The following is a 114086-nucleotide window of genomic DNA, read 5'->3' as shown; positions in this document are numbered from 1 at the left end:
CCGTCCTTTGCCTTGGCTGCCGAGGCCGCAGCCTCCCCTGCTCCACCGCCGCCATGACCTTCACCGACATCGACGCAGCGGCGGTGGAGGCTGCCGTGCGGCGGGCCAGCACAGCACGCTGTGCTGCTTATGCTGGCGGGCCGGCACGGCACGACTAAACCCTAGTCGTGTCGTGCCTGGGCCAAGGAGCCGGCACCACACAGTGCCGGCACGACACGGCACGATTAAGGTTTAGTGCCCAGTCGTGTCGTGCCGGTTCGTGCCATGCTAGGACCGTGTAGTGCCGTGCGGCATGTTTAGCCATCTATAGTCCAGCATCACTGCTTTCAAACCTGCTATCCTCCACTTTGTAAAGTGTAAATGGTCTTGTTGCATCCTTTGTCACTATTGAATAGCGGTCCAATTTCTGGTAATTCATTTCTTTTGTATTTTCCACCAATTAATTCTCACTCTGTAGTTCTCCTGGTTATTTAGCTCAGTTCTATTTTTCCACTTTGTAGGTGAATGAATATTCAGCCTAATACATAATAGAAGCTTTCATGAACTGTGTATATTTGCACAACCTACAATTGTCAAATTTAGTGATCTAGTCAGCAATCCCAATTTTGAAGAGCAGCTTTGATATAGTAAGAAATCATTTTCCCATTGCTCTCAAAAAAAGAAATCATGTTCAATGCTACCTTGGGATTCTTTGGATTGTTATGCTCGAAATGCCACCTTGGTTTCATGTTTTGGGCTGCTAGATGGCCCAAACTCTCCTGGGGTTATCATGCAGTATTGGCATGGCTGTTATGTCTGAATCGATGTTCTTCAGCTTTGATTGTGATTTTACTTGCATCGCACCTTTCCATGAGGTGTTGCTATATTCTATGCCTCAGTTCCCTAAAAGCTCCTGTGCGATATCGATTGTGAGCAGCACTGATTAGTTGTTACATGGCCTTTGCTACAAGGATGTCCTTTTGTACGATCTTCACGATTTTGTTTGAAAAATAAATGAAACTCAGAACAGGCCGTCATATTCAAACTTGTCATCTGCTGGGCCACTTGTCTAGAGGCTAAGGCCCAAACTCGCTTGATGAACTCGGCTTGACCGCTCCGTGGGCCCTGGCCGCAGCTTCTCAGGGGTGAAATAAAAAAAAAACAGCAGCAGCCGCCGCCACCGCCAGTCAGATCGCGTGCAGTGCTAACTTGCAATCGTAGGAGCAACTGCACCCGATCTCGTGCTCGAAATCACCCGGCGCCGGCGGTCTTCGACCCAGGTTCCGGCTCCACCGCGCTTTGCTGGTGAGCTTTGTTCAATGGACTTCTCCAATCTCAAGTCCTCAACCCCCTCCCCGGGCACCGCTTGTGCTCGTCTTTTTTTCCTCTCGCCTCACCTGCGTGGAAGGGGATCAACCAATGCCAACTATCCGCTGCTGCTGTTGCAGATTCCTGCGTCCAGCGTCTCGCGGGCACGGCGATGGCGGCCAGAACCCACGCTCCCGGCGGGACTCGCAGGTTGGCGCGCTCCCCCTGCCGGCCGATGCGCTGTACAAGGTGCTTCGTGTGCTTGAACATTTCAATGACCATGAAGGGCAGCTGTACGAGGTCTGCACCATGGATAGGGGCAGCAATGCTTGGTGGACGGGAAAGAAGCCCGTACCAAGAACTGTTTGTTTGGGCCTCTGGTTAACTGTGGTCATCAACGGGATTGTATACTTCTTCTACTATATGATCCTGCACCGCGCTGAGCAAGATTACGGTGGCTGTAGCTGTGTTCCTCAAGTGAATATCAAGGTCATCCCGACTACTTCTCGACGGCCATCTGCACTGCAACGTCTCAATTCGGCTACATCAAGTAGCCCGGACTGACACAATGTCCAGTCCTGGGAACATCGTACCCGGTACCTCCGGTACTCGTCCCACCTTTGAGTACATTCTAAATCAACTTTGATTTATTTTTTTGTTCGTGTTATTTAGCGAAATTAACGTGAACACATGCACATGCTATGCTTCACTCACTATAGTTATGAAAATATTGCTGAATAATTTTTTTAGTTTTGGAATTAAAATGTGCCCGAAATTGTCTAATTTTCTAACAATCCAAAAACCTTACAATGTTGATAGGATTTCGGTCACCAACTTTGCTGCGTTAATTAAACCAAATGTATTTGATGGTTCCAACTACAAACATTGGCGTGAGTGGCTTATATCGTGGTTGACGGCGATGAACCTTATGCATGTAACAAAGGGGAAGCCCGAACAGTTCACTCCAGAGGGAGTGCATTCTGCTTCCGATAAAACCTTTTTGAGGCTGCATTATAAGTGTTCTTGCTGAAAATCTTGTGGATTCATATATCCGGCTCACGAATGGTAAGGAAATGTGAGATGCTCTTGAGGCTCAATATGGAGTTTCTGATGCCGGTAGTGAGTTGTACGTCATGGAGCAGTTCCTTGACTATAGGATGGTAGAAAACCGTTCTGTGGTAGAACAAACCCATGAGATACATACGCTGGCAAAAGAACTCAAGAATTGTAGCAAAGAGTCTCCATGTGTATTACCTGATAAGTTTGTGCTCAGAGGTATTATCTCTAAGTTATCACCTTCTTGGAGGGATTTTACTACTTCACTGAAACATAAGAGATATGAGTTCACCATCGATGGACTTGTTGGTGAGAGCAAAAGATACACGTGGAAAAGGAGTTGTTGGAGCTTCTAGCGCCAACTTTGTTCAAAAGAATAATAATTCTGTTCAAAAGAACAACTCCCACAAGAATAAGAACAAGAACAAGCCACCGCCCAGAACCAAACAAGACTAAGCAGACAACCATGTTCAAGAAGAAGAAGAAGGGAGTTTGCTTCGTGTGCGAGAGTCCGGACCACTTTGCTTCTCAGTGTCCGAATTGCAAAGCCAAGAAATCTGACAACATGGTTGTTAGCGAGGCTGGAGGAACATCGGGGTACAGTAATTTATTATCTAGTATTTTGTTCACTCGAGTGGTGGGTTGACACTGGAACTAATATTCATGTGTGGGCTCATGTTTCCTTATTTTCTTCTTACAAGGTCGGAGGAACTTTCTCCTTGTTGATGGGGAATGGATCACATGCGTGTGTTCTTGGTGTTGGTACGCTAAATCTGAAGCTTACTTCAGGGAAGACCGTGCAGCATATCCCCACCATCAAGAAGCATCTATCAGAACCATGTTTCAAGTTAGTCTTTGAGTCCAATAAATATATTTTATCTACGTTTGGAACTTTTATTGAAAAAGGTTATGATAGTAGAGGCTTGTTCCGCTTCTCTTTGTCAGATGATTGTAATAAAGTTATGAACAATGTTGTTTACGTTGTTGAATCAAATGTTTGTCATTCGAGGCTTTGACACTTTAATTTTGGTTGTATGATGCGGTTAGCAAATTTGAGTTTAATTTCAAAATTTACCTTTATCAAAAATTCTAAGTGCCATGTATGTGTTGAAACAAAACAAACTTGCAAGCCTTAGAAGGCCACAGAGGTGAGAAACTTGGCAACTTTAGAATTAATTCATTTCGATTTGTGCGAGATGAATGGCGTATTAACAAAAGGTGGTAAAAAATATTTCATAACTTTGATCGATGACTGCACTAGGTTTTGATACGTCTATTTGTTGAAGTCAAACGATGAAGCTTTGCACTACTTTAAAATCTATAAAGCTGAAGTAGAAAATCAACTTGACAGAAAGATCAAAAGAGTTAGGTCCGATCGTGGTGGCGAGTACTTCTCAAATATTTTTACTTCATTCTGTGAAGAATATGGTATTATTCATGAGAGGACGCCTCCCTATTCACCTCATTCAAATGGGGTTGCCAAAAGAAAGAACCGCACTCTAACTGATTTGGTTAACGCCATGTTAGATATAGCGGAACTTTTTAAGGAATGGTGGGGTGAGGCTATATTGACTGCATATCATGTCTTAAACCGTATACCTACAAAGAATAAAAAGATAACAACATTCGACGAATAGGAGAAGAAAAGGCCAATATTTTTATACTTACGTTGTTTGGCAAAGGTTAATGTGCCAATAATCAAGAAACATAAACTTGGACCTAAAACTGTGGATTGTATCTTTCTAGATTATACTATTCAAAATGTATGTTGGTTATAGGTTTTTAATAGTAAAATCTGGAGTACTTGACATGCATGTTGGTACAATAATGGAGTCCAGAGATGCTATATTTTTAAAAATATTTTTCCCATGAGAGATGAAATAAGTTCGTCTAGGCAAAAGTTTATCAAAAATGATATCTCTACTGAGATGATTAAACACAATGAACCTACACTTGTGGAAAATCTTGAGGAGGATAATAATGAGGCTCCTAGAAAAAGCAAGAGACAAAGGACTGCAAAGTCTTTTGGTGGTGACTTCATTGTATACCTCGTGGATGGCACACCTAGAACCATTGAAGTGGCATATTCATTTCCTAATGCTGACTATTGGAAGGAAGCAGTGAAGAGTGAGATGAATTCTATTATACCTAATGGTACCTATAGGTGCAAATCTGTATGGTGCAGGTGGGTGTTCAAGAAAAAGCTTAGGTCGGATGGTACTATTGAAAATTACAAGGTTAGGCTTGAGGCCAAGGGTTATAGCCAGAAAGAAGGAGGGGATTTCTTTGGCACTTATTCACCCGTTGCTCGATTGACCACAATTCGAGTGTTACTTTCCTTGGCAGCCTCTTATGGTCTTCTCGTTCATCAAATGGATGTTAAGACAGCTTTACTCAATGGAGAGTTAGAGGAGGACATATATATGGATCAGCCAAATGGGTTTGTAACAAAAGGTCAAGAGTGAATGGTGTGTAAGTTATTGAAATCTCTATATGGCCTTAAGCAAGCACCTAAGTAGTGGCATGGGAAGTTCGACAGAACTTTGACATCTGCTGGCTTTGTTGTGAACGAAACTGACAAATGTGTGTACTATCATTTTGGTGGGGGTGAAGGAGTGATTCTGTGCTTGTACGTGGATAACATAATAATTTTTGGGACAAGCCTTAATGTGATTAAGGAAGTCAAAGACTTTTTGTCTCAAAGTTTCGAGATGAAAGATCTGGGAGAAGCTGATGTTATCCTTAACATAAAGCTGGTAAGAGAAAGTAATGGTGGGGTGACTCTCTCACAGTCTCACTATGTGGAGAAGATTTTAAGTCGCTTTGGTTATAATGACTATAAACATGTCTCAACACCTTATGATGCTAGCGTAATTCTGAGAAAGAACAAAAGGATAATGAGATATCAGCTGAGATATTCACAGATCATTGGTTCGTTGATGTATCTAGCTAGTGCTATGAGGCCTGACATCTAGTTTGCTGTGAGCAAATGGAGCCGGTTTGTTTCAAACCCGGGAGATGATCAATGGAATACTCTTGAAAGAGTAATGCGCTATCTAATAGGCACAATGGACTATGGAATCCACTACACCAGGTACCCTAGGGTACTAGAGGGGTATAGTGATTCGAACTGGATCTCTGATGCTGATGAGATAAAAGCCACAAGTGGATATATGTTCACACTTGGAGGTGGTGCTGTTTTCTAGAAGTCTTGCAAGCAGACCATCTTAACGAGATCAACAATGGAAGCAGAACTTACAGCATTGGACACTGCCACTGTTGAGGCTGAGTGGCTCCGTGAACTCCTAATGGATTTGCCGATAGTTGAAAAACCGATACCGGCAATCCTATTGAACTGTAATAATCAAACTATGATTGTCAAGATGAACAGTTCAAAGGACAACATGAAGTTATCAAGACATGTAAAGAGGCGGTTGAAATCTGTCAGGAAGTTGAGAAACTCCGGAGTTATAGCCTTAGACTATATTCAGATGGCTATGAACCTGGCAGATCAATTCACAAAGGATCTTTAACGAAATGTGACAGGCAATGTATCCTTAGAATTGGGCTTGAGACCCACGTGATTCTATAGTGGTAACCTATCGTATGTGATCGGAGATCCCGTGAATTAGGATGGTGAAACAAGTTATTGACTGATTGAGAGAAGATAACTTTTGAACAAGGCACATTCTAGCGGTGGTGCATTTCTCTTCTAATCTGTATGACAGGTTGGTGTAAATGTTAATGTGATCCAAGTGGCTCAGTGGAGCAGAGATGTTGGCCTACATAACATCTCCAAGGATTGCACCTATATGAGTTCGACTGCTAGTCACAGTCTATAAGATTGGGTGACCTCTAGATGCTCATGAAGAGGCCCGGAGTATGACTTATATGCTCCAAACCGCGAGAATGCTTAAAGTAGCCTAGAATCAGCAAGGGGTTTTGGTCAAGCTTGTACGAAACTGCCAATTCAAGGCATAGTCCATTGGTTAGTTGTGAATGAGTGTAACCTCTGCCACAGGTGGATGTTCAACTTAACAACAGGTGGATGTTCAACTTAACAGTCTTTGTCATAACACCGGTTTATCAAAATAGCAGGAGAACTGAGATCATTTCTTGTGTAGCTTGAAATTCTTGGTGGGGATTGTTGGAATATTTGGGCTAGGCCTATTTATCCAATAATAAAGAATTAAAGCTCATGAATAAATTCTAGAAAATTAAAAGTGGTCGAGTTGAGTCAAGACATGACGTGATGTGGTGTATGGTATGGTGCGATCGGATGTGATATGGTGCGTGGAGTGGACAACTTTTGCACCAAAGAGTAATAACCAGGCTATTAGTGGTCTTTCGATGGTCGGTGCTCTAAGGGGTTTCAATGGCATGGAGGTTATTAGTAACCTATGCTTTGATGGCCATTGCTCACCTTGAAGACGTCCATGTGCGTTCCCCTCGCTTGCTCACTCGCCTATATAAGAGGCACCTCACCTCTCCTCACAACACACCTCTCAAACTCTCAAAGGCATTCCTGCTTAGCAAGCCTCTATCTTCTCCATCATTGTTCTGTTGCTCTCACTGCCTTAGCATTCCCAACGCAAACTTCTACGCACACAGAGCTTGTGTGAGCAGACCTCCAGAACCTTGCTGCCTTGAGATCCTGCTTGGGATAGGCAGGCGATAAGGTTTTTGGGGACCGTACATCTACGTGACTGCTCATCCTGAACGACTACTTCCTGGTGGCCTTCGTCCTCCTGCTGCTACGTCTACTTCCCGATGCCTGAACGACTACCTCGTCTATGTTGGTTTTTCTTAACATCACCAGGATTGTCAGTCCCAGGCAACAACGCCAATACCATGGTGGTACGTCTTAACGATTACAGAATGAATCCACAAGCACACGGATATACCGTTGTAGCACTTCACCCGGAGAGTATTCGGGTATCACTATTTATATTTTCCCGTAGGATGGCATGGTGTAAAAGAGTTTACTAGGTACATAATCAGGACAAAATGGTTAAGCTATAGACTATATTTCATACAGGGTAAGTCATGATAAATGATAGATATGGGTAATGTGACACACACACTCAAGCCAATCTCAAGAATAAAGAATAATGAATAAACCAAAGGTTAGCGGGAACATACACATACAAACAGAGTCCTAAAGCATCTATTCATACAAGCAAGGGTTACACAAGGCATAAGGTTAGGGCATAGAGCTAAAACTCCAGGGAGAATGTCCTACACTGGTGTACAACCAGTCCTGTTACATCTTTCAGAACTCCTACACCATATCCAAACGTGGGGGAGTGCACTAACTATGGCAATTCCACCGTAATGGATGGACAGGGCTATCACCACCTGCCGTCTACCCTTACAACACCGTGGAGCATGGTCATATCCGAAGGATCCCGCATACCCAGGCACCACGCCCGTGTATGAGGTCACTACCCTAGCGCCCCCGGGTCTCCCACCCTTTGGATGGACAAGTAAAGTGCTAAGGCAAGCCCAAAGGCACAACGAACCGATATCCTTACCTATTTCATCTGGCCTAACCGTATACATTGGATAAGTTGTGATAAAGCAAGGCACTGTATGATAAACTATCAAGATAACATAACAACCATGACTGAACTCTGAATTATGAATAAGATACTGACAAGTCAAATACAAAGCCATACCAGAGGCTAAGGATTTCTCAACGACCTTGAGGACGACTAGCACTCGCTAAGAGAAGTTCTAGCTTAGCTCCACTAGCCTAAGGATTACAAGTCACAAAGTGAGAGAGGGAGAGAGGCTCCAAGTTATGGTGTGTGTGAATGAGGGGGGGAAGGCCTCCGTTTATAGCTTGGGAGGTCGGTTCCCGCCATCTCTAAGTATGGAAACATCAGCCACCACCTTTGAGAAGATAAGAACAATCCTTCCACCAAAGATCTAGGTGCTGGGAAGGCATCCAGGTTTGGCCGACCCCAGGTGGAGCCTCCCTGGCTACACCTTCCTCTAGCTGGCTGGCATGTGGGCTCTGGTGGTGATCCTCGGTGATTTGTGCCTTAATGTGCCCGTTTGGTCTGCCAGGTGGGCCCTCCTATCTTTGGGTAATCGCATGATAGGATTTTCTGTGCATTTTGCCTACATTTTCTGTATGTTTCCCTCCTATTGTGGACTTGTGTTCCTGAAATCAAATACTTGCAGGTACATGTGCAACTAGGTTATTATAAATAAAATATGCGAGTAAGGTGTACAATTTTCCTTTATTTATAAGTATAGTTGACTATCGGATTTGCCATTTAAGGATCGTCGACAGTCTACTTCCTGGTGGCTGTAGCTGTGTTCCCCAAGTGAACATCAAGATCGTCCCGACTACTTCCCGACGGCCATCTGCACTGCAGCGACTCAGTTCGGCTACATCGAATAACCCGGACCGACACAATATCCAGTCTTGGGAACGGCGCACTCGGTGCCTCCGGCACTGGTCCTGCCTTTAGGTACATTCTAAACCAACACTGGTTTATTTTCTTGTTGGTGTTATTTAGCGAAATTAATATGAACACGTGCACATGCTATGCTTCACTCACTATAGTCATGGAAATATTGCTGAATAATTTTTTTAGTTTTGGAATTAAAATGTGCCCGAAATTGCCTAATTTTCTAAAAGGTTGTCCCTTTTGATAATTTTGGCTGGCCTATCTGGAATTTCAATTTCACTTAACTTCCTTCATCATTGTTATCAGGTTCAGAATCTAGGCATGCTCTCTTCATATTTAGTTCTAAGTCCCACAGGATGGCAATTAATTTTGATCTTAATCTTTCCATATCCTCCTGCACGGTGGTAATAAGGATTGATATTTAGATTTGGAGCAACAATGAGAATACATGATGAGTTTTAAACCAACAATCTTAACTGCACTAAGCATTCCTAACTTATATGGCCAGACACACGAATGGCTTCTGATTGAACAAGTACGTCACTGAGAAACAACATATAATTTATGATGTGAAGAATCAAATGCAATCAAGATTCCATAATGAGTTTTGCATTATTTCTGGACCAAAGAAAGAACCGAAACTTCACATATCTGCAAGCTGAATCGAATTTCAAGAAGGGAATCTTGAAGAAGTTCAATTCAAACCTGGCATGTCCGGTGAACGTTGCGATCAAGCAAGCATTTGCCAAGATTGGAATAAAAGTGGCGTCCATTATTCTTTAAAATGTTGAGAATTATAAATCTTAATTCCAGAAATGAGACAATTAATCATGAATATTCCTCTGTTTCTGGTGTAGAAGCAAAGACACACATCACATTATTGCTTAGGAAAAAAATAGCCCCATGGCCTTGTGCCTCGAACAGATGTATTCCTCTGTTTCTAGTGTAGAAGCAAGTTCACTCTTTCACATTTCCTATCGATGCCTGCAGAATTGCAGAAAGTGAAGCCAAGGCACAACCACCACAAAAGTAATTCCTGATCATCACACAGTCATAGTTTCAGGTCGACTATAATAGATTGCTGGTCACCACAAAATTCCATTGAACAGGGATATCAACCAGTTAAACTATAATAGATTGCTTCAGGTCGACTAACTGCAGCTACGATATACATAATAAGTAACTAAAAGTATAAGATTACAATGCATTGCTGGTACACGACGCTAATGAAGTTACAAGTTACAAATAATATACTACCTCTGTTCCAGAATATAGCTACTTTTAGGTTTTCTCCAAATCAAAAGTTTTAAACTTTGACCGATTGAGAACATAAAAATAGTAGTATTAGTTTATCCATAATGAAACCAAATTACGATATGTAACTTTTTCTATTTAAAAGTAATTATTTTTAAAAATATTATTGGTCAAAGATGAATATATTTGACTTTTACCGAGTCAAAAGGTTGTTATATTTTAGGATGAAAGTAGTATGAATAGATCATAATAGTTAATTTGGTCCAAATACTGCTATATAAGTCTGTCTGTACTCTGCACTTGATCAGGCATCCCCCGGCTCCGACGATTGGGCATCCTCGTCTGTGAGCCACCGGTGCCTGAGCGCTTCTGCCGCAGTGAGCCTCTTGTCCTCGTTGACGCACAGCAAACCACACAAGACCTCGCCCGAGCCTGTGACAGGTCCGACGGCAGGCCCTTGAACGCCGCTACCCCGCGGGAGTCGATCTCGTGGCCCAGTTGTATCACCTCCATGAGGAGGTCCGCGTCTACCTCGACGTCCATGAAGAGGGGCTCGCCGGCGAGGAGCTTGAACATGACGCACCCGAGCGCCCACACGTCGACTGCCGCGCCGTACCACCGGCTGCCTCTGAGCTGCTCCGGCGCGAGGTACCAGAGCGTGCCGATGGAGCACGGGTCCCCGGTAGGGCGGGCGTACCGGCATGGCCATCCCGAAATCGCAGATCTTAAGGGCGCCGCCGGGGTCGACGAGCACGTTCTCAGGCTTGATGCCGCGGTGCGGCATGCCCGTGGCGTGCGCCGCCACGCCGCGCAGGAGCTAGGTCATGGCGGCCCGCGCGCGGGGCTCTAGGAAGGCATCCGCGAGCAGGGGCGGAGGCAGCGTGATGCCTCTGTATTCCCGGGAATACCCAATATTTTTTTTGCATTTTTTAAAAATCAAGTATACTTCCAAGTTTTTACACATATACATATGGTGTTGGCCTTAAATCCTCCTACCAAGCCAACCCAAAAGGTCCATGAGTCCACAAATCGATCCCTGGCCTCTAGGACTCCTTTCTATCGATCCTCTCGGCTTCTCGGCGCTCGTCCACTCAGCATCTTTCCCCAACTCGCAAAATTGAATCCCTACCCCAAATTAGCAAATTCCAAACCCTACGCAGCGATTAACCAAGGCATCGAGCAACAGGAGGATTGGATTCCGCCTCCGGCCTCCGCGATGGCGGCGGACGGCTAGCTCAGGGCCTCGTGCGCATGCTCCGTAGGCCGCAGCTCCGCTAAGGTCGTGTGCACGGCTGCACAGCAGGTCGCCGGCAGGCCGGGAGATGCTTGGGCAGGCCAGCAACCTAGCGGCGGAGCGTAAGGCCCTCGATGAGCTCCGTGACGAGAAAGAGGTCCCCGGTGGCCGCGTCGGTGGCCATGTCGCGGATCTGCAGCATCGAAGGCGTCCTGCTGCTGCCGCGGGTGGTGTGGATCCACCACAAGAGAGAGTGGGGAGAGGTGAAGAGCAAGAGTGACGGAAGAGGTAAAACGAAGAGCGAGGGAGAGAGTGAAGTGTACCAACCTATACAATAGATGGAAGGCACTGTAAATAACGGAAGAGATACTTTCTAGCAATATTCAGAATAGTATCAGACGGTATTCCACCATCCATATTACCGTGAACTTATACTCCGTGGCTTCTTTTAATTTGCTCATGAATATTCAACGTATCAGAGCGTAAGAATACTTAAAAAGTGGACGAACGCTTCTTGCAGGCAAAGGCGGGTCTCCCGTGTCCGTAATCTATTTCTCAAGGCGACTTCGCAATTCCAGTAAAATCAGCAGATGCCGCCGCCGGAGAAGCAGAAGCGGCAGCTCGCCCGCCTCTGCGACCTCGTCGCCGCCTCCCTCCTCCCCCACCTCGTAAGCAAGCAAGCAACCCTGTATACCGGCGCTGGTCACCGCTCCACGCCTCTGTCTGACTGACCTCCCATCCCTCGCACCGCAGGAAGCCGAAACATCGCCGCCACGGCAGCTCACGCGGGAGGACGAGCGGCGCCTCCTCCTTGCGCTCTCCAGGGTAACCCCAGCCGTCCTGCAGTGTTAAATTGCGTTTCCGGGGGCCGCGGCCTGATGGTTTATTCCGACATCGTTTCAGGTAAACAAGGCAATTCGAGGATGGAACCAGGAAGAGGAGGAGGAGGAGGAGGAGCAGCGATGGTGTGAATCCGATCAGGTATTTCTTTGAATTCAATAGATGTGTTTTCGTTCGATTGTCAATCTTCTGTGATTCCTGTTAGTTTTACATGGCCGATGTAGTTGTATGATGTGTGATTTACATTGGTAAATTACTAAATTGCGTCTGCCCATGGTTTGTTGAACTATAACTGTATCTGTTTCACAAGTAGTACAGTAACCATTTCATTCTGTTGTGTAACGTTCTCATGGAACTGCTGGGATCTGACAATCGACAAGTATTTGACCAATCTGCAAAATTCAGTGGTTTGGAATTGTGAGCACTACAGGGCTTAGGCTTACAGAATGGAAAACAGTTTTCACCAGAAGTCAGTTAGCCCATGATTGACTTTGGTTTGATGAAATCATAATTCTTTGTTTGATTATTCCGTTTGGAGCAAATAATACATCCAATTTCCATCTTAAATCTTATGTTTGATGCTTCCATAACCTTTCAATCTCAGTCCACGTGGGCTGGAGGCGCTGGACAGATTCTATTTCTAAAGCAGTATGATTGAGCGAATCTGATTTCGCAGTACTTTATAGCTGCTGACTGGAAAACTTGATTCAACAAACATCCATCTACAAGCAAATGATTTCTGATAGCTTGTTCGTCTACTCAAGTGCTGTCTTTGTGCACACTGTATGTTGATGAGATATTCATGTTTTTGCTTTCATTTAGAAAATTGCTTCATGTTCTGGAGAAGGCCATAGTTGCTGTTTACCACCTGGACAGCAGCCATATGATGGATTTGGCTGCCTGGAAAGTACGGTCTCCATATTGGTAAAATATCATATGCTGGTTTCCTTGCTTTATGCACCCTGTTTTCATGAAATATCAGTTGGTAGGACCATCATATGGCCCTTCTCTCTTTCATGCCGTTGTACTTATGTAGGCATACAGGGATGTCTGCCTGTTAGTGAGCAACATCTGTTTTGAGTTTTGACTTGGATGTATGCAGCTTCTTTCTATGTAATTATGTATCCCAGTAAAGTAATAAGGAAGCAAAGTGACCACCACCCTTGGCTAATCTGCTCAGCAATATGCAGGACTTTGTGTTCTAGTACCTCATTCAAGGGGCATAATGTTCTGTTGTTTTTCAGAATTAGTCTTCATTGTATCTAACCTTTATTTGTATTTACTACTTCAGTATTACATTCAAATCTGAGCCAGCACTAGACTTTTTTCTTACATCTCATACCCTTTGGTTTGTTTTAGTCACTTAATTTATTCCTTGAAGTAGCAGTCGAGTATTAAATGCTATGATGTTCCTCTATACAGTGTCTGTTTGTAGTGCTTTTCATGCCACCGCATGGATAGCTTGTGCGGCACTGTGTTAAGAGTTTACATTGCTATAGTGTTGTCCTGGTATAAGTGTTTTTTAAGGTGAACTATATGAATCTTTCGCACTACCCATTTCATTTATAATCATTAGCTAGTATTGTCTTATTTGAGTTGTTTGTACATTGTAGAGCACCAGCATGGCTAGTATGTTACTAAAACTTTCATGTTATGCCATCCTTTTCAGGTTGGTGTCCTTGGTTTCTGTAGTGACTATGTCAAACACTCAGCTGGCAATATCCTGGTTTCCATATCCAGTGCCCTAATTAAGTTTGTATGCTTCTCGTATTTTCTCTTCTCTTCTTTTGGTGCACTCAGTTTAGACACCTGCTTATTCCATGGCTGTTGCTGTATTCCTAGGAATCTATTTGGATTCAGTTTATTGAGCTCGTCTGGATAGCTATACATGCAGCATCAAAATGTGTTCATAGGTGTTTGGATGCAACCCTGGCTGAGGCAGCTCCAGCCAGGCAGTGCCGCGAGCTGCAGGTATCCGAAATCGGACACCTGGGAGTGCTGCCTGGACCAGGCAAGCTTTCCATGGTGCAAAGCAAACAGGCCGATAATGCTTTATCTTCTACAACTGACTCCAACAGCCACAACATTACTTGTTCAAGCACCAGCATCACAAGCTTCATGACAGTACTTGACCAGTGTGGTCTCAATATCAGTGGGCAAATAATGCCCAGTCTCTTTCAAGTGTTACATGCTATCTTAAAGTTCCTTAAACACAGTGACAGTGAATTGAAAGACAACTTCATTTGTCTATCCGTTCATCATATTCAGAACATGCCTTGGGTTAGTTTCCACCAATTACATACCGGAGAACTTGCCAACTGTGTCAAGGATAGCGGATTTGGCTTCTGTAATGATTCAACACAGTCCGGAATCCTGACAGGCAGTCTTCTCCAGCTACTGTGTTCATTACTTGAGCAAAGTTACCTGGAAGGTACAAATGGACAAGATATGTATGTGAAACTCGTGGATATAGTTCCCAAGATAGCAACTTCTTTACAGGTGCAACATGATGGTCCCGAAAGCCTTTATCAGTACTTAAAGCACAAAATTCTGGTAAGTTCAGACATTCAGAGCTCTTCTGCATTACTTATTGCTAGTTACTCTGGCTTCTTGAACACTTGTTTCACTTTTTCATGCAGATGGTAATGATACGGCTAAAGCCTTACATACAGCAAGATTGTTCGCATATTGTTTGTTGTCTGAAATTACTTCGGCAGTACTTTCATGACCCTATTCACGAACCTATCTCACAACATATTGCTAAACTAGATAATTGTTTAGAAGGATCTCCTTTTTTGTTGAACATGGTAGGTTTAGTTGAGAGTCAGGATAAGTCGACTCGGCACTTGCAAAGGCAAGCTATTTATTTGTTCCTTAGTTGTTGCATACGTTTGTCTTGCAACAGAAATGATGGCACAGTTAAATGTTCATCCAAGAGGAATGATTGTTTCTTGGGCCACAAAGTGCAAGGCTGCAGTGATCACTGCAGTTGTGTTGGCTTATCAGAAATTTCAGACTGGTTTCAGAGGTGTTATTTAGACATGAGTTTTGATTCAAAATCATCAACAGATTTTGCGTTATCCTTTCTGGAATTGTATATGGAGGAGGTATGCATCTATGCCCCAATGATGAATTGCTAAAGCAATTTGTTATTGTTCTAGGGAAGCACAACTTAACTTTGGAGCCGTTTAATTTATTATCTTTCTTGGATAATTTAGATTGGCATCAGCTGCAAATTTCTACTTTAGTTTGTCTTCACTAGTCAATATATGTACGGCATCACTCAGCGAAACATCATGACCAATCACCCTTAATGCTAGCTGCTAACTAACACAACCTATCTCCTCTATTCTCTGTATCTGTCAAACTGAGTTAGAAAATGCTGAAGACAGTTATCTGCTTTTTTTTTGCTAATTTATCAAATATTAACAAGTTCATACTTCATTCCCTACTCTAAAGAAGGCCCGCCACTAGCTTTATGATTCTGAACAGTCTTGGTAATGTTCAACGTTCATTCATATTTCAGGATGACATGCTATTCAGTATTCTCTTACAGCTTTTAGATGCTCCACTCATTTTCCTGAAAATGTAAGTACAAAAATATTGTTTGTTACAGCTTTCCTGAAGATGCTTCTGTAAGTTGTGACCTTTTTTGTCCAAACTCGCAGAGATAACATGAAAACTACTGAACTGATTGGTGCAAAACTGTTCTCAAGTATTTTCGACCCAATTCATCTTTTCCATCTATTGCTTTTGCTGGTGAGTCGATCCACATCCATCTATTGCTTTTGTACAATGATTTCTGTAAGATAGCATCTTAACATTCAGTTCATGTTCATCTCATGGTACAAGTGAATAGTATGGGCCATTGGTCTAAAATAGTCCTGGGTAGGGGATATGATCCTTGTGTATTTATTTACCTCTTGGGTTATGGTACCATAGCCCACAGGATAACTAGGAAGTTAATTAATTAGAGCTGTAATCATGATCAAGAGGACCCGGATAAGATTCACATTTGTTATGGGACATACCAAACAAAATTCAGTACATTAGGACTCATTAGTTTGCTCAACCTATGGTACATTTTTCTTCATTTAATTTTTCAAATTTACTCTCCTGTTTCACTTCATAATGCCTATTTGAGCATAATGTTAATTTTTTCTTCAATAAAATTATTCTGCAGCTGCACTATGATCACATGGTACTAGTTGACTACCTCATATCTAAAGATGTTGGTGTGCATTGTGCTCAATATCTCTTAAGGTTGGTAGCTATCTTACATTTTTTTGCTTGTCCTCAGATGGAACAAAGTGTCTTCTGAATTGTGACTTTTGACCTATCTTACACACTTATACAACACAGGTGCCTACGCTTGGTTTCCCAGTCTTGGCATGCTTTTGTAGATGATTCCGTTTACTTGACAAAAATAGAAAGACTTGACTGTAAAAGACAGAGGACATCCAGGGATATAAATAGTGCTGGAGCCTGCTCAAGTAAAGAGTATAAGAATGGTTCTGGTTGTGATAAAGAAGCCAAGAATTCACAGAAGCTTTTCCTTGATGCTAAAGTATGTCTTTATTCATTAAAGAGAACAGTGGAAGATCTGCAAAAGAAGGGTTTGTTCCCTTACAATCCAAAGCCCCTCCTTAGAAGGTTTGTTATATGGCTATGGCTTCTTTATTTTTTCTGTTTGTGCTGTTTGATACCTTATTCTGCTGCTGCTTTTGCCTCTTCAATTCCTTTTGGCACATTAACTCAGTGGCATTTGCTAACCTAATACTTGAATTGTTATTTTCAGCCTTCCATTTCTCGTTAGGACCTAATCTAGTTAATGGTATTCTTGCCTGCTAGGCATTTTCTTGCACCATGATAAGTCGCTAGGACATAAGAGTCGTGTTCAAATTAGGTTTTGGTCATATGAATGATACATATATCTTTCATTTGCAGCCTGGCCAGGTTTGAGCAGCTGTGTGAGCAGGGATGAAATTTGAGTTACATAAAGTGAGGACTACTATTTTTAAGGTTGAAGAGTGGCCTTTTGATAATAATCAGATAGTTCTTCAGTCATGACTTGGTTTGGTTCGATTTATATATTTGGTAAAAGGGAAGTGTAAATGCATCTTCCCATCCATTATCTGATCTAGCACTTGGACATGGAACATTTCAGAAATTGCTAAGGTACAATTTTTCATTACACATTAAGCAACACCATAACTAGGTGGCACTTGCCTTCTTTCCATTGTACATTAATCCTTTTGACCTGTGTCCTTACTCAGATCGACGTGTGGATATGTTTTGGTCTATCTTTCATGGTGCAGAATGATGCACGCAGAAAGATGGACACAGGAGAGATGCATGGTTGCATGAGGTAGAATTTGACCCATGACTTCAGAAGACAATTTTGTCACTGTGAAGTCTTTAAAAATAGGCAAGTAAGGAGTGATACATCATAAGACCCACATGATGTGTTCACCTTTGGATTGCATAAATCTGGATTATTATAAACTGAAGGGAAATGTTCTGAAGTCAGCTGGATATAACGAGAGCATGGGCATGGTTCATCTGGAGGAAGCTGGTAGTGTATCATCTGTGGGGCCTGGTAGCATATCATCTGGAGGAAGTTGGACAATTGCAGACCATGAAAGACATTATTTAGCGTATCACCTAATTGAAAACTGGAGATTCAGTGGGGTTGCACAAATAGTGGAGCAAATCAACAGTCTAAAATGCACAATAACTGGGCATAAAAACACTGATATGATGATATCGTATACATTGCCTTTTCGCGAAAAAGGCATTTGCCTGTAAAAGTTCGTAGATTTCCAATTTATTGTTTCACAAGCTTTTCAAGACATTGTTTCACCCTATGCAAGACATTGTTCCCCCAAAACAGGGGCAAATCTTATGGGCACCTCCTACATGCTAGCACTTTCTAACTGTTTGCAACATTAAGTAAACAAATACCTGAAGAGTTATTTGAATTATGAGATCTGTGGCTCTTTTACCTAATCGCAATAGGAGATTTCGTACTGTTTGCTCCAAGGCAGCCATGTCAGCAAGAAGGCAATGATTTGATACTTGAAACTACCCATCCAATATATAATTTATTAATGTTGTTTCATAAATTCAGCACAACATTTAAATTCATGACTCGTCAAGAATTGCTATCTATATCTAATTGGTTTGATTTAGATGAAATTGCTTGGTTCTATCTCTTTTTAAAGTTGATGTCATATCACTAGAAAATTCTAAGTGGCATACTAATTAATGAGAATGGAACCAGTCAGGAGATGCTCCGTTTTTAGGGGCCGTTCAAAAGATAACCCGCTTCTACAAATGGAGCAGAGTTATTGTAGCAATTTATCCGTCCCTGAAAATGCATTTTCAGGGGCGGGTGATGGCATCACTCGTATGTCGGTGTTTTATCGCCACGCCCACCGAGGGATACCTCCGAGGTGGTGTGTTTGTAGGTAGGGGGTCGCCGAAATTATGAACTCGAAGGTGTAAAGGAACGCAAGTTTTTAGATATGTTCGGGCCGCTGAGAGCGTAATACCTACGTCCTATGTGGTTTGTATTGCCTTTATTATGATTGGGTGATCTCCTGGGTGATTCTCTGGATGATCATTGGGTTCTCCCCTGGAGAGGATCCTGTCCGCCCTTTTATAGTCTGGGGGATAGGTTTACATGGAAGTTCTAGTCGGATACATGCCCTAAAATCCTACCTAGGTACTTTTCTGGTAGTTCTCTACTGTATCCGACTAGTTTTACTACTGTAGAAGCAGTTCTACTAGCCTACGAGTAGTTACGATAGATGTAGGCGTGGACCATGTTCCAACTCTTATCTTAGAAAAAGTATGCCACATGTACAGTCCCGTGTATCCGTGTCTGATAAGCCCCCGAGCTCTTCATAGCCAAGTATTCCAGGTGTCCAAGTACTTCTGAAGGCGTCTTCATCCTGAAGATGTCCTCCGAGTACTTCCTTGACTGCATCGAGGCTGCAAGGTGCTCATTGCCCAAGTAGTTGTTTTCTTTTATATGGGGTGCGATTAAACTCGCACTCCATATGGAGTAGCCCCCAAGCCTTAGGCTAACTCGTAGAATCAGGCTGAGAGTTAATTCAATCTTGAGTCTTCTGTCCTTATCTTCCAGCAGATTTGAAAAATAAGTCGCTGATGACACGTGTCCCGCAGCCCTCGAGTCTTGAATCCAAATCCCCAAGTTTTGGAATAAAGGGTCTAAAGAATCGTGGCATGCAATCTTCAATGCTGAGAGCCATGTCGTATCCAGCCCCTGAGCCTGGGAGCTAGATGAGTCACATAAGATACGCCTAGGAGTCAGTGGCGCCAACCCCCGAGCCTAGATAACGGCCAAGTTGCCGTTGAATCTTGAACTGTCGATGGAGCAGACTAGTCGAAGTCGATTCCGACTAGTTTTGAAGCAGCCGTCAGCGTATCACCGAGTAGAGTCGATTCTAATTAGCTTGTAGGCAAAACGAGTAGTCGAAGTAGTCGCCAGCGTGTCGCCGTGCATTCTTCACGAAGTCCAGTAGTCGCTGACGGTTGGTGATGAACCCAACTAGTTGGAGTCGAATCCGACGAGTAGTCGTTGTAGTCAGCAATGTGTAGTCGAGCGTTCTCGCGAAGTCAGAGTAGTCATTGGCGAATGTTGATGAAGCCAACTGATCGGAGTTTGAATCCGACTCGCCCAGCAGCACGGTCCAGATCAGGTCTCCTGTAAGGTAAACATAAAAGTATGTTGTAACTGATAAGCATGAAACCGTCTTGGGAGTGTTGCCCTTGCAATAAACTCCATGTATAACTAGTCGGTAACTAGTAAACGGAGAAATATTGAAAGTATGGGAGCAAGTCGCCGTCAATAACACAGAGCACTAATCGGAGACTAGTAGTCTGAACGTTACTGGAAATATGGGATTAAAACCCCTTCAGTACACTACGCGTAGTACTAGTCTAGGACTAGTAAATGGAGTTTTACTATAAATATGGGAGCGAGACCCCTTCAGTAGACTACGCGTAGTACTAGTCATGAACCAGTAAAATGGAGTGTTACTGGTAAGAGTGATGCCCCTTCAATACACTACGCGTAGTACTGGTCGTGAACCAGTAGAACGGAGTTATACTGGAAGTTGGGAAGCAAAGCCCCTTTAGTAACGAAGAATATTAGTTGAAAACTAGTAATCTGTTACAGAAAGTATGGAAGCAAGATCCCTTCAGTAAACTTGCACGTATACCAGTCGTGAACCAGTAAACGGAGTTGTACTGGAAGTATTGAAAGGTGACTAGAAGTCAATGAGGGAGAAATAAATCTTGCTGGTAGCTTCAATCACATCCTTGGGCAGACCATGAGAATGCACATGTTGACTTGTGAAAACATCACGGTTGGCCCTACGGGATTGATGACGAGATCATTCACGTGAGGCGATGAGTTCCTTGGGCGGGACAAGTCTCGGTTGGCCCAAAAGAAGGGACAACGCAATCCTGCACTTGCGTTGGTACAAAAGTAGGCGTTGAGTAAGGATGTCTCGACTAACCCAAAGGGAGTCCTTGGGCAGGCCATGATATGTCGTAAGTTGCCATGCGAAGATGTCTCGGTTAGCCTGAAGGGATACCTTGGGCGGGCCAAAACAAGTCGTATGGCGCTGAAGTAAGGATGAACGAACATGCCCTGTTTTGGGTGAACTCCTTGATCCCCTGACCGAGTGATTGAACGGATTCTTTGGGAAAAAAACCCCTTGTGTCGAGATAAAACTCGAGACAATGGTTAATCAAATTCCCTAAAGATCTTCGTAAAACCTCCTTGAATAGGGTCTCAGTCTTCTTGTGGGTAATTAGCGATCTTGATTCACTGGTGATTGCCGACAAAGTCGTGTCGCTTGTTGATGAAGCTGCACCAGTTTGTTGAAGATCCCAACTAGTCGGAATCGACTCCAACTAGTCACTGGTGGTGTGAGTCCTGCTTCCGGCTAGTTGTGTACTTGAAGTAGTCATCGGCGGGTCACCGAGTGCCCTGGCAATGGCGAAGTAATCGTCGAGGATTTGAGGGTCGTGTCTGCTTGGAGCGGTGCTTGGCCCGACAAGTTGTCGGGGTTGGTGGTGCAAAAGGTGGGCTAAGCTGGATAGCTTCAAGGGTCCATGCCCTTTCGATACCCTGGCCTGCCCTTCCAAGATTGTAGCGCAAAAAGGTGGGCTGAGCCGGGTACCTTAGAGGACTCGTGCCCTTCCGATACCCAGGCCCGCCCAACCAAGTTGTAGGTGAAGAAATGTGGGCTGAGCTGGGTAACTTGCAGGACTTGTTCCCTTCCTATGCCCAGGCCTGCCCAACCAAATCGTAGGCGAAGAAAGGTGGCTGAGCCGAGTAGCTTGGAGGACTCATGCCCTTCCTATGCCCAGGCCTGCCCTACCAAGATGGAGGTGCAAAAAGGGTGGGCTGGGTCGGGTAGCTTGCAGGACTCATGCCCTTCCGATGCCCTAGCCCGCTCTACCAAGATTGAGGCGCCATCAGGCCGTGGTGGCTGGCTGGTCCTTCTTCGACTTGAAGTAGACGATCCAAATCCTCCTCCGACTTGTAGTAGGCGATCCAAATTCTCCTTAGACTTGTCGTAGACCATCCAAATGCTCCTTCGACTTGTGGTAGAGGACCTCCGACCGAGGGGGATTCGGTTCGTGGGGTTCAGAGTCATCGATCGAGTCATCGATTGCACGGTTGATTTCCATGCGGGTGGTATGGTTGCTTCATGCTGCTTCTAGTTGGGAAAAATTGAATTCCGTCGAACCCATTGGCAAAGTTGTGCAGGAGTAAGACCCCTTCAGTAAACTACATGTAATACTAGTCGAAAACTAGTAAACGGAGTGTTACTGAAAGTTTGGGAGCAAGGTCCCTTCAGTAACACAGCAAATTAGTCGGGAACTAGTAATCTGTGCGTTACTGAAAGTGTTTGATAGATAATCGCGTAGGTGCTATATTTGATTAATTGACGGGTTCCACTAGTCATTGCCAAACGAGGCAACCACTCTTGGCAGTCACATGGTTCGGTTGTGTCAAGGTTCCCTGAGTTTAGCAAGGGAGTCGTGATTAACCCGAGTAGATGAACATAAATAGCGACCCTGACTAATTGGTAAAAAAGTGGTGCTTTTGGGTGTACGAAACTCTTGTTTCGAGATACGGTCCCAAAATAATGGTTTAAACAAACGAAACACCAAAAGAACCCTCAGAAAACCTCCTCGAATCGGGTACGAAACTTATGGGTAAATCATTAGTCGGGTAGTCCCGTCACCTTTCATCGTGGACTCGACGGAGCTCCTAGGGCCCTCCAAAGGGCTTGACATTCAAAAGTAGAATGCTTGCTCTTCAGGTGGTACAAGCATTGCCCATGGAGGACTTTCTCGAGTCGTTTCTTTGAACTGGGAGTCTTTTTCCTGCGGGTGGATTGTTCCACGACTTCTGGCTTGCGCTTCCGAGTAGTCTCCAAGTAGTCGAGAGGGTGTTGATGGCGGGTGGTGCTGTAGGCTTCCACTTCTTTGCGCTCCTGTCACCTGGCAATGATGATATTGCGTGCGTCCTGGCCAGCGTTAATGATGTCTCGAAGGTCACCCATGGAGAAGTCGTGGAGGTTACGACTTCCCTGCTGGTTCATCTTGACGGCACGGTGCCTGCGTTAGGTGCGCTTCGCATTGATGAGCCTGCGGCATTCCTTCTGGATGTCATCATCGTCGTCCACCTTGATGTTGGATGAGGATTCACTATCCATTATTATGTCCACGTCTTCGTCGAGTGGATCAAGAAGGTAGTTGTCGTAGTCATCTAGCTGGACCCACTCTAGGCCTTCACAGTCCTCATCAATGTGAATCATGAGTACTTCTCGATTGAAGCATTTGGCACGCCGCATCACTTGGCCCTCGTCTTCGTTGTCAGATGGGGGAGGGGTTTGCCCTTTTGAAAGGGGAGTTCCTCGGGTGTGGCAATGAATCATGGTGGACTTGATTTGAGGGACCTGGAGGGTTTCTTGCCCTTCCGCTGCCCAAACCTGCCCGACCAATCTGATCCCCTTACCAGACCCTAGGCCATATGAGTAGATGGATCCAAGTGATTGTCGGAAACCATAGCCCGTTGACGAGCGGTGGCTTCTCCATCTCCGAGTGGTGGAGGATGATCAGAATCCTCTTCCAATACGGAAAGGGTCCTGGGTTGAACCGTCTTAGCTCGATCTTGATCCGTGAGCGATTTGTTGATGGAGCCAACTAGTCGGAGTTGATTCCGACTAGATGTTAACCGAGCGGAGCTAGTCATTGAGTAGTTTGCGGCTCAGTCCCGACTGGTTTCTAGTCGAGATGAGTTGTCGAAGTTGTCGTTGGCGCTGCCTACTTGTCGAGGCAGTCGTGACTGCGGTGCGAGTCGAGTAGTCAAGGTTGTCGTGGCAGCCCGTCGATGTTGAGCATAGTAGTAAAAATTTTTGGCTCCCTAGGGTCGATTCACGGAAGGGTGGATTGTGCCATAAGGCGGGAGTTGAATTCGAGTACCTCAGAGGGCTCTAGACCTTTCCTGTACCAAAAACAACCTTGCAGCGTGGATGTTATAGTTAAACCCAGATGACTACCCGAAAACGCAGAGTAATCATCGAGTTGTGAGTGGATAACGAGAACTGGGGCCTCCCGACAAGCGATGGCTCCCACGTCCCTGAGTCCTCCTCGGTCCGGAATTGTGATTGACGGGTGCTCTTTTTTTGAGTCAGAGTCGTAGTCAAGATCGGGGGGCCCTGACGCACGGTGGCTCCCTCGTCTCGAATCTTGAAGAGGCGATCCAAGTCTTCCTCCAAGTCGGGGAGGGACTTGGATCGCGGAGCTTCCTCAGATTGGTTTGAATCCGATCCGAGTCCTGGTGCAGTACGACTTGGAGTCGCATAAAAAACGGACGTGTATTCAATCTGCCTAGGCAGATCGGGGAGCAACAACTCGTCAAGATCGTCGATGAAGGAGTCGTGGTTGCTACGTTGAGTTGCTGCAGAAGCCTCCGGCTTCCTGGAGTTGATTAGGTGGCTGTTGAAGCCACCTAAACCGTTGGCGACGCAGATCCAGGAGCCGAAGATGAAGGTTGTGCCCTCGTCGAGCACGTTGCTAGTGAAGCTGAGGGATGCCATCGAGTTTTCCAGTGGATGCTCGATGAACACCGCTACTTGGCGCACTAGCTGTCGGTGTTTTACCACCACGCCCACCGAGGAATACCCCCGAGATGGTAAATTTGTAGGTAGGGTGTCGCCGAGATTAGGAACTCGAAGGTGCAAAGGAACGCAAGGTTTTAGACAGGTTCGGACCGCTAAGAGCGTAATGCCCTACGTCCTATATGGTTTGTATTGCCTTTGATGACGATTGGGTGATCTCCTAGGTGATTCCCTAGATGATCGTTGGGTTCTCCCCTGGAGAGGGTCCTGTTTGCCCTTATATAGTCCGATGGGATAGGTTTACATGGAAGTACTAGTCGCATACATGCCCTAGAGTCCTACCCGAGTACTTTTCTGGTAGTTCTCTACTGTATCCGACTAGTTTTACTACTATAGGAGTAGTTCTACTAGCCTACGAGTAGTTACAGCAGATGTAGGGTGTGGGTCATGTCCCAACCCTTATCTTAGGAAAAGTATGCCACAACCCTTATCTTAGGAAAAATATACCACGTGTATAGTCCCGTGTACCCGGATATGACACTGTCCCTGAAAATAACCACCATTTTTAGGGGCGGGTGATGTCATGACATGTCCATAAAATAGTGGCCACTTCCAGGGCGGGTGATGGCGTCACATGCCCCTAAAAATGCATTTTTAGAGGGCGGGTGATGGCATGACCCGCCTCTACAAATAGTCCCACACAAAAGAAAATTCATAACTTTTTCATATGATCTCGAATGAAGTCAAACTTTGTATCAAAATTGTAAAGATTGACGAGACCTACAATTTTATAATTGATAACTTTTTCATTTAAGGTTATTTAATAGTCTAAAAAATTATTATAAGTTGTCTAATGGCTATTACTATAGTATCTCGTACCACTCAAGTCATATTTTGAGGTTTCCACAATCTTAACCTAAATATACTTGACATATTTTTTATCTACAGTTCACAATAGCAATAGTATAGTGTAGAAGTTTTATTTTTTTGATTTGTTTTGCTATATGTAAAGATTTAATTGAATTTTTAGAATAAAGTAGAAAAATATTTTTAGGGGTGGGTCGTGGCATCACCCACCCGTAGATATGGATTTCTTGGGGCAAGTGATGGCATCACCTGCCACTACAAATTAGTTTTACGATTAATATAAAAGAATAGCATACCTATAGAGTCACATGTGACTGTGTAGTACGGTGGAGAGAAGGTACACGCAAGGCTTGAGGTTTGCGGTTCGAACTCCGGATGATGTAAGTGTGCATATTTCAAGTACCGGGCCTGTGGTGATGGCTGGTTGGCTCTAATATTTTTTTATTTTTTATTTTGTTATTTTTGATTTTTTTCATTTTCTAGAAATTAATTTGTAGGGTTCCTAGAAATCAACTCTTAGAGGCGGATATTTTACCCGCCCATAAAAATAGCATTTCTAACCGCGTGAAGTGGATACCGCGTCCGATCCTAAAAAATATTTTTACCCATCCCTGAAAATTCATTTTTTTCATTTTTAGTAGTGTGAGCAGGCACCTGCGACGTTGGTCACGAGAACGAGGTTGAAGTAGTCGTGCCCGTAGATGGTGAACCGCTCGCCACCACGCTTCACGCACGGAACCCTGCACGCAGAACAAGTTTCAGAACGGCAATCCATCCTTCTCGGTTAAGTGACTGAGAATGAAGAAGAGGAGCAAGTTAATAATCAGCCTTAGCTCACCTCTGGTAGATGACGGCCGGGGGATGATGCCGGCGCGGGTGTCGGAGCCGATCTTCTCCCAGGCCGGCTGCGCCATGTCGAAGTGCGGGCGCACCGTGTTGCACCACCCGCCGTCGGGGAGCTCCCAATTGGGCGGGTAGAAGTTGGTGGCGGTGACGGTGACTGTGATGCCGCGCTTGCACTACGTCGGGTCCGTCTCGTGGTCGCACGCGATCTCGTAGCACTGCCCGCAGGAGGCCTCGTCGTTGAAGAGCGCCGTGCTGAGCGCCGCCGTGCTCGTGCCGTACCCGTGCGAGTACAGATTCCCGTAGCCGCACGCGCCACCGGCCGCCACAACGCGGCATGCATCGATCGTCACCATGAGTTTGCCAATTGCCATGCGCATGCACTTGCATTTCTTGATGACATGATTAGTGAGCTAGATAGTTACCCATGGTGTCGGAGGCGTCAGCGCCGCCGTAGAACGTGGCATGCGCCTTGAGCCAACGCGTTGGTGGCGACGCCGTCTGCGGCCACGGCCAGCGCCCAGCCGAGTGCGAGCAACACGGCTGCGAGAGCTGGAGCTGGAGCCATACCGATCATCGATCTCCAGCAGAATTGAATAGAACGAATCGCAGAACGAATCGCACTAGGTAAAAAATCGACAAAGAAGACACCTATATTAGTGACGTGAAAATAAAACGTGTCACTAATATAAAATTAGTGACGTGTACCGTACAAATATCTTGATCCTAACAAAGTATACCTCTGATTTCGACATATCAGTGACGTGTTTCAACAAAACGCGTCACTAATGATATGTGCTAAGTCATCAGAGACGTGTTTTATAAACCACGTCACTAATATTAACATTCATTAATGACCCGTTATCTTAAACCACGTCTCTGTTTTGCCTTTGCAGGATCCGAATATTTTGTAAAACGAAGTGCATCTTTCAGCCTTTAATCGCTGTGGCAGGTTCGTTCATCGCTTCCCCTCCCCATTTCGAACCCTAGATCCCCAATTCGTGTCTGACTTCTAGATTGGACTGCTCGATTCATGGTGGGCGAGGGGAATAGGTATTGATGGTGTGCCCCAATTCGTGCCTGATTTCTTGGTTGGACTGCTGGATTCGTGGTGGGTGAGGGGATTAGGTGCGGATGTTGTGTGCCAAGCATATGTGGATCCCGTTCGTCCGGTTGATTCCTGTGCGTTGCTTGGTGGTTAGCTCGTGGAAAACGATGGCGTCATTTTGACTTTGTGGGCATGCACGTATCATGATCTGGGGCATGGTCCTGATAAGTATCTTGTTCATGTTGAGTAGTAGTGAGTCAAACTGATGGTTTTTGTTCCACAGAAAAAAATCAACTAATAATCATGTGGTGTATGCTACAATTTAGTGTGAGTCAATAATGCAGCTAATCGAAGTTTGTGTGGATTTGCAGGGCTGGAAATCTTCTGGATTGATTTGCAGAGCTAAGGTCAGTTCTCTCACTCTAAAGACAATTGTAGTGTGTTGTCAATTGTTGTGCTGATGTGCTCTACCACTACTTGTGCATATTCAGAGCATAGGTGAGTTTGTCTCAGATATGTTTTGTAACTCGTAATAAGTAGGTAGTGTGCTAGCTTGACCATTCTTGGAACAAATTGGGCATTTAGCTGATGAAAGATGCTTGTAGGTACTAGGTAGCTGATGAATTTGTTATACATATGGTCAACTTAATGTAGCCCTGTTTTTGGATAAAATATAAACTGATTGGAGACACAATAATCAGTTTACTGCTACGTGCTGTATTTGTTAGCTGTCTTCTCATATTTAGCCCTGTTTATGAATTTGTTACTTCTTTCTAAGGTTATGAATCTGTGAAAATCTTTGGAAAATGGCTGAATGTGAGGATATCCACCCTCGTGTCCATGAGAATGGAACTGCAATGATCAAGGTTAGGAACTGCTTCTCTTAGCCTCCTTTTCTTCTCTGGAACTGCTAATAGCAACCTTTTATCTCTGAACATTAATCTCATAGCATGTATTGACATAGTTATACCACGATGTGCAAAAATGCACCAGAAATATTCTGTACATGAATTTTATGTTACTCTTTCTGAATTAAGCAATAAAAGAAGCATGTATAGTTCCTTTCAGGTTCCTTCAGCATGTCTCACAAGTGTTAGCACTTCACTCAAATTCATTTGCCGAGACGGAATTCTGAACATTTGCTTGACTAGCATTCGATTCCGTCTCCACATTCCCCACATCTGTGAAGTGTTTGATAGAATGTCGATACTGTGAATTTGTATGAAAAATAAAATATGTGGTGCCTCTCTTATTCTGCCAATTATATCAAATGGATCACCTAATTAACTAGTGTGGAACGTGAGGATTGATGCTTGCTGTCCTGTTATGCTGACATAATGGAGGTTAGCATAAGCTGAAAAATACGCGTCATTAGCTTGGAAAATTGTTTCTGGAATAGATTTGCAAATACTTAGTTGTGTGGGTTTTTGTGATTGTTAAAGTGCAGATCATATCATAGTGAACTCAAAATTGATTGTGGACATCACTTTTTTCCATGTTACCTGCAGTTTGCTAACCATGTATTTACCAATTTTGACTCTAGCATTGTTCCTTTTCTTTCCAGGTTCCTTGCTATCAGAGACAACAAGCTCCACATATATAAGCCAACAGTAAGCCACTCTTTTCTGATTTTTTAATGCATAATGTTAAGATGCAGTAAGTATTAAAACTGGTGCTAAGATTAAACATCAGGTGAAAAGCATTGATTCGATCAGTCTGTGCTTTGCAATTCACATTTGCGATTCCTTCTGCTAGCTCAGTTTGTGCTTTGCAATTCAGTTAATGAAATTGATTGTGATCTAACATCAGGTGAAAAGCATTGATTCGAATGAGGTATAAGCAGGATGTAAGCTGCTAAGCTCAATTACTAGCCTTGTAGTTGCAGAATAATATAAAAAACACTAAGATAATTTACTAGATAAGAAGATAACTGCATCCGATTCATTGTTGACTTGTCTATATATCTTGCTATGTATTTAACAGTATAATAATTTTTGGCATGAACCCTTATCTGCTCATCCTTGGCACCATTTCAAAATACATAGTATCTTTTGGCTATTACCGTAGCGTTAGCATGGGCATTATACCAGTGGTTAATTAATAAGTAACTGTGACGGTCTTCCGTAGAAACTATAGTTTCACATGTTGTAGTTTGTGAAAATGGAACTACAAATGCCATATATATAGCTTTCATATATAATATTAATATTAATGTGAGAACATGACTAATCAGTTTTTATTTTGTATGTTGTGATGCAGCCCTGGGTACGTTCTATTCTTTTTTTCACTGAATGTTACAAGGACAGATGCTATCTTTCTTGATCGAGCTCTATGATGATTAGGAAACACAAGGTTTTACTCTTCTAGGATTATTAAGTGTTTATTTGTCTTTGAACTCATTAAGGTGTGTGTATCTTATGTCCGTACTTGGTTGTACCTTGTAAATAATGGTCCACGGGTGATAACACATTTTGTAATACAAGTTGTATCTAAAAGTTTGTAAAGAATTGATTATTGAAATGGCAAAACATGTTTGATGTGTATATAGGATAATTATAGATTTTTTTTTGCTTATTGAAATAGTCGCAAGAGACGCGTGTTGCCAAGACGCGTCACAGATGACCGAGACACGTCTTGGCAACATGCGTCTCTGATGAATGGTCATTAGTGATGCATTTTTCCACGTCACTGATGTGTTCACATCACAGATGCAATATAAGTGACACGTTTTTTCCACGTCACTAATGACCATCTAGATGTGTCACTAATATACTTTTCTGGCTTGTCTGGCATAGTGTCTGAAAGTGGAAGCGCTGAAAGTTTGACCTGCAGGACCAAGATGCGCCCTGTACAGGTGTTTATCCTTGTGTATGTATGTGAATCTGGGTGGTTCTGATGATTGTGCAGGTACTGAAATGGATGTGTATATATATTTATAGGCTACCATTACAGCCTTAACCTTGCGATCGACTGGCGGCTGGAGGATTAAAAATTATTTTGAACAAAGGGAAGATTCAGACGAGGCAGCTAGCCAGATGATGAAGGACGAAGCGAGCTGGCCGGGGACGTGCATGGCCAGTCATCCGCCGCACTGTGCTTGGCTTGCGGCGTAATCTAGAGCGGAAAATGTTGCCGCGCCGCTTGCTTCAGTTTTCCTCTTCTGCAGAGGATTGTTGATACGCTGCTTGACTTTTCGGAGGCGAAAAACGAAACGAATTTCTACGCCTGCTATGTTCAGGGTATTCTACGCCTGGACCGCAACATCACCGGCGCCCGTCGGCGTGTAATGATTGATTGGCTTGAATAGCTTCTCAAGAAATTAAACTTCGAGTTAGAATAAATCAGATTGATCAGTACAACGATGAAGGAATCCATTGGATCTCGGAAAACTGCACCGCTTGCATCACCAGATGTTGGCAAGATTAGGATAATTATGCCCTTTAGTAATCTTAGATATGCCAGACATACAGTCTTTTTTTTTTTTGAAGGAGAGGCAACAAGACGAAAGATTTTAAGACATCAAAGAAAGAGATGCTACAAAGACTAGGGGTGAAAATGGATAGGATGTGGATGGACATCACTGATTCCATATCCTGTCTCATATTCTGTCTCCAAGTTTTCCAAGTAGCAGTGAGTGAAAGCAGCAGTGATTAGCCAAATAGTTAGAATATGCTAATTATTTATTACATTTTTAGTATCTGGCAATTTAATATTTATTTTATCTTGTTAGAATATTTATGAAATTTATTTTTAAAATGTTCTTAATTGTCTTTATGAATTTATTAGACTATTTGATGGTGTTAAATTTTATTTTAGACGCTATTAGGCTCATTTCAATCTATTGGATCATTTCAGCAAAAGCAAAATTATAATTCAATCTACAATTCATACTTAATAGTAGTTTATAAAAAATATAAGAAAAATGTATATCACTTACCATGTTGAGATTAAACTTTTCTTGGTACAGAGTCAAGTTGGGCCTCCAGGCCATAAAACTATGTGGATAATATCCGAAAGATATTAGTTGTCCCATATCCGTATCCAAAGTGCACGTACTCGTACATCCGATTTTTACTATTAATCTCGTTTTCACCCTTAATGAAGACTGCAGTTTGAGAAAATTTTCTAGAATTCAGGAGGGCTTGCCCCTACCTAAATTTTCATTTATACTCAAATGAGGTGTCTGTACAAATACATATAAGCAATACGCAAAGAGCAGTGTGCGGTGTGCGGTATGCGTTGTGTGTGTGCCAAGGGGAAGTCAATGGAAAGGTAAAAATCGAAACTGCTCGTATGCAGGTGCCAAAGTGAATATAACGGAATATAATGAAAATGCACCCAATCTTCTGTTACAACCGAGAGACTACATGGATTGCAACTAGACGGAACTGATTGCAACTAGGCGTGAACCTGTTGCAACTGGACGCGAACTAGTTGCAATTCAGACCGACCCGCTTGGTGTATATATAAATGTATATACAATAAAAATAAATAAAACCAGAGTTACAATTCAATTCTGCAATTGGGGTATATATACACACACGCAGCATGCTGCCAGTGTCGTCTCAAGTAGTGTACAACATGAGCAACTTATTAAGACCATTTTTTTTCACAGTGTATACGGATTTGATTCCCTCGGATCATCAATAACAGGTAAATCCCAACGAAGTTCTTATTTGAACTGCAAGTTGCTTGCGAATGTGAGGCCGAACGTCCATCCAGGCGGCACTACGTTCGTGAACTCGAGGGTTTGGCCATCCGTGGTGGTCACCCTGAACGAGAGCCTCTTCCCGCTGAGGTACGCCAGGGAGTGCCAGTTGGCGCCCCAGTTCCGCGCCATCGGCTGCCAGTCGGCCGAGTCGGAGCTCCTGACGTCCATGGACTTGATGGAGCCAGCCGCGGCGACGTTGGTCACGAGCACCAGGTTGAAGTAGTCGTGCCCGTTGATGGTGAACCTCACCCCGCCCCTCCTCGCGCACGGGACCCTCTGGTAGATGACGGGGATGATGCCGGCGCGGGTGTCGGCGCCGATCTTCTCCCACGCTGGCTGCGCCATGTCGAAGTGGGGCCGCGCCGTGTTGCACCACCCGCCGTCGGGGAGCTCCCAGTTGGGCGGGCAGAAGTTGGTGGCAGTGACGGTGACCGTCACGCCGGGCCGGCACCACGTCGGGTCCGTCTTGCGGTCGCACGCGATCTTGTAGCACTGCCCGCAGGAAGCACCGTCTTGGAAGAGCACCGTGCTCAGCGCCGCCGTGCGCGACCCGTAGCCCTGCGAGTACAGGTTGCCGTACCCGCACGCGCCGCCTGCCGTTATTTACACGTACGCACGTCATCATCAGCGACACATATATGAATGTAGAATCGAAGCTAGATGAAGCAAAATCGGGCTAGTTACCCATGGTCCCGGAGGCATCTGCTCCGCCGTAGAACGTCGCGTGCCCCCGCTGCCACACGGCCGGAGGCGGCGCCGGCGCCGGAGACGACGACGAGCTGGTCGTGACGTTGTCCGCGGCCACGGCCAGCGCCCAGCCGAGTGCGAACAGCGCGACGGCGAAAGCTCTAACTGCTGTCATACCAGCAGTCGATCTGCAAGCTTTATATAAAGCCTGGCCTATCTGAATTGCTCTGACGATCTAACTCTCTGTGTATGTGTCTGTGTTTGTATGGAAATCGATCTGGTTCTGATGATTGTGAGGTGAATTGGATATATATATATATAGGCTACCATTCCTGGGTTTGCCTTGCGATCGATTGGCGGCTGGGGGATTAGTTTAATGAACGCAGGGAATCTGGCGAGGCACCTAGCTGAAGGAAGCTAGCGGTCGAGCACATGTGCTCGGCCGTCATCAGCCGCGCCATGCAAAACGTACGCATCCTTCCGTCGATCGTTGCTTCGCATTTCCTCGCAAGTTCGCGGGGCCCAAGAAATTGAGGATGTTGTGTGTTCCTTGACTCGTACTACTGATCCTGCACCTGGACATACAGCAACATCAACAGCGCCAGCATCACCTTGCAATGATTAGTATGAACAGATTTCTCAGGGGACGTCGAGTTACAACTAATTAATACAAGCCAGCTGATCGAAATGACGGTTTTTTTGTTTTCTTTTGGCATTGGATTGTGCTATGTTCACAGAACTTTGAGCTTATCAACGTACATATCAGACCCCTACAAATATAATAAGACCAATGAAAACCTTCCAATCGTGCGTGGAACATAGAATGGGGTTTGCCCTCGCGCCTCGCACAGCGCACCGGTAAATGGTTCGTGCTGATCAATGCAAGATCAAGTTCAGCAGCGAGCATAACGTAGAATGAGTTTTGCCCATTTGTTTATGGAAAACTGCACTATTGATGATGACATCACAATATAACTTGGTTAAGCAATACTCCTAGCTAAACAAAGGGTAATGATGATTAATGCAGAGTTCATGTGCGCTGACCATAACACTGCGGATCAACGCATATTCTCCAATGAGCTACTACCTCTAACACTGGGGTATTAAATTTCTTAGAACATATCCTACAATAATGTTGGCTTCAAACATACACTCTACCTTAATTAGTTGTTTAACACATCCAAGTGGTTAAAACTGATCCTACTGTTAAAATTGACCAAGTTAGGCCAATGATTGGTTCTTGCCACGAGTTCGTCATAGCACAACAGTGTTTCCAAATATGCTTTACTTGTTATAGGAACAAAAGGTCTACTTAGGCATGAACCTACAAATTGTCTACCATCATCCAGACTGAAGGACAATAGCATTTTTCTCTCACTTCACAGCTCTCTTAAAGCAGGCCCAACGCAGGCTGTCAAAACCAGAGTCTTTACCTAAAACCAACTAATGAAAATACGATGCTTTGTGGCTTTGTGCTGACATGAAGCCATGGAGGATGGACTGTGTGCCAGCATGTTGTGTAGGGCCAGCCCTTACCTCCTGTAGACAGTAATAGCGAAAACGGAAACGGAAAGTGCACGAGGAAATTAAGCCCTTACCATTATTTGAGCTTTTAGTCACTTTTGGATCATTAGCTTTTAGGATCTCTAAAAGCCAGAAGTCCGAATCGTCCTATCAAATGCTTTTCAGCTGCTGTCTTTGATTGTCATTTGGTTTTTGGACATCCTAAAAGCTAGCAGCCCAAAAATTCTCAAACGCTCAAATAAACAGGGCCCAAACAAGTTTCTAAGAGTACCTAGGAAATAACGGTAACATCCGTTGGCATAAGATAATGAATTCATAAACACAAATATTTACATTCTCAGTTAATTATAATACAACCGTTCAGTATTATCTACATACAAGTAGTGCGTTAGTCACATATCAGGTTGTTGCCGCCAATGAATTGAATTCTAGATAGGGAGAAGACGTCCAGCGAAGTGCTTATTCACGACTTGAACTGCAAATTGCTTGCGAATGTCAAGCCGAACGTCCAGCCAGCCGGCACCACATTTGTGAAGGTGACCCTGAAGGAGAGCCTTTTCTTTTGAGGAATTATAGCAGGTGCTCTGTTCTTGCAATAATAGTGGAAGAGGGAAGTCAAATAATTACAGGGAGAGATGTAAAAAAAAGCGAAATTACAGCACCGAGTGCACAACTTGTGGGAAACAGCAGGCAGCTAAACTGCATGCGCCTGGCGGTAGGCAGCGACGTCATGCTGAATGAGCATGACCAACTGATCAACAGGTAGAGCTTTGTTGTCAAACACCCGCCGGCAGCACTCCTTCCAGATGTTCCAAGTAGCATAGGTAAGGATTTGTAAAAGGTGAACTGAATCAATACCAGTAGCCTTGGTGATCTGCTCCCTCCACTCTCGGACACTGGACAGGTGCGAAGAACTCTGAGGTAGGGTGAATGATGTCCTCTGCGCCAAGAGACGCCAAACACTCTGAGCGTAGGAGCATTGAGCCACCATGTGCACTGTTGTTTCTTGCCTAATATGGCACAATTTGCAAACGGGACCGGCAGTGCCGCCACGCTGAATAATCCTATCGGCTGTTGGTAACCAGCTGCACTGAAGTAGCAGCCACATGAAGAAACGGCATTTGTTTTCCGCTTTCGTTTGCCACACCTGCGTCCAGCGGTTATCTGCAATTGGCCCAACAAATTGAACATCATAGGCCGAGAAGTGGATCATCTGCCAAGTGGTGCATGGCCGGGCTGCTGGTTATTGCTAGGGTTACGCACAACTGTTCACTAAATCGTGGTAGATTCAGCAGGTGATCCACTTCTCTGCTTGTCAACCATTATTATTAACCGCATCATAGGCCAATAGCAGTAAGACGCCAAGTGGTTGTATCCTCCGAATCAGTGAGTTGGATGTGCTGCAAACTGCCCCAAAGTTCCACGTACAAGCTGATGTAGAGCAGCGGTTGTAGAGATGCGGCGAAGACCACGCATCCATTTCCTGCCACTCAGAGCCTGCTGAACCGAGATGTTTTTGCGCCAGGCCAGTCGGAAGCAATCTGGGGCGATGTCCATGGGTGCTCGACCGTGTAGCCATCGGTCCTTCCAGAACTGAGTTTTGGCACCGTCGCCGACGGTAACTGCAGTGCACAATCTAAATAACTCCTGCTCCTCCACCGTCAGTTTCAGTTGCATGCTTGTCCAAGGTTTAGTAGGCTCTGTCCTTTTAAACCATGGCCAACGTATTCGCAGTGCACGATTAAAGCAAGCCAAATCTTTGATTCCCAGACCACCCAAATTCTTAGCTCTATTTACCCCGCGCCAGTTTACAGCAGCTGCCATGTCGAGCATCATTAGCACCTTTCCACAGGAAATTTCGCCGTAAGCGATCAATGCGTTTGATGGCCCATTTGGATAGAGGAAAGACTGTCATGTGATATACTGGGATGGGTGTGAGCACCGAATTAATCAACGTCAAGCGTCCAGCTCGTGTGAGTAACCGACCTTTCCAGCCAGGCAAACGGGCGCCAATCTTGTCAATCAGAACTTGCTCATCAGCACGTCTGGTCTTGCCAATGTGGAGTGGAAGACCAAGGTATTTGCAGGGAAAACTGGCGCTTGGAGTAGCTTGGAAGGCTGCAGCGATTTCCTCCAAATCCAGTGTGTCGCAGGAGATGCGAAAGATCTCAGACTTGTGAAGGTTGGTATGCAGTCCTGTTGCTTCCTAAAGGCCTGTAAGACTTGTGAAGGAGAGCCGCTGAGGTACGCCAGGGAGTGCCAGTTCGCGCCCCAGTTGCGCGCAATCGGCATCCAATCTGCCGAGTCGGAGCTCCTGACATCCATGGATTTGATGGAGCCAGCCGCCGCGACGTTGGTCACGGTCACCGTTCACGCCGCCGGGCTTGCACCACGTCGGGTCTGTCTTGCGGTTGCACGCGATCTTGTAGCACTGCCCGCAGGAAGCACCATCTTGGAAGAGCATCGTGCTCAGCGCCACCGTAATCACGACCGCTTTGCATTGGTAAAAGCCGCGGAACTGCGGAAGGAGAAAGCGGCCGGACGGGGAGGGGAGAAGGCGCAGGCGCTAGCGTGCGCATGCATGCGCACGGCAGCAGTGCCTTCTCTGTATACAGTTATAAATTTCAGGGGTGTTAAACCTGTCTTTATCCCTTCAGTGTGGAAAGTTCCAACCCTCCAAGGGTCCAGATTTTCCTTTGGCTACTATCCCATAGCAAGCTGATGACCGTGGATAATTTGCTTAAACGGAATATTTCTAAACCTCTGCAATGTCAGTTCTGTACTGAATTTGAGTCAAGCCCCCACCTTTTCTTTGAGTGCATAGTAGCTAGAAATGCTTGGCATTATGTGGATGTTCGTACTGATGTTAAGATTCGGTCCTATGAAGATATGGCTTGCAAATGGCCTTGTGGAGGCAACTACGAGATTGTCAATTGCATCTCTGCAGGAGTATGCTGGGGGATCTGGCTAACACGTAATGATATGGTTTTCAATCGACAGATTTGGAGAAGCATCAAAACTGTGCTGGGGGCAATCTGGAGGTGTATCATAACATGGAAACCAATGCTCAAGGACCAAGTGGCTGCTGGAGTCGACCTTTGGTGCAGCTATCTGGAGGGGGCTATTACAAGCCCTTTGGCGATAAAGGCGGCGTGAAGAAGCTCAAAATGGGACACCTGATGCCCCAGAAGAGTGTCCGAAGCCGGCGGATGATGCCTGAAGCTTTTTTGCTGTTCCGTTGCTGTTCAGACTCGTTTTCGTTTTCAAGTTCAGTGTGTAAAACTGTTTGTTACCCTGTTTCGGTTCCTTTAATCCTCCTCTGCTATCAGTGGGTTCCGGGCCGGGGGGGCGGCTGTAGGCTTTCTCCCTACTTGTGTCCTGTCTATAATGAGCTATATTGTGCTAAAACGTTCTTGCTTTGTTAATGCAATGGGGCGGGGCGAGCCTCGCCTATCTGTTCTTAAAAAAATTTATTATCATCTCCGGTAGAACGGTAGAAGAAGGTTGCGACCACAGCCGATCAAATTTATCAAATTTGAACAGTTAACTATTCGAACAATCGAACATATTCTAGTTATCAGCCCCCTCTTTCAGTTTTCTAATCTCTAGTGTTTTATTTGAACACAAGTGCAAGCGTTTTATTTGAACACAAGTCCAAGCTAGTTGCCTTCTCTCTAGTGGTGGCCAAAGCACATAAGAACTTCACACATACTTTTGCCGTTGCGATTTACTAGCACTATCTAACTTCTTAAATCTTACAGGCATGGCAACGGGCAATAGAGCCCGGGCCAGTGCCCAGGGTGGCTGGGCCCTGGGTCCGCCGGTGTTTGGAGTACTAGTTATCGAAGGGATATTTTACGGATTTGTATGGATATTTTATCAAATTCTAAATATCTCCACTTTGATGCAAACAAATTTAATTATTTCTTATTATTATCATTTCCTCATATGTGTATATATACATTACTAGAGTTTATTATTTATTTGTTTTCCCCATTTTTTGTTACGTTTAACTAGAACTTGAGTTGGCCTAACTAAGCGCATTTATATTTACAAAACTAGTATAATACTCTGCTAACACTAGGACGACAACCAAAAGACAATATATGTATTCGAAAATGAAGTAATCCTCAAGTTTGCAAGTGCACTTGTAGAGAACGAATCTATAAGTGCTAGAATTAGGTGTCAAGGATCAACATCATATGACTTAGCTCGAAAACATTCTATAAAATGATGATAAAATAGATAATTCATTAATGAAATCAACATCAATATTAGAACATCTTTTGTTATACAGGAACAAATGCATTGAACAGCAAGCCTAAACAATTCTGAGACCTGGAATCACAACAAAAGTTCTATCTCATAAAAAGTCATAGAAAACATTTTATCCTTTAGAAATTAATGAGCTACCATAAAGCTGTTTTCGTGAGAAAATACTGAAAATTTCTCTGTGTTTAGCGTTATATTTGCGGGTGTGCCAGTATACAATTGTATATAAATAAATACATCACAAATCACACATGAACACAATAAAATAGGAATCGTGCATTCTTTATTCATTTGATAATCTTTTTTACAAACTTCTATTTTTACATATATATCTATGTTGCACCTCAATATAGACAATTGCATAGTTCCTGAATCCTAAAGCCTCGCAAAAACTCTAGTTAATTATATTTGCATGTTAACCCACAAAATTCCTCTGATTATGCTGCATCAAATGGTCGTCGTCATCGAGCATCTTGTCCTGTACTCTATAGATGAATACTGTAGATGAAAATAAAATAAATAAAGGGGGGAAATAACAAATGGTTGAACGCCATATCCTATTATGCACAACATTTTAGCTAAAAGCTCATCATGTGTAATCATGCTTGACCTGATTGGCCACGAACATAATTTGTCCAACCTTGTCAATCAGGACATAGTGTATTTCTCTGGCCTCGTCGGTCTCGAAAAATAGTGAGTGAACTATGTTCGGCCTCGTTGGTCATGAACATAGCGTATCCAGCATTGCCGGTCCGGACGTACCCTGCCCTTGTTGGTGTCGGAAGGATAATAATCATAAATTAATAAAATTTGAGACTTTTAACTAAACTGCTGACATTACGGAATATATGGTAGCTTCCTTAATTTTCCCCTTATCATTATAGGTTTTATTGTGCCATTAAACCTGCATGAATCATAAGTGTTTGGCCAACATTATGATATCACCTCTTATATCCATCATCTGAACTCATTACCTGCATGTACAAATGAATTGCCTGATCCTGCAACATATACATACCCTTGCGAGTCTCCTGCACCTGCAACTGCAAAGTGCTTAATTAAGTGTTGTCTTGTTAACAACATTACAATTTTAAGATTTATTTCTTCATTCTTTCATGAAAGTATTCCCTGCTGCTGGAACGAATAAAGAAAATAGCCATTCGTGGCTCTTCTTATACCTGCAAAACACTTGCCATTGATACAGCTTTTCCTCTAAAACCTGTAAACCATGTGAGCGCCGCCGGCAATGATCTTGCGGCGAGACGCATGAATCCTGCTAGCATTTGCTAATGCTCAATACTCTCCCATTAGAGTGACATATATCCCTGTAGAAGAAAAGAATGCAGGCTGTGTTACCATGAAATTACTCACCCTGAAATAGTGCCATGGGCACGTTGGGGAAGAAGCGCCGGCCGAGGAAGCCGATCTCCCATCCAGCTGCCCGCGATCCCAAGTTCCCCACGAGATGAATGGCATCACCGGGCTACAGCACGGAGCACAAAGCACGGTCACTCATGACGAACATAATCATAGGCCATCACCAGTACAGAAAGTATTTGCCCTGCCACCTCAAATTTTTTGTGCCGGCAGTCGCTACTACCATCCATCATCACAAAGACCCTGTATTTGTGCTGGCGGTCGATATAAGCGAGCACCAGCACAAATCGATTTGTATTGACGGTTGGCTTAAGCGACCGCCAGCACAAATATAGGGTATTTGTGCTGCAAATAATTTTTTCCATAAGAAAAAATTAAATAATTATTTTATATGACGTCAGATGAAGATAAATTTTATATGAAAGTTATAAAGCTCGATGATATCTAAAATTTTGTAGTTGACAACATTTTCGTACAAGATCGTTTATTGGGCCAAATATTTATTACCATTTCTAAAATCAAATTGTAAACCTTATATCTAAATTATAGACAATACAAGATGAAAACAAATCTTATATTCAAGTTATAGAGTTCAACCAGATTTAAAATTTTGTAGTTGATAAATTTTCAATCAAGATTATATTTACTAGGTCAAATATTCGTTACCATTTCTAAAATCTAATTTTAAAAATGAAAATTTAAATTTTGAATCTTTTAAACAATCTCGGATGAAGTTGAACTTTATACCAAAGTTGTAGTGCTCGATGAGACCTAAAAATTTGTAGTTGACAACTTTTTAATTTAGAATCATTTAGAGTGACAAAGATATAATATAAGATTCAAAAAAGTGATATCAAGAATATTATACCTTAGAAAGATAAGTAATTTGTAGATGAGATGGTAAGGAGAGAACGTGCCAAGCAAGAGGTCTTGAGCTCGAAGCACACACACCGCATATGCTCGGAAAAATATAGAAAAAATATGGGATTTGTGTCAGATGGGTGCCACAACTCTTATATGTTTCAAATCGGGGGGGGTGCAGATAACTACTAAAATATGAAAAATATTTTTTCATTTCAGTTTTACATTTTAAAGTTTTAAAATAATTAAATTAATTTGTGCTGGCGGACGCTCAAGACGACCACCAGCATAGATGCATTTCTGCCGGCGGTCGTGCACCCGCCAGCATAAATATTGATTGATTTGTGCTGGCACAAGATTGCTGGCGGGCGTCAAAACCGCTAGCATAAGTACATTTTGACCGTCAATACAAGACCGTCAGTACAAGTACTTTTTTAGTAGTGCTAGAAGCTCTCGGATCATTAATATGCTGGTATAATTCATATTTGTATACGTACACCTTCTCGTGTTATCGTTAGCATGGGCTACAAATTACAAAATGCTGAATGCAATTGAACCGGGCTTCATATCCAAATAATTCACATCAAAATATTTAAATGGGTCATACCATGCCCACAGCCCCTAACTAGGTAGTTAGCCTGATCAAATTGTCTTCCACCTAAACATTTGTACACACATATACCTCCTCCGCCAAGTATTAATTCTGAATATTATTTTATCAAGAATGCCTCCATAACCTTGTAATTAATTAAAAGAAAAATCTCGAGATAATACTCTATACTTAGCATAGGAATTGAGCTTCATTATTTGGCGTGACAATTTATAGCCAAACAAATTAAAAGCATGCTTAAAGGCGCTTCCGTTTGCAAAGATCATTGATTATCCCAGCGAGAGTCTGGTATCTTTTCACTTGTTTTCTCATCACCAATGGAATCTTGGATAAATCTGCATTCACTACCTTTTCCAGGTTGATTAATTCCTGGTCAAGCAACCTAAGTTTTGCAGAAACTCCTGATGATTCTACATCCACCTTCCAGGGTGATTCTCTCCTGTTAAAGAACAATAGCTTAGACCTAAGATGTAAATGATAGGTGGAATCTATTTCATTGCTAGTTCAACAAGCAATGTGCATCAGTTAAAAGTTTACCTTGGTACAGCATGCTTTCTGTTGTACGTTGACTCAACTGTATCATACTTCAAGTTCTACAAGATGCAAGTTCAAAATGAGCCAGTGCCAAACACATAAATCTAACAGAAATCTATTTTTTGAGGCAACCCAACATTCCTGAAAATAAAATGAACCATAGTTTTCTTGACAGTTAGATGTTTACTAATGTTTTTCCGAAGGTTGTAATGTGCCGTGAGCAAAGAGAATTGTACTGAGATAGAAAAGCAAGAAACAGTTGTGATGCACACAGCAGAGACATTGAAAAAAGAGATTAAACACAAACACGGGAAACATCGTCAAGAGTACAAAAATATGACACCTATCAAAAGAATAAGACATCCGATATCAAATCGCAAAAAATTATCCCAGAGATATGTACCATTGAAATCACGCCACAATAATTCAGTGCATAATAATTTAGTCCTTACATTTTTTTAAAAGGTGCACACGATTAAAAAATTACTAACACACCACCCCTTTCATCGTGTACATTAAGTCTTTGAGCCTTGGGGTACTTTCATACTCACCCAGTTATATAAAGTACCCAAAACAATACTAACTAGCCCTAAAATCAAAAGCAGTTAGGTAGTGCTAGGGATGCATGCAGATTGTCGAACCTAATTAAGGTTGTCCACTGATCTCCGGTGACTTCAGGCAGCACCAATCTTCAGGGTGGTGCAGCTTGCATGAGCAGCAACAGGAAACATGTGATGCGAGGTCTCCAATATGCTTGGACCCCAGGTATAAGATTCAGGTGGTTTTCGTGGAGTACCTAACAAAAAAAAATAGGTAGCTCTCTTGCAGGAGGGTTACCCCACAGATACAGTATAGTATTCTGTGGAGCACGGAGCAACTCCACACTTCCCACCGGCCGCCAGAAAAAAAAATCATCAGATTGCTTCCATTGCCAGCCACCCACTTCCCACCGGCACCTAAACATTCCCAGATAACGGCCATGCATATAAATAGCAACCCCAGAATAATCCCCGGCGAGCACATCACCACCACCGGCCATGGAGGACTGGCTCTTCTACTCCCTCACCACGCTATTCTGCCTCCTCTGCTCGCTCGTGCTGCGAACCCGCAGCCCAGGCATCAAGGTCCACGCAGCCGATGAATCCATCCCTCCTCTCCCTCCTGGCCCTGCGTCGCTGCCGGTGGTAGGCCCACTGCGCTTCCTAGCTCGCCGCGACTTCGACCTGGAGCCTGTGCTCCGCCGCATCGCGCGGGAGTACGGGCCGGTCTTCACCTTCGCGCCGCTTGGGAAGGAGCACCCCACAATCTTCGTGGCGGCCCGCGGGGCGGCGCACCGCGCACTCGTGCAGCGCGGAGCGGCGTTCGCCTCCCGCCCGCCCACAACGGCCTCGGGCACCGTGCTCACCAGCGGCGGGCGCAACGTCAGCTCCTCACCCTACGGCGCCACATGGCGCGCGTTGCGGCGGAACCTCGCGGCAGGCGTGCTCAACCCGGCACGGCTGCGGGCGTTCTCCCCAGCACGACGGTGGGTGCTCGACGTCCTCGTCTCCCGCGTCTACATTGAAGGCGGCGCCGGGGAACACCCCGTCGCCGTGATGGAGCCGTTCCAGTACGCCATGTTCTGCCTCCTTGTGTACATGTGCTTTGGCGACCGCCTCGGGGATGCTCGCGTGAGAGACATCGAGGCCACACAGCGGGAGCTCCTCAGCAACTTCCTCAGCTTCCAAGTCTTCTCCTTTCTCCCGACGGTCACCAAGATCGTGTTCCGGCGACGGTGGGAGAAGCTCATCTCATTGCGGCGGCGGCAGGAGGAACTCTTCGTCCCGCTGATTCAAGCGAGGAGGGAGGCCGGCGCCAACGGGGACTGCTACGTGGACTCCATGGTGAAGCTGATCATCCCCGAGGACGGCGGCAGGGCGCTCACCGACGATGAGATCGTGAGCCTCTGCTCCGAGTTCCTCAGCGCCGGCACCGACACCACAGCCACCACGCTGCAGTGGATCATGGCGAACTTGGTCAAGAACCAAGCGATGCAGGACAGGCTGCGAGACGAGGTGAACGACGTCGTAAACGCCAACGTCGAGGTGCGAGAGGATGACCTGCAAGCGATGCCGTACCTCAAGGCCGTGGTGCTGGAGGGGCTCCGGCGCCACCCGCCGGGCCACTACGTGCTCCCGCACGCTGCGCACGAGGACACGACGCTAGACGGGTACCGCGTGCCCGCCAGCGCGCCTGTGAACTTCGCGGTGGGTGACATCGGCCTGGACGAGGAGGTGTGGGACGCGCCCTCCGAGTTCCGGCCGGAGCGGTTCCTGCCCGGCGGGGAAGGGGAGGATGTGGACCTGACAGGGAGCAAGGAGATCAAGATGATGCCTTTTGGCGCGGGGCGGAGGGTCTGCCCCGGCATGGCGCTCGCGCTGCTGCACCTCGAGTACTTCGTGGCCAACCTCGTGAGGGAGTTTGAGTGGCGCGAGGCTGACGGCGAGGAGGTGGACCTCACCGAGAAGCTTGAGTTCACCGTGGTCATGAAGCGGCCGCTCAAGGCCAGGGCCGTGCCGCTGCGGTCGCCGCCGCCCGCCGTTGCAGCTGCTTGATCGATCGAGATTACTCCTCTCTCTCTAGCATGGTAATGGATTGGGATTCTTGCCTATATATCATGTCGTGCCATTATATATACCCAACGATTAGAGTAACAAATTAACTTTCTCTTGTTCTTTTGGGTGTGTAGTGTGTACTAGTGTCGTAGCATGCAACCTGATGAAGCTCAACTAGTGTGTATGTGTGTACAATAAGGCATCAATTAGTAACTATTGATCTGTTAGTCGGTATAGAAAAGGGAACAGATGTATTACCGCTACCTCCTAATTACTGTATTTGACATTGGTTTGTTCAAAATTAACATCAAAGCAGGGATGGAGGGAGTATGTGTGTTGTGGGAAGTTGCTGATAGCAGACATAACTATGATCTGCAATAAAACTACTTACGTCCTTCTCAAGTTCAAATGTAATAATAAAAATGAGGAGCCATAAACTCAGCCATTCCTGGATTTCAGATGCTACCAAGTGCCAATGTGGTTGTTAACCGGCAGATTAGCCGATTATTGTACAATCAGCAAGGGAAAGTTGCAGTATGATTGAAACTTAATATATAAATTCCTAATGCTCTAATTCAAGTCGTGATATGATTTCTAAAAATTTGAGGTCTCAATTAGTGTGCTTTTTTATGTAATAAGGATTGATGGTATGCTAACACATATGAGAACCGTGCCAAGCAACATGTGAGATACTGACAAACAATAAAAGAGAAGAACTAACTTTCAATCCTACATGCCCGGCCATATGTAATGCTGCACAAAGGCCCAATTAAACAACAAATGCGTATATGAGAAACTAAATGGTTACGGAAATTGCAGTTATGCAAAAGTCTTTCTGAATATGGGTCTTCTGGACTCAACCAATCATATGAAATGCCCTAAATGAATACTTACTAGTCCAATAATAATCAGAAGAGTTCTGTTACGACGTGATCTTTTCTTTAACAATATAATATTTTGACAAGCTTATCACTTGTGTAGAGAGAATAATATGATTACTTATTTATTAAATGTCCTCCGAACAGATAACAGTTGTACTTGTTGTGTACGAAATTTTGATTTTACAATGCACAATACATGTTGCTTGTTGCAAGACGAATCAGTTTGGTTGTTGAATTATAGAGTGTGAAATGGTTCTCATTATAACAAAAATCAATTACAAAAAGGCACAACCTTTTCGCAACATAATGCACAATCCACTCATCAACAAAAAGCCAATCTCTTAAGAGCAAAAGATAGTATGATACGTTCCAACATCATACATGATCTTTGAGTGCTGAATATGGGTCTTCAGGACTCAACCAATCATATCAAGTGCCCTAAATGAGTACTTACTAGTCCAATAATAATAAGAATTTAATATCAACGGCCGTCCCACATCTCAACATGTGAGCAATCTTTGGATATAACATTGCTAGTCCTTTATGTCTTCACTGTACTCCTTATTTTATTGATTTATGTTGCTTCTTTATTCTCATCCTCCTTACTACTTTATTCAGTTTAGATTGCTTTGTTAGTGAAGGAGGACAACCTCGAATCAATATTGGGTTTTGATTAGAACAATTGACATGTAATCTGACACTATAACTTTATTCTTAGTTTGTTGGTGTTCCTAATTTCCTTCCGTTGGTGTTTCTTACACCGGCTAGTAAAAATACACCGCGATTCTCCGTAACTCGATGGCTAACACTCAAGACATAGAGATTTCTACCGGTTCAGGCGAATAATATCCTATCTCCAGTGTACGTGTAAGTTCTCGTTACTTGTGTTTGAGTGCTGGGTGCTTACAATAGGGTGTTTGTAAGTGTGCGAATGCGTGCTGTGTGCGTATGAGAGTCAGAGGGTGAGAAAGAAAGCCTAGCTCCTCTTTTATAGGCCCAGGGGCTGGGCTACAATGCGAGAAATGGGTGCCTCACCCCCCGCCCCATCCCGTAGGTGAGGTTAGGAGCACTACACGTGTCCTAACTGGGTCCCGTAGGGTTGTTGCGTCCCGTCGCATCATAACATCGGGCGTTGGTCGTCGGTGAGCCACAATGTTCAGCGTGGCTCCAGTCCTGCCACCAACTCCATGGCAGGACATGGTGCGGATGTGGTCATCGTACGGCAGCCTCAGTCAGCGGGGGCGTGCTCGGCGGCCCTCATGGCCGTGGTGGTGCTTCATTAGCAGGTCGGATCACCCTCCCTCAGCCTGAGGGAGTGTGTGGTGGGCCCTGGTACTGGTATTGTGGCGTGCCACTTCACCCTAGGTCTAGTGACAGAGCGTGACGCAATATGGCCCATCTCGTCGATCTGATAGGACGCGCGCGGACGTATTGTCAGACTTATATTTCATCTAAAATACTATGCACAGCAGATGAACAAGGAGAAGGATCTGATCAGAGATGGTATACCTTGAGATCCTCATAGAATTTGAATTAATACATCAAGAAGAAAGAACAAACACATATCATAACTATGGTCCTTGTACATCCTTGTACATGATACTGTATAATTTTGAAACCTATTTTTGTCATGCTTGAATCTAAAGTTTTGAATTACTGAAAAAAGCCAAGTCACTCATGTTACTTTGTACACATAATTTTGAACCTGAATTACTGTGGATCTGATAAGGCGAAAAGCCATAGACAGCCTATCTAATTGCACTCCATATTCCAATTCTACAATGTACTCTTTTTCATTTGCACTCTGCAGCCACTAATCCCAACCAAATGTCACTGGACCAGTATTCTGAAAGTAGTGTCCCTGTAGCTGTCCAGATATCCAAACAAAATCAAGTTCGGGAACTTACAGTTTGGTCTTATGCAGTTAACCACCAATTGTGAAATCTTAATTCCATTAGATAATGGCCTACAGATATTAGGTTATAGTATTCCACTGGTAGGAACATAAGGGGTGCTAATCAACAAGTTTATATAGTTGCTAATAGAGAATGTTGGATCTAACTAATGACTATTTATCACACTACCACCAAATCCTTAGTATGAAAAATTGGTCTACAATTCACTCGCAAAATGCACCAAATAAGGCTGTCTCCAGCGGAGACGATAAAACGTTCGCTATCCTAAATTTAGCGAATGGGAGATGTCGCTACACGGTCCAGCGGGAGCAAGTAAAGCGTGCGCTATTTTAGCGGATGGCCACCAGTGCTGCTAAATGTGGCGTCTCGCTCGCCCTTCTATATCCACTGCTTCCGCCGCCGCAACACGCTAGCGCTAGGTCTCGGTTTTAGAGAAAGATGACTTTTTGAGGATGGTAAGATATAGAGAACGAGATTTAGAGAACGCTGCTGCAGAGTAGGAGATATAGAGAACGGAATCTTTTTAGGGAAGTCTGTAAAGGATAGGGAATATTCCTTTGAAGAACGAAATTTAGAGAACGCTGCTGCATATAGCCTAAGAGATCATGCATGCAAGCCAAGCAGGAACAAGTCCTGTGATTCAATTCAACTCAATCCAATCAGTAAATATAGAGCATGACATACAGACATATGGGAGATTGGGGTGCAGCGTGCAGCCGGCTTAGCCGGTCTCCCATTAGCGAAGCGACCACACGACGATCGCCCAGGAGACCAGCCGACCTTGCCGATCTCCCAATGCAAGAGAGCAACTGCCACGGTGATCTACGTACGCGAACTCTATGCGCGCGTCAGGCTCTGATCGAAACAGAAATAACGAAACAGACGCATGCAGCCCAAGCTTATCTAACTAACAAAGGCCGATCGAGCCGGCCTCCTCATCCCTCCGCGCCACCTCTTTACCCCCGCAGCCCCGCAGCCGCCTTTTCCCGAGCTCCACGCGCCCTAGGGCCCCGCCACCGCCATCGCCCGAGGCTCGCCGTCCATCTCCCGCCTCTCCGCCACATCTCTGCCCACGCCGTCGTCGCCATTAGCTTCGTGCGTGGTAAGCACCGCGCCGTCGTACGTGCAGCTGCAGCGCAACAGCACCCACGATGGCCGTCAAGCTCCCTGCCATCATCCTTTCGTCGATCTGCCTCCTCGTCTTGCTAAATGGTGATGGCTACCACGTTTTCCATCTACGCTAGTATTTCTTTATCGTTTATCCTAACGTCATTTGCTTTTGCTCGCACGCGTGGGCCCACCGGATCCTTATCAACAGCCTCGCACGTCGAGTCTGCTCGGACCTCGGGCAGCTTCCATTGGTACAATGGGCTGTTCGTGTTTGGAGATTCCTTCGCCGACACCGGGAACTTCCCCAAGGCAGATTTGAGCGAAGTTACTCGTCAGTGGTACAAACCCTACGGCTGCTCCCATGGGTTTCTCCGGGATCCAACCGGGCGCTTCTCCAACGGCTTCGTTCAATCGGATTTCATCGGTAATTAATATAACTTCAAACGGCATTAATTATATTGTTGATAAGATCGATGGATCCTAACTAGTGAATGTATGACTGAATTCGTCATGGTGTTGCAGCAAAGATTCTGGGGCGCACCAAGGCCCCCGAGACCTACAGGGATACGAAAGAAAACGACGGGGACAAGTTCGGCGTGAACTTCGCTGTGGGTGGCGCCGGCGTGTTCGAGGTGCCGCGCAAGGCGCCGACTCTAGCCAAGCAGATCAGCTCTTTCAAGAAGATGCTCGACGGCGGAGACATCGGGAAATGGCAGCTCAAGGAGTCCGTCGCGCTGGTGGCCATCTCCGGCAACGACTACGCGCGCGTCGCCAACATGAGCAGCGAGAGAGAGATCCTCGACTTCATAGGGAACGTGACGGATGAGATCGCCGGGGGCGTGGAGCGGCTGCAGAAGCTGGGCGTGACCAAGGTCCTCGTCAACACCCTGCACCCGCTGGCCTGCACGCCGTGGCAGGCCAGGCCGTCCAACTACACCAAATGCATGGGCCGCGGCAACATGGCCGCATTGCTCCACAACGACGACCTCGAGAAGAAGCTGAATGCTACGAGCAGGGACAGCGTCTACCTCCTCGACCTCAACTGGGCTTTCACCAACATCATCGATCCATCCGATCCCCACGACAGTACGTGCTGCGTGCAAACATAAGCATCATCATCTATGAAAATATTATTATCCTTACTTTACTGTATTTCATCAACACACAAGGCAGCAGGCATCGTATATATAGAGTAAAATGTACTAGCGGTTCCTAAATTTGTAAATGTGTGTGTCACTTAGATCCATCAACTTCGAACGTATATTTCTACATCCACAAACTTGTAAAGTGTCTTACTTACGTCCGTCAACTCTAAAAGTGTATTTTTAGGTCCACAAACTTTTTAAATTGCATTGTTCACCATAGGTCCAAATGTACCCATATGTGCACGTAAATCTGACATGGCATGCTGACTGTATATATGTCTCACATCTCACTTATTTCCATCTTCTCTCAATCTCTAAGATCCAACACCGCACAGGCTGCCATGCCATCTGTGCTGCTCTCTAACCCGCCCACCACATCCCCTAATGCATCCACCAGATGACCACCACATCCCCTAATGCATCCACCCTTATCTTATTGGATTTGTTGTGACCGGACATAGCACACAAAGCGTCATCACTGATGTGGCCCCAGCCACCATAGCAGGAGGCACCCCGAGCGGCGGCCTTAGGCGCCCCAGCATGTGGCGGGATCGACAAGTGACCCACCGGCCAAGAGGAAGAGGAGGGAGATGGGATGGTGGAGAAGAAAAGTAGGGGCAAAGCGTCAATTCTCATCATAATCGATATTGGCAGTCTTAGGAAAATCTTAGGAAAATACAATCAACGTGCCATGTAAGTGTTACGTGCATATGTGGCGTATGGACCTGCAGTGAATAATTTAAAAAGTTTGTGGGCTAAAAAATGCACTCTCAGAGTTGACGGACCTAAACCTAAGTGACACACTCTTACAAATTTGTGGATCCAAAAATGTACTTTCGGAGTTGACAGACATATGCCGGTGCATTTTATATATAGATATATGTTTCGTGTGCAGTCCCGCGGGTGTCAAAGCAGTTCAAAAGCAAGCTGAAGCCGTGCTGCGAGAGCTTTGACCCGAACGGCTACTGCGGGCAGGTGGACGAGGATGGAGGTGCCCTGTACAGCGTCTGCTCCAACCCTGAGAAGCACTTCTTCTGGGACGACGTGCACCCCACTCAGGCTGGATGGGAGGCCGTCATGGAGCAGCTGGAAAAGGACATCAAGGATTTCCTCCACGTTACCTACTAGTTATTATGCAGGCATCGGTTTGCCTCTTCCGATCCGGTGGTCTTTGAGTCTGTTCTAGGTTTAGGTATTACTATGATGGATGTTTGGTACTAGCTGGCTCGTGCCATGCATATTATCAATTAGATGTGTGTTTTTGTGGTGGATTTTTCCTTTGGTTCATTTGGTGATGTTTTATGCGTATCAAATCTCCCTTCATTTTTATGTGATTTGTGCACTAGCATTTTTGGGGTTTGTCTCGAATCTAGTTCGTTGAATTTTTTTGAATGGGTATTGGGGAATCGGGTTGCAATTTTCTCTTAGGGGAAATGTTTGTGTCGCTAGAAATTGTGTTATCATCAATGGATGCGGCAGCTAATAGTAATCGATTTTGATAGTGTGTTGGTCGTGCGTGATCCCCTCCAGGGGCGGATTTGGTGGGCTCGAGCTCCTCCTACTCCCAGGAATCCCATGGAGCCTCTCCTAAGCCCCTACTACAAATTTGAGGAGGAAGAAGGAGGGAAGGGGAGGCGGGAGGAGGAGGAAGAAGAATAGGAGAGCCCCTCCTGAGCTCAATCCTGCATCCGCCACTGATCCCCTCTAAATTTCTGGCAAATCTAGTTGCTAGAGTTTTCAGCGAGCTGTTTAGGGATGCAAGCCAATTTCAGTCTGAAACGGGATGTTGATTTCAGAGGATCGATAGCAAGGATATCAGCAAACTGTATCAACTAGTTGTGTCTTGAGGGTCAAATAGTGTGGACTACTAATGGCAATCACTATATTCAGGAGCTTGATCTTGTGCACAGCACACTCAAAACACGAACACACGCCAGGGGCTTTAATCTGTAGCCTGACTTGATAAAAGTTTCCTGTTTGCACAAGTGGTGGAAAGTCTAAATATTTGCATATATCTTGATGCTTGCATGTTCTCCTGTTCTGTCATAAACTATATAGTATATATTATTATGGCGTGCTGATCCGATTCATGGATTGTGTTCAATTAATCTGAAAAGTTTCATGTTGATCATAAGTCAAAAACTATGTTTCCGCTCATATTTTGTTGAAGTTATCCAGTTCATGCTTGTCATAGCCACCTGGAACTGAATATGCACTTTGTTCATTTTTCTTTTCCTGATAAATAGAACGGCATCACCGTTTGATGAATCATCCAGTTATTGTCTGCCTCAAACTAATATTCCTAATAAAGGTCTGAAATTTCCGATGTGATAGCCTTAGCTTAATGAAGGATGCTCCTTGTGATATGGGCAATGACAAGAAGCGCAAGCGCTCAAATTAGGCCAATATAATCTCTAGAATTTGCTAATCTACAGTTGGGACATGGCCAATTCTTTTGCTTATGTTCACATACAGTACATCTGAATTTATTTGACAGTGATAATATCATTGTCAATTTATTATTATGGATGCATGTGTAATCGAAATCCAGTTTTAGTGTTTATGGTATTTTTAAGCTACATGTACAATGTATACCTGGGTTAGGGTATACATCGTTTTTTCGCCTGCATGATCGGTGTTGTTAGTATTTCCAGCTAGCAGTTTACAGTGCTTTATACTTATGAGGCTCATCTCCTGAAGGTAACAAATTTATGTCTTATCAAATTCTACACTTGGTTTTATACTTAAACTAAATCTGGTCAAGTGTGCTTTGCTACTATCGTGAACATCAACCTTCACCCTTCTCAGATCGTTGTCAGGAGGTTTGGTGTCTGAAGTTCTGCCTCTAGCAGAATGTTATGTTTTTTCTGCGAGTGATATTTCCATTTGTTTAAGCTCTGTAAAGAATATATGTGTAATATACGCTACATCTATTTGGAGCCATTATCTATCTCTCTAGTCTCTATCTATCTCTCCATTTTTAATGTACTACGAACCTTTGATGTTCTAGCTGTATCAGAATGAGTTAGTGTGATTATCTATCTATTCTCTGTGTGAACAGATTTTAAATACACAAAAATGGAGCCAGCCTGCTGTTATATACGCGTTTCTTATGGTACAAGTGATCCTTTTCCACATATACGTGCTTCGTTTGGCATATGTGACCCATTTTTACATAAGCGTATCTGTCTGAAATTTTATGAGGGTGTTAAGATAAATGAAGTTGTTCATGAGGCCTAGAAATTTATAACCTATGGTTAAAGATTCAGTTCATGTGTTCTATCAAGTAGCAGAACAGTTACATGTTTATCGATGGAGATACGAACATGCATAAGGGGTTCACACACTAGACAAATTCGAGATTGAATGGGACCGGATCGACGTAATAACCCCAAGGCTGACCTGAATTCAGCCGGCGCAGGAAACGTTGGGCCTCACATTAATCTTATTTATTATACAGGCTTCAGTAATCCACACCATCACAGCCGTCCTAGCTCAGTGGTAGAGCGCGTGGCTTTTAACCACGTGGTCGTGGGTTCGATCCCCACGGACGGCGTTGTAATCAATTTTATTTACATTTCCTTTTTTTTCTTAAATTTAGTTTTTCGCATCTCGATCCGATCAAACGAATTCTGAGATATACTTTGCCACCATTGCTAATCATAGTAATATACTCATGTGAACTTTGTACCCCATCCAGTTAAAAGCACATAATATTGTTAATTTCGTATGGTATCATAACTTTAGCAAATATTTTCCATTATAATATAGGTAGGATCTCTAAATGACAACTGTACAGTGTTATGAAAGCTCTTTTGTAGGACAAATCTGCAAGTATGATTTTCAAGTTTTTGATCTGAACATCCTGAAAGCCATTGACAATCATTGTTTTAGGACAAGTCTGCACATGATAATAGTGTTTGTATTCTAAGTAATTTCATATCCATTGACAAGTCAAAATTTCAAGCGTGGCAGGAAGGACGAACTTACCATACGCCTCGTATTTCGGTGTTTGTCAGCAACTCAGCATGCACGGTGAGAAAAACAATAAAATGAACAGATGAATAGGACCACAATGAAACCACCGTCGTGTCAGCAGTGACAGGCACAGCCATGACCCAGTCCTTCACATGTTTGGTGTTGCAACTTGCAACGGCATCCATGGCAGAGCACATGTCAATGCGCACCCGGGGCGGGACCAGCGGAAATAGAATCCAGCAACGGCCAACAGCAAGCACAACTGAGCACAAGATCATGGAATCCGATACAATCCAATCAGGCATTCAGACCACCAAAAACTTACCATACATAGCAAGATCAGATCAGATGTTGACGCTCATTCTAAATCTCCAAACCTCACCTAGACGTCTTGCATGGCTAAAAATCCTATCAGACCCATAACATCATCGACGAACAAACGAAACGAACAGGGATTAGAAGAGCTTGTAGGGAGAGGAGGCGTCCAGCGGGTGGATCAGGTAGGTGAGCACCAGGGCCACCAGCATCAAGACATACGCGATTCCCAGGTCGATTGATGTGCCTGCGGGGAATCAATCACAAGACAGTTGCACATGTTAGTCCTGCAAACCACAGGAGAGCATGAAGAAGAATATGCTGCACTGTACGATGCTGTCACATGTGGTAACTAATCAGTAATAAGTTAGCACAGCAAGAGACTTTTAAACTCACTGTAATAACTTGAGACCACTTTAACAAATTTCTATTTGTACAAAATTAACAGAGACCTGACAGAGGATTTCATAGTGTTTCAAATTAGCGCTAGAAATTTCTTGTGCGTCCCACTAGTTTCTAACATTTTCAGTGACCACTATATACTTCCTGCTCCTAATAACATCACGAAAACCTATAGTACACAGCATTCATACATAAACAAATTTGTCAAGACTGCCCAGGGATGAATCTTTTTAAGTATCCCTACAGGTGGTGCATTCTTCGGTCACTCTTCCTACTATTAATTAATTACCACATGAAAACAATTTGTAAGACAGCACAAAGAGAAGTCATTTTCAGTACTTGGTACCATGGCGCATTCTTCTACTCACTCTTCCTATTCTAAGTTAGGACATTCAAACCAATGGGCCAGGGCAGTTCGCACAGAAACCAATTTGTCCAGACTGCGCGACAGAGGTCATTTTCGGTACACATTACAATTGACAAATGCCTTCAAAATAGTGTAGGCATTTTAAGGCCAAGAAATCCCCATCTAGAGACTTGTCTGTAAAGGGAAGGCTACCAATATGGGCTGAAAACTACTCCAGCACCAATTAAAAGCACAAACAAACATAGGTAAATGGCCGATGGCTCAACTTGCAAAAGAAAAGAACCCCACATGGATCTGTCTAGGACCACCAACAGATTAACAGAGGACCATCTCTCCTTCTTTTTTTTAAGGGAACCACAGAGGACCATCTTTTCATTGATCTAAAATCACCAACAGATACATAGCTGCCTAGATAAATAAAGAGCACATTTTTCATCTCAACAGATATACCTAGCTACCCTGTCAATGTGGCAATGTGATATTTAGTTTGAGCAACAGAGAACAGAAAAGTAGCATTCCATGAAAGCAATGCTTGTTCCTATCAGTGCACGAATAAGATCGCTATAGCCACAATCAACATTTCTACAAACTGCAAATCCATTCACGGAGGAAGCATTAGACAATGTGCAAATCTAACACGAGTTGGTCGAGATGTGAACATCTATGATGACTGGAACCTGGGCACCAGGAGTCCAGGACTCCGCTAATCAATATGCAAAAGAAATTCCCCTACAAAATATACCAAAACACTACCATTTATTTTGCCATAACGAATTGCCTAGGTATTGAAATTGAAGGATGGCACAAGGACAAGTCCATACCCCAACCCCTGCATGGTTTTTAGGAATGATGATAGTTTCCTCCAGGGCCTAAAATGTTCCTTTAATTTTTGTAGTTTTCGAGGAAACGTGTCCTGAGCGCAGAAGGAAGCACATATGCACGAGATTCGCGTTATTGCAACTGAAATTAATGTCCAAACATGGGGATCCAACGCAATGCACATGGTCTTGGGGGGGAATTGTTCCAATATTCTTTTTTTTTCTTTTAGGAACGAACAACACCAGAATGTGTCCGTTTCTGTTGATATGTAAGGAAGAAAACACAAGAATATAGCTCTGGCGCAAAAAAAATGTGCCTAATTTCTTCCTCTACGCGCTAAATAGAACCAGATCGACGAACCCCGGAGCGCGGCGCGGATCGAGAAAACCGGCACGAGCACAGATTCACGGCGCGCGGATCGCAGTGCGAGAAGCCCCAGGGAATAATGGGTGGGCGGCGGTGGGACTGGGAACACGTACCGTCGCTGGTGGGAGCCGGCGCCGGGCCTTGCGCCGCCGCGGCCGGCATGAAGATGGCGACGACGAGCGCGGCCACCGCAACCGCCCCGAGCGGAGTCCTCGCCGCGGCCATTCCTCCCCCCGACAAGTCCGCCGGCACCGAAAGGAAGAGAGGGAGAGGGGACGGACGGCACGGCACCGCCACCACGCCACGCACCGGCACCGACCACGCTCGCACGCAGACCCCTCTCTCTGTCTCTCTCTCCTCCCTCCGCTCTGCTTCTCCTCAAAAAAACAAAGCCTAGGGCTTCGAGACGTGGCCGCGCCTCTACTGAACTGTAATAACTCAGAAACAGCTAGCGAGCGACCCGTCTCGATGACGTGTGGGTCCGCGGTGGACCCGCGGTTAACCGGGCCCGCTGGCAGGGACCCGTGCAGTTGGACCGCGCAGGTGGGGCCAGCTGGGATCGTGGGGAGGGAGATTCTCTCTCCGGGTGTGCCTCTGGCTGCGTCGCGCGTGGTAGCCGGCTAGCAACCCCCGTTAAACTGCCGCTGGGGCCCGGGGCGTACGGGCCCACTGTCATGGATAAGACAGAGGAGAGCGCGGCCGTGTCACGTGGTGTGCTCGGGTGGCGGAGGACGCGGGTCGTGGGCTCGTGGCGGTGGTGCTGGGTGCGAGCCATGTGCAGTGCAGGGGACGCGCCAGCCTGGGCCGGGCCGCGGGACTCGGATGCCCAAACCGCTTCTTTGCCCGTGGGCCCACGTGCCAGTGTCTTACTTAACCCAGAGGTAGTTGTTAGGTTGGACAGGCGGCTGTCAGACCCGCCCACCGATTTGGCACTCGATGGGTGCGGACGTGATGTAAAATTTCATCCATGAATTTAGAACCGACCTAATCCGTATTGTGTCAGATCAATGTGTGTATAGAATTTCAGGATGTAAATTTAGCGGGCTTATTTTTCTTTTCTTCCTCCTCCCTCCACTCTTTTTCTTATTCTTCCTACTCCTTTTCTTCTTTCCATCTTTATTAATAGTTGAAAATTGTTAGAGGGACTTTTGGAGGCTACATGAGCTGCATAGGGTAGGGAGCTCCAGCCCCCGCACTCCCTGGATCCGCCTCTACCAACACGTGCTTAAAATCATACCTTGAATCCTAACCATCAACTATGCACATAGAAAAGCTAAAATAACTAATAATTTAATAATTTAAAACGGAGGGAGCATCTATTAATATATCATGAACTATGAGGTGAAAGTTTAATTTTCTACTTTATAGGATCATTTTTCCACCATGAGCCAAGCCTGAATTTTATTACTGATAATAACAAAATTACACAGTTTCATCGGTTAGTTTGGTCTAGGATAAGACTCCCCCCGCTGAGAGTACCATAACACGAGCTTACAACACAAAGGGCCAGCTTAGAGTCTATGTAGCAGCATCACCATACAAAAGGAGAGCACTTTTTGCAGGACATCTGCGCGCGGGAGAAATAGAGCAAAAGTCTTTTTTTTCTTCACGCCTCTCTTTAGTCCACCCTTACTTTATAGGATCATACTGAAGTTGAATCGTTGATTGTCATGTAAGATAAAAGTTTGACTATTGCAATTGTTGTACTATTATTTTGTTGAGATCAAACGAAAAAGTATAACTTCCTACTATGGTCTACTGTTCATAATTGCATTTTAAGTGTCAAAATTCATACTATTCACATAATCATGCTGATACATTTTATATGATTTTAGTTCTTTGGACAAATCCAGTGACTGCCCAACAGTCAATAGGGTACAGTTGTAAAATTCTGCCGTTAGATAGTACATGTATGAATATAACCAAGTTTAACGGATTTCGTCGTGGGTGGATTTTGCTCCATCCGCACGCGACGTGATCCGTTCCTATCCAACAGTGGCTGTTTTTCGAAAGGGGAAAGGGCCTGTAGCGCCTCGGTAGCACCTTAGGTCTTTACGTCCTAAGTTTTCTACAATTTAACAGCGTTATGCATTCAGTGGTAGGTGATGTTCCCGTCGACACCGAGACGTCTGTGGTGACTTCATCAGTCTCGAGGATTTACCGACTCAGTTTTCGAGATGCTTATAGGAGTAGGGTTTATGTACATGTGTTCTTAGGGGTGAGTGGTGCGTGCGTTGTGAGAGTCTGAGTTGTACTGTGTAACTAAAAATAGCGATTTTTTCGAGTTTGAACGGGAGGGACCGCCAGAAGGTTGAGACACGCGTATCGGATTGATCAAAAGATGCCCATGTTTGCTGCTCTCTCCACATTTCCCGGCCTTGTCGAGCCCTTCGCTGCTCGCCACATCGCCCCCGGGGTGAGAGCACATGTCGGTTCCGGAAATGATCGGCAGTTCAATTAACTCGAAGTGTGTCTCGCGCGTCGTGATCAGATGTGCCCTATCATACAATGACTCAATTTTTATATTGATTCAGGCAATCGTGCCCTACGTCCAGTCGGGGGTCAGTCGATTATATTGCTTGAGCCCAGGTGCTCGTAAGAGTTTGGGGAGTTACAAACTTGCAAGTGGATGATCGAGATCTGTCGAGGTCTAGGTTCGATGTCTTTTGCGTTGCCTTTCCTAGGCGGATGGTCCTCTCTTTTATAGTCCAAAGGGGGTCATCCATTACAGGAGAACGAAAGAGTGAGGTAGAAAGGGAGAGTGTTCCTTCCTTCGTTGGTCGGGATCATCAGCTCTGTCAGTCGGGACCTCCAACTTTGCCAGCCGGGGCCATCCGAAGACCACCGTCCAAGTTCTGCGTCGTGGGGTGGCCGTCTTATCTTGTCCCTCTGCATCATGCGGCGAGCGTGCGATGATAAGTACAGTACGGTAGTCACGCTCCGTCCCTGGTGCTACTCCCTGTCACTCCATCATGACGGAGGCGTGTCCATCGTGTCGTGATGACGCTGCATCCCGTCCCTTCTCAAGGACAGGCAGGTGAAACAGTATCCTCCTGCAGCGGCAATAAGAGGGACTGTAACTCTCGTGGGGGGAGTAGTTGACCTTGTATGGTAGTTGATCCTAGTGCGTCCGTCTTTATCCTCAGCACCTGGCCCCGAGGACAGTTAGTGTGCGAGGCCCGACCGGCCCCCGACCTCGTCGGTCGGGGAAAATGACACGTGCGTGGTGGATTTCAGTTGGCATCTTAGGTTGAAACCATAGTACAAACCTAGCCTTGGTCATCCCTCAGCCGTGGACGCGGGCTGAGGCTCCAGCCGACCGACCGATCGGCCGATCGGGACCGTGGACCTGGACGGCCATGGAAAGTTACGGCCCAGGAGGGCGCCTGTTTGACCTACGTGTGGTCTTAGGTCATCCAGAATGCTAGCAGGAAGTAGGCCCGCTGGGACCCCGGGTACCTGGACGTGTCAGCACGTGAGACGGAGCAAAGAGCGCAGTAAATGGAGGGGAGAGGATTTAGCTCACCCTGCCTCAATTTCCATGCAAGGCATATATACAAAGAAAAGAAAATATTTTATTTCGCAAACCAGTTATCCAAATTAAATTTCGATTGCCCTGTTGCGTTTTTTACATTGAGATCTTCAAAACTAGACCACACTTGACTATATTTAGATAATATTTTTCTAAAACAGTTTTATTTATTCCAAAACAATTTTTTCTGAAATATTATATCTTGTTCTGGAATAATTTTATTTTCGGACCAACTTTTTTATGGAATACATTCGGAATATTTTTTCTATTGAACATTTTTATTTATTTTCAAGCAATATTTATTTTTTAAACACTATCTGTTTCTGTAGTATATAGGCTGTGCATGCAGCAATGGTGGGACACGTGCTCTGCGATATTATAGCAACCGATCGCGCGCGCTTAGAATAGAAGTCCCGTGGGAAGGGCAAGGCTGCAGCTGCTGGCCCACACGTCAGGAGGCATGTGGTAGGCCCCACCTTATCTCTTCCCATCCATCGCCTTCTACTTCGTTCCTCTCGCCCGGCTGCCCTCTCTCTACTCTTTCTCATCACTCAAATGTCTATCGCTGCTCGGATTCGCTGTGAGCAACGGAGGGCGCCACGTTGAGGAAGAGGTCATCGTGCCACCGGTCGCCGCTCGAGCTAGCACCACCTATCGTCCTGTTGTTCTACTTCTCGAGGGTGCCATCAAGATTGTGGTGGGTGGCGGCGGAAGTGGCCAACGGCAACATCGATCAGATGGTCAACGGTCGGAAGACCGTGTTGCTCCCAGCACGCTGGCGTCATGAACCTCAAGGAGCTCAGCTACCTACTATTTGATGTCCAGGTATATGCCCACCGTATATTTGGCAACGGGTATTTGATGATAGATAGTTTGTTCATCGGGTGTTTGATGATTGAGATGCCGAACAAGACTGCTGATGGATAGAACAAGTATTGCTGATGATGTTTTTGTTAGTATATACTATAATTTCGTGATAGATTTTTTCTTGATATGCATCTATCATTTGAAATAGATAGAATAAACGATTGTTGCCTTTCATTGATATGTGTAAATTTAGCTATCTAATACTCACATTTGATTGTTGAAACCATAGGGCGCGCGAAGCGCGCCAAATATTATAGTGTATTGAAAATCTTGTTCGTAGCATGGAGGAATCCGGCGACGGCAAATGCACATCTACTCCCCCTCCCCGCGATAATCCAAAACGCTCTCGAAAGCGATAAGCAACGAGCTAGGCTTCAAGTTTCTGCTACGTAGATGTCTAGCATGCATTACGTGTTTTCTTATTACTGAAGTGAAAGTGAAGCGGAAAATAAATGTGAAGTGTATTCGGTTCTTCTGGCTGTGGCTACGGAGCCTGCATTAACTTCAGTAGCTCTGACTCAAGAAATCAGAAGCAGAGGAGCCGACCTTTTTTTAAAAAAAGGGATAAAAAATATTAAATTCGGAAAAGGGGAGCCGGTTGGAAATAATTCGAAAAATGGGTACCTCCCGCCCGTTGATCGGGCGGGGAAACGTGGGGCCAGGGACCTCCCGCCCATCCAGTGGGCGGAAGGTCCACCGAGGGCCTCTTGGCAAATAAGAAAGTTATCTTATTCGTAAAGAGGTCCCTGCGGGGGCATGCCGCCCGTCCAACGGGCGGGAGGTGGTGCCGAGGGGCATCCCGCCCGTTGGTCGGGCGGGAGGTCCCCCCGGCTTTTATAAGCCCCCACCTGCCCCAAAAATATCATTTTATTCAGCAAAAACTAGAAAAAAAAAGAAAGGGAGGAGAGAAAGAGAGAAGAGAAAGCGGCGAAGCCCTATTCACACGTTGATTTGGAGGTATATTCTCATTCTAGCCGTATAATTACTTGAAAATAAGTATAATTTAGGAAATATTTCTTAGAGTAGTTATGTTTTGAATAGTTTTTAGTATTTTCAATTGTTTTTAGTATAATTTATATTCTGAATAGTTTAGATTCTGGAAAATAGAATCTGGGAATCGCTGAAACTTAGGGTCGTTGTGTATTAATATGTAGTATAACTAGTTTATTAATGATTGACAGATATATCTTCCGATAAGGGTATTTTCAGTATATATTACGAAGAAGGAAATGTGATTTATGGGCCGAATGGGGTAGATTTAAGTGAATTCAACTGTGCGGTCAGCGGAATTACCAGACCGCACGAGAGGACATTTAAATCCCTATGCAACTGGTTAATGAGGGGATTAAGGATTAATCAGGAGACACACACTGTGAGTGTTCAGTGCGTCATAAATCGTACCACTCACGCTTTAATCTGGGAACTGATGCCACTTGCAAGCAACGAGAACTGGTTAACTTATCTGCAAAATGCAAGTCATTGGCAATGGCCACTGGTACTCCTTGTTAGTGTGCACCAGAACCCTTTAATAAATATTGAAGCTGCTCCGGGGGACGAAAATATTGATGAAGAATTCGAGGAGGCAAACATTGAGGCAGGTGGCACCACAGCACCTCAATGCGTGGCTGATGAGGGCGAGAACATACCCTTTATTGTTGAACAGCTGCAAGACGAAGAATGTGAATTGGATGAAGCAATGAATGCCGATTTGTCTGATGATGATGATGATGTGCCTGAAGAATGGTTAAGCAGCGATTTCAGTCATCTTGTCGTAGATGACGGATCTAGCGTGCCTTCGAATTGCAGGGAGAATGAAATTGTCCAGGGTGCGAGGTACCACTCAATTGAAGAGGTCAAGGAAGCTGTTAAGTGCTGGTCTCTCTCTCTTATGCGAGAGTTTAAAACAGTCGAGTGCAAATCTCGTAAGTATGATGTGGTATGTGTGAAGGAGGGGTGTCCGTGGCGGGTGCATACTTATAAGGGTAAATGGAAAGATTATTGGGAATGCTCAATTGTCACTCAGCACACATGTCATTTGCCGGGGGTGCAGAAGACCCATCGCAACCTTACATCGCAATACATCGCAAATGAGATGTACGGGATGATAGTAGAGAATATGTCATATGAACCAAAGTCTATTATCAGGTATATTCAGGAAAAGTATAAGTATACCATCTCGTACAGCAAGGCGTGGAGTGCAAAACAGAAGGTGTTGGAGATGAGGTTTGGTTCGTTCGAGACTGCATATGATAATATTCCTCGATTGCTGGCCGTCATATGTCAGAGAAATCCTGAAAGTTATTATGACCTGAAAAGTCTAGACAGAGGAGAAGGTTCGCCCTACATATTGCAGCGGGTCTTTTTCAGCTTGGGTCCATGCATTAACGCATTCCAACACTGCCGGCCTCTACTGTGCATCGATGGAACCTTTCTCACAGGAAAGTATAGATTGCAAATGCTGACAGCTATTGGAGTGGATGGAAACAATCAATTGGTTCGTGTTGCTTTTGCTTTTGTTGAGAGTGAGAACACAAACAGTTGGTACTGGTTCCTGGAATGGGTTAAGCTTGCAGTCGTTCGGGATAGGGAAGATATCTACCTAATTCATGATCGTCACCCCGGCATACTGAAGGCAATACTAGATTTGCAGGAGGGGTGTGTGGAGATCGGAGAGCCGCCCAAGTGGCGTGATGTTCGTAGTAGGTGGTGCATGAGACATATCGGTGCAAATTTTTTCAGACAATTCAAGAACAAGCACCTTATGGATATGTTCAAGAGGCTATGCAAGGAAACAAATCTGCAAAAATTTAACAAGCAGTGGCAGAAACTTGATGAACTGACCGGGAAGAAAAGAAGCGAGGACGCATCAAAAAACAGAACTACACAGGATGAAGTAGAGGCTTTGTATCCTTTGCCAACAGATACTGCACGTACTCGCAGAAGGTCTGGGTCAGCGGTGAAAACCTTTTCTGAATGGATTGAGAATGAACCGAAAGAGAAGTGGGCATTACTTTATAATACCGATGGTGCAAGGTACGGCATAATGACCACCAACTTCGCCGAGGTTTACAATTGGGTGTTGCGTGGTGTTCGTGGGCTTCCACTGGTTGCAATTGTGGAAATCATCGTCCGCGGGTGTACCGATTACTTTAGGGATCGGTTCACTAAAAATCAGGCATTCATGCAAGATCCTGACAGATATTTTAGGAAAATGATGACAGAATATATGACTAAGAAGGCAGCTAAAGCCCGGCTACACCATGTACGGCAACGTGGTACACAGAAGCTCAAGTTTGAGGTATCTCCTAAAGACAGAGCGCGACATGGCATGAGACGTCAAACTCCTGTAAAGGAGTGCATTCTCGAGTTTGATGGAACTTGTTGTTGGTCATGCATGAGGCCAAAGTTGTTGCACGTACCGTGTTCTCATGTAATGGCTGCTTGTGCGGATATTCGACATCCTGTCGATATATATGTTTCCCATTACTTCAGAAAGGAGACAATTGCCAGCACCTGACAGTATGAGATCTATGGGTTCCGTTTGGTTGGATCGTTCACTGAGACAGCGAATCCTGTTATATATATTCCAGACCCAAGATCAGCACGGGTTAAGAGAGGGCGCCATCAGACACGGCGTATTCGTAATGATATGGATGAGTCAGAGCTCCGTCCGAGGATACAGCGCTGCAGTGCATGTAATCAGATTGGACACACGTATAAACGTTGTCCAAACAATGATGCTGGCCCCATTTCTGCTGAAGCTGGCCCAACAGGTGATGCTACAGATGGAAGACCTCCGGTTGCATCAAGGAGTGGGAGACGTCGCCGATCGAGTGCTACTACATCATCAGGCATCATTTAGTTGTAATTTTATTTGAACGTTGTTTGCTCATGTGTAATATTTACCGCGTTGAGTTTGTATCAGACCTGGATGTGTATTTGTATCGTACTATCATAATATTTGGATTCTACGTTGCAAAACGTTATCGTTTAACCATCTTCGTATGAGTTTTAGATACCGTAATCTTCTTCGTAAAATTGAATTAAAATTTTATATGCATACATAAGAGTATGGCGAATAAATCTTGTATTTGAAAAAAGTCTGAATTTCAAATAGTTTGTGAAACATAAATTCCAAGAAAATATTACAAAAATCATAAGCAGGGGCACCTCCCGCCCACTGGCCGGGCGGGCGGGACGAGAGGCCTGCCTCAGGGACCTCTTCGCCAATAAGAAACTTTTTTTATTCGCGAAGAGGCCCTCGGGAGGGGCCTCGAAATTTTTTTGGACCTCCCACCCGTTGAGTGGGCGGGGGGTCCCCAGCCCCACGCCTCCCGCCCGATCAACAGGCGGATGTACCCATTTTCCAAATTTTTCCCATCCTGCTCCCCTTTTTCAAATTTTATTTTTTTATCCTCTTTTTAGAATAACCTCCAGAGGAGCCCATTCACCGAGGAGGATATCCCAGCCCAGTAGCATTAGCCCATTCACCGAGGATATCCCAGCCCAAAACCACATGAACTGTTGTACTCCCTCCATTTCAAAATATAAGTTATTTTATTTTAAAATTTATAGTATTTACTATGTATCTAGAAACATAGTAAAAATTAAAACAATCTACTACCAACCAACACTGCCCTCAACCCTATTAAAATGTTGCCATTCTTGCTAACCGTACAAAGCTGCTGCTTCGTTCACAAATCAGCACCGTGATTTTAAAATTCGTCCACCGACTTCTCCGTATAGCTGTTGAGCGGTGGTGATCGAGCTACTCCCTCAGCTCGCTCCAGTTTAAACATGTACTCCCTTGGACTCTGAATATCTGTCGCTATTGGTGTGCATGCTACAAGTTTGATTCAGATTTGTAGAAAATACATGCAATATTTGTATTTTCAAATAAATTTATTAAAAACTAGATTCAAAGATCTTCCTAATGATACTAATTAGGTACCATAAATATTAAGATTTTTTAATATATATTTAGTCAAAGTTGTTTCTTGGAAAAAAATGACAGATATTCAGGGACAGAGGGAGTAAGTTTAAAACAAACATTTAGTTCGTTTGTACATTCAAAAAAGGAAAGGGTATATGTCAGTGACTCGCATTCATAGATCTTGCGAATTAAGATTAGGGCAGAGCTAGGATTTAATCATAGAAGGGGCCAAAAGACTAAGTAGAAAATAAGCTCATAAGAAAAAAAAATCAAGCAATAGAGTATATATGACTCCAATATAGTATGGATAAAAAATATTATAGAAATATTGTACAAGTGATGCTATTAGGTGCGATCACTGATTGAGCATGTAGATGCGTTTGTTGACATAAAAAAAACTGTGTTGCATCAATTTGCTTCAAAAATTAGAAGAAAGCTATTTTTACTAGTAATGCCCTAAATGTTCAACGACAACGAACCAAAATTATATGCCTACTACCCAGCCACAGCTATGAGCATGTTTAGGATTACTTATCTTAGTGCGGTCACTAGTAGAAATATTAGCTTTCATGACGTTTGGCACGTGACGTTCTGAAACTTCGTCGTTGAACAGACCACATCTATGATGAAAATCCTAGTTTTATCAAGTTCCATCGGCGGCAGCCCTCAACCACTATGGAACTGTGACGAAAGTAAAACGCAACTCATCATAAAACCGGTGAGCCACATGTAGAGTTGGGACCCATAGGCCATATGATGACAAAGGGTCCAGCGCCTCTACGTGGCTGCCATGTGTAGCGACTTGTGGGTCAACTATGTCAGCGCGGGTCCACTAGAGAGGTGTGACCCGAGCGTCCAAGTGTACGGGTGCGGGTCCAGCAGGCCGACGTGGCTAACACGTGTAATTGTAGGTCTCAGTTGACTGGTCCAACATGTCTACCTGGCAGCCATGTGTGCTGACCGGATCCGAAGGTCCACGTGCCAGGGTTATGGATGAAATATCTCAACGCGGGTCCACCGGAGAAGTGGGACCCGGGCGTCCACATGTACGAGTGCGGCCAGCAGACCTTAATAGCTAACACGTGTTAATGCGGGTCCCATTAGGTGGGTCTACGTGTTGCTTGCCCGGTCCAGCATGTCCACATCATGGCCATGTGTCATGGTGATGCCCATGGATAATAAGATTTGGGCCTGTTTCAAAGTCAGGCCTGAAATGAAATTGCTGTGGAGCCAGCCCAGGTTTGAGCGAGCCACCAGGATACACTCAATCCGGCCCAGGAAGAGAAAAAGGCCCGTTGTGAAAATAGATGTGCCGAATGAGCCCTAAAAAGGGAGGAAAATTTTTGCTGCTGCATGGGTTCAAACACGGGCCAAGGCCAGTTCGGCAGTTGCTATCCACCACTGCGCTACACAAGTGTTTCGCCTAGCTCCACATTCGCACTCTATTTGACAAAATAAATATATATGTGTGTGATTATTAATGAAGATCTTATGTTACCCTTAAAAAATTAGAAACTTCAACGTATTTATTTTGAATGTGCCTTTGTTTAATTTCTTGAACGACTACTCCAAAGGAGTGGTGATTTTGTGAATTCCCCCGGTGCCGCAACAGCTCCTGTTCCCACGCACCTTCCAGAGACGATTGCCATCCCCCCGAGACACGGCGCCGCCTGAACTGTTCTGTAGCCCCGCTCGAGCTATAGTGATCCACCGCCTCCTCTCCGATCACCACACGTCGTATGACGCTTCGCCTATCTAGCGCTCCGGCACACCGACATCCACGTGTCGCAGCTCCATCCACGCCGGCACGCGAGCCCTCAGGTGGTCTCATCTCACGCTCCTTGTTCCGCGGCATCATCGATACTGGCACTCATGGCGGCGAGGTTGCGCCCGTCGTCGCTAGTGGATCTTCCTACCGAGGTGGCAATTCAGATCGCGGGCCACCTTGCTGCGACCTCGATGTGGCTAATGGACAAACTCCACGCGCTTCGGGCAACCTGCTGCTTCATGCGTCGCGTGTGTCGCGACCCCAAAGTCGACCGGTGCATCACAATAGAGCGGTTGGCCAATGACATGGCGTGGTACGACCCTAATGGCTACCGCACCCTCCTTCCTCGCCTGGTCCAAGTCGGCAATCCAGAGGCCTACTTCACAACCGAGATGCATGTCGTCTTCCGTGGACCTGTGATCAGACTCCTACCAGTCCTCAAAGAAAATCTCGAGCGTACTGGCGGCCTATGTGGCCGCCGTCCTCGCCAATGGCAGTGCCGGCATCGACGATACTGATAGGCAGTACATGAGACAGGCCGTGGTTGTGGAAGAATCGGGGGCGGCGCCGGTGGGCGCCGGCGGCACAATGCTGAGCAACGAGGAGTGTTACTAGTGTCGCCAAAGGGCCGTGGATGTGATCTGGAGAAGGAGGTGGCGCTGGCCCCTGAAGTGCGTGGTGCCAGCACCGATGCGCCGATCTTCCGTGCACAGGCGAAAGTTGTGGCGCCTTCGTTCGTCTAGAATGGCCGAAATTTGGATGCAGACTGTTTTGCAGCGAGGGCTGCCGGATACGTCGCGAAATCAAGCTGCTCTTGGAGACAATTTTAGAGTGAATTAGTAGTGTAACATTTACTTTTCTGTTGCTTTTGCTTGATGAATTAGAAACTTCGATGAAATTAATTTGGATATGCCTTTGTTTAATTTCCTGAACGACTACTCCAAAGGTAGCAAAATAATCACACCAAAAATATAATAAGGTAGCATATATACATATCTACTTATTCTTAAGGTACCACATTACTGCCAACTTCCCATTACTAAACATCTGCCCGTCCATTAACTAGTTGCACCACACAAAAGTAAAAGGTAAAGGCTAAAAGACTGGTGGACAAATATTTCTTTCTTCTTAACACCAGCTAACTCAGTCGTTGCAGTCATTGTCCAGAGTGTAGTACTCGCCGGCGATCAGCTTCCGCTTGACAGTAACGCGAAGCTCCTCCGCCTTCTTTCGGATCTGATATTTTAGAAGGGGGTTAGTTAGCATGTAGAAAAGATAAACTGCATTCATACCAATTGCAGTACTTAGAAGGTAGGAACATCACCTGTTTACCGGATAGAGTAGGTCCATCGGAAATGTTGTCATCGCTGTCAAACTGAGAATCAGTACATGCCATCTTTGGGAAACAGATGTCATACTTGTTTCCTTCTTTCCTGCAGCCTTCACTACAAGCAAAACAGGGTCATAGAACATCATGACAGTTACATAGCACATTTACTCCATTCCACCTAAACTAGCACAGGAAACAAGCAATCCCATAAATGCAAAACAGTTACATTGGGGCTACTAACAGTATTTCAAAACTAAAGTGTTACTTAGTCTTAGTACGATCATTTATGGCAATACATAGTATCATAGTTATATGAAATAAATAACAATAAAATACACTATCTTGTGCACATAATAACATCATCATATTACTTATCTCAAACTGTGAACCTCGTGCAAAAAACTCCAATGTTGTGTAGCAAAATACACTCACCTTCTTCCCTTTGCCACTGCTAGGGCTGGCGATTGCTTTAGAGCTTGCTGGCACGTCTGGCCAGTTGGGCTGCACGTCTGGCTCATCCTCTGTGGGCCAAGCTTTGGTGTAGATGTGGTGACTCAGGCCTGAGGGAAGGCAGATTGCTCACGCCTATCATGAGATCACAAAGTTTGACATATCACCGAATCAAGATTAAGTGTGCGGCATGAAAAGATCATAAACCCAAAATATGATTATATGCTTCTATCATAAATGTACCCACCACATAGCAATATTTAGAATGTTTCATGCACTGAACCTTCTATATTTAGTAAGAATCTGATTGCAACAGAAAATTAAATGTCAATCTAGCAAAAGTGAATATAGCAAATGTGACGTGGCTAGAGCCTCAATTGTAAGTCCCTGTGCATTCCTTTTGCAAGACTTTTATCCTTCTTTATCCAACACTCTCTGTTCATGCTGCATCATATATTGTTAACGTTCATGGCTGCCCATGTCTTTTGGAGGTGTGTTAACACTATTTAATAGCAGTTATCCATTCTGCATTTGTTCCCAGTTTGTTTAATGTACTCATTTTTTTAGTATAGTTAGGAAACTAATAGTTCATCTTTATATTTTCTAGATGTCAATAGAAACTATGCGGGCAGAAGCTATTGCTAATGGGCAGCCACCATTGCCTAATGCTGAGGTTGTTTCCAAAGTCCTCTCGCGGAACAGCTCCAACACCACTTTCTTGAAGAATGCTAGTATAGCCACTCCCTCCTTGAAGTCTCAGTCAGCTGGTGAAGAAGCGCTTCATGAAGAACTTGCTGCTGAAAAATAAGGTTCAGCTGTTCTGCAGCAAGAATTGGAAGAACTAAAGAAGAAGAGTGAAGCAGCAGATGAAGCACTGGCAAGAACTCAAAGACAGTATGAGAAGCTGAAGAAGCAACAAGAAGAGAGCAATAGCATCGTTAGATCGTTGATCCTGAATAAATCTAGTATCTCTTCTTAGCCCTGATCCTATATGTGTGGAACTGTTGTCATGATCTCCGGTGCTTGTGTTATGTCCTAATATGGTCCTGAACAGTCAGTTAACTAATTGTGGTGGTGTCATAAACTTATTTGGTTGTAAATTATTTATGGAATAATTCTGTTGTATCATTTGTTATCATGTGACGAAATGGTTCTGTATAATGTGGACATATATGATATCGCACGTGTAATATCTAGAAAAGAACATGTGTCCTACACGTGTACCAATAGAGAAACACCACGTGGGCCAGCAGGGGCATAACACGTGGGTAAACAGGAAATCGACACGTGGGCAAGCTAGGAAAGGACACGTGGGCCAATAGAAAATAGACACGTGGGAGAACAAGGAAAGGACACGTGTACAAACAGAAAACTGACACGTGGGCGAACCAAGAAAGAACATGTGAACAAACAGGAAATCGACATGTGGTCGAACCAGGAAAGGACACGTGGGCAAACAGAAAACTGACACGTGGGCGAACCAGAAAAGGGCACATGGACGAACAGAAAAATGACATGTGGACACACAGGGAAGAGGCACGTGGACGAATCAGGAAAGGACACGTGGGCAAACAAGATAACAACACGTGGACAAACCTGAAAAACGACACGTGGTCACATCATGAAAAGACATGTGGACCGATTACAAGACGACACGTGTCCAAATGAGGCGAGGACACACGGGTGGATAAAATAATGACACATGGCGTAATGCTAACGCGCCATGTGGCCTTTTGCTAGCTCGCCACGTGATGGTCCCTTTTGCGACACGTGCTGCCTGGCACGTTACTTGCCAGCATGGACGAAGCTACGTAGTGTGCCAGCGTGTCCTGGCCACATCACTTGACAGCGTGGACGGTGCCACGTCAGCTGCCAGCATGAATAGGGATACGTGGATCCAGTAATTTTGTGACGTTCTCGCGACGTGTCACAGAATGGAATATGCTTCCGTGACGAAAGATTTTTCATCACAGATAAATCCGCTCTGTGACGTTTCTGGAAATTTTATCACGGTAGAACAAACTTGACTCAACTTCTTTGATGAAGAAAAATTCATCACAAATTCATCACAAAACTTTCTTTATGACATATTTGACCTTTACAGTGACGAAAGCCATTCGTCACTAAAGCATTGATTTCCACTAGTGGATGTTCTACTACAGTTGCCACATAAGCCAGTTAAATTTAGGGTGAGAGAGAGGAACAGATTTATACTACAGTATCGCTACAATGCGAATGATAATGGGAAGTCCGAGTTGGAGCGGTTTTATTCTTTCTTGGAGGAATGTAGGATCCAAGATTTAGTTGCAGGATCATAATTGATTTTTGTCTCTTGACTACTTAGGCGCACATTGCAAGCAGTATTTGTGATCCACGCATACTTATAACTATAAATCAGCATACACAAAAAAAAATCAGCACACATAAAAAAAAAATACCGCTGATCCGGGGAGGGGTCATGGCCCCTGTTGGCCCCTCCCTGGTGGAGGTATAGATCTTACTCCCTCCATCCTATAATATAAGATATTGAAGGGTTTAAAATTTGTACCAAATATAAGGCATCCTATAATATTTTTGGAAACTAATTATTTCTAGTCGGTCATAAAATCAGCAAAATGATAACCAAACAAGACATTAAATAGGGGTAAATGCGTCATTTCCTTATCTCCTTAATATGTCATGAAAATGTTAGGATACCTCACATTGCACAAGCATGCTAGCGATATCATATCCTAGCATCAATTTGCAATAGAAATTTTAATTATGGTCCATCCTAATTTATCATCATTGCAAAAAAATTCATAAAAGTGCTTACACATATCCTATACAACCAATAAAATATCCAATACAACCTAGACTATTTTTATAAATCATAGCCAAATATTGCAGACGTAACTGTAAGCATATCTTTTCAAACTTCAAGAAGTAACTAAAGTTTTAACATAGGTCATCGTGTGGTATAAATCGTAGCTAAAATATTGTAAATAGGTATAAAGTATCTTATTAGAACCAAATATAAATGTATGTATAAATCATGTAAGAGATATTTCAGTGACAATATTTTCTAAGTCACTATAGTTATGGAAATCATAACACAATCCATCCTAATTTATAAATGGTTGCAAAAAAATGATTTGTATGCATATCCCAAATCCTAGTTATGTGCCAAAAATTCGGACAAATATTGCAACCACAACCATTACATTTGTATTCAAATGATAACTAGTAATAAAAGTTTTTGGCAATCCTTTAGTATAAATCGCAACTAGAATATTGTATATTGGTGTATGCATAACTTGTTAGAATCAACTATATATTCGCATCTTAATCACATAGAGGCATTTTTGTGGGAAAGAGTAATGCAAAGTTGAATTCAATACACCCTAATTCATAAATCATTGCTAGAAAGGTATGTATGCATATCCTACCTTGCCATCAACAAGCTACAAAAGATTTTTGGTACAGTCTAGGTTATCTTATAGACTATGATAAAATATTACGGGCCCATTCATAAGCATATCTATTCAAACGTCAACCGATAATGGAAGTTTCAATACATGTCATCCTTCAGAAAAAAAACGCAGCTACAATATTACATATAAGGCCAGCATATCTTCTTACAACCGGCTGTAAGTGTGAATCTTATGGAATAAGATATATTTTGGCAACAGGCAGTAATAGAAGCTTGACTAAATTCCATCCTAAAATATAAATGGTCGTCAGATAGATACATATGCAAATCATTTGATGCGACAATGAGCAACAAAAGATTTTATACAATATAAATTATTTTGTAAACCGTGGCCAAACATTAAGGACATAATATAGTCAAATGTTAATCAGTAACGAAAATTTTATAGAGGCTATCCTCGGTATAAACCATAGCTAAAAGATTGCAAATTAACGTAATCATATCTTTTTAGAGCGAACTATGCATGCGTATTTTAATCAAAGAAGAGATATTTTAGAGATAAACAGTAATAGCAATTTGAATACATTCCATCCTAATTTATAAATCGTTACTAAAAAGATACGTACGCAATCATATAAATGTGTCAACAAGCAACAAAACGTTTAATACATTGTACTATGCTGTATAAACAGTGTGCAAATATCGCAGACACAATCTATTCAGACATTAATTAGCAATAATGAAAATCTAGTAGAAGCGATTTTTAGCTATAAAACTTAGCTAAAAGATTACATATCTACATGTGCGTATCTTGTTAAAGCTGATTACATGTGTATTTTAAGCTATAAGAGAATGTTTAGCTAGAAAAGCCCTGTTGGTTACCATTTATTTTAGTCTCTATTTTCTCTCTCCTCCCTTTTGAATCCTTTCACCCCTTTTGACATCTCATAAAGTCAAGTGGGGCTGCCCTGCCCTTCAGGCCTGCACCCCACCCTCTATAAAACTCCAAACTCCAAGAAAGAAAAGAAAACCACAAAGAAAAAAGAATACACTCTTATTTTCTTCTCCTCCCATTTCTTCTAGCACCAACCACTCTGCATCTCCTGTAGCTGTCGGGTCGATGGAAGAGGAGCGCCACTTCAACAACTGCGATCTTGGTGTTGTCAAGTGCATGGGAAGTCTCCACCGCCTATCGCCTCCACGGCAAGCGGATATCCCCTTCGCTGCACTTCTGCCTCCGCAGACGCAAACACAGAAGGAGAAGACTATGATGCCAGCACCAGCCCCGGAGCCTGCCAAGAAGCCGGATGCAGATGCCGGGTGGCGCTTCCCAGACGTGTGCACCGGAAGCAGGCAAGATGGCGACGAGCTCCTCAAGGACCTACTAGCCGCACACCCTCCCCTTCCTCTACCTTCACCAAGATCGCCACCACCTCTACCACCCCAACAACAGCAGCAGCTGGTGGTGACAGCTATGGACGTGCCACCACCCCAGGTGCGCACCGCTCTGCCTTCCACTCTGACGAGGGTGCTGCCGAGCGTGTGGCCGGTGCTCGGTGGCTTGCCAAACCCTAAGAGAAGGTACGTGTTTCTTGAGTGTTTCTCCCTTCTCCATATGGAAATGGCAGTATTTCTTTATTCATTTGACTTTACAACATAGATTTCTTGTGAGTTGCTAATGCTATTTCCTTGCACTCTAGGAGGAACCAGATGAAGAAGGTGGTCCGCCACGTTCCGGCGGACGGCTCATCATCGGACGTGTGGGCATGGCGCAAGTACGGCCAGAAGCCTATCAAGGGCTCTCCCTACCCAAGGTTAGATGAAATCCCTTCTCCTTTAGCTTCTTGAGTCGAGAGAATGTCTAGCGTGATCGCCGGGTCAGAGCAACTCAATCTCACTGGCTGTTATGTTTATTTAACAGGGGATACTACCGGTGCAGCAGCATCAAGGGGTGCACGGCACGAAAGCAGGTGGAGCGTAGCCACTTGGATCCCAACACCTTCATCCTCACCTACATCAGCGAGCATAACCACGCGATGCCCACCCACAGCAACTCGCTTGCTAGGACCACCCTCCACATGTTCCCCTCCTCGGCAGCACCATTGCCGCCGCCATCTGTGGTTGTGGGTGGCGCCGACACCAGTAACATGCAACACCATCAGCCAATCCCCAGCCTGACAACCATGTCGACTGCAGGGCTCTCTCCCATGATGCCGCTATGCATGCCATCCATGGAGCAGGACGATGATGAGGACAAGGACGAGCTGATGGTGGAGGACATGGAGATAGCTAGCGAGGACGAGCTGTTGTTCCTGAACACTGATGGTGACTACATAGCACCATTAGAGCAAATGTCCTCACTCTCCGATATGGTCGATGAGTCCTTCCTGAGCTCCCCTTGGGTGTCAGCCTCCACCATCGCCGATCAGCCAGCCAAGGGGCAGCCGGTGTCGGGAGCTGACTTGTTGAAGAGACAATGATGTGTCGTCCTTGTAGATGAAAGTAATCAAAGGAAGAGAAAAGGAGAATGGAGCATTTGATCCAGCATCCTAATCGATCCATCGTAGTGGCATCATGATACTAGTAATGCTTCTAGCATCCGTAGTCAGTCCAGACCAGCATAGAGCTTGTTCCATATTCAACATTTTACCAATTCCTCACTTATCAGAACAACATCATCTTTTACTTTTGTTCTTTTTCCTGCTCTATTTTAGGTATGGTTGGGACTTTATATCTATTTTCCTTATGTGTCTATTTTTTTGCATTTGCAAATAGAAAGTGGTAGATGATGAACCAACAAGGACTGCAAAAATGAAAGAAAGGTGAATGGTGTATTTGGGTGTCTTCTTTGTTCTCCCTTGTCCTGCTCAACAAAAATCTTCTCCCTCCATCCATGTTACTAGAAAATATCATATTCATTATGGAACAATTATAAGCTAAAAGACTTGAAATTAGACTAAAATATTAGGAGCTTCTTAAGCTCCTACTCAACTAAAGAATATTTAGTCAAAAGTTTAGGCCAAAATGAGGTCCAAATGGCATAGCCACACCATGACCTAGCTATTCTAACTAAATCCTATTTGAGCCTTAGTCTATCAAACAAACTTCAATATAGACATAGACATCCCATAGACTTACCTCATATAGCCTCTAACTCCAAGGCAACGAAGAGAAAAGCCTTCCCCTTTTTCTTTTCCTTTTTTGGAATTTCGATAGTAATTCCCTATTTTTGGTATTTGTCCCAGAGAGGCACCCATCCACAAGACCTCTCTACCTCTGCGTGTGTCAATGCCACCCAACACTTTTGAGTGTGCGGTGTGCCTCGGGCAATGCTTCCTCCCCGTTGAAAGTATCTAGGCCCCTAAATTGAGTTTTGGTAATTAATGACAACATAGTGGACTAACAATTTCTTTGAGAAGAAATGAGTATAGGTTGGTCCAAGAGAGATGAGCATAAATTGATGTCATGAAGACACTTGGAGATGATGTAGAATGGATATGCTCAAGGCAAAGGTATACGATAGGGCTTTTCTATTTTTGCTGGTCATAAGGTGTTTAGTGGATGAGAAATGATCGGATTAATAGGATAAATAGCCGTACTATCAAGAGGGGTCATTGTGCCTTTGCTTGATGGTTCTGTAGTGCCATATTGCTCACGAAATTGCATTGCATGCATGAGTTGACTTTGTTTGAGAATTGGTTACTTGGAATTCAAAATGTGAGCTCACACGCTGAGGCGGACAGTCCGAACTAGGGGAGCGGATGGTCCGCCACCTTAACACAATCTTGGACAGAAACTTGGTGCTTCTGGTGGGAGCTGAATGGTGAACGGCGGACGATCCGCTCAAGGGAAGTGGACGGTCCATCATCTAACTTGGTTCTTTAGCCAAAGACCACTGATTGATTCAATGTGTCCTTTCGAGGGGTGACCGAATGGGTCGGTCAAAGTTTGGTGCCCGAAATTGTTGAAGGGCGGACAGTCCGGCCTTATGTGGCGGACGGTCCACCGGCCTATGAAAAGTTTGTCCAGAAACAGTGTTGGTTCTGGTGGTGCTGCAAAGATGTACGTCGGACGGTCTGTCGGCTAACATTTGAAATCAAACATAACAAGGAGTGTTTTATGTGATCGGGGTCTTTGTACGACGGACAGTCTGCGCTCTGTGAGGCGGACGGTCTGATAGAGCTGTAACGGTCGACTGTGACATGCAATTATTGCATTTCTAGCCATTGGGTTTGAATGGCAGACGGTCCGGTTTTTGTGAGGCGTTCACGGGTTTGAAGTGTAATGGCTAGATTTCGAGGAGTAGGCTATATATGTCCCATTGCCCAAGCGTGGGGGACTTGCTTGGCACTTTAAAAAGCTTTCTTGACATATTAGAGCCAGCTCCCTCCTCCCTCTCACTCACTTTGCTTGGTTGTTGCATTTTTGAGAGTGTGGGAGCATCCTAGTGCATTGCATCAAGAGTTTGAGCTTTGTGGTACTAGAAAATCTTCAAGTAAGCGTCATCGTCTTGTTTACTCTTGGAGGTTGCTGTCTCATAGACGGCTTGGAGAAGGTGAAACCGTTGAGCCCTTCAAGAAGACTGTGGAGGAGCTCCGGTTTGGTTGTGAGAGGTTCTTGTGCTCACCTCGCCGGAGTGGTGAAGAGCAACTCTAGTGGAATCGAGGTTTTGAGAGGTTCATAGATTCAAGCTGGCTCAAGATCTAGAAGTGTTCTTGATAGAGGAGAGGTTGAAGCTTTGAATCCACCTCAATATGGATTAGGGGTGACTGGCGAGTCATCGACACCACGGGGAAAATTCTTGTCTCGTGCCCAGTTACTTCTTTGCTCAATTTATTCTTGCATTTTACATTGAGCTCTTTACCTTACTAGAGATTGATTTGCTACTTGTCACCCTAGGTTGCCCACTAGTGATATGATTTAGTAAAAATAGGAGCTCACTTATGTTACTAATTAAATTTACTTAGTTTTAATTAACTTAGTGTTTGTAATTTTAGTTAAAACCGCTTATTCACCCACTTCTAGTCGGTATTCTTGATCCTACACCCGTCCTCTGCGTGGGCTCTTCCCGGTATAACCTCTAGTATAGAATAAAAAACCAACCGAACCACGGGTCGGATCAGAAAAACCGTGAACCGGTGATGCTACCACTTCAATTCACACCAGACCGGTTCACTGAAAAACTGGATCCAACTAGCATATTCTCAACGTTTGTTGGGTTGAAACCCGGCCTCTAGCCGGCCCAATGAGGAAACTAGAGCCCAGAGCAGAACATACCGAATAAAGTGGAAAAAGTATAGAGGTAGGGATTTGAACTGTGCTCTACAGGTCGAGTAGAGCCTCCACTAGCCATCTCACCAAGATTTTTATTCTGAAAAGGGTAACTATGCACCCTATTTTTTTAAAAGAAAATACGCACCACATTTGGACCGTGCACTGGTCCAACCATCGAACCACCAGCCTCACTAGTTTTCTGACTGGTCCAACTTTTCATTCTTTGACCTCTAGGAGCCCCCTGCCCGGTAAAGGAGGCCGAGGCCAGCCATGCCGCCGCACATTAATTTTCCTTTTTCTTTTCTTTCCTTTTCTTTTTTTAACAAAACGACACTCTACATGATGTAGTACGCCATTCATTCACTGAAGCATCATCTGGAACACAAGAGTAAAATACATCGCCGGACTTTAAACTTGGCTTGAGATGTCACCTGTATCCCCAACTTTCAAAATGTATATTCAGATTCTTAAACTTACTAATCATGTCATGTGTGTCATGTGAGGTCCAAATCAGAGTTGCTTAAACTAAACCGAAAGTTATACAATTTTTTAAAATATAAAATTATATTTAGAACATATACACGCAAAAATATCATAAAAAATTACTTGTACAAATATGTTCAAATACAAAATATCTGTATAAAAAATTTGAACAAAAATTTAACACATACGACAAAATTTGTAAAAATAATAAATTTTGGAGGAAACATTAGAAAAAATATTCGGACATAAAGTTTTGAAACAAATTTTTTTTGTAAATATAAGAATTGAGCACAAAAATTTTAAAATAAAATTTGGGCCCACATGTAAATTCAACATCCGTATAAATACTTATGTTTTATAACTTAAAAATGGTAATTTGAACTTCACGTGACAGTAAGTTTATGGATCTGAACGTATATTTTGGAAGCTTGAGGGTCTAGATGATACTATAAGCCAAATTCGAAGACCGGCCGTGCATTTTACTCGGAACATAATATGGTGATAAGGTTAAGGTAAAATCTAAATGGAGAGGCATCTCCATTTATTCTTAAAAGGAGAGCCCTCAAACTTTTTTTAAAATGAAAAGACTAATCCCACCGGATTTAAAAAAAAAGAAAAGTTGTTATATTTAGTTTGAAAATAAGTTTACAATCCAGTGCTAAGCAAGTAACTTCGTACTCCGTGAAAATTACAAAAAGTAACTTATCCGTGCCTTTATTAAGAAAAGTAACTTTATACTTCGTGAAAGTTAAGAAAAAGTAACATTATAGTGTATAAATTTTAGAAAAGTAACTTTCTAGTTCATGACAGGAAATAACTTGTCAATAGTATATATTATATAAAGTAACTTGTGACTAATTTATATGGTAGAGGAAGTAAGATTTATTATTGAAAAAGTAACTTCACCACTTTGAGCAAAACATACTCAAGTGAGATCTTGTTTTGAAGATATAATGGTATAATCGAATTTTAATTTGAATGTATAGTTGTACAAGTATTGATTTTTTTTAAAAGTTTAGATTAATATGCATGTGCTCATCATGACTAACATGCAACATATGAGACGGTGGGGGTGGGGGCTCTCCGCCGATTGTTATCAGGAGAGCCCCTCGCCCTAGTGATAACTGATAAATACGAAACATCAGAAAGAACCCCCATTATTTCCTCTATTTTGCATATAAACGCAAATCAAGGTTCGCCTGTTCTTAATTAAAACAACCAAATTCATTACTACACGCTCAACATTTAACACCCACCCTGACAATCTGGTCAACTAATCCGTAAAAGCAGCTGTCTTTTTTTACACATGAACAGGCGAGCACAATCGGTAGGGAAAAAGAGAGTTCAGGGAGCTCTGAATCAATCGGGGGGGGGGGGGGGGGGGGGGGGGGGGGGGGGCGGCGCAACAGGAAGGACCTAGACATGTCCGGAGTCCATTTCAGTGTCCTCTGCGCCGTGCCAAGAGCCAAAGCTATGCGTGCATCGTCGTGGCCGTCTTCTTGAAGTCGATCTTGTCCACCTTCACCTCACCGTCGATCAGCTCGTAGACGTACACCACCACGCGCAGGCCATCGATGTCCATCAGCACGAAGCTCGGGTTCACGTCGTAGGTGATGCTGCTGTAGGCGCCTGTGGCTGACCCGGGGTTGATCACCACACCGCCCTCGTGCTTGTATGCCTTGAACTGGTGGGTGTGCCCCGTCACCAGGATGTCCACGTCCAGCTGCCGCTGCAGCATTGCCAGGGAGTCTAGGTCGCCCCACGGAACAACCTGATACGGTTGGTTGCCACACAGGTTCAGTGAGAAAGGTTAGGAGAAATATATATATTTGACAATCGATGCCTCAATGACCGCATGCACAAATTTTTGACATGGGGGCTGCTCAGGAGTCAATATAGAGCTGATCTACTGAAATTCAAGAGCCACATAATCCGCAAATGATGCTCTTACAGCCAACTTTTGCCCTTTAATCATGTTCACTGAAGTGGTATGGCTATAAATGGCGAAGTACTGTGTGAAAATAGTATAATGGACTATGCGAAAAAAAAGTTCATAAGTGGCGTGAATTAAGGTGCAGAACACGGTGCATGGCTATCCAGAAGTATGGCTTTATGGTGTGCCCAGGCTTCATGTCCCCAGGGATGGAGTATAAAACCAATTTATGGATATGGTTTATGGAAGCCTCTGCCACCCACAAGACAGCATCGACTGTTTAAACTTTAGAAAATAAAATCTTTCGTTCAATGAAACCCTAGGCCATTTGAAGGTGCGTTTATGCTGCCATATCGCAACATTGCAACCATGTATTTCAATGCAACAATTGAAACAGTGGACAAGAAACACATCTGGTTATAGTGTTACACTTTATAAACTTTGCATTTTGGAGGACAAGACAGTGGACTCACAACACTGAACACTAGAAAACAGTTTAACATGGGTGCTGTACTAAGCATCTCATTCAGTAATTCTATGATAAAGGTAGTGATCCCACTGGTAAAACTAAGAAACATATTTCCACATTAGAGAGATACAACAAGTCATGCGTTCAATTCCATTTCCTTAGTAAGAGCTGAAAAAATGTTCATTTATGTCATCAACCATTTTCCAAGCTTTGTATCCTATCAACCAATTTCATCTAATAGTTAAAGGTAGTTGCAAAGAAGTGTCAAATGTACGCCGTAAGCGTGGGGCATGAAATGCATACAGAGAAACAAAAAATGTTGAGTCTGTGCGAATGTGGGATCTAACACGTGCACAAACTTTTAACAGATGACACTTCATCCAACTAAATACACAGTCTAGGATCACAAACATGCAGATAGCAAAGTGATACTTCATCAGCATAGAATAATGAAGCATTAACCAGATTAATAAACATGATCTCACATAATAAATTATATGCATCATAAAACAAGCGTAAGTTTTCTTTAGGCAAAATAGGCATCTTAGTCCCTCAACTTTGCTCTGAGGGTCAATTTGGTCCCTCAACTTTTAGATTGGCCAATCTAGTCCCTCAACTTTTATTTTTGGGTCAAACTTGTCCTTGTGCTGATATGGCTCTTCCTACTAACACGAGACTGATGTGAAAAGTCATTTTTACCCTTGGCTCCTTCTTCTCATACTCAATTTCCATTATTGTATTGCTATAATTAATCAATGATAGGACATAATAGGTCTACTGTTGTTTCTCCTGGCTTGTTGTCTCTCGCATTTATTGAAGTGCCCTTTCATATTTAATTTAATCTGATCATATAAGAACAGCATGCACATGTTTGATCAATTTTCCGCAGCACTGCTCCACATGCAAATTGTGAAGGAGAGGAAATAGTCAAGGGTAAAGAGGACTTTTCACGTTAGTCTCATGATATTATGGAGCATCACATTAGTATAAGGATGAATTTGACCCAAAAACAAAAGTTGAGGGACTAAATTGGTCTTTTTGAAAGTTGAGGGACGAACTTGACCCTCGGAGTGAAGTTGAAGGACCAAAACGCCCATTTTGCCTTTTCTTTACGTTCCAAGAAGTACGTGTAAGAATAAAATGTATTATAATATGCAAATGTAAAAGCTTTCATATACTTTGAGTCACAAACGAACCTGATGACCATGGCACAGCCCGAGCTTAAATTGACCAATTGTAAGTGTCTTAGTCTCTGGGTATCGAGAATCCTCATCATATTCACCTCTGGTTATGTGGAGATCAGGACAAAGGCTTTTTAGATAGTCATGGACTTCCTAGATGGAAATTATGGAATTTATCAGTCTGTACTTCATCCGAATAAAAACACAGCTCATACAAGTCAATAAGTCATCCATCTGCATTAGAAAAATGGGATAGCACAACCTAGTTCTAAAGTTCATTTGAAACAATGACAAGTTAAAGAATGCACTGCCATGTAAAATAAAAGAATAACCAATACATGAAAGTATACAAAGAATCAGACACTTCTTGAGAAGGATAGCATAGTCATTCATCCCATGAAAAAAGAGTAGTACTAAAACTAGAACTCATATCATCATAGCCCCACATCTTCAAGTGTCCAAATTATTTTATATTCTCTAGTATCTTCCAAGTAGGTAATAGATACACAACTCCACCTCCACCCCCACACAGAATTAAAACAAAATTAAAGACCAACTTTACCAACTTGAAATACGATTTTCTTCCACTGTTCTTTTTAAAAATACACTGCGAAATTGAATTGCAACTTGATCAACTTGAAATGCAATTTTCTTCTATTGTTCTTTTTTTTATTAAGAAAAATATAACCAAGCATATATGCTGCATTAAGCCAAAAACACTTGTACTAGGTGAAGCTCCAGTAGGTGTTTACAACCCTGTGTGTTGGTGCCTGATGCACAAGATCTATCTTAGCATGCCCCCATACATGTGAAATGATAATTGTTCTTTGTCAATTTTAGGTTCCAGAAGGATAATTCAACACATCATCGATGGCGCAGCAAGCTATGCCAAACAGCTGACAACTTCTTGGGCATAACCTGCAGGCCTATGTCGATTTTGTACTAGATATCCTAAAAAAGCTGATTTCAGTTGGAAGGTTGTGGCCTCATGGGGATTTATGACTTTTGAGCAAACCTCAGAAAAACTAGGTTTCTGGAGAAGTTTAAAGTAGGCCAAATCAATTGAAATGCTTATACGATGCCAAAAACTTGAAAACGAACAAGTAGCAATATATGGGAGGACCTGAAGCACTATTCTCTACAGCTATCCTTATACGCAGGCAAGTTAGTTGGCATGAAATTAGTTCCTTCTATTTCCCTTTGGAGATGTAGAGATTAGAGAGAACTGAAAATTGGGTGATTAATGACCAACTTGCGCATATATTTACACACTGGTTTCTGAATGGATACATGGGGAATCACACAATACTGTTTGAGCTCAATGAACCATCAGCAGTTAATAAGATTTCATATTCCCTCTAGATGTAGTAATCTAGTTCAGCTAAATGCAATGAAAAAATATTAAAAACTGCACTACAGTTTTACCTTTCCCATTTTTCTTACAAGGTCTGATATTTTTAATCATTCTTTGACCAGTAGGATTAGCAATGTTAAGCCAGAAGCTAGTCGCTCTTTCCTATCAGAATAACTATAATGCTTCCTGACAAGGTCCCTCTAAAAATATGAAGGAAGATCTCTCTGGTTCAAGGTTTGGAATTTCTCAAGGAATAAACGATATCTCTTGATAATTTGTTTGACTTATTAAAAGGCTATGACTAAGGATTCCAGTGAAATGAGTTTGAATTTTCCATCTTTTAGCTTTCATTATTGTGCAGCTTTGAAAAGGTTAATACGCTCCACTAGGCTTTTCTGCAAATTCCACAGTGCCTGTTATTTGTATTAATTAATATAGACCCAATAGCATGCTCCCCTACAGTTTTCAGTTTCGGTACAGTTTCATAAACCTGCACAGCTTTTCACTAGGTACATTTTTTAGAACAAATTTCTCTTACCCTTACACATTAGGGGACAACTAACATTACGATCAGTAATAAAAATGAATGATGAAATAAAAAAAAAAGTTATTTCAGCTGATCATTTGGAGCTAGCCAGTATAGTTAATATTTAGCACTATAGGTTCTTCGTTCAATAAATCTAGTGGTGGCAGCTATTATGTGTTCCCTGTGGACTACTTTCTAAAAGATCAACTAAGAGATTTTAGTTTAATCAAGGAAGAGCTGGCAACGAATTGATTTGAAAATTTGTAGTTTCAGAAGTATGGCATGGAGAACTTGCTAAGAGTATGAAATAATAGTAACAAATTTGTATGAGCACAACTGTAATGTGTGATATGATATCATCAAGCTACCTAAAAATAGACATGATATTTGCAGGATTGCTTTCTAACTACGCCCCTTAGTTGTTAGTAAAGTTTTTTATTCGTGGAAAACTCCACAGTGTATTACAACTGCATAGGGCCTAGTAAGCATAGACATGGCGAAACATGTTGCCAACTGAGAATTTCCCCTTTACAGATTCAAACCAGAATCGAAGAGAGCTCACCATTAAGCAGTAAGATGCGGCGTTTGTGTACTGAACATCTAGATACTAAGCACTCGAGCTTATAAATCATTATTCTCTTTTAACAGAGCATCAACAATGGAGTACGATTTGCAAACAGATGGCGTCCATAGATCATGTGGTTCGTTCCAACAAAAAGGGGATCATAAGATCACGCTCAGGCGTTTTAACTAATCCCTTGCAAGCTCGGTGCTATATCCATCCGGGAGCTCAAAATGTTGCGCGTACCCTGTTCAACCGAACACCGATGCTGCTGATCTAGTTACATCTAACAACCAAAACAACCCCTACAATCCACGGCACTACGACCTAGCCAGCGCGATCAAATTGGACACAGGAAGCAAGCGAAGGAGATGGTATAGATCGAAGAGGGGTTGGGGTCTCCCCTGGCAGCCAGCCTGGCCGGGTAGGCGCGGCGAGGAAGGTCGAGGTTACCTTGATGCAGAGGTTGCCGGTGCAGATGATGTGCTGGATCTTGCCGGGCACGAGCATGGACTTGAACTTGGCGGGCAGGTCGGGCGCCCGGTGCGGGATGTGCAGATCCCCCAGCGCGAGCACCAGCACCATCCTCCCCGCTCCCGCCTTCTCCCCCTAGCCTTCCCCTTGGTCCCCTGCCCCTAGGATCCGCGTCTCCCAAGCCCCGCCTCAGGTCAAGCGCTCCTCTCTACCTGCTCGAGCTGCACACCATGATCCGGGTCAAAATCGTCAGACACCTCGCCGGACCCTCCCTCCCCCGCGAACAAAGATCGGTCTCCCTACTCTTGGCTCCACTCCAGATGCGTCGACGGAAAGGGCAGGAAGGAACTGAGGAGGAACGGTGGGGCAAGCACGTGGGGCCAGGTTGCGGGTCCGGGGGCCCGGTTGGCTGTACGAAAGTGGGCCCATGTGTGGTTCAGGACCTCGGCCGCGTGAGAGCCTTGCTAGGCGTCTGGGCCTTTTTTTTTTTTGCTGGCTAGGCATGGTTCGTATGTATGGGCTTCATTTGGTCCGCAAGTAGCGGGCCCGCGAATCTCTCTTTTTCTGGTAGGCCGAGAGCCTCGTGCATTAACTAGAAAGACCGGCGCGGCTTTGCCGGTGGTTCGTATATATCCTCCGCAAGATTTTTTATTAGCCGTGTTCCAATGTTTGGGATCCGTGCAGGAGTTCTATCTGATGCACGGCAGCGGGCAGCAGCAGGTGGAAGCGGAGCAGGGAGGCAGCTTGAGGTAGATACGTGTCGCAGCATGAGTGGAGGGACGTGGTTGGAAAGCAAAACAAGTTCCTAACTTCAAATCATATTTTCTCTTAAACCATAAATTCGATTTACATTCCGTTTGAACCAAAATATTCTTTGGAATTAATGGAACAAAACGAGATCCAATATGTTATTTTAATTTTTTTATTATTATTTTAGAATTTCAACATTTCAACGTACTATCTTAACTTTGAATCGGTCATTTCAACATATATGTGGTATACTATTTCAACATTTGTTCTAGAAATGTTGAATTAGTTTATCCAAAGTGTAGGATTAGCGTTTTCAAAATGTTGAATCAATTCGAAAAAAACGTTGAAGATGGTATTATAAGAATTGGGAGCCTTCCAGCATTGACGGCTTGCTTCTCCGCTTCTGCACTTGTTGGACCCCTAGCCTCCTTGCTCTGCGTTGGCTGCATGCGATTGGGGTGATAGCGCTCCTCCTGCAGCTGCGCGCTGGGCGTGCACGATCCAAAGCTCCAACCATGTGTTAATTGGGCCCTGGGCTTTAAAGATAATACCCTTATCTATCTTCCGGAAGACATATAGAAGATCCCGGCTTTGCCGCGCCCTTCGTGGAGGCCGCCAGATGCCTAGGCAGCGAATACGTTTGTAAGTTGAGTGCACTAATTTGGGACTATATGGGCTCTTGATTTTGATTTTGATGGACTAAAACACAACATCTCTTGATCAAGAATCAACAAGATCAAATTCATATGCTGTGGTGAAGACACTTCAATACTACTAGACTTTGCAGGCAGCATTTGATTGGACAAGAGAAGGAATATAGAGAAAGCATTTAGAGGTAGCATATAATGTGTTTTGCATTAATTACTAAAAAGTGGCTATCAAGCAGTGACTAAGACATCAGTATTGAACTTCTTCGCTTGGTTTAATCAAATACTTTAAAGACAATATTATTAAATTGAAATCAATATACGGAGTACACAAAATTATTTGTCTTAATTATGAGCTTAATCATTAATTCTTATTTCAGTGGCATGTGGGAGTTTTAGACTTTTAGGGTTATAGGACTGTGGGAATGTCATTGAATTGGAAAACGAGTATGATAGATTACTTTTGTTTTTTAGTCGATATGTGGAGCTTTATGCATAAAAATATCATAATGGCTACATGAGAGACATCTACTAACTAAAATGTAAAATACAGAAACAAAAGTATACGTCTTGTTCTGTATGTGATTAATATATAGTTAAGATGAGAAAAATACTTGTCCACTTTTCAGGGTCAAGGCAATTGTGAATACACGGATAGTTGTTTACTGCTAGAAGATCAGTTAATTGGATGATTGATGGAAGTAATGTTGTTCATATCGGAATGTGAGATCATGCCATTCTATAAACTTTTGTATAGCAAAAACTCACATGTATATTTATATCTGTGCACATGGATATTGAATTAGAAAGACCACTAATCACAGATCAAAGAAAACAAACACGACATCGCTCAAAGCTGGAAAGATAGTAGAGTATAACCAATTTCGAAGTGTCAGAAAAGCAATTCGTTACTGAAGAGCAGTCCAAATTGTTCCTACTTCTGTCATCTCGAAAGCAGCCAAGGAAACTGAATCTTTAAATATTTATAAACCATTTAATAAGCCTAAACCAAGTTTAATCAGTAACTCAACTATACTTTATCTAATGAACTCGAAATTTTTACCACAGCACACTCATGCAATGAGTAGCCTACCATAAAATTTTCATTACAAAAGGAGCACAGGAACTACAGATGTGAATTAAACCCTAAAAACCATAGATACACATATACAGCAAAAACTTTCTACGAAAACATCACATATTAAGTATCTATTGCATAGATCTACTCATACGGAGTCTAACAAAACTGGATTTCCTTTTTGCAATTTTTCTATGAATTATTACTGATTTTCAAAGTTTCAGCTGATTATATATATTGGTTATCTTCGCCATCCCAGTTCAACTACCTTCCTGCTAGCTTATCCTATCGAGATACAGCTTGAGGCTAGGTTTGATGCATGCTAACATATGGTACTGCATGTACAAGCTTGTATTATTCAACGGAAAAATGTTCGCATGCAGACAAAATGAATGGATAACACTCGTGCATATTTTTTAAGAAACAAATAGATCTTTTTAAGTTGCAGTAGTTTGACTAATAATCTCTCATAGGAGGCAAATATGAGTTAGACACTCCGAGCACCATGCTGGGTTCCTGGATAAGGGAATTATAGAGAAAGTTCTAATGCAAAAGAAAAGGAAATCAATTGAACATTTCAATACCATTGTGTACTCATAATACATGAACATCATGACCTGAAATGTTCGAAAATACAGTAAGCATGCACCAAGAAAATGATATCAGGACTGATCTGAAATTTCTGTGAACATCAGTTGCTTGTGATTGTATGAACAACACATTTAGCATGAAAAAGACAACACCCAAAGGAAACATCTTCACTATAAGGGGAGATTAGGATCCAGTGGAGATGAAAGGAAATATAGGTGAAAGACGACTCTGATGTATGTAGAAGAGGAAATCAGAAAGATGTTTTAATGTTGAAAATTCTTAACATTCTCAGCAAACTTGCATGATGTTCTCTGAATCAGAGCACATGTATACATTGCACCCTAAATTAGCTTTCCAACTACTACTCCTAAAAATTCTACCTTTTTATTGAGCACCTTACCTTGTAGGCATTTCGTCAAGCAGCTGGTAGGCACCATATATGTCAGCAGCCGCTTCTATTGCTGGGAACGCTGGCCGAAACGCTCAGTTGCCGGAGGGAGCACAGGGCATCGAGGAGCTGCACACGGCGTTGGCGCCACCAGCTTGCCGGCCCGCAGCCGTAGGTGGACGCAGGGTGGTCGGGGACAGCCTAAGGGTGCCAGGCCACGCGCACGAGTGTCCTGAGCAGGGGTGGCGTTGGCGGTTCACGCTGGCATCAGCACCGATGCTAGACCTCGCAGGGTGGCGGGCTATAAGGGCAGCGAAGGGGAGGCCAGTGATGTCGTGCTGCGGGAGTCCGGAGCCGTGACTGTGGTGGTGAATCCGGCGGCCGCTGTTCGTCGAGCGGCGGGGGTGTGCGTCCTTCGCGCGGTCTGAGCGGCGGCGGCGGCGGCGGCGTCTGCACACGTCGTGGCTCGTTTAATCGGGTGGGAGATCCAAACCGACCTGTATTGGACGAACCAGATCGCATGAACGCTCGATCCAACGGCTAGCGCGTTAACGGGCGACGTGGCCCTATCAGGAGCCCGCGGTTTGATCCAGGATTCGTATATAGAGATTTGAACCGTGCTTATTAATTGGAGTATATATATTCCACTGACTGGAGCCGATCAAATGAAGGTTATTTTAGCATAACCAGAAAAAATTACAAAATGATTCCCATTTGATAGCCTTTTATAGAAAACAAAAAAGCAACGTTTATCTCTCTACGTATCCAAAGTTGACCCGGATGCGCAGCCAAACGAGTTCTCTAGCGCGCCAATCCGAGCAGACGTGATTAAAAAAGCTGGTGCATTACTCTCTGCATTTTTATTTTCATATCGTATTAGCTTTATTCTAAATAAAATTTTATTAAGTGCACCATAAAAAATATAATATTTACAATACTAAATTTATTTCATTAAATCCACTATAAAATTTAATTGAGTCCACCGTAATAACATTTACAGTACTAAATTTATTTTATTATGTCCACTATGATATATATATATATATATATATATATATTGATAGTGTATAGATTGGATAGTACAGTGGTTACTATATTTTTTTATAGATTTGATCAAAATTAATCTAATTTAGTACATACCTAATATAACATATAAATAAAAACGGAGAAAGTAGTATTAACCTCAAATATACAGAAGGTGCCCAAATCTGAGCTGAAACTACTCGAAGTATTGACCCGTCCTGGATTTCTATTTTTTTCCCAAAAGCATAAAGGGACATGGGTCGACACCCGGATTTTCCAAGGCTACCAATAAGAGCTAGTTTGGTCATCGGGATTAAACTTTAGTCCCGTCGTATCGGATGTTTGGACACCAATTAGAAGTATTAAATATAGTCTAATTAAAAAACTAATTGTATAAATGGAGGCTAATTCGCGAGACGAGTCTATTAAGCCTAATTAGTCTATGATTTGACCATGTTATGATACAGTAAATATATACTAATGATGGATTAATTAGACTTGATAGATTCATCTCGTGAATCACCACCAGCTTATACAATTAATTTTATAGTTAGCTCATATTTAACCTCTCTATTTGGCATCCAAATATCCGATGTGATCGGACTAAAAATTAGTTTATAAATCCCATATCCCCTAGAACGCTCCAGACATGTACTACAAGTCTACAACCTCCTTTATTTTCAAAAAGAAAAGAATCTAGAACCTCCTCAGTCATGATGTCCTGACAACCGAAGCTCCCAGCCATTCAACGATCCCAGTGGGTCGTCGTCGTTCCTGGGCTTCACGGCGACTCAACTCCTTCCTCGTCAACCCCGTGCGTCGACGTGCTCACAGGAACCCCGGGAGAGCTCCATCCACCCGTGCAGGCGTCGGTCGGTTTTGTTTGTGTTGTCAAACGCGGTGCAATCCTCACGGTCGACCACCGTATCCTTCGTGCACCGCCTGTTTCGCGGGACGCTGTCACGGTGACGGAGACCACGGACGATTTGCTGCCGGCTAACCCCGCCGAAAGGCGCGAAACGGACGCGTCGCGTCTCCGGGGTCCGGAGCCAATCAATGAGCCCGCCTCTGAGAAAAATCCAGCGTGCGGTTGCGTCGGCGGTGACGTCATTCCTTACATCACCTGTTCTCCCTTCACTGAGCCGGTCTCGTACGCGGACTTCTCTCCTGTGTTTTTCCCCTCGTCTCGAATCATGCTTTTTCTAATTTTCTTTAAATGCATTTTTGAGGATTTTAAATTCGGTGGTTGATCGGTACCTGTTTGGCGCTCGGCTTTTGGCGAGCACCATGGCGCAAAGCGACAGGAGCGACCGTGGACTTGACGTGCCTTTTTCGATCTGCTTCTCTCTCTCCTCCTCCAACTCGGCAAGGTGATCGAAGCAGTTGGAGTGAGATTGGTCGCAAACTTGCATGGATTTTAGTAACTTTTTTAAATTTCGACGAACCAGCACGAAAAGCACGGATCGTCGACGGCCGAACGGAAGGGCCGAGGCCGAGGCCATCCCCGGCATCCCGCACGCGTCGTGGGGCCGCCACGCCACGTAGGCACCGTGCTGCGAGCTGCGTGCGCACAGTGTGGTGGTTGCAGTGCACGCGGTAGCCGAGCTCACGGGCTGGGGCAGCGTGTGTCCAACAGCTGGTGCTGGTTCTCTGACCGTCCCCGAGTTTCTGACCGCCCCGTGCGGCGCGCATGTGCGGCTCGATCCCACCCGGGGCACCCACGCGTCTCGCCGCGCCGCACGGGCACCCGCCCGTTTACCAACGGCTCTCTTTACTGCAGCAGGGAGCGCGGAAATTCACGGCGCCGGCGAGTAGACCTGAGTTTAACCTCGTCTTGTGTTGCTGCTGCTGCTGCTGCAAACCTCCACGCACGCGGTGAGAGGTTGGCTGCACGTACGTCCGCATGCCATTTTACACGCTCTCTCTTTTGTTTCATTGCTTCCAATTAATACCATCGTAGCTTTACTATAAAGATGTTTTGGCCTTTTTTTCCAGCCCATCAGTTTTGTCTCTTTCTTTTCAATTGTCCTCCTTCCTTCTGTTCCTACCGTTTCTCCATGGATGATTCTACTCTCTTGCATTTACTATCTTCTGTCCTTTTCATTTTCAACCGTATCAGTTCACCTCTGTAATCCCAACCATCTTAAATCTTTATCCGACTGTTAGCTCGTTGATGATTCTACTCTCTCGCATTTAATTCCTTTGAACCACTGCCATGCGCAATATCCCCCTGATCTAAAAGCAGCCAGAGGAACTGCCCAGAGTGAAAATATCTCAAGCCCTTTTTCTGAATAAGGAGAATATAGCCATAAATCCCTCTCACACCGGATATCCAGGATCGGATCGGCTCCTCCAGAATCCTCGGCTGGAATTTCCAACAGTACAAGTACACAATGATAAATAGTAAAAGAAATCAAAAAGAAAAAAAGGAAAAAGAATAAAAAATCCAGTGGACCGCTCTGCGGCGCTGCCCCCGCCTCGCAGCGGGTGCGTGAGCCGGCCGTTGGCCCCCACCCTGGCCTTGTATTTTCCCGAAAACTATATATACCTCCACGCTCCCTGCCCTCCCCCTTTCCCTTTCCTCCCCCACCCCCACCCACCTCCGCGGCTCCCAAGCCCTAGATGTCCCCCTCCCCCTCCTCCTGCCCCCGCCGCGCCGCCGCCGCCGCCCGCGCCCCGCGCGGATCCCGCCAGATCTCGCGCCAATCGGAGGCCCCGCGCCTCCCCGTGGCCAGCGCGCCCCGGAACGGCGCTGATTTGGACCGGTTTTGGCGGTGAGGCGGGGTGAGGTTCCGGTGGGTCTGGGCCTCCCGGGGCCCGGTGGATGGATGCGGTGGAGCTGCCGCTTCCAGCAAAGGTAGATTTCGGGAAGATCCTGGCGCCGGCAGCCGCGGTGGAGGGGGTGGACGGCGGCGGGGTCGGAGGTGGCCCCGGAGGAGGGGGTGGGGAGGTGCTGAGGCGCTGTGCCGATGCGGATCGGCGGCACGGTAGTGGTATAGCCCCTCTTCGCGCGCTCTTTATCTTCTTTTTGGTTGGCGGTTGTGTGCTTATCGTCATGGCGAAAGAATTGGGTGTGATTTCGTTGGATTGTTTGTGGGGGAGTCGATTTGACTTCTCGTCTGCTTTGCTTCCAGTGCGTACCTGAAATTCCCGCTGCTTCTGTTGTTAGTATTACTGGGGATGTTTGGGTGATGTGTTGTGGCAGTAAGTAATTTCCATTTCTGTGGCGCAGTGTGTGTGTGTGGGGGGGGGGGGGTGGGAAGCACGGGGCTTCCATTCTGTGTCTGGATTGTTTTGTGGTCAATTGGTCATGTGTCTGCTTGGATGAGTTCCTGACTGTCGTGCAGAGATGTATGCTAATGAATTGTGACATGCGAAGGGGAAACCAAGCGAATAGGTTTGGTAATTCGCCTCAGCAGATTTATGAGCTTTCTGCATGATGATGTCTGCGGCTATGATGTTGGTTTGCTTGATTGGCTGGTCTCTTGTTTGTGGTTGCTTACACAATACTTCCTGTGCTGGCGATTTGTCCTTGTCTGCAATAGATTACATAGTACTCCCTGTTTTTTGGAGGTTTGTAAATGCTGTCGGCTGTGTATGTAGTCCTCTATGTCTTATGTGATCTTTAAGTGCTTGCGATTGATTGCCTAGTGCCCCTGTTTTCTGGTGATCTATAGTTGTCTTATCTTATTGTTGTTGTGGAGTCATTTATGTGGTGCATGTCATTTAGAAACAGAATGTCTTTGCTGTTACTCCTATTTTCCCCCTTTCAATGCCTTCTGTGTTGATTCATTTGATTTCACGATATCTTTTCCGATGGCGTTCCTTGACAGCATGGACCATGAATATTTTCTCTTTTTTGAGTAGGTACTAAATTGGTAGCTTTGTTTACAAGAGAAATGTATATGCTTCTTCTGTTATTACATCCAGTTACTTGTATTGTTTGGATTGGGTAGTTCTGCTCAACTTGGTGCTACTTAATGGGTCTTTTACTATTTTAATTTTGACTTTGTTTTCTTGTGGACAGCTGTCACAATTTTTCTAGTGGGAGTTTCCAAAATGCAGCTGATGTGTCGCGGGCTTTGTTCTCATTTTTTTTAAAAGGTCTATAATCCCTTTTCAGGGATTTTAGTGGTAGACAATATCGTGAATTTTCTCATGAACATTGTCGTGAACTTCGTTTAGAGGGCTTTCTGATGGTCGATAATGTGATGAGTTAATTAGTCTCCAACGCAGAAATTCCTTTAGAGAGTGTTTAGATAGTTCGCCAAGGAACACACGTGTCAAAGCATGTGGATCTTGTAACCTTTTTCAAATGTAAACATTCTTGCCCACTTCCAAAACTGTATAGAACTTCGTACCCCTTTAGGGCTTGCTTGGATATTGATTGCTATTTCCTTTTGACACATTCGTTCGTGTATATTGATTGTAACGTCAAAGATATCTTTCTATTCTCCATTTAAACCTGAAGTGAAGAATATTGTTCCTTGCAAAAGTTTCTGTTATAATCTCTAAACGTTTTACTCTATTTATACTGTTTTTTCTTTTATAATCTAGTTCACTACTGATTGATCTGATCAAAACACACATGGGCAGATGTGAAGGAGCAAAACCAGAATGTAGAAGGCTTTCCATCTTATAGAAGTAAAAGGACTCCTTTGGAAGTCTCTATGCAGAAATCTCTTGGTTTTGGATTGAAGTCTGAAAACGGTAAACGGGATTTTGTTGGAAATGATAATATTCAATCCTTGCATAAGCAAGATAGCAAGATAGTGGCAAAAAAGACCATAAAGTTGTTGGATGGTCCACCTTGTTCAAAAAGACCAAAGCTTGAGCCAGTACAAATTGGTAGAGATGCTGAAGCTAAGGGGCATGACTTCATATCACAGAAGAATGTGCCTGAATTGACACAATGTGCAGCATCTGGTAAATTATTAAGTTTCTTTATTCATTAGTTCTCCAATTTGATGCAGTTCTCCTTTTTATTACACATGCTACAGCTCATGGCATTCATTCAGAGACTTGGACAAAGCACTTTTGTTGATATAAGTGATATGTGCACTGTAGATATATCTTACTTTGATCCAATATTATTTTGCTAATACACTGATTTCCGTATTCCTGCTCCATCACTCCTCTTTGGGGCCTCGCTTGTATTCAACTTTTCTTTTACATAGATAGCCTTCAATTATTTGTTGGGGAGAACTCACGGCCTCCTTACAGTACCAAAAATTTCACTCCTGAAAAGTTGTGTAGCACTCTGGTTTCCTAGTATTCATTGCTGACAATGAAAGTTAAGTTTGTCTGGGGTATATTCAGAATCTTGGTGGCAATGAAACTGTTATGAGTGTGGCAGCCTGGATGACCACAGTTAGATGGATTAGGCATTAGGACTGGATAAGGTTGTTACGGGTATTTGTTAGGAGCTGGTTGTACAGAGGCACAGCAAGTTACTCGGAACTAATCAAGAAAGAGAGAAGAGTACCTCTCGCCATATCTCTGTTGAGGTGCGGCCTCAAGCCTCGCCTTCCCGTCGAGCAAACCAGGCTCAGTTCACAACATCTGGTAATGTTTGCCAGGAAGATTTGCGATGATGCTGTAATCTTGTATAACTGGAAAAGAGCGACATAAAAGTCTAAACTATCATCTTAGATCCAACAATCAGTTTAACAAAGATATAAACACTAAGAATAAATTTTCTGAAGACAAATGTGTAGTATGGATGGATGGCGTGTTGGTTATGCCTGTTGAGGGTGATCTGGTCCTTGTATCTATTGTTCCTATGAAGTTTATCATGCAATGTTTGAAACTTCCCTGACTTAAGGAGGCCTTTCCTAGTGTTTTTCCTCTTATGAGGCTATGTTTCCATAGGCTTGGGGTTACAGTTCACTCATCTGCCACATGATTTAACTAAGTAAATGTATTCAACTTAAAACATTCGAACTGAACTATACACATTATCCACAGATAATATTGAAATGGTAAAGTACCTAAGAGCATCAACTGCCTTAGTGGGCTCTGGTCAAATAAAGGATTGGTTTACCCTTTTTCATGTTTTTGGCCAGTCATCTCAAAGGAGGTGTTTGGTTGATTGGATTGGGGCTGGAGATGCCATTAGAAGATGGATTTTTTTCCCATGCTAGGAATTGGATTCCTGCTACTAACTAGCCATTTTGTTCATATGAAATTAATAGCTCACTATTTTTAGCCAAGTCCATTGAACTGCTTGCCATACTCTTTTTTAATACACCTCTGGTACAGCACCACTCTACTATGAGTGCTCATTTGTTCTACTCGCTTTAATGCACATGCTACTGTTTAGTTTGATATTCTGACAATAAATATTTTTGCACTTATCCTAATTATACACAGAAAAATCTCGGTTGCTCAAGCAGAAGCGCATTTCTGATGCAAAGAGAATTGATAAGAAGAATATTAGGTCTGGTGTCAGATCAAAATATGATTGTTTCTCATCAAAGGCTGGTTTAGCAAATTTTGATTCTGGTTTCTCAGGAAACAGCATACTTGGTATGTAGTAACTGGTTGCAGCTACACCATGCATTTATATCTTAGCAACTGCTGGTTAATTTTCTTTTGTTGACTGATGATCATATGAGCCTAGTGGATAAGTGGATGTAAAATTTCTTTGTATGAATATCTTGAAATTGTTTTCTCAAACATTGCATACTTAGACATTAAATAATTCTATGGGAAGGTTAGCTCCTGATTTATGAGTATTTTTGCTTTTGTATTTCAATGCTGCACCTGTACATCTTAATCAAAATATGCTTACTTTTGACCGCAAAATCATGTGCCATTATCCAAAGATAATTACTCTTCAAAAATTCCTATCATATATTGCGACGCTCTGTCCTCATAAATTATAGATGAAAATGGAATCTAGTTATACACCTTGTAGCAATTATGGTTAGTTACATGGCTGTATGACTTGTTTGACTTTCCATTTTGTGATTTTTTGGATTCGTTCCCAGCGAAATGGAGTTCAATGAACCTTGAGTCATACCTTCCCAGTCATGATGATATATTTTTCTTCTAACAATACCGCTTCATTTTCTTTTTAATTTTTCTAAAAAGGGGCGTTGATTGTCCTTGTGGTTCTGTTAAACTTATTCTTTGAAACTTGTTCTCACATCCACTCAAAGCTTGGCAGTAGCCATAGGTGTATGATTCTCAAGTGATATTCTAATTTCTAACAACTAATAATGTTTGCTTTTCCTTTGTTTTTTTTGTGATTGATGACACTTCTTTTGTTTGTTTGCATGCTATTACTTGCATAAACTAATTTGGAAGCATGCAATCCTGTGTTACAATGCCATGTTATTGTTATTTAGGCCTGGATGCTTCCCCCCCTTTTTTTCTTGCATATATAGGATTATATATTATTTATGCCATGCAACCTTTGCAGTATAGGAACTTTCCACATCTCATATGGGTAATATGCAGAATAACAATAATTTTATAATAGGAAAGTTGAAAACCTTGCTATATTAGTTTATTTTATGGGTCAGACACTATTAGGGAATGTGCACTATATTGTTGGTCCAACCTATTTGCATCACAACTAACAGTGGTTGTCATGTTTATTCAGGAGCACATGGCCTTAAATCTGATGTCCGTGACATCACAAATCACATTGAGAACCTCTCATTGAGTGAACTTCTTGATGGCACTTACAAGTATTCCAGCTTAGGAAGAGATAAAGGAAAGAAGGTATTGCGTATGAAAGATGAACTTCTAGTCTCTGTCAGAAAAGCTTTTTCTATGCTTTCAGACATGGACAATTGCAATGGAAAGGATTCTAATCTCATCCTGAGCCCTAAACTTCCTACAACAAGCACTTCTAGCTATGAAGTCAAAGAGCAATGTGGTGACAAGCCAGCCCCCTTGGTTAAGGTAAAGCAAACCCTCAGTGCTACAACTATGATCATGTATTTAGCGCCTCAAAGTTCCTGACCTTTTTAATTTTACCACCCAGGACTCTTTACAAATCAATGTCTGTCATACTGCACTTTGTCCTCCAAAAGATATCTTAAACCGTTTAACACTTCCCCATGGACAAGATCTGGACTCTCTTTTAGCACCAGGAAGTGAGAGCACAGTTAAGCCTTATATGCCTTCCATGACTGTTCATGGGGCTAGTTTGCCACCATTTCCTTGGTCACACTCACAGGCTGGGGGTTATCGACAAAGTGTTGACTGTGGTAAACATGGGTCAAGTAGGAGCAATTCCCAGTGGCAATGGGTGAGGGTTGGATCCAACCTCACTCTAGATTATGAAGATTCATCTGTCCATAAAATTGATGATCTTCTTCAAGAGATGGAGGCAGCAAAGTTATCTATAATGGATTCATGTGATAGACGATATAATTTATGTGGCACGGAATCAACTTCCGGATCACTTGTACAAAATATTCACTCAAGAAAAATTGGGAGCGAGAATGGTTCGCAGCAACTGCAATCCCTAGACCATGGTGACTCTTCAGATGGTTTCCAGAAGCATGACATCGAGCACTCTCTTTTAAAAACACAAGGTACGCCAAAGTCTATACCATACCTTGGTGAAAGTAGCCCACTATTCTAAATGCAGAAATGCTTTGGTGGTTTGACGTATTCAATATCATATTGATGATCTAAAGCATCTTGAAGCTGCATCCTTTTTTTTTTACAAATATTCTGCCATCTTCTGCTATCATGAGCATTTGGTGTTACTAGAAGCCCTTAGGATTTCTTTATCACTAGAGCTAGGTGCTCAGTGCCTCACTCTACATCTTAAACTACTATTTTCTGCGTCATTCATTTGGTGTTTACTCATTTTCAGTTTATTTTTGCTTTTGATGATTTACTTATGTGATCTTTCTATAAGCAGTATCGCCAAAGATACAGCGTGCTGCTGAAATCTTATGTGATATGAGAAGAAGCACTGAATCATGGAGTGCTCAAGGATACAGTAATGGGGCAATTAAGTGGCCAAAATCACCATCTGAAAAGGTTATGAGGGCCCGCAAGCCCTCATCCCAGTTAGGTACAGCTGAGAGCTCATCAGGTTCTCGTAACAATGATGCAACTTGGAATGGGAGCAGTCACTCTACCAAGAAAATAGTTGACAGGAAGAATGATTCTGTGCGCTTGAATAACCCTAGTAAGGGGACTATAAGGTGGCCAGTGCCTATTGAAGACGGTGCCTCTCCTGTCAGGTCCGAGCGAGGTCTTATGCTTGATACAAGGCAACCCCATGGTAATGGCGGAAGGCATCCAGTCCAAGTGTCATCACAGGCACGACTCGAGAAGGAGTACGAGAACCAGCAGAAGTTGAGGAAAGCAACACTGACCTCATCTCTAGGATCTGCAGGAGATTGGAATAGGGAGAGGAACAGGAGAATGTGAAGTGTAAATTATTGATGTCGAAATCATAGTCTGGTATATCGTCTGGGGGACAGCGGAACCAGGCAACTGTTTCATAAGAGGTCACAGAACATTGGGAGATGTGATAATTTAGGTGGCGGGTGATGTATCTATTGGGCCATTTGTTGTTGGGGAAAACTGTTGTAACAAGTGTAATTTCCTTTTCATTTCCATCATATCACAGGTCTCTCACTGTCTCACTATCTTCTGTTGTGTACTACTAGTATATCTCGACCTAGTCTACCAGTGAAGTAATAATAGCATTCCAGGGGTGATTCGGTGGTTCGCATCTTGCACATCCTGATGGTTGGAAGCTCAATGTCGTTTATCGGCATAGTCTATGTTAAACTATCATCTCGGCCATGTGAGCTATATTGCGTCTGTTGATTGTCGTTGCGGCAAAACTTGGCTATGCCTAAGATATACTCACTGCTTAATATGCTTAATGTGCATCATAGAGCTCTGCCTGGTTCATAGGACCTGCTTGATTAGTGGTTCAAGATCAAACTCTGTATATATCTATTTTATGTGTGACGTGATTATGCACGTCGAAATCTATATCCACATCATCATTCAGTGATGTGCATGTATGTTGTATATTCAATTATCGTCTGCATTCAGCTATGTGTTGCATGCTCCAATTATGTTGGGCGTATGTTTCATCTCCATGTGGGTTGTCCACAACTGGGAAATGGAAACTAGGCACTGTATTGATGGTTACAGGTATGATGCTAATGCAAATGCAAATGTTTGAGCGTACATGCCAACTCCGTTATGACTTGTGAGTACTGACAACTTGAAGATTAACATCTGGACGGCGTGTGTAAGAAGGTATCGGCTGGATGAAGCCGGAAACCACGTTTCTCGCATGATAAGTCTTGCAATTGCTGTAAACTGAGAGCTGACACGATGTGCCTCTGGTGGCTTCGACAAGATATGCTTGGTTCTGTCTCCTGATCATGAGGTGCTTGCTGTGAGCGTTTACGTTTGTGCCTTGTTTCTAGAAAAACATGGGTCATTCCCAACACCGTATGCATGGTTCTCGTCGCAAGAACCTTGCCTTCGGATCCACAATGCTGCTGTCACCCGACAACAATGATTTATGCTAAATTATTATAAAAAGAATGGTTTATGCTAAATCAATGGAAAGTTACTCTGCACACGATGACACGAGGCAACGACAGACATGATAGTGACACCAATCATTCCAGCCCTTGCTTAACCCGGTCTCACCTGAGCCGACCCAAACCTAAACCCTAATTAGTCGAGTGATGCTATGAGCCTACGACTCGAGGAGTTCCAGAGGAATCAGGTCGAAGAGCATACAAGGTGAGGGGAAATAAAATTAATGGGAAATTCTCTAAATGCCATCGAAAATTATAGCCGTCCCTTATACGTCATTGAAAATTTAGTCATCCCTTCACTGCCATCGGATTTTGAGTTTTCATCCCTTCTGTGCCATTCCGTTAAATGGCGGGTCTCTCATGGCGGGTCGCTTGTCCAGAGACCAGCCTGAAGCACGCCAGCAGCACGTCATCCCCGCTGTTGGCCTCGTCACGGCTGCGCGAACGGCCGCGCTTCCAGGCTCAGGTGCGGCGGTGACGACGCGCGAACTGCCCATGCGCCACCGTTGCCCCCTGCGCTGCAGCTCGTCGCCCTCGCTGATGCATGGCTGCACACTCGCCTCCGCCTGACGCCAACGGGCGCATGAGATCATGGTGGATGCGGCCACGGGCCCACGGCACGGACAGACGGCGCGCGTGGCGGACGGGGCGCATGGCGAGGTGGTGGTCGAGCTTTGGCCCAATAGCAATGAAGGGATAACTAAATTTTCAATGGCATATAAGGATGACTATAAATTTTAAATTTTGATGGCATTCAAAGAATTTGCTCTAAAATTTAAAAAAACTAGGCAATCTGCTCCTTTCCATGCATCAATCTTGACCAACACGAGCGCCCTAGATAAATTGGAAGCGGCTTACAAACAGGTTCGTTTCTTTCATTCCCTTGAAACTTTCGCACGAAGCCGAAAGCCTGCCAAACGGTTCCGAGTTCCGACAGAGCCCAGCGATGTTTTGGTCCACCAGTGGCGCAGATGAAGGACAAGTCATCGTTGGGACACGTACGCGGGCCGTAACGTCGTCGTAGCGTAGGCCACGGCTCCGCCGCCGCCGCCGCCGCCGCCTGCGGGGTCGCTTCAAGTAACTCCGCTCCGCTCCGTTGCCACTTTCCACTTTCAAGATCGGGACTGGCCATGGAGCTTGGATGGAGTCCTTCCCGGGGAAGTCAACGCCGACCGCGCCCCAGGAGTCTGAGCTCAGGGGGACCGGGTCGGCGTTTCCAAGGGTACGTTCGTTTGTTCTTAACCCATCAGACGGCCGCTGAATCTTGCTTGCAGGTACATGGCCGAGCAGTAGAATAACGGAATAGGCAGTGAAATTATCCTGGCCATCGAAGCGAAAGTATCCAACCCGAGGGACCAATTTACTCTGTTGTTCCACTGTATCATTCGGTTGATTTGAGCAAAAGTAGCTTGGAGGGCAGTTCGCTTCCTCTGGGATTTCTGTTTATGCAGAGAAATAGCTTTCCCTCTAGAGCCTTAGGCAAGTCTTAATTTAGGAAATTTAATAATATAAAAATCATGATAGATTGGCCTGTAAATACAATATGAGCATGTCTGGGTAGCCAGTTTGCACCAATACTTGTAGGCTAAGGATAATATGCTGAAATCTAGGTGAAAAAGGAAAAAAATCTGCTCGGGCAAGGTTAATTACTAATTGAACATGAACTTAGCTAAAATCGAGCTGAACTTGACGACACCCACGAGCTACGAATCCTTTCACCTCTGCAAATGACAAGTGAGCCATTACGCATAACATTGTTTATTTGTTCATGCATCCCTCTGGCTCCGGCGGCTTCTTGGCACTGCTTTTCTCCATCTCCACTATCTTTATTTTCTTCTTGTGGCATGATTTGTTCCGAGTCACCATTTTCATGTCCTACTTGTTTGTTTTTGCAGAAATAGATTATCAAGGCGACCATGAGAGAAGTGGTTGAGGCAACTCCAGTAGCGATGATGAGTCCTGCAAAGCTGTCAAAGGTGAGGCTACCTGTACCAGATATGGTACCCACATTTTGGCAGTTGTTTTGATCTCCTATCCATTTCTTCTCGATTTGAATGATAGTGTCTCCCCCTGTTATGTTGAGGATTGCCTGTGAGATGCCACCAATTATAGGCGATCCCTTCTGCAATGCCTGATGAAGAAGATAAACCATTTTGTAAACTCGGGTGCCCCAGCTCAGGCCGTCGCATTGATGTAAAACTTAAATAAAGCTGAGAGTGAACTTGGGTATCCCAAAGTAAACTTGACAAATACAGTTGAACTTACGTATCCAAAACCAGCAGTCTTATATATTGGCCCAACCATGGTGTATCCCTTGCAATGCTCTGCAAGAAATAGGTTGATGTATGGGATTTCACCTACAAAGGCAGCAGAACCACCAGTCTTGCTTCCCTTGGAAAGTGCACCATGAAAATCTTCAAGGGTATCATAGGGCTTGATCTTTGATTTGTCAAAACCAAGGTCTTCCAAAACACCCTTAATGTAGGAACCACGCCCATACCCAACGCATTCTCCAGTTTTTAGGAGTTCACCAACATTTGTTACAGTTGGTTGGAGCTGTTGCACAGTTAGCATGGATGTCAAGCTTGCAGTGTAGCATGACTTAAGTACCACAATAAAAAACAGCCATATCACCAATACGATCCGGGAGATAAAGCGTTTCACCTTCTCTTCTGCAGGAATTACATTACGAATTAAGATTATTTTCAGACATCATAAATGAAAGTTCTGAAAAGAAAAATAAATGAGTAAAGTAAAGTGTACAAGCAGCCCCTAAACTTGTCCATCATTGTCACATAGGTCGTTGAACTATTAAATGAAGTTGTTCACGTGAGGTCCAAATCCCTCTAATTAGTAGTGTTGATTCGCTTACCTCGCGGCTGGCATCTATGTGCCATCCATGTTACCAAATTTTTAACTCATCATTAATTAATAACTGTTCTAGGGAGACCCAAATGTCATCCCATCTTCTTTTCCACTTCATCTATCTGTCATGGCGAGAGGTCGAAGTCATTCATGGAGGGCAAAGTGTGTGGCAATTGGAGGTATATTTAAGTGACGCCACATAGGCAAGCACATGCTTATTGTTGATATTTGGACCTTGAGGGACACAATTAACAAGTTTAGGGATCTAAATATGCAAATTAAAAGTTTGAGAACCTATATGACACCCATAAACAAGTTTGAGAACCGTTTATGCACTCTATAAAAAACAACCAATCAAACTCAAGATTTGGTAGTATTTTGACACACACAGTGGGAGCTATTCCTTCTTGCATTTGTAAATTCGTATTGGCTTTGTATCTTTTTATACAAGATTTGTCCTCCTTTTTAGGATCGGGCTCAAAAAGAGCTGGGCTCATATTTTATATATTTTGAGCTAAGGATGATTAAGGGCTGAGTTGGATTGTGAAGGGGGCTTTAGGGCCATGATCCATTACCACCCCTAGCTGTAGGACATGGCTTATGAATGCAGCACATTTAGTGGAAACCATATAAACAATACACATATTTTTCCAAGTTGTGGAATTTTGCTGTATGAAAGTAACTTGCGAGGATAAAAGGCATACCAACTTGATCATTATGTTGTATCTATCTAATAAATTACAGGAAAAAGAGTATTGTGATAAGCGCACTCAACTCTCTTCAATCAATGAAAAATATATCATTGTAGCCAGCTGCCGTGGAATTGGACCATGAACATTTTTGTTGCCTAGAAGCTCCAATAACCATATCACAATCCCTGTGTAGATAAAGAGCATGATGGTTCCAAACCACATGCCAGGTGTCAAAGGCTTCAAGAAAATCCATGCATTCTTGTTTATGCTTTCCTTGACAGGAACAACCATTGCTGTCCCTGATTCAGTGTATGGTAGAGTGAAGTCAACGTTCAAACTTCTGTTGTACCTAATTGTTATGTCTACAACTGCTATGTCATACTTCTGTCAGAATGTAAAAGAAATTGTTTAAGCAAATGTGAATAAAAGGAATAAGGTGTGTGGGTGGGCAAGTGGACTTTAGCCTGGTTGGCTAGCTCATTGTAGAGTGGAGCTAGCAGCCACGGTTCAAATCTCCGTGTGCACAGATTTAAGCCATCTCATATGGTTGGGGTTTAGAATCCTATTTTTTTCAAAAAAATAAAAAATAAAAATAATAAAAAAGGGGTGTCATGCAAAAGTACCATAGAAGTAATGAACTGTGTCTATTATGGTATTGGAAGTGAAACTGAAGTAGTCTGTTTAGTTTGAAGTCACACCGTGATATAAGAAATATCAGATACTCGAAAGCATAAACTTGTACTTTTGACTTGAAAAGGTAAACATGCAAAGTATTTCAATTGCAAGGCCACTTGCTTTAACCACACCTGTGTGGGAGTCTTCATTGGCATATATTTATTTTGTATACCCTCCACCTGCGACTATACCAACTTGAAGCTTCTTCCCGTTTGTTGGAATTTCCCAACCTCTCGGCACCTCTGTTGATTCTCCTGGCCAAATCACGATATTCAAATTACGCGCGGTGCTGTATGTTGTGTTTGATGTCCTTTGATCTGACTGTTGTCAAATTCCATTTTGTGCAGTCCAAAACCCAATTACTCTATGTGCTTTTCCAACTACATTTATTATCTGAAACATGGAAACTTGCAGTTGTCCATCTGAAAGGTCAAAGTAACCACTTAAGCCTTCAAATTTAGTTTGCAAAATCACCTTTAGGGTTGCTGGACCGTTTCTTGAGTTCTCTAAGGTTTTTGAACTTGTGTAGTTTTTCAGTGCAGGTGGTCTCTGAAATTTTGCTTCAGTAACCTTTGCCTTTTCTGCTGCTTGTGCTACTGCCCAGATCGTATCATAGCTCCGTAGTCCAAAGATGTTTAATTTCAATGTTGGGTAGTTTGGATGATCATTTCGGGACCTCGTATACCATCTCACGGTGAAATTGTCAAGTTCTGTTGATTTAGGAACATAGGACTCAACCCCCAAGGCACCATTCATTGCTTCCACAACTGAAGGATTTAGGGAATCTATAAGACTTGCTAGTCCATCTGTTATGATCCAAACAAATCCTTTGCTCATCATGCCAATTTCTTTTGCTTTTGTGAAGAAGAGGGAGCCCAAGTAGGCGGCCATGTGAACGACAAAGACCCTTGTTTGCATTGTCATCAGCTTGTAGAGTTCTTGGGTAATTTGTTCACCTGTTGCTGGTTCATCTATCGCACTCCGATAAGGAATATGGGCATCTATTCCTTCAAGGACATCAACAAGGTCTGGTATAATACGTCTACCATAATCGTTGTCTACATAGATAGGCACCACCTCTCTCCATCGTAGGTCTTGATTATGGACGCGATGCTACGCACTTGTGCAGAGTCGCGCGCTGTTGCTTGAACAAAATATGGAAGTCTACGGGAAGATAAAGATGTGCTTGTTGCTGTGAATGATATAATTGGGACTTGATGCTTATTTCCGAGAGCTGATATAAACACAGCTTGAGAAGATTTCTGTGGGCCAATTATAGCTTGGACATTGTAGTTCTCCAGCAAATCAAGAACTGTATAAATGCGTAGAGTCAGGCTTCAACTTTTTGATGGAAGCAAATTTCTTATATTCAGATAGTACCCAGAATTGAATCGTTTGGAATAGCTATATCAAAGTAGTATTCACAAGAGATGGATGGACTACTAAAATTCAATGACTCACTACACTTTTTAGCCATAAATTATGGCAATGGAACGTATCAAAAAGGTTGTCCCTGTAAGGTTGCATTGGCTACCATATCAACATAAAGCTATGGTACAAATTATTTCAATTATAAACACAAGGACATGCATAGCTTTGTTTTCTCCCCTCGGATGCAGTACCTGCAGCGAAGCAACTATATGGATTTCAAAGTTAAGTGTCACTAAATATAGACATATCATGTTTTCCCATTTCACGAAGTGCTTTTCAAGACATGATTGTCAATGCCATGTAACTCTGTACTATTCCAGACACCCCCCACCCCCAACACATTTTTCATCTAATGCATCAACCTTTTGCCTCTTCATATTGCAGTACTCTGTTTATTCTGTGCAACCATTTAAATGGAGCGCGAGCGCAACAGCTTTATAGACTTTCAAGTGGTTTGCTGTGTTCAAAATGCCAAACTTCCAAGATACAAGTGTGCAAACAGTACATAATCAAGTAAACACGTACTCTGTCGAGTGTCAAAATCCATATAAGGATGACACTCACCTTCAGATGCAGCTTGGACATCATCACTCAAGGAGTCGCTAACGTGGAGGACGATCCGTGTGGTGTAGTTCGGATGGACAACATAGAAATCCTCGACAGCAATTGAAATGCTGGTATGTGCTACCTTGCCCACTGTTGTTCCCAAATCAAGTACCACCCCTACATGGAATTCTTCTACTTTGCTTTCTGTAACATTTTGGGCAACTGCTGAGCTGAATGCCAAGAAAAGGATCATTTTGATCCCAACTCCTTTCGCCATGTCTTGAGTTGTGATGTTTGCAGAAGAATGTTTCTGCACTGGTGCACTAGTTATAGATGCATAGGTTGTCATGTGCGAGTTAGTTAAACTGAACTTTAGTCAAATCTCTGTTAGACTACTACTTTACTCTGACCAAAATTTGTCCATTTCTTTGCAGTTCCTGTCAAGAATTCAAAATTGTTTGCTCTCCATTTGAGGTTTTCTTCATTGCTAGTGGCTCACTCTCTACTTGAACTTTCAAAGGCTCGGCAACCTTAAATTCAGGTGGCATCATATTTCCTTCGTTGAATTGACAAGTAAGTGAGCCAAAGACCTGCAAGTTGAACGCCGCAGTCTCGTGTGGGTGCAAATGCAAGTGAAATTTCCCTGTGACTTCCAGTAGCAGACCGGGGCTTCTCAGTGATAACTGGGTGAATCGCTCAGCCTTGACCCAGCACGGTATGAACAGAAATGAAATCTGCGAGGAAGTCTAAGCGTGTGTAAAACACGTACTCCATCTGTCCCATGAAGAGTGCATTTCTAGATTTGAAAAAAAATCCCTTGAATTAATGTGAAGAGTACGTATTTTGTCTGTATGTCTACGTGTTTGGAGGGAATGCTATGTTGGTGTTGAACCTTGCAGATCTTTGGCCGTCTCGAAAATCCCTTGAATTAATGTGAATAATGCGTAATTTCATACTATAACCGGAACAAGTAGCATCTTGAGATTGCAACGGTAGTTTTTGATGTGTAGAAGTTTTTGTCTTGGTAGCAGTGTCGTTGTTCACAGGACAAGGGTTTGAACTGGGTGTGCGCGCTTACGAGGTGAGCGTGCGTACACGTACATTATCTGTGCCATGTTTAAAAAACACATAGTCGAGGGGGATTAGTAGGGAAACAAGAAAGGAACAAATCTACAAGAGATGGGACGAGTCGATTGATCATTGCAATGGATCTTCATCCAATAGCTACTTTTAGAGGGAAAAAAATCAGATGCCTCATAAAACCATGTTTATCTAGTATTAACTACTCCTTTTACCAATAAATATAAGAACTTTTAAGTTTTCTCTAAACTAAATTGTTCTAAATTTGACTAAATCTATAGATAGGAGTATTAACATCTAGCACATTTAAAAAAGTAAACAATGAATTCCATAGGATCTAATTATGCTCGTGATATGTTACAGGGAAAATAGTCTATTTTATTACCCTTATCAATCCACCTTATCCACTTAAACCCTTAAATAATTTTCAAGCTCACTTTACTCTCTCAAACTATTTTATTTGGTCCAATCTACACTTAAATGAGATTTCTCATTTTCTTTTCTCCGCACATAAACTGAGTATCATATTAAAATTTTATGAGGTGACTTGCAGCACGATATCCTACAACAGAAAAATACATAAGGATTTTTCACAATTACTTTACATGCAATTTTGTCTTTTTAGGATCATGTAATAAAATAATCATGTAAAATTATTAATGTATATTTATAGCACAAAATATCATGTTCTTTGTCCGCTCATAAAGTTTGAACTTAAAACTTAACCTTATACGTGATGAAAAAAATCTCATTAAGTATATTGTTCGGGAAGTAAATAAAATGGTTCGGGGGGTAAATAAAATTTAAATTTTGTTCAAGGGATTAAGTGGACAAAGTGGATCGAAGGAGTATAGATTAGTTTTGTTTACAGATAGCCCCTGAGGTGAAAATGACTAAAGTTTGTAGTTTCTCCAGGGGCAGCTTGTAAATGTTATGTCAATTTTGAATGTAACAACTAGACAAAAGCATGCTATGAAATGGATCAAATGCCAACCAGTTTAGATTGTATGTTGTCAGGAGAATCGTTGCGCAACTTGTGCTAGTTTCATATATATATATATATAAATAGGTTCCTTTGGTAACAAGAAAGAAACAGTGAAAATAAGATGGGGCAATTTTAGTTCGGTTCATAACAACATATTAATTTATGGCTAAATGTCAGCAAGACATAAATGATTTAGGTGAGGAAAAGAAAATGAGTGACACTCGAAGTTAGTACTAGCTCAGAATCATCATAAAGGCCACAAACCATTTACCGAACCCTTTTATATACTCCTACATACAATGAGGCATTGAACCTCCATGATCACCCACTCACTACTTACCACAGCTGCCTACCACTTCACCTGCACCATTCTCCTACCTCTCTTCCAACCACCCAGCACTCGGCCTCCGATGATCCGGTCCACCAGTGCCATGGGCGGCAGCGGCGCCGTCGTCAAGCCCCCGTCGCGGCGGCTCCGCTGCGCGCTCGTCTCGTGTGGCATTGGCAGCATCCTCATCGCCGCCGCCCTGCTCGCCGTGACGCTGACCGTGTATCGCGTCCGCGAGCCCGTGATGACGATGAACGCCATCTCCCTCAAGGACCCTGGCGCCGCCGCCGCGTATTCCTCGTCGCCGTCCTCGTCGACGCCGCCGCCGCTCCTGACCCTGACGGTGGTGGCGGACGTGTCGGTGAAGAACCCGAACGCCGCGTCGCTGCGGTACGCCGCGACGGAGACGTCGGTGTACTACCGCGCGCGCCAGGTCGGGGAGGCCACGGGGCCGCCCGGCACGGCGCCGGCCCGGCGGACCGTGCGGATGAACGTGACGGTGGACGTCGCCGTGGGCGCGCTCCTGGGGGACCCGGCGTTCCTCGGGGACGTGGGGGCGGGCGCCGTTGCGGTGGCCACGGCCACGCGGGTGCGCGGGCGCGTCGCCGTGCTGGGCGGGCTGGTGCGCCGCCGCGTGGTGCTGGAGATGAACTGCACCGCGACGATCGCCGTCGCCGACATGTCCATCAGCGACCAGAGCTGCGAACAGCGCGTCCGGTTGCGATAGACGGTGAAGGAAGCAAGTTCGCTGGATCAACGTACAGCAGGTAGTTTAGCAGCAGCGCGTTCCTAACCTATGTGTGCGTTCTCATGCAGCGCCGTATGATTACTCATGATGTCAATACAGTACGTGATGTCGATCATTTGTACTCCATTGATTTAGTGTCAATAATTATTTCGTAATCAGTAGTCATTGAAGTTGGCTCCTTGCGCGTATTTTTTTCCTTTCAAATATAGTACACGCACAGACACTTATGTATATGCATGCACACTCATCCATCACACTCTTTAACACATTGAGTAACTCTGAGCGTATCCAACAATTCCTAATACACCTTCCTTAAAAATCAAATTTTGGATGTGAAGAGCGAAAATCGCCCTCCAACAATTGTCATAAAGCATGCCCCGCAGGCACCATATCACTAGTATAGAAATAGTTTGCGCTAGCGCTTCACATTTACGGTAGTGATGGTCGGTATTAGCAACCGCTAGCATAAATGGGAAGGTGGCCACCCGCTTACGGACTGCCAGCAGTGCTTTATATAGGTTGATACATCTGTGTTGGTGGTAAGCAGCTCATATCAGTTCTCCCTCTTCCAAACCCGTTCGCTGTTCCTTCGATCGGTTCACACAATATCAGCCACCACAACATCGTGCTGCACATTGCGAATGACATCGCATGCAAGATGTTGCTTTTGTTCCGTGATACAAACCTTTACTTCGCCGGCTTTGGGCACGTGATGGTGACTGTGTTGCCTGATGAGGTTCTACAAGAGGTTGGGGCCACTGCTTCATGTTTGACAATATAATCACCGAAAATGAGGTTCCAGACTTCATGAATGTGGTGAAGATGAGAATTGGATCGGCTCACTAGGGCAGAAGGTAAGACAGCTTGATCTTCGGCCGCGAGCATTCTCTATTGTAGTACATCTTGACTTAACTGTAATTTGCATATTGTGTCTTTCAAATTTATTAATGTTCCAAACCACAATGCTATGGAGGACCTCTTCTACACATTGCCAGGATTTGAAGATCAAGTCTATATCCACGAGACAACCCAAAACAACATGACAACCAGAGAAGTGAGGGGATTGACGGTGGGCTTGAAACATGAGCTGGAGGCGGCGGTCAGTAGTGTTATCTTAGTTTTTTATGAGGCTCTAAGGCTGAGATCCCTTTACAATGTTGTCCACACCGCCCTTTAGGTGACTACGCAACCCATCTTCCAAATAGGTTGTGGATTCTTCTCTACTCATGAGGGAAATTGTCTGAGCACATGCTGAAGGTGAGGAAGTGGAGAATGATGGCATTGGACAATGCCCTGCCAAAGGTGGCTGAGTTATTGTTCCACGACTTCCCATGAATGACACTGGGTGATCTGATTGGGCCACCTGGGGAGCTCATCAAACCAAATCATTTAGAGAGGCACTCTAATTAGCGAGGAGCAAGGATAACGTTGACTGAATCACTGAACCCTTTGTGGAGCTAGCTGCACCAGGAGGAGAAATGGGAGGAGGAGGAAGAATGGAGCAAGCAGGAGGAGGAGGAAGGGGAGGAGGGGGGGGGGGGGTCGGGGGGTTTCAGGATGGAGCAAGCAGCACGAGGAGGCATAGGAGGAGGAAGGGGACCAGGAATGGAGCAAGCAATTGGAGGAGGAGGCAGAGGAGGAGAAAACAATTGGAGGAGGCAGAGGAGGAGAAAGGGGACCAGGAATGAAGCAAGCAGCAGGAGGAGGCAGAGGAGGAGGAAGTAGACCAGGAATGGAGCAAGCAGCAGCAACAGGAGGAGGAGGAGGAGGAGGAGGAGGAGGAGGACCAAGAATGGAGCAAACAGCAAGAGGAGGAAGGGGACCAGGAATGGAGCAGGAGGAGGAAGGGAACCAGAAACCGAGCAAGCAGCATGAGGAGGATGGGGAGGAGGAAGGGGACCAGGAAGAGGAGGAGGCGGAGGAGGAAGGAGGAGACCAGGAATGAAACAAGCAACACTTTTCTACGCGGAAAGAAATCTAAAACGCCTCTGTTCGCCTTTTCGGCCGTCCGAGACGTTGAAATTTATTAGAGGAGGTAGCATGGATGCTCGGAGGATTCGAATTTTCTTCTCCGACCCTAATGCAACAGTTTCCTTCTTCAACAACGATCCAACTTCCGATGCCTGCACAACCACGAAATCAGCCGGCAAGACTGAGATCATGATCTTGCAATGCAATAGCAGGACCAACAAAAGCGCCAAGATGGAGCTGCCGGGTGTGGTTGAGCTCAAGCAATAGATTCGTCGTCGGCGCTGGCTGCGGTGGGGAGCAGCAGGATAAACCGCTAGCACAAACCGTTCCTGTACTAGAGTATTCTGGCGGAAGAAGTCTACATAACACCCCCTATTGTAGCTGGACTACTTCACCCCCAAACTATATATTTAACACCCTTAACTTTGCGAAACAATTCACTTAGTCCCCTTTCTTGGTTTTGCCAAGTGGTTTTGTTTATGTGGCGTGCTGAGCTGGATAGAAATGCTGAGGTGGACCATCTGACATGTGGGGCCCGCTTATAAGCGGAACCTCTTCTCCCCTCTCTTCTTCTCCCAGCACTCTCGGTCTCTCCCACCCTCTAACACCCTTCTCCCCCTCATCCTCCAGTAGATTTCCCTCGCCTACCTCCTCCACATTGCACTCATCGGTCGGTGTCGGGCCGTCTCCCAAAGCGGAACCCGACGCCACCTGGAGCCATGCCGTGACCTTGGCCTGCGCCTGCGCCTCGCGCTCCTCCGCGTCCCGGAGCGACGCCGTGAGCAGCACCCTGCACCCTCGGCAGCAAGCACGGCGGCGTTAGCCTCGAGCTCGCGAGCCTTGCCTCGAACATCGATACCTGCTTCGTATCCTCGGCGGTCCTGCTTAGGAGCATGTCGTTGTGGCACCTGAATCGGTTCGCCTCCCCGCTATCCCGCTCCAGCGACGAGTCCTGCCCCGCTGCATCACCCGCTGCCGTTCTCGCCCCCTTCTTGTTGGGCGCAGCCGGAGCCATAGCCTTGTTCCCGTTGGCTGCGGGCTCCGCAGGATCCGACCTTACCCACTACGTCACATCGTGTGACCTAACGGGCGATAGGAGCGCCACAGCAGGCAGGAGGCGTCGACGGCCGCCTATGCGTGTGGGTCGCGGTCATTCGCGACAACGACTACAGCTGGCGGGTGATCCGCGATCCGAGGGGGTGGCAAGGGAGGCAGCTCGGCACCATCCGTGGCAGATGAGTCGGCGCGAAGGAGGTCGGAGAAGAAGAGAGGGGAGAAGGCAGAGAGAGGTGGGAGAAGAAGAGAGGGGCGAAGAGGTGTCACTTACAAGCAGGGCCCACTTGTCAAATGGTCCATCTCAACGTTTCTATCCAGCTCAGCCGCCACATATACAAAACCACTCGGCAAAACTAGAAAAGGGGGCTAAGTGAATGGTTTCGCAAAGTTAAGGGTGTTAAATATTCGGTTTTATAGTTAGTGCAGTAAAGTAGTACAGCTGCAATAGGTTGGGGGTTATATAGACTTCTTCCATATTCTGGCTAACCCAAAATTAGGAGCCAATGTAACCAAGTATAGGGAAGGTCTATGAGCACCTGATACTCCATTTTTGTACCAAAATAGATCTTGCGTGTCTCCAACAATTTTCACAAAATGTATGGTCGATACTAATAGACCGATGGTTAATGTGCTACAAATTTAATTTTTGGGGAACTGATCTTCGAGTAACTACAATTTTTCCAATAAATTTTGATAAGATTCCGAAACCAGATCATTGGAAGCCTTTTTTACAACTATTGGAGATGCTCTGGAAGATCTAACATTTGGAAAGTGAATTTATGTAGCAAAATAATAGGAAATACGAATATGATTGAAGTACCAGCGTACACCACATATGAGGTTTTCTCTTTGTTTCATCTGTCCGTTCAAAAATATAAGGACTTCAAGTATTTGAAATTTGTCCACAAAGATAAGGACTTGTGAGTACCCGCAAAATCCAACTAGGGGTGGTAATGGATCATGCCTCTAGTGCTCTCTTCTTCACAATCCAATTTGACTCTTATATATCTTTAGCTTAAAATTATATAAGATAAGAGACTGATCCTTAGATTATCTAGACTAAATTTGAGGCCTTTTACCACCCCTAAGCCTAACCCCTATGCATGTAATTAATTTCACTTTTCACCATGCCAACAAAAGTGGCACCAACATAGGATTGTCTTGAGGTTCGATAGAGGTACACAAAGTTCTTTTTTCCTTCATGTCTAAACTCTTTTAGAATTCCTAAAAGTTTGGATGGAGTATATAGGCAGCCAATAATCTCTGGCTTCAATTCACGAGATATAAAAGAGATCCTTCAACCTATTTATGAGAAAAAGAGAATTCCCTCGCTCTCCATTAGAATCCCCTTCCTAAGTTCAAATATGAGGTCAAGTATCTATTGCAAGAAGCCCGGAGCAAGAATGAGGGCATGCTTGGTTTGTGAGTTAATGAGAGGCAAACCAAAATTTTCCCATTCCTAGAAAATTTTACCCTTCGTTCAATAGGATGCATGATCATGCTATTGAATTATGCCACTATGTTCTTCTAGAAATTTTCACCTTTCTGTGAATTTCTATTAACTGGGATTGATGTAGGAATGAACTAATTAGCTTAAAATTTTCTTGTTTAGTCCAATTCATACCCTCCTTTCTTTCCTTCACCTTCACTATTATCACTCCACACTTGATTAATGAAATCTCCATTCACCTATGGTGCTACTGATATTGGGGAGGCTAGACTTGAACTGCCAGCGCCAAGAACAAAAGGCATTGGCTCAACTGGTGATGAAGATTGAACATCTTCAACGGCAACTTCTCTTCCAAACACTCCATTGGAAGAAATGTTGAAGTTGCCTTCATATGGATTGCCTAGATTGAAAGGGTTGAAATTTGGAGGGATTGTCGGTGTTTTACCGCCATGCCCACCGAGGGATACCCCCGAGGTGGTGAGTTTGTAGGTAGGGTGTTGCCGAGATTAGGAACTTGAAGGTGCAAGAAACACAAAGTTTAGATAGGTTCGGACCGCCGATAGCGTAATACCCTACGTCCTATGTGGTTTGTATTGCCCTTAGGTGGTGATCGGGTGATCTCCTGTTTGGAGGGGGTCCCTATCTGCCCTTATATAGTATGGAGGGACAGGGTTATATGGAAGTTCTAGTCGGATACAAGCCCAGGAGTCCTACCCGAGTACTTTTCGGATAGTTTCCTATCGGCTCACTACTGTATGAGTAGTCCTACTACGCTATGAGTAGTTACAACAGATGTAGGGCGTGAGCCATATCACATCCCTTATCCTAGGAAATGTACGCTATGTGAACAGTTCCCATGGGCCCGGGTCTAACAAGCCCCCGAGCTCTTCGTAGTCGAGTACTGCAGGCGTCCGAGTACTTCTAAAGGCGTCCTCGAGTTCTCCCGAACTCCATCTTGAAGGTGTCTTCCGAGTACTTCCTTGGCTGCGTCAAAGCTGTGAGGTGCTCATGCCCCGAGTAGTTATCAAGTCTTCTTTTATATGAGGTGCGATTGAACTCGCACTCCATATGGAGTAGCCTCCGAGCCTTAGGTTGACTCGTAGAATCAGACTGAGGGTCAATTTAGTCTTGAGTCTTCTATCCTTATCTTCTAAAAGATTTGAAAAATAAGTTGCTGATGACACGTGTCCCTGC

At 44.0% G+C, this 114086-nt stretch overlaps 10 protein-coding genes, 1 long non-coding RNA gene, 1 other non-coding gene and 2 pseudogenes across 16 annotated transcripts; 8 read left to right on the top strand and 6 right to left on the bottom strand.

Moving 5' to 3' along the window:
* Window positions 1-9722: 9722 nt before the first annotated feature.
* On the bottom strand, window positions 9723-10803 carry LOC112895626 (putative cyclin-dependent kinase F-2). Its single transcript, XM_025963606.1, has 3 exons — window positions 10717-10803; window positions 10431-10652; window positions 9723-9749 (listed from the first exon to the last, which is right to left on the bottom strand). The coding sequence occupies exons 1-3, from the start codon at window positions 10801-10803 to the stop codon at window positions 9723-9725; spliced, it is 336 nt and encodes a 111-aa protein (XP_025819391.1).
* Window positions 10300-18096, top strand: LOC112889787. 5 transcript variants are annotated; one of them, XM_025956566.1, is made up of 14 exons: window positions 10323-11541; window positions 11774-11921; window positions 12007-12078; window positions 12157-12234; window positions 12916-13017; window positions 13763-13849; window positions 13936-14646; window positions 14733-15200; window positions 15620-15681; window positions 15762-15852; window positions 16277-16356; window positions 16456-16746; window positions 17041-17271; window positions 17370-18096. In XM_025956566.1, the coding sequence occupies exons 2-13, from the start codon at window positions 11844-11846 to the stop codon at window positions 17075-17077; spliced, it is 2157 nt and encodes a 718-aa protein (XP_025812351.1). In that variant the 5' UTR covers window positions 10323-11541; window positions 11774-11843; the 3' UTR covers window positions 17078-17271; window positions 17370-18096. The 5 variants fall into 5 exon arrangements, with proteins under 5 accessions (XP_025812372.1, XP_025812351.1, XP_025812358.1 ...); XM_025956573.1 differs by having other exon boundaries at window positions 10323-11654; window positions 17412-18096; XM_025956558.1 differs by having other exon boundaries at window positions 10323-11654.
* A 4670-nt stretch (window positions 18097-22766) lies between these two features.
* On the bottom strand, window positions 22767-26544 carry LOC112895618 (annotated as a pseudogene).
* A 4972-nt stretch (window positions 26545-31516) lies between these two features.
* On the bottom strand, window positions 31517-32597 carry LOC112895614 (expansin-A23-like). Its single transcript, XM_025963589.1, has 2 exons — window positions 32420-32597; window positions 31517-32328 (listed from the first exon to the last, which is right to left on the bottom strand). Exons 1-2 carry the CDS (start codon window positions 32595-32597, stop codon window positions 31697-31699), a joined length of 810 nt encoding a protein of 269 aa, XP_025819374.1. The 3' UTR covers window positions 31517-31696.
* Window positions 32598-42637: 10040 nt separating this feature from the next.
* Window positions 42638-44379, top strand: LOC112875857 (cytochrome P450 89A2-like). The gene has a single exon (XM_025939861.1). It carries the CDS (start codon window positions 42638-42640, stop codon window positions 44192-44194), a length of 1557 nt encoding a protein of 518 aa, XP_025795646.1. The 3' UTR covers window positions 44195-44379.
* A 3763-nt stretch (window positions 44380-48142) lies between these two features.
* On the top strand, window positions 48143-50374 carry LOC112895604 (GDSL esterase/lipase At5g03610-like). Its single transcript, XM_025963582.1, has 5 exons — window positions 48143-48203; window positions 48310-48525; window positions 48624-49175; window positions 49268-49293; window positions 50159-50374. The coding sequence occupies exons 1-5, from the start codon at window positions 48143-48145 to the stop codon at window positions 50372-50374; spliced, it is 1071 nt and encodes a 356-aa protein (XP_025819367.1).
* A 2356-nt stretch (window positions 50375-52730) lies between these two features.
* TRNAK-UUU lies at window positions 52731-52802 on the top strand. The gene has a single exon. It is a non-coding gene; the product is annotated as a tRNA-Lys (tRNA).
* A 509-nt stretch (window positions 52803-53311) lies between these two features.
* On the bottom strand, window positions 53312-55864 carry LOC112872535 (arabinogalactan protein 16-like). Its single transcript, XM_025935564.1, has 2 exons — window positions 55607-55864; window positions 53312-53786 (listed from the first exon to the last, which is right to left on the bottom strand). The coding sequence occupies exons 1-2, from the start codon at window positions 55716-55718 to the stop codon at window positions 53680-53682; spliced, it is 219 nt and encodes a 72-aa protein (XP_025791349.1). The 5' UTR covers window positions 55719-55864; the 3' UTR covers window positions 53312-53679.
* A 17041-nt stretch (window positions 55865-72905) lies between these two features.
* Window positions 72906-74629, top strand: LOC112878186 (probable WRKY transcription factor 27). Its single transcript, XM_025942615.1, has 3 exons — window positions 72906-73366; window positions 73486-73599; window positions 73707-74629. The coding sequence occupies exons 1-3, from the start codon at window positions 72906-72908 to the stop codon at window positions 74263-74265; spliced, it is 1134 nt and encodes a 377-aa protein (XP_025798400.1). The 3' UTR covers window positions 74266-74629.
* A 4054-nt stretch (window positions 74630-78683) lies between these two features.
* LOC112890663 (vacuolar protein sorting-associated protein 29) lies at window positions 78684-84474 on the bottom strand. Its single transcript, XM_025957511.1, has 4 exons — window positions 84345-84474; window positions 84021-84262; window positions 81141-81278; window positions 78684-79313 (listed from the first exon to the last, which is right to left on the bottom strand). The coding sequence occupies exons 2-4, from the start codon at window positions 84150-84152 to the stop codon at window positions 79014-79016; spliced, it is 570 nt and encodes a 189-aa protein (XP_025813296.1). The 5' UTR covers window positions 84153-84262; window positions 84345-84474; the 3' UTR covers window positions 78684-79013.
* Window positions 84475-91115: 6641 nt separating this feature from the next.
* Window positions 91116-98505, top strand: LOC112883240. The gene is made up of 6 exons (XM_025948513.1): window positions 91116-91511; window positions 93115-93444; window positions 94891-95046; window positions 96128-96432; window positions 96515-97070; window positions 97406-98505. Exons 1-6 carry the CDS (start codon window positions 91343-91345, stop codon window positions 97921-97923), a joined length of 2034 nt encoding a protein of 677 aa, XP_025804298.1. The 5' UTR covers window positions 91116-91342; the 3' UTR covers window positions 97924-98505.
* Window positions 98506-99988: 1483 nt separating this feature from the next.
* LOC112877921 lies at window positions 99989-106235 on the top strand. The gene is made up of 4 exons (XR_003225616.1): window positions 99989-100287; window positions 100961-101041; window positions 105113-105405; window positions 105709-106235. It is a non-coding gene; the product is annotated as an uncharacterized LOC112877921 (long non-coding RNA).
* On the bottom strand, window positions 100308-105695 carry LOC112877823 (annotated as a pseudogene).
* A 1514-nt stretch (window positions 106236-107749) lies between the features above and the next one.
* On the top strand, window positions 107750-108518 carry LOC112878936. The gene has a single exon (XM_025943212.1). The coding sequence runs from the start codon at window positions 107750-107752 to the stop codon at window positions 108392-108394; it is 645 nt and encodes a 214-aa protein (XP_025798997.1). The 3' UTR covers window positions 108395-108518.
* The last annotated feature ends 5568 nt before the right edge of the window (window positions 108519-114086 follow it).

The sequence above is a fragment of the Panicum hallii genome, chromosome 1, assembly GCF_002211085.1.
Source record: "Panicum hallii strain FIL2 chromosome 1, PHallii_v3.1, whole genome shotgun sequence".
Taxonomy (NCBI): Eukaryota; Viridiplantae; Streptophyta; class Magnoliopsida; order Poales; family Poaceae; genus Panicum; species Panicum hallii.
This window is presented reverse-complemented; position numbering and strand designations above follow the sequence as displayed.

Excerpts from the sequence above, each read along its gene's own strand:
- LOC112895626 (XM_025963606.1), bottom strand. The coding sequence starts at position 10,803 with ATGCCGCACCGCGGCATCAAGCCTGAGAACGTGCTCGTCGACCCCGGC. Across the intron at positions 10,653-10,716 it reads ATTTCGGGATGGCCATGCCG|CTCAGAGGCAGCCGGTGGTA; the intron begins GTACGCCCGCCC and ends GCGCCGGAGCAG. Across the intron at positions 9,750-10,430 it reads CTCGGGCGAGGTCTTGTGTG|GCATCGATAGGAAATGTGAA; the intron begins GTTTGCTGTGCG and ends GCAATTCTGCAG.
- LOC112889787 (XM_025956566.1), top strand. The coding sequence starts at position 11,844 with ATGCCGCCGCCGGAGAAGCAGAAGCGGCAGCTCGCCCGCCTCTGCGAC. Across the intron at positions 13,018-13,762 it reads AAAGTACGGTCTCCATATTG|GTTGGTGTCCTTGGTTTCTG; the intron begins GTAAAATATCAT and ends CATCCTTTTCAG. Across the intron at positions 16,357-16,455 it reads TGTGCTCAATATCTCTTAAG|GTGCCTACGCTTGGTTTCCC; the intron begins GTTGGTAGCTAT and ends TATACAACACAG.
- LOC112895614 (XM_025963589.1), bottom strand. The coding sequence starts at position 32,597 with ATGACAGCAGTTAGAGCTTTCGCCGTCGCGCTGTTCGCACTCGGCTGG. Across the intron at positions 32,329-32,419 it reads AGATGCCTCCGGGACCATGG|GCGGCGCGTGCGGGTACGGC; the intron begins GTAACTAGCCCG and ends AAATAACGGCAG.
- LOC112875857 (XM_025939861.1), top strand. The coding sequence starts at position 42,638 with ATGGAGGACTGGCTCTTCTACTCCCTCACCACGCTATTCTGCCTCCTC.
- LOC112895604 (XM_025963582.1), top strand. The coding sequence starts at position 48,143 with ATGGCCGTCAAGCTCCCTGCCATCATCCTTTCGTCGATCTGCCTCCTC. Across the intron at positions 48,526-48,623 it reads CGTTCAATCGGATTTCATCG|CAAAGATTCTGGGGCGCACC; the intron begins GTAATTAATATA and ends ATGGTGTTGCAG. Across the intron at positions 49,176-49,267 it reads CAACATCATCGATCCATCCG|AAGGCAGCAGGCATCGTATA; the intron begins ATCCCCACGACA and ends TCATCAACACAC.
- LOC112872535 (XM_025935564.1), bottom strand. The coding sequence starts at position 55,718 with ATGGCCGCGGCGAGGACTCCGCTCGGGGCGGTTGCGGTGGCCGCGCTC. Across the intron at positions 53,787-55,606 it reads GCCGGCTCCCACCAGCGACG|GCACATCAATCGACCTGGGA; the intron begins GTACGTGTTCCC and ends GATTCCCCGCAG.
- LOC112878186 (XM_025942615.1), top strand. The coding sequence starts at position 72,906 with ATGGAAGAGGAGCGCCACTTCAACAACTGCGATCTTGGTGTTGTCAAG. Across the intron at positions 73,367-73,485 it reads TTGCCAAACCCTAAGAGAAG|GAGGAACCAGATGAAGAAGG; the intron begins GTACGTGTTTCT and ends CTTGCACTCTAG. Across the intron at positions 73,600-73,706 it reads AAGGGCTCTCCCTACCCAAG|GGGATACTACCGGTGCAGCA; the intron begins GTTAGATGAAAT and ends TTTATTTAACAG.
- LOC112890663 (XM_025957511.1), bottom strand. The coding sequence starts at position 84,152 with ATGGTGCTGGTGCTCGCGCTGGGGGATCTGCACATCCCGCACCGGGCG. Across the intron at positions 81,279-84,020 it reads CCGGCAACCTCTGCATCAAG|GAAGTCCATGACTATCTAAA; the intron begins GTAACCTCGACC and ends ATTTCCATCTAG. Across the intron at positions 79,314-81,140 it reads GGCTGTGCCATGGTCATCAG|GTTGTTCCGTGGGGCGACCT; the intron begins GTTCGTTTGTGA and ends CAACCGTATCAG.
- LOC112883240 (XM_025948513.1), top strand. The coding sequence starts at position 91,343 with ATGGATGCGGTGGAGCTGCCGCTTCCAGCAAAGGTAGATTTCGGGAAG. Across the intron at positions 91,512-93,114 it reads GGATCGGCGGCACGGTAGTG|ATGTGAAGGAGCAAAACCAG; the intron begins GTATAGCCCCTC and ends ACACATGGGCAG. Across the intron at positions 93,445-94,890 it reads GACACAATGTGCAGCATCTG|AAAAATCTCGGTTGCTCAAG; the intron begins GTAAATTATTAA and ends AATTATACACAG.
- LOC112878936 (XM_025943212.1), top strand. The coding sequence starts at position 107,750 with ATGATCCGGTCCACCAGTGCCATGGGCGGCAGCGGCGCCGTCGTCAAG.